The sequence below is a fragment of the Muntiacus reevesi genome, chromosome 11, assembly GCF_963930625.1.
Source record: "Muntiacus reevesi chromosome 11, mMunRee1.1, whole genome shotgun sequence".
NCBI lineage: Eukaryota > Metazoa > Chordata > Mammalia > Artiodactyla > Cervidae > Muntiacus > Muntiacus reevesi.
In genome coordinates, this window is record NC_089259.1 from 18,950,096 (window position 1) to 19,094,274 (window position 144,179).

A 144,179-nucleotide genomic window follows, 5' to 3' on the forward strand; every position below is an offset into this window, starting at 1 on the left:
ATTTTGTTTTGAAAGAAGAATTCTCATAAGTGTTTAATAATTTATAAGAGGAAAAGAATTTTATTTCATTATCAGTTCAGACTCTGTTCTGATAACCACTAACCATTGCTAGAGGTCACTGGGCTCTGAACTGTCTTTAAAATTTTTTTCCCCAGTTCTTTTTTTTCTTCCACTAGAAAACAAGCATTTCTTATTTCTGGTATTTAGAAGAGTCTTTTTTTGTTTCCTTACTCAGAGGTATTAATGCTGCTGTTCCCTTCTTACTCCTTGGAGAATGACTGTTGGTCTCTTCGTGTGTCAGTATAACTAGTACAAAAATTAATTTATGGAATATTTTATGATATACTAAATATAATCACTTTGTTCTTGCTTATAAAACTTAGGAATGCCACACTGACTTTTGCCATAACTGCCTATCTATCCACATGCATGTTTACTCAAAAAATATTTGTGGGGCATCTGCTATGTGCCCATACAGCTTTGCTCCAGGCATCAGGACACTAAGGAAGGAGGGAAGGGAGGCCAAGAGTCCAATGTCTGGGTTGGAATTCCTGCTCTGCCACTGCTGGGTAATTCGTTGATCTCGTTAAAGTTTACATTCTTTCTCTGTAAAATGTGGGGATCACACTGCTACTTCCCCTGAAGACTGCTGGGAGGACTGAAAGAATCAGTTACATGTTCACTGCCATGCTTGTCACAGTTAGTATGCAGTGAAAGTCTTCTCTTTCTCTTTTTTTTTTTTTTTTTTTTTTTTTTTTGAGGATAAATTGTTGAATTATTAGATTCTGTCCTTCCTCAAGGAACTGACTGAAAATCAGGCTCACTCCCTAGTAAGGAGGCATCCCGCTCATTCATGGGGAGGGTGCTTGGAGAGAGGAAGAGGAGTCCTAATGAGAAGTGAGCCTGATGGGTGAAGGTCCAGGCTAAGTGGAGAGTGAGAGAAAAGGCGGAGGGGAGCTTAGTCCATAGTTGTGTGTATGTGTGTGTGTGTGTGTGTGTGTGTGTGTTAGTCACTCAGTTGTGTCCGACTCTTTGCGGCCCCATGGACTGTAGCCTGCTAGGCTCCCCTGTCCATGGGATTTTCCAGGCAAGAATATTGGAGTGGGTTGCCATGCCCTCCTCCAGGGGATCTTCCCAACCCAGGGATCGAACCTGGGTCTCTCGCATTGCAGACAGACTCTTTGCCATCTGAGCCATCAGGGAAGATTTAGTTCATAGATGAGAGCAGCGCAGTTCCAACATTAGGGACATAGTGTCAAGTGCTAACAGAGAGCAGTTTCTTAGGACCTGCCAGACTGTGGTCAAGGTGGGGAGGGAGGGAGGCAGTGGAAACTGACGGGAGGGGCACGTGAGGACCAGATCTCATGGGCCATGTGTTCCAAGCTTAGGACCTTAGACTTTACCCTGAGGACAGTAGGAATCTGGAGCCTGTCTGGAACATCAGCACTGGTCCCCCTTCCAAGGTTATTCACCCAGTTGTGTCAGACTCTTCAACACCCCATGGATTGCAGCACACCAGGCCTCCCTGGTGTCCCTCACCATCTCCCGAGTTGGCCCAAGTTCATGTCCTTTGCATGCAACCATCTCATCTTCTGACGCCCTCTTCTTCTCCTGCCCTCAGTCTTTCCCAGCATCAGGGTCTTCGCATCAGGTGGCCAAAGGAGTGGAGCTTCAGCTTCAGCATCAGTCCTTCCTTCAGGGTTTATTTCCTTTAGGATTGACTGGTTTGATCTCCTTGCTGTCCAAGACAGCAAGGGTTCCAAGAAAGTACTTAACTAATTTTTTAATGAATAAATGAAATTGCATAGAGATATTTGTTTCAGCACATTAAAAAAAGAAAGTTTTCATACTTGTACCTACAATGAATTATATTCTCATTCACAGGACATAGTGACAGTCATCCACGTGCCCCTCCAACCCCTCTTTTATTTGATATTTCTTGTCTTCTCATTCCTTATCCCATACTTTTCCTGTTTTAAGACACCCATTTCTTATGTGTTTGATATATAGCCTTAAATGTGCATGTATCCTTCTAAAAGATAGGTTGTTTTATGTATTTTTAATTTACCAGTTTTTTTTTCTGCTCTAAATCTTTTCCTCCTTCTTTTTTTCCCCTCTTGATATAAAGTATCCACGTTGCCATGTGTACATTAGTTCACTATGTATACCTCTAGTTCATTGCTTGGCTCAGTGGGTAAAGAATCCGCTTGCAGTGCAGGAGACTCAGGTTTGGTCCCTGGGTCAGGAAGATCTCCTGGAGGAGGGCATAGCAACCCACTCCAGTATTCTTGCCTGGAGAATCCCATGGATAGAGGAGCCTGGGGGACTATAGTCTAAGGGGTCGCACGACTGAAGTGACTGAGCACACACTCCCACTGCATAGTCCATATATAGTATACATTATAGCATTGTTTAGAATAACAGTTTGAAATAACCTAAATATTGCAGGTTAACGAATGGGTGAGTAACCATGGTACATTAGCAGTGTGAAATAGCCTGTCTCCAATGACGGTTCTGGATGCCATGGGAAAAGTGTTTATGGCAATGTTAAGGGAGAAGAGCAGACAAAATAGTCTTTGCACTGTGAAAACAACCACGTAAAAACACATATTCAAACAGTCAGTGGCTGGAAGGGATCAGAGAAAGATGAAAATAGCTCTAGAGCAATACCCACCCCTCTGCTGCCTGCCCCAGAGCTGGCCTCTGGGTGCCCCTCCTCTACCAGAAAGGCTTCCTCTCTGCCAGGTGTGTCCTGCAGTCACCTTCAGTTGCATTTGTCTGCCCTGGTGGGAAATAGGATTGAAACAGAGAATCTTTTCGGAAGGCGAGATGATCTAGTGCTGCAGCATTTAACTATCTTCAAGATTAAACAAGAAACGTTAAGTGCCTTAAGAGTTATGCATATTACTCTTTCATTTGTGCAAAATAAGAGTAAGACACAGGAACTTGTTTGTGAATGGGAAAATTCTGGAAGAACAGATACGAGACGGTTAACAGGGGAGGGGGATTAGGGATCTAGGGTAGCAGGGTGTCAAACTTAAAAGTATGAGGCACACACTTGGTACCTTTTCTAAAACCGTGTACGATTAAAATTTTGAGAAGTTTAAATACGTAAATATCATGACTCTGACTTTGTAAACATCGCTTTTTAAAAGTCTTGACTTTTAACTCGTTACAGATCAACGTCTTCCAAAACAACCAATGTACACTTGGGGCCTCAAACTGTGCCCCTCTTTGGAGTAATGAGGACTAAACCCAACTTGAGGTCTGCTTTGCATGCATTCTGTCATGAATCACTGAGCACACCAGATTCTGGCATTAATTCCAACGCAGAATGCAAGCGCTATCCAGAAACGTTGACGAGGAACAGCAGCGTGAGGATTCGGGTGTGACGGTTCTTGTCCTCAGGATGGATTTGCGCCAGGCTCTGCGTCCTGCCAGGTGTGCGCGCGTTCGCCAGCCTTCTGGGGCGGCGAGCGTCAAGCCTCCGGGCCCCCCACGGCCCAGGGACCCGGCCTCGCCGCGATCTCCCCGGCGCCGCGCCCCCGCCGCGCGCGCGGAAGGCCGCAGGGAACGCGGACCCGGAGCCCCGGGGCCCAGGCGACCCCGCCCCCGGGCCGCGTCACGGGGCGCCGCGGGTGAGCAGCTCCCATTGGCCGAGCCGCGGAGGGGGTAGAGGCCGCGACCCTTCCCCGCCGGCGGGCGACGAGCCAGGGGGCCGGCAGCCTGGGCCCGGCGCTCAATTTAAACTCTGAAATCCGGGCCGCTGGCGGACTCCGGAAACGAAACGACGCTCGCCCGGCCGGCCGCGCGCCCCGGGCCCCGCCGCATTCCCGGAATCGACGCCTTTCCCGCCATTTGCCACCCGCCTCTCGCCGAGCCCGCGCTCCGAGGGCTGAGGCCCGCGGCTGCCGGGAGCGGACGAGCGGCATGGCGCGCGGCGCGGACGGCGGGGACGGCGCTCGCGTCTGGCAGCACGTGTTCCTGCTCCCAGGTAACCACGCCGGCCCCGGGGCGGCGGCGCGCGCGCGCGGCCCGACCTCCTGCCCTGGGCGGCCCGGCCCGAGAGCGCGCTGGGCGGGTTCTCGGTGACGGGGCGCGCCCCCTCTGGCCCGCGGTCCCCCGCGCGCGCACCCTGACTGTTCCGAGTCAGCGCCGAGCCTAGGGGCCGCCGACCCCAGCCCTGCGCGCCCCGCGGCCGCGCGTGGGGGACCCGTGTGTGACCCGGAACACGTGGCTCCTCATCTTGGTCACAGTGCCCTCCGTTGCGCTTTTTGTTTTTTTTAAACCTGAGCCGGAAGCGCAGAAGCACACCGAGTGGATTTTCCCGGTTCGGGTTCTTTGTGGATCGGGTGGCCTGGAGGGGGCGGCGTGGTTTCAGGACCTGGGGGCCAGCGGCGAGGCCTGGGGGTGTCTGCTCTTGGGGTGTAATTTGGTATCTTCTAGTTGGCAGTTGGCTTAGCGTCTGAGCCCTACTGGATCGAAACCTAGAATCCGATAGGTCCGCATTGACCTGAAGGCTGTGCTTCCTTAACACTTTCCCTGCGCTGGCACAGGCCTTGATTTGTGAGGCTGCATGGTGGCGGGGGTTAGGACAAGGGTGATTCGGAGAGATTCAGGCAGGTAGCTAAGGGCTGGAGCCAGCCTTGTCAGCTTCCCCAGGATGGTGACCACATCCAGGCCTGCAGGGGCTAGGGATAATGGACATCAGTTGCCACCTATGATGTCATGAAGGGGCAGAATAAATGGAGTTTGGGACCAGGGAGTGCAAGCTAGAAAGTTTTGGCCTTTTAATAGAAGGATACATTGAATTGGTGGCATAATTGAATATAGGAAAACCTATTGTTCTCTGTATCTACTTTTGAGATGTAGCTCAGCAAATGCAGTATTTTTGCAGTAAATGATACTCTGATGTCAGATGTAGTTGCCCAGTAATTTAGATTTTTATGTGTGCTTAGTTACTCAGCGGTGTCTGACTCTCTGATCCCTTGGACTATAGCCTGCTAGGCTCCTCTGTCCATGGGGTTTTTCAGGCAAGAATACTAGAGTGGTAGTCATTTCCTTCTCCAGGGGATCTTCCTGACCCAGGGATGAAACCTAACTCTCTTATCTCTCCTACATTGGAGGCTGATTCTTTACCCTCTGAGCCATCAGGGAAGATTTTTATGATGGATATTGAAAATTATTACAGGATAATCTGTCAAGGATATTTTGTATGTGTTTAACTTTTCTTCTCTTTGTAAAGAATTATAATATACATATTGTTGTCCCTTTATAAAGAAATATAAATATTGTTGTTATTTAATCACTTAGTCATGGCCGGTCCGACTCTTTGTGACCCCATGAACTGTAGCCAGGCTCCTCTGTCCATGGGATTTCCCAGGCGAGAACACTGGAGTGGTTTGCCATTTCTTCCTCCAGGGGATCTTCCGGATCCAGACCCAGATCATACCTGCCTCTCCTGCACTGGCAGGCAGATTCTTTACTGCTGAGCCACCTGGGAAGCCCATATACGTGTAGTAAAGTGTAGAAGTTTTAAGTGTGCAAGTCAGTGAACTTTTCATATGTATACACCCCTGTCACCAGTCCACACGTCAAGACCTTGAACTTATCCTGTGAGCTCCTCTTGCCTGTTCTAGATGGCCTCAGTAACCTCTCTGCTGAACTCTGTCACCAGATATTTGTTCTGCCTGTTTGGTCAAACATGTGATTCTTTATCCCTTGCATCTTTCACTCAGCATTATATCTGGGAGGCTCATCTGTAGTCTGTAACTGTGTTCAGCTTTGTTGGTTCATTTGTATGCATGTTGGTTCATGTATGTATGCTGTGTCTATTTATTGTATGCATAGTCATATTATTTTTTTCCACTACTGAGGATGGATATTTGGATTATTTTTTCCTGGTTGTAACTATTACGAGTTACACTTCTAAAAACACTTTTATGAGGCTTTAAGTAGCTGGACGTGGTCATTTCTCTGTGGTGCCAACCCAGGAGTGGAATTGCTGGCCCTGGATATTGTGTGTTTAGCTTTGGTAGATACTACTCAACAGTTTTCCAAAGTGGTTGTACCGATTTATTCCCCCAGCTGTGTGAGCGTTCCCGTTGCTCCACATCTTCACTGGAGATGTTTGTAGTTTGTGTAAGGCAAATTAATGAAGGGCTACCCGATACATGCTTTACAGTAGAAAATTTCTCTTCTCACTGTTACTATGTTATCTCAATGAGATTTTAATGGTGGGAACTCTAATCATTAAGAGTGCATAAAAATAATTCAGATACACATAATGGCTGAGAATAATTTGAGTTTCTTGTTCTATTTAATCAGTATTGAAATTTTCATTCTTAAAGTATGTTTGTATCCTCATAGTATTAAACACAAAATCTTTAAGGTAATTAAATATTGATTGCATCCCTGAAATTTGTAGGTTCAATATGTCTTCATTTGGACCACAAGAAGAATTTCAGTCCAGTTTTTGTTCAAAGCTGGGATGTACTGTGACCTTCGAACTCATTGGAGGAGACTAAGCCAGCTGTTAAGAAACTGTTGAACAGTGTGGTCAGGCAGGCTGGCTCTGTAACACTTGGAACTTGAGCTTCTAGTGCCTGTAATTCTTCTAACGGCCTTTACTGCCACCTGCAGGCTCTGGGAGTTTACAGATGCCGGTGGTTTGATAGTTACGTCTGTGCAACTGTACTTCTCAAACTTGGGGGCCTCAGTCACCTGGGGAACTGAGCCCCGGAGAGTCTGTAACTCAGTAGGTCTGGGGACAGAAGGCACATTTCTAACAAGTTACCCAGTGATGCCGATGCTGCTGGTCAGAGGTTCCACTAAGAATCACTGCAGTAGGCCAGACCTAGGGAGCTGGATTGGGAGATAGAAACAGCCAGCCTCAGGTTTAGCTGTCTTTATCTTTATGGTGGGTCAGAATTTCCACAGTCATGGGAGTATATGTAAGTACAGCGTATGAGGCCCATCTTCACAGACTTGTTTTTTTTCCCAGTAGATGGAAAGTCCGCCCCAGTAAGTTATGCATTTGAGTAGAGGAGAACCATACCCTACCACATTGGTTTTTGGTCGCTAAGTCATGTTTGACTCTTTGTGACCCCATGGACTAAAGCCTGCCAGGCTCCTCTGTCCATAGGGTTTTCCAGGCAAGAATACTGGAGCGGATTGCCTTTCCCTTCTCCAGGGGACTTTTCTGACCCAGGGATCAAACCCATGGCTCCTACCGCATCTCCTGCATTTCAGGTGGATTCTTTACCGCCGAGTCAGCGGGGAAGCCCATACCCTGCCATCTGGCTGTATTATATCTTAAAGGATACAGTAAGAGACATATTAAAAAGTACTAGTTAGATCTCTGTGCTGCTAGTTTTCAGTTTGTCTGAGAAGTCCAATATCCCAGAAAAACAAGAGCTGAAACTTGGAAGGGATACTTGCGAGGTAGTCAGACGTGGGGCCTTGATTTTTTATAGGCCAGTGGAGACAGAACGGCCTCCCGTTTCAGCAAGGTAAGCATTTCTTGCAGTTTGGGTTGGTCTTCAACATTTCTCCCACACGGCCTGGAACACTGGCTGGTTTGCACTTTTAGTTGCTATAAGAAACTGTGAACATCTCTAGTTTTTAGAATAAGGTAGAAGTTTCCATCTCTCTTTGCTGCCCTAAAAGTAAATGTTTTAAGTTATATTTTTAATATTTTTCTCTACTCCAAGTTTTGTATGCTTGTGAGTCCTAATAAGCTGGAGTGGATGCCAGCAGGACGGATTCACCGAATGCAGGAGGGAGGACTGGGTGGACTGCTCCTATGGCTGAACTCTGTTATTTAGCCATCCCCAAGGAAACATGAAAGGGTTGGGAAAACCTAACGTTACATGAGGGAAAAAGAAAGGACAAAAATGATCTCAGGGTCCACTTACGCTGAAATCATGCCTTAGTCAGCCACTGCCTGATTGGAGAGTCTCCAGGTCAAACTAGGGCTTCCCTGGTAGTTCAGACGGTGAAGAATCTGCCTGTAATGCTGAAGACCTGGGTTTGATCTTTGGGCCAGGGAGATCCCCTGGAGAAGGGAATGGCAACCCACTCCAGTATTCTTCCCTGGAAAATCTTATGGACAGAGGAGCCTAGCAGGCTACAGTCCATGAGGTTATAGAGTCAGACATGACTGAGCAACTAACACTTTCACTTTCAGGTCAGACTGGACTTTAGATCACATCTTCAGTTGGAGACAAATTTTGCAATAAAGTCATTTCCCTTTACTCTATGAAAGTACACATTTTAAAGTATTTTAGGTATTTGGTATTTCCCCCCCACAGATCGCATTAGCAATGCCAGCTTTTGGAGGGTAGAGGACGAAGTGCTGTCTGGGAGATTATTCCAGGCCTGCCTTAGACATTCCAAGTACAGAAACAACCCTTATGTTTGAGATGCCATGTTAATCACACATACTAATATCAGATTTGTCTCTCCAGAAGAAACACAAAAATAGATTTGTATGACTGCAAGCTTTAGAGCTATATTCTAATTAATGGATTTAAAAAAATTAAATTTAAAAGGAAAAATGAATTTCCTATTTAATAATGGAGAAAATTTATATTAATATTATGTTTGATTGGGACTCATAGTTTTTTTTAAATAGGCCCACAAGAAACACCTCTTGTTTGAAAAGTAGAAGTTTAATGTGGCAAAGAAAGAATTACTATAGACCCAAATGACTTTTCAATGACCCTAAAAAAAATAAAACTTTTTTCCTCTTTTTACCTAAAGGCATATGGTTAGCCTCAGAAGAATGTAGGCAGGTTATTTTGTTCTTTGTCAACACCGTTTGCTTGTATGTATGTCTGTGCTTAGAATTACACCTTGTGGGCTGAGAGCTTCTCTACTTCCAGAAGAGCTTGATCGCCTGGGGGAAACCTGCGTTAAGTTGGCCAGAGACAGGGAACCTGGCAGATTCACGTGCTGATTTTCGACACCTCCGAACCATTCAGCTCAGCTTCCTGGAAGATGTGTCATTTACGGAATAGTGAGGCCGATGGCCATGAGGGAGTCTCTGAGTTTTCCAGCAGGGTGTGTTTAACATTTTCCACACAAATCCTCAATCTGGCTTTGTCTTTATGAAACGTTTTTGGAGGGAACCTGGCTGACCTTTCTCAGATGACCGCTCACTGGACACGCTCCCCTTGCTCTCTTAGCACGTTCTGGAGTGAATGGACTCAATCAGTTGCCAGTCAGTAGAATCCGGCGGTTTCCAGAGCTTGATCCGGTCCTGCTAGCAATTGTTCCAAAAGGCCTGGGATGTTTGTAAGTCAGGACTCAAGACTCCCACATATTTATCCTCCAGGGTAGAAAAGAATTCATAAAAGGAAAGTAAGACATGCTCATGATTTTTTTTTTTTCACTTGAATAGCAGAATAGGGACTGCTTGGTTTCCCCCCATGCTCTGAGCGCTAACCATGATGTTTTAAGAAACAAACAGCTCATCAACGTTCTTGAAAGCCTGGCTATAATAAAAACACACCTAAAAGTAGATATATACTATTTATGAGCTCTGTGTCCTTGGAAAAACTGCTCGTTGTAAAGCCTCCATTTCCTGATCTCTGCAGTGGGGAGAATAGTACTGGTCTCACGGGGTTGTTGTCTGTTGGTTTGAATTAAATGTCAGCCCCCTCTTGCACCCCAAGCTTTTAGTCCCCAGACCGGGGATAGAGGAGGCATGCAGTCACTGAACGTTTGCGGAAAGAACAAATGTCTTTCATTCTGTTTCTCCCCACGGCCTTTGTCTTTGCTCATACTGTCCTTTTTCTTCCCTTTCCACTTCCATTCAAATTCTACCCGTTCTTCAAGGCTTGGTTCACCTGTGTTTTCCCTGAAGCTAAGCCATCTGTATGTATCACAAAGTGAATTCCAGTGTTCTTTTTTCTATCTCTGCCTTGATTTCACTGTTTACTCTTACTATCTCTTTACTGGATTCCTCAGTGAGATACTTGGCACTGTTTTGGAGTTACACAGCTTCTGTTTCTTTGAGTGCCCAGGATTTGTGCCTGCCTGGACCCCTGCGCACTCTTTTTCACCTTCGTTGCTTGGCAAAGAAATGTGTAAGAAATCTTCTCTCTTTAACCCAGTGCAAATGTCACCTCCTCCAGGAAGCCTGCCTTCTTGGGCCTCTCCTACTGTTAGTGTGCAACTTAATAGTACCTCTGCCACCACCTACGTATCTCATCGTGGTTATTCAGTTCATTATAATTTATACATGAGTACGTGTTGGATGGCCAGTGCGTGCCTGTAGCTGGGGAGGAGCCAGGCACTTTCTCCCAGTGGCCCCGTTAGTTCCTCAGCTGTAGGCTCGCCTCTGAAGGCACACGGGCCACTAGACCTTTCCAGCCTTTTTGTTCTGAGGTCCTTTATATGTACTTTTAAAATACTTTTAAAAGGAAGGGCCCTTCTGTTCTAGATGTGACTGTTTGCTGAAGTGGAGTGAGCCCTCTGGTGACAGGTTCTGACCCGCTCTGAGCCCGTTTTCTACCTCCTGAGCCTGCGAGGATCTGGGCCCCTGAAGGCTCTCCAGCCAGTGTCGATCCCCCTGTGAGCGCTGAGGTCCCCGCAGCTTTCGACAGGGCTCTCTGCCGTCTCCAGCTGCTCACTTAACCTTGGTTTTGGCCATTTAACTCTTCAGTTAACACATTGTTCTCCAGTGTTTTTTTTTCAATAACATTTTTAAGTTAGGATGGTACATAGCAAGTGTAGAAATTTTAGTAATGTAGAAAAATATACAGAAAAAAAGGGATGTGTCCATCATCCAGCCACTCAAAAATAACAATTTTAAGAATATTTTTTCAAACCTTTTTGTGTTGTTGGTGTCATAGAATAAATCCCAGTAGTAGTAATTTTTTTCCCCTCATTTTTCTATTCCCGCTTTTATTTCACTGTTTACTCTTATTTGTTAGAACAGTGACTGAAACACTCCGGGACATTGAGGTTACACAAGAGTACTGTGTGGCTCTGTGTACTATACTTCTACATGGAATTAGAGAAAGCTGGTAGACTGATTTAATGCAGAGCTGTGTGTGTGTACCGCGTCACTTCAGTCGTGTCCGACTCTTTGCGACCCTGTGGACTGTAGCCCACCAGGCTCCTCTGTCCATGGGATTCTCCAGGAAAGAATACTGGAGTGGGTTGCCATTCTCTTCTCCACAGCATCTTCTAGGGGGCCAAAATTTTTTTCTCCTTGTTTTGAGAAAGGTGGAGACTCGGTGACATGAATAAGCTGACATGAAAGAGAATCTGTGGGTCCTACTTTGAGCATTGAAGAGGCTTATGACGAGTTTATTTATACTGTAAGAAATCAACCAAAAAAGAACTGTTGCTTCGCAGGGTAGGCAATACATATTAGGAATGGATTGTCTTTACAAGTGGACAAAGACAGAAAATTCAGTCAGATGCCAGAAAGGTGAAGATAAATTCATAGAACGTACGGCCAGGCTAGGATGTTTGGAAGCTGTTTGAGCTTGAATTTTTGAAGACAAGTGTGGTTTCCTGCAAACGACCCTGGTGTGTTTGCCGTAGTAGGATGCTTGTTTGAATGGACCATGGGTCTACCTTAGTCTGGAAATTGCTCTTTGTTTAGTGTGGGACCAACGCATCCTGATGGTGTGTTAGAAAATCTGACTTATGCGTCTTCAGGACTTCCTTAGCAAGGCCACATGTGCTTGGCAAGGGCCGGCTGTGTGGGGCGGGGTGGTGGGGTGGTGGAGAGCTCCGAGACCTCGGGAACAGGGCGTCCCAACACCAGGAGGTCCAGGGTGTCTGCCTCTCTCAGCATTCACTTCATCTTCTTAAACCAACTTCGTCCAGTCCGTATAAAACAGGCTGCATACACCCTGCACCCAAACCTCAAACCTCCCAGTGTCCGCTGGGAGAAGCTGCCCCCTTCTCTTAGTTGTCTGTCTTCAAGACGACCTCCTGACCGGTTCCCTGTGACTGCTTGTAACCCAGCCTCCACCCCCATGAGTTGTAACTGAGGAGCTGTGAGCTCCACGAGCAGCGCAGGTGGGAGAGGAGGACCACAGGGGGTGCTGAGGGTGTTCCCCTTTGTCCGGAAGAAGGAAAAAGTGCAGGGCGGATGGCCCAAGAGCCAGCCCCTGCCTTCACTCAGCAGCGAGACCCAGCTCCAGCCAGGAGCCTCAGCCGCATGTGCCCGGCCTGCCCTGGTCATCGGCGGTCTTTGAATGGCGTAGAGATGCAGCAGTGCCCGCGTGCTCGGTCGCTTTCGTCGTGTCTCACTCTCCTTGCTTTCCCCAGGTTTATATCATTTTTAGGAAACCCATCTCCTAGGCCCATATCTTCCTTCTCTTACACCATTGTAATGCACACTGGTGTATGTTATTGTATTTGACCCTCACAGCAACCATGGGAAGTAGTCCACAGAGGTTTTCCCTATTTTAAAAACTTCAAGAAGTCAAATAATCCGCCCAGCACTCAACAGGAGTTAAGGGGCAGAGACCGCCAGCTCTCCCAAGTCCTCCAGGCCCCCGCCCTCTGTGCAAGGCCGCTCTGCCTGCCGCTGATGGGCCTCGCCTGCATGGGGGCGGTGGGAGGGCCAGGCTGAGTGCCCTCCGTTGTCAGTGTGATGGCCGGGAGCCAGACTCAGCTCCTCTCCATGAACCAGCGCTGTGACTGGACATCCCAGTCAGGTCTATCCTTTCTGCCTCTCTAGGATTCTCCTGCGTCCCACGTGTTTCAAGGCCTCGGCTCCGTCTCCTCGTGGTGCTGACCTCTGCGGCTTTGAGTGGCTCCAAACCTGGAGTTCTGCATCGGTGTCTTGAGTGCACAAGCCATTCCTAGAAATATGGCCACTGATAGGTCAGCCTTAAAAGAAAGGAGATTTTTGTTCCCTATGGTCTTGGCACAGGAGGTCTTGGCACTTTTCTTTTTTCTTCAAAACTTCAAAATGAAAAGATATTCTTAGAAGAACCCGTTACTGGGAAATTGTTTCCCTAGTCTATGCCGCTCCAGCTTTTCTTGGTTTGCCTCCTGTAGTGTTTGAGCAAGCCGAGAGCTTCAAAGCCGGGAAAACGACCCCGATCTCTGTGATAGTAATGCTGACATCTTGGGAAGGGAAGGCGTATAGTTGTTACTGAAATTAGCATTCCTGGAAGCGGGCAAGTGGCTTGAAAATTGGGCTGATTTGTCTTGCATGCCTTGTACTGGTGTCCTAGCAAAGCCTTCCCGAGGAGATACCTCTGGCTATCAGGCAGAAGGAACCAGCGGCTCTGAGTGTATTCTGATGGCTGGAGTCTAAAGAAAACAAACTGGGACCTATTCTAGAGTGCAGCATTACATGAGCATGAGAGTGATGATCTTTTTTTTTTTTCCCCTGCTGGATCTTCTTAAGAAACCTGGATAGCCTTGATATGGTATCTAAAAATAAAATGAGTGGTGCTTTGATGTCTGTTCCTCCTTCTCCATGTAACAGTGGGAGTATGTTTCTCAGCACTTATCTGCAATGTGCCAAAAATCAGACAGGGTCAGGAACAAATGCGCATGGCTTCCAAGTCCTGAGAACACTTGGCAAAAAGGGGGCTCTTCTCTTTTCCCCTGTTTCGTGTCTTTGAACGGTATGAAGAAACTTGTCTTAACCAAGAGAGGGATAAGAAAAAGCTGCCAGGTTTAAAAACTAGTTTATAAATATCTGCAGATGAAAAATAATGTTCCATTTTGGCCTGTGTAATACTTTACAAGTAACCTTTCAAAATTGCTGAATGATTTTATTACAGATTAAATATTTAGAGAGGAACATAGTAATGTAACTGAAAAATACCTTGATTTAATACATTGAATTATTTAATATTTTCTATTTACTGTTATCTACTGAATTTGCTTTCAAATGTCAGTTACCTCTTGTAAATATTGAACTTTGTTTTCTTCCTAATGAACATGTTTTGTCATGTACTGTTCTTTTCTTACCCTCTAAAATCACTATCTACACATATTCATTAAAAATTACTGAATGGTTAAATCTGTGCATTGATTATGTGCTGTACACTAATATTTAAAATGTCATAGATGATTGGGGGCAGGGCTGTATACAGCTGTGCATAGGATATTGTAATAAGAAGATCAGTTTCTTTTTTTTTGGTCAAACTTCACTTAACTGTTTTTATCACCAGATGTTTCTTGTATCCCACAGTAGATTTCTCTCATTCTTCTTTTATATGTTTTTTGATACTATCTTTTTCTCTTTCTCCTTTTCCTTAGCTCCCCCTCCTTCTTCTTCCTTTTGCTTCATCCCTGGCATTGTTGGGTACAGGCTGGCTTGGAGTGAGGGCAGCTGATTCAGCAGGAAGACTCTGAGGAGGATAGGATAGGGATTTGAGGTGTTGGTGTCACAGGAGAGCAGTTATACCAAGATAATTATTGTCCATCTCTTTTCCTGAGTTAATAAGGATGGGTCTTCAGATTAAGAGTTTCTCTAAAGCATCGTAGTTTAAAAATTTTGTTGCCTGATTTAAATATTGGCTCTCTGTATAGCTGAATTGCTCTGTGACCTTGGACAGGTTGCTTAAGTTCAGTCAAATTTTTCATCTAAAATATTGGAAGTTAAAATGATACCTACCTCATGGAGGTATTATGGATATGTATATGTGCATGCTCAGTCGCTTCAGTCGTGTCTGACTCTTTGTGACCCTATGGATTGTAGTTCTCCAGGCAAGAATACTGGAGTGGGTTGCCATGCCTTCCTCCAAGGGATCTTCCTGACCCAGGGATTGAACCCGCATCTTCTGCAGCTTCTGCATTGCAGGCAGATTCTTTACTGCTGAGCCACCAGGAAAGCCCATGTTTATGTGTGTGTGTGTGTGTATATAAAGGATGTTTTTTGGTATAAATTCTGCATACAAATGAGCTATGATTTGTTATTTTACATTCACTGTACACAGTTGTCTCTGTGTCACTGTATGTTTTCTTTAAAGTTCACATGTCGGGAGGGTAGCAATCAGAGTTCCATTTTTGCTGAGGTGTTTAGATCTGGATGGTAAACAGATGGAAGGTTTGCTGGTAGAGTTAATGGTGACCAGGGAGACATAAAATTGGATCTTTACAGAGAAGGCAGAGACCATAAGGAAACTATGTGGAATTGGTTAGACATAAGAAACTCAAGTGGCAGGGCTTGAGATAATGGAGAAGTTTAAGATATTATTGAATCTGAAGTGGCACAAAAGGCTCAGTACCTGCTTCTGATTTGTCTGAATTTTTTCTGTTTTTGTGAGAACAGTTTTAGCCAGCATGGCTTATTATGTCATCTCTTATGTAAGAGAAAACAGTCAAAAAAAGAGTAAAGCTTACTCTTTAAAAAATATAATGTGAAGTCTTATTTTACTCAGCATAGTTTTAGAAGATGTTTCACATGAGTAAGTATTCCATATAATTGATATTTGGCTCATTAAGTATAAAAAGCTTCTTTTATCATTTCTTACTGAGAAATTTTTCTAAAAATCAAATAACACATTCAAGTAACATGTATCAAGCACATTGCATGTGCCAGAAACTGCTGGGTATTTAATATATGTTATCCTAGTTTTTGCACATAAAATGCTTTGCGATCTGGTTTCTTAAAAAGAATATGTTTTTGTTGTTTATTTGCTAAGTTGTGTCCAGCTCTCTTGCGGCCCTATGTACTGTAGTCCTCCAGGCTGCTCCGTCCGTGGAATTCTCCAGGCAAAAATACTGGAGTGGGTTGCCACTTCCTTCTCTAGGGGATCATCCCCACCCAAGGATTGAACCCGCATCTCCTGTGTCTCCGGCATTTGGAGGCAGATTCTCTACCACTGAGCCAGCAGTGAAGAAAATACAGGCATAATTTTATTGCACTTTCTTTCTGTGCTTTGCAGTTACTGCACTTCTTTTTTTTAATTAACAGTTTGTGGCAGCTCTGCTTTGGGTAAGTCTGTTGGCACCATTTTTCCAACAGCATTTGTTCAGTTCATGTCTCTGTGTCACGTTTGGTATTTCTTAGAGTATTTCAAATTTTTTCATTATTGTTGTATTTGTTAATGTTGATCAGTGATCTTTGATGTTACTATTGCAAAAAGATTATGACTGAAAGAGCAAACGATAGCTCTTTTAGCAATAAAATATTTTTAAATTATACTTTTTTTAGTTATAATGCTATTATGCACTTAATAGACATAACTTCTGTGTGCACTGGGAAACCAAAAAATTTGTGTGACTCACTTAATTGCAATATTCACTTTATTACAGTGGTCTAGAACTGAACCTACAATATCTTTAAGATATGTCTGTACTGGTACTAATTTAGCCTCCTCTTGGAAAGCTCATTGTTAGGCCCCTTGGTCAGTTCTGTGCTTGGCTTCTTGACTTTTATATTTTGACCTGAATATTTCTAGCACACTCTTAATGTTTCCACAGAGTTAAGAGCAAAGAAACTGATTCTTAATTGAGTGCTGATTGCATGTTCTAGGCACTTTCACATTTAGTTAAGCCTAACGAAAACCTGTAAAATAATTATTGTGCCCATTTTGTAAATGAAATAAGTGAGGTACAAGAGATTGACTACCTTGCCCAAGGCTGCACTGCTGAGTAAGAAGAGGAGCTGGGAATGGATTATGGATCTGTCTGACTTAAGATCTTGTGTTTTTTCTGTGCTGACATGATTAAAGAAATAGATGTCAATTAAAAATAGTTTATAGAGGAAAACCCTTCTTTACACTCCTACTACTTTTCTGATTCTTTCCGACTATTCTAAAAGCAGATTTTTTTTCTTCCTTAATTAATTTAGCTGTCTTTCAGCTGTGCTGAAGATAGACACAAAAGTTAAAGAAAAAAACGGAGGTTTCAAGCTTGATAGGTGAGGGACTAGCCCATGGGATGACCCAGGATTTTCCTAATTTAAATGAAAAATTTTAAACTCTATCTTTGACAGAGCCTTTAGCTTATAGTCAAAAGTAATTTTGTGTGCTTAAGGCACACACACAAAATTATCAACTAAGCATTATAGCAATATGAGTTGTTTTTTCATACCAAGCCTTCACAATCTGATGGTGGTAGATCCACCCCTCCTTAAAAGCAGTGAAAACATTGGCAGAGATGGCCAAAATCAGCTATTTCAGAACTCTTGAAATTAGCCAAAGGCTTCCAACAATCTGAGGAATATTTATTCAAGAAAAACTGCTGAGTCTCATTGAGCAGGGTTTGTGGCATTGCAGCTTGAACTGCTCCCATCTCTCTTTGCTCAGGTCTGCAGTAACCTTGAAAAGCAGCAGGCTTGCAACCACTGGGTGGGCAGGGCTTGTTTGGGGCACCTCAAAAAAAAAAAAAGGCCCATTCCCAAAGCATTGTGCCTATTTGACCTGTTGTCCAGCTCCCTGGAAGAGCCCTGTTCATTGTCACTTGACCTGAGTGGAGCTCAGAGCTTGATCTTCAGGAAAACCCTGGCCTCAGGGCCTTTGTCAAAAACAATCAGTGGCAACTGACACTCAGCTGCTGAGGGGTCAGTAGCAGTTGTGGAAACAAGAACCTGACCAAAAACTTAAAAGGAAGATATGAGAATAAAATCTCCATAAAAGGCTTTGAAAAGCTGTTAGTATAGCCACTTCAACTGGCCTTGCCCATCAGCAGAGACTCTTGAGGGTGGTAAATGTATCAAACATTCCTGTTAAGAAGGCGGAGACTAATGGAGTGGAGCGGGAGGAGCATGACCCAGCTGTGTGCTATCTACAGGCCACACACTTGAGAGTCAGACACAAATAGGTTGAAAGTAAATGGATAAAAAAGATATACCATGTAAATGGTAACCAACGGAGAACTGAACAGCTGTACTAATGTCAGATGATATAGATTTTAAAGCGTTGTTATTGGACAGAAAGAGGGATGCATTACAATGATAATTAGGAAACTATAACAGTTATAAATGTATGACCTAATGACAGAGCCCCAAAATGCATGAACCAGAAACTGACAGAATTGAAGGGTGATATGGAAATTTGAACAGTAATAGTGGGAGATTGCAATCACCCGTTTCAATATGGACAAAACAACTAGGAGGAAGATCATTGAGGAAATAGAAAACTTAGGCAGCTCTATAAACCCGTAAGACCTAAGAGACAGCTATAGAATGCTCATTCAACAACATTCTCCGGAACAGACCATATTGGAGACCATAAAACAAATCTCAATAAATTTCAAAGGACTGAAATTGTACAACATGTGCTCTCTAAAGATAGTGAAGTGACAAAGGCAATTAATAGAAGAAGATTTGGGGAATTCACAAATGTGTGGAAATTTTAAGTCTCAGTTCAGTTCAGTCACTCAGTTGTGTCCGACTCTTTGTGACCCCATGAATCGCAGCACGCCAGACCTCCCTGTCCATCACCAACTCCCGGAGTTTACCCAAACTCATGTCCATTGAGTTGATGATGCCATCCAGCCATCTCATCCTCTGTCATTCCTTTCTCCTCCTGCCCCCAATTCCTCCCAGCATCAGGGTCTTTTCCAGTGAGTCAACTCTTCGCATGAGGTGGCCAAAGTATTGGAGTTACAGCTTCAACATCAGTCCTGCCAATGAACACCCAGGACTTATCTCCTTTAGGATGGACTGGTTGGATCTCCTTGCAGTCCAAGGATCTCTCAAGAGTCTTCTCCAACACCACTGCTTCTAAATAATCAGTGAATCAAGGGAGAAATTACAAAGGAAACTAGAAAGTACTTGAAATGAAAGGAAATGAAGCACAGTGACATAGGAATGCAACTAAAGCAGTGTTCAGAGGAAAATACTTAGCTGTACATGCCTATATTAAAAAAGAAGAAAGATCTCAAGTCAGTAACCTAATCTTTCATCCCAAGAAACTAGAAAAAGAAGAACAAGCTGACACCCAAGCAATAGAGGAGAAGAAATAAAGATTAGAGAAAAACAACACAGAAAAAAAAAATCAATGAAAACGAAAGTGGCCCTTTTGAAAAGACCAGCAAAATTTTGCAAATCTTTAGCTAGGCTAACCAAGAAAAAGAAAATTAAAATTACTGTGTATCAGTAAAATCAGGAATGAAAGACGGTACAACATTACTGATCTTATAGAAATAAAAAAAGGAACATAAGGGAATATTGTGAACACCCAACAAAGTAGATAATTTAGATGAAGTAGATAAATTCGTAGAAAAGCATAAACTACAAAAATGGACTCAAGAAGAAATAGACAATTTGGACAGACCTATAGCAGATAAAGGGCTTCCCAGGCGGCACTAGTGGTAAAAGGATCACTGGCCAATGCAGAAGATGCAAGTGACGTGGGCTCGATCCATGGGTCGGGAAGATCCCCTGGAACAAGAAATGGCAACCCACTCCACTGTTCTTGCCTGGAGAATCCCACGGACAGAGGAGCCTGGCAGGCTACAGTCCATGGGGTCACAGAGTCGGACACGACTGTGCAGCTGAACACACAGCAGATAAACGGGCTTCCCAGGTGGCGATAATGGTAGAGAACACACCCGCCAGTGCAGACCTGGCAAAGAGACGTGAACCTAATCCCTGGGTCGGGAAGAGCCGCCGGAGGAGGGCATGGCAACCCACTCCTGTGTTCTTGCCTGGAGAATCCCACGGACAGAGGAGCCTCGTGGGCTGTGGTCCATAAGGTCGCCAAAAGTTGGCCATGACTGAAGTGATACTACACACGCACAGAGCAGGTAAAGAGATTAGATTAGTAAATTAAAACCACTCCATTGAAAAACCCAGAGTGTTTCACTGGTAAAACCTAAACACTGAACAAGTTAGTACCAACTCTTTACAAGCTTTTCTCCAAAAACAGATAGAGACTACTTCTCAATTCACTCTGTGAGGCCAATATTACCCTCATACCAAAACCAGACAAGGACATCATAAGGAAACTACAGACCATCCCTTACGAACATAGATGCAAAAATTCTCAAAAAGTAACAAATCAAATCCAGGAGTGTGTAAAAAGGATTATACGTCATGATCAAGTAGGATTTGTCCTAGGAATATAAGGTTGGTTAACATACCCAAATCACTTAATGTAATATACTATTACAGGAAAAAAAAAAAAAAAGGCCCCAAACCACATAATCATCTCAGTAGCCATAGGAGAAATATTCAAGGAAATACTCTTTTCATGATTACAAACACTCAAAACATTAGGAGTAGGAAACTTTCTCGGTCTGTTAAAGGGCATCCATAAAAAATCCCCACAGCTAACATATTTCATATTTTTTGTGTATTGAAGTAAAGATATTTTAGATACTTTGGGTTAAATATATCACTGAAAATTTATTTTACATATTTCTAATGTGGCTCCTAGAGAATTTTTAATTGCATTTGTGGCTCATGTTTATGGGATGCATTTTATTTGTGTTTGACAGTGCAGTTCTGGACACGGGGCCTCTCAGACCTGAGTCCTACTCCCTGCTCTGTAGGACTGGATTATGAGACCCAGGGCAGAGGATCGAGGGGCTGGGGTGAAGAAGCAGCAGACGGGAAGGTGAAGGCGTGTCTTAAATGCTGTTTTTCTCTGAGCACAGGGGTTTGTTTTGTTCACAGCTCTATCCTCAGTGCCTTGGATAGTCAAATTGGTAATAGAATTGGTTTCAGTAAGAGGATAGTATTTATTACTGAATGGTTATTTATTCAGCATCTGATCTTTGCTCTGCTGCTGCTGCTAAGTTGCTTCAGTAGTGTCCGACTCTGGGCAACCCCATAGACGGCAGCCCACCAGGCTCCCCCGTCCCTGGGATTCTCCAGGCAAGAACACTGGAGTGGGTTGCCGTTTCCTTCTCCGATCTTTGCTCTAGGTATCTAAAATCTAGAAAATGAGAATAGTGCAGTTCAGTGAGCACAGCTGTGGCATTTGGTAAGCATCCAGCCGTGAGATGAGCGTATAGATGCCTGGGGGACTAAAGGAGGCTGGACAGTGGTGGCTGCCATTTAACAGAACGTTTGTTGCTGCCAGGTGTTTTGATAGTACAAGGTAAAACCTTTGCCTAGTAATTTTTTTTTTTCATATTTAGGCAGACTATATCTGATGTAAAATTAACTGATTTCCAAATATTGGCACCTAATTCAAATTTTTTTTTAAATGTGTATATCAAAGAAAACCTGCCTATACACTGGATTTGGCCTAGAAGCCAACGAAATATCTGACTGGTAAAGTGAATATATACTTCCTTTGAACTCTTAGGCATCAAAGCAGAGGACTCAGCCAGTGCTACACACAGGAAGCCTTCCTTCCCAGACCTCCTTATCTGTGTTACATCCTGTCATAAGATCTCATAGTCCATGCATTTCTTCTTCTCAGCAGCTGTTAGGTTTGCAGTCTACATTTGTGTGATTATTTGATTCAAGATATGTCTCTTCCATAGGACGTCCAAACACTCCCCATGGGCAGGACCTGGGTCTGTTTTTACTAACCAGTGACTAACAAATAAATGAATAAATTGAGCAGGAGAGGTGAATTTTGAAATGCATTCTCTATTTTAGTTAAAGAGTATAGCATCTTACTTGGAATTCTGGGTTGAAAGATTATGTCCAGTAACAAGTTGGTTTGTTGGCTCTATATGAGAAAAGATGACTTTTTTCCCCATTGCATAGACATTTCACTATTATCTACACTAATATATCTTAAAGGATATTTCAGAGAACTCTGGCATTTGCAGCAGAGCACATTAATGTCAGTATTTATTTGTACTTAGTAATTCCAGAGTTCTTATAGTCTGACATGTTAGACTATTGCTAATCCTCTGGATTTACTGCTCTTCCTGGGAAAAATAGAAACACTGCTTCCCTTGAACGGTTATTAAAAATATCTTTTTTACATTTGGGATATTTGTAAAGTTTGATTATTTTAGGCTCTGGGAGGGAAAGGTGGAGAACTGGCAGGCATCACTAGAAGCAAAGTTTTCAGTTGAAAAACAGAAAGAAACACGAATCAATAATAATCTGCCAAGTTAAAGTTGAAATATTTACTGTCATACCAAAATAAAATAAAGTCTGTCTTGCTGAAAAAAGAGAGGTCACCTTTTCTCTGCCTTAAGACAGAATGAAGTATCGTGACGCTGGGGAAGTGAGAAACAGCAGGCAGGAGGGGGACGGAGAGAAGATCGGGACCTGCTGTAGTCTCCTGGAAACGTCATTAGCAGTGCTAACCCTTGTCCTTCACGTTTTTGTAAGCTGCAGAAAAGAAAGCATTAAAAGATTTCCTAAAATTGAATCTGTATGGTTCCGTTTACATAGCATTCTCAAAATGACAGCATTTTCGAGATGGAGAACGGATTAGCGGTTGCCCAGGATTAGAGGTAGGGCAAACGGTTCTATCAGTTTTTGCTCTGTGTATCTTAAAGCTCTGTGTGTGTGTAACTGTAAACATTCAGGGTATCCTCCTGATCCTTCTGTCATTATGAAATGGCCTTCTTTATCCCTGGCCATATCTTTTGTCTGTTATTAACAGAGCCACTGTATCTCTTCTTTAATTAGTTTAGCATGATAACCACGCTCATTCTTCCTTTTAATCAACATGTGTCTTTATATATAAAATGTGTTTCTTATAGGGAGCATATAATTTTATCTTACTTGTTTATCTAGTCAGACAATTTCTGCCTTTTCAATGGAATGTTCACTCCATTTACCTTGAATGTGATTATCGATGTGGTTAGATTTGAGTCTGTCATTTTGCTATTTGTTTTCATTTGTTTCATCTGTTCTTTGTACTGCTTTAACTCCCTTTCTGCCTTCTTTTGAATTCAGTGCTTTTTATGATTCTGTTTCATCTCCATTGTTGTCTTTTTAGTGATAGCATTTTTTTGTTTTGTAAGTTTTACTGGCGCTCTTGGGTTTACTGTCCACATATTAAATGATTACATCTACCTTCAAGTGATATAGCACCACCCCACATATTGTACAAGAAACATACAATGGTGTGTTTTTATTTCTCCCTTCCTGGTCTTTATGCTATTATTTTCATTTATTTAATTTATGCATAGATTATAAACCCTGCTGCACTAAATTGTTATTTTTGTTTAGCCAGTGATCTTTAAAGAGATTTAAATAATAAAAAAAGTTATTTACCCCTGCAGTCACCATTACCAGTGTTCCTCATTCCTTTGTTTAGATTAATATTTTCCTGGGGTTTCCTATTCCTTCTTGCAGAACTTCCCTTAGCATTCCTTGTTGTGTGGGTCCGTTGATTATTTTTTCCAGCCTTTGTATGTCTGAAAGAATCTATTGACCACCTCCACTTTTCTAGGGTATTTTCTGTGGTTTCATCTTGTGTTCTCTTAGTATTTTAAAGACTTGTTTCTCTGTTATCTTCTGCCTTACATTGTTTCCAATAAGAAATTTGCTCATTTTAAACTTTGTGCTTCAGTGCATAGTGTCATTGTTTTCTCTCTGCTTTTAAGATGTTTTCTTTATTACTGGTTTTGAACTGTTGATTCTGATGCATAGTTTTATTCCTGTTTCTTGTGCTTTGGGTTTATTGAACTTCTTGAATGTTTATGTTTATAGTCCTCATCAAATTCAAAAATATTCTGCTGTACTTTCTCCAGGTTTCTTCTGTTTCTCCCCTCTTTCAGGAGCTCCAGTCACACATATATTATTAGGATGCTTGAACTTGTCCCACAGTTTGCTAATATTTTATTTTTAGTTCTTTTTTTTTTCTTCTGTGTTTTCATTTTAGATAAGTTTCTATTGCTGTGTCTTCAAGTTCATTAACCTTTTCTTCTGCCATTAATTGCATCTGGTATATTTTTCATCTCAACTTGGGTCTTAAAAAAAATCTTCTATGTCTCTACTTTTTTAGTACATGAGGAATACTGTTTTTAATTCTTTTATCTCTGCATTCTAACATCTATATCTAACATCAGTACCCCCTCTCAGTAATTGATTTCTTTGTTTTTTTTCACATTATGGGTCATATTTTTTGCTTCTTTGAATGCCTAGTAATATTTGATTAGACACCAGACATTGTGAATTTTACCTTTTTTCCAGATGAATGTATTTGTATTCCTATAAATAACCTAGAGCTTCATTTTGGGACATAGTGGAGATACTTGAAACAGTTGATTCTCTTAGGTCCTGCTTTTAGAATTTGTTCAGTGGGACTGGCAGCATTTCATCAAGGCTGTTGGTCCCTTACCACCGAGGCAAGACCCTTTGGAGTGCTGTACCCAGTGTCTTCTGAACTGGAAGGTTCTCTAGTCTGCCTGGGAACAGGCCCACGGCAGGGCCCCGTGTGGATCTGGGGCGCTGCTCCCCTAATCTGTCCGGCCAGTTTTTCTCCTGCCCTCGGCAGATCCGTGCGTGCCCTGAGCAGCGCTCTGTTGAATGTTCGAGCTGTGTCCCCTTTGCAGGTCTCCAGGGTTTTCTCTGCTTGTAGCTCGCTCCTCTCCTGACGTGGGAACTCTGGCCGTGGTGTCCTGAGAACTGCCCACTCCGTCTCTTCAGCTCAGAGAGTCCGCCAGGCTTCAGCCAGGACCTCACATCCTGCACCGTAGCCTGGAAGCTCTCTCATGGCAGTAAGCTGGGGCGACAGGGCTCCCCTCATTTGTTTCTCATCTCTCAGAGATCACTCCCCTGCATTGCCTCATCCTCAGTGTATTGAAAATAGTTGTTTTGCCTATTTTTGTCCTTTTCTTTTTTGTTTTTGGTTGTTAAATTGGGTTTCCTTTATTCCATTTGATTGCAAGTAAAAATTTCAAAATTAGGAGTTTTTTGCTGTTGTTGTTTGTATATTTAATGTCACTATTGAGAAAAATGTTGTACTTAAGACCATCTATGCGTAAGCCAGTTTCTAAACATATTTGCTGTGTTTAAGTTTATGAAGATCTGAATAAATGGAATAAAGAGGGGGCTGTAGAAAGTCAACATGACCACAAGTCCTTCTCCTTCCCACAGCTCTCTGATTTACTCTTTGGCAGGTTATTGCTCCCTTGTTAATCAGGGTCCCTTGGTTCCTTCTGGACAGAAATTCTTTCAATGGATTTAAATACACCACTGAAAATATGTGAGGATGCTATAAATAAAATTATCATGGTTTTTATGTTTTAATCTACATGATTTAAACTTTGACATTAAAATATTGTAGAGAAAGCAATGAGAGGATTTAGCTCAGCAGATGTTAAAATGTCTTTTAAAGCTACAGTAATTAAGATATTGAAATACTAATGCTAATACAGCCACAGACTCGTGGGTCAAAGTACAGTGTCCACAAACCGATTTATACATGTGTCTTGAACATTTAGCTTAGGTTATTCAGTGGATGTGGAGGAGGGCATGGCAACCCGCCCCAGTATTCTCGCCTAGAAAATCGCATGGAAAAGGAGTCTTGGTGGGCTACAGTCCATGAGGGTCCCAAAGAGTCGGACACAACGGAAGGGATTGAGCATGTATGCACTCAGTAGATGATGTGGAAACAACCGGACAGCTCATTGCAAAAATTAAAATTTTTTTATTTCCTCTTATTTTATAGGGGGTGTATTCCAAATAGGTTAAATATAATTTAAAAGTATTAGAAGAAAATAAGGGCAATTCAGATAGTCTTGAGGAAGAGAAGGACTTTCTAAGTATGGCACAAAAGGTATAACCATGAAGAAAAATATTGATGAGATTACACAAAGTTTTTTTTTACCTCCTAAGTGGCAAACTAATCATTAAAAACAGGGAGCTCCCTGGTGGCCTACTGGTTAGGGTTGGAGGCTTTTGCTGCTCTGGTCCGGCTCAAATCCCTGGTCAGGAACAGATCCTGCAAGCCGCACCACGCAGCCCCTTCCCCTGCCCCCCAAAAAAGTCACTAAAAACAGTTTATATCCTGACTTTATAAAGACTCCTAATAAGATAGTAAAAGAAATATACATGTCCTACTCAAAAGATGGGCAGAGAACGTGAGTTAGGTAATCGTAATTAGGGGCAAAAAACATAAATGTCTGGGAAATATTTATCTTTTAAATGTTCTATTTCATAATAATAGTAACAATAAAGTAATAAAAGGTATCATTTATTATGGGTTTCTGTTTGTCTGAATATGTTAAGAACTTTCAACAAATAAGCTCATTTAATGCCTTGAAAGGCAGGTATGCGTCCATCATCATCCTTTTATAAATGTGGCTCCTGAGACAGGACCTGAGGAGCCATGCCTGAGGTGACAGAGCTGTCAGATGGTTGAGCCGAGGTTTCCGCTGGCCATCTGAGTCCTGCTCCTCGTCACTTCTCCAAGAAGTAAATTAAAACTACCTTAGATTCCACTGCACTTCACAGAGAAACTGGTAATTTGCACAAGATCACACAGTTTATAAGTAATAGAACAGAGCTGAGGTTTTTAGAAAGAAAAATCATATAAAGAGAAGAAGGGAAAAGAGCAAAGTGAGCAACAAAGCAGCTGTCTTCTAATCTTACGTGTTTCTTTCCAGAATATTTAAAGGATGCTTCAAAGAAGACGAAAAGCGGGCTTGTGTTTGTAAAACTGGCTAACCCATGTTCAGGCAAGTGCCCCTCTCCTCCCTTCTCCTCTGATAGCTTGAACATTTTTAAAACGTTGTGGCTGAAAAGTGTGTACATTTATTTGTCTTCTCATGTTTTTTCTTCCTGTCTAGCCATTAAAGGTAAAAACAATATTACATGATCAAAAGCAAGCTAATGAGATAACCAGTCTTCTAAGATAATTCACTTGACCTAAACATTTTTTAAAACTTCTTCATAATTTTAATCCATAGAACTGTTTATTCATCAGAAATGCTGGCAAAACAAAAAAGCCTAGAATGTTTGATTTCTCTCTGAAAACAGATGAGTTTTCCTTGGCCTTTTAAAGCCAGCTTTTCTTTAAGTAGTTATCCAATATAAAATTCCATTTATACTCGTGTTATAAAGTAAAATAAATAACCCGAGTTTAAAAAAGAGGCGGGGGGAGGCTTTTACTGGACATGCCAAAGTTTTGAATACTTTCATTTTTAGCTGTACTTCCCTTATTTTGATCAGACCAAAAAGTAGTATATATATTTTTTCCTGTCAGGGGGTGATTTTTTTGGCATTAAAAAGCATTGTATTTTGAGGAAATACACATTTTATCAGGAATAATTTTAACTCTACACTCAGTGTATTTTCCTTTGTCTTATCATTTTTAGGCAAAAGTATTAAAATACACTAGGTATATAGTGATATTGATGACATTATTTATCTTTGTGAAATTGTTTTTCCATCAGTTTATTTTACAAGATTTATAAGGTTGGTCTTAATTTTACAAGGTTTTAAATAGCTATCTGATATTTAGCAGATGAGATCGTCCTCTTGGGGACTGTCATACTGAATAGTGAAAGCAAGAGACCTCAGTGGGTGGTGCCGTGTTGCTGTTGTTGGAAGGACTTGTAAATAGAAGTGGCTAGAGAGGCAGATGTCCCAGTTTCCTTTTCCTCAAAACAAAATTGGATGTAATCGGTCAGCTGTATTATCTGGAATTCCTTAGTATGCATAAATGTAAAACGAGGTGTGAAGTGTTTTTGCAAGAGAAGTCTTAGATAGCCAGTAAAGCATTTAACAAAGGCAAAATACAAATAGGCTTCCTGAAAAATTCTGAATGTCCATGGACAACACTTTACTTTACTGACTATGGAAAGATAAAGGCTAACCTTTGCTGAGCACTGACTAATGTGCTGTGCTAGGAGCTTTACGTGTCCATATTCTCTTTTTAATCCTTAAAAAAGCCCTGGTGAGGCCGTTCAGTATTGCTCCCACGTTACAGGTGTGGAAACAGGTACAGAAGGGGTGGTAGCGCTTCCCCGAGGGCACACGCCCAGGTGTAGTTGAGACAGATTCGAATTCAGGGCCCTGACAGTGCTGTGTTTGGAAGGAAATTCCTGCATTGAAGGGATTCATTCGGACGCACACAAATGTGTTCAGTCCTCACCCCTTCTAATGGTCCTTTTCTCAGGGAATCTGAGGAAAGGGAGATTTCCATCTAGTCGGGCCTGGCCCTCCTCACTCCTCACGGCTGAAAGTGTGCGGCTGTCGTGGGCCCTGGCCTTCCTCTGGGGGGCCTCCCCTCTAGGGTGTGTGGACCCCGTCTCGTCCCTCGGTCTGGGAGGCTGCAACCCCCCCACAGGCCAACTCAGTTCATCTGGCTGAGCCATTTGGGTTTGGGTGGCTTAGAAGTGATGGAGGACTCAATGAGAGGCTTTGGAGCAGTTAAGATAAATGATTTGCCCTTTTGTATTTATTGGTCTAAGTTCAGTGAGGATTACAGAGTTGGGAAGCAAGCATTTGTGTGTAATAGCTACAAGCTTTCCTTGGAGTAACTTTGTATAGACTGAATATATATGTTTATGTTCATATTAGGAACATTCCTCAGAACTATTAGTCTTCTGGGTGTGTGTGTGTGTGTGTGTGTGTGTGTGTGAAAACTTACAAATAAAAAGCAGATTTGTCTTAACAGGGGAAGGAGCCATTTACTTGTTCAACATGTGTCTACCACAGCTGTTTGAAATAAAAGTTTTCAAGGAAAAAAACCGTTCTTGGTTTATAAATGAATCAGTTCAATCAGGTAAGTGACTAGTGTATATATTTCCATTAACTAAACACATACACTGACTTTGCCATCCTTCACGCATGGAAGTCTGAGTCAGTCTGCCTGGTTTGGAGTCTAGTCCATAGCTGTTTTTTTTGTTGCTGGCATCAGAGCAGGGTTTAATCAAGGAGAAAGGAAAGATGGTTGGAACAAGTCTAGATCAACAACTTTGTGTCTTAGGTGGCAGGAAATTTTTAGCTATTAATAACAACTCTGATTTTTTTCTCCTAAAACACTGTCACACTCTGAGTCAGAAGTAAGATGAATTTTGTACTATGGAGTACACACTGTGTTGACTGAAACTCTTTGCTCTTCTTTTAGCAACTTTTGAGATTCTTCAAGTTTTTTTAACATCTTATTTCCATCACAAATGGATACTGGTAGAAAAGAATAGAACAAAGATATTTTTGAATGCTTTGTCATATAAATTACCATTGCAACCCCCCACCCTCCCTATCTCCTGAGCTTCCCTTGTGGCCCAGCTGGTAAAGAATCTGCCTGCAATGCAGGAGACCTAGGTTCGATCCCTGGTTTGGGAAGATCCCTGGGGAAAGGAAAGGCTACCCACTTCAGTATTCTGGCCTGGAGAATTGCATCGACTATATAGTCCATGGGGTCACAAAGAGTCGGACAAGACTGAGTGACTCTCACTTTCACCCTACCGCCCAACACACACACTCGACTCCCAGTTTCTCTCAGTTTTTATTTATTTGTCTCTGAATTGTGGTCATTGTGGACTCTGAAGGAGACAGGATACCAAATGTAGCCCCGACAGTTCTGGGGTGCCGGGGTGGGGGGTCCTGGAGTGGTTGAGGCCTTCTCAGTCCCCGCTGTCTCATTTTTTCTGTTGCTTGGGTTGGGGGCAGGCAGTGCATCCCAGGGTGCTTGAGGCCATCTCAGTCCCCTCTGTCTCATTTTTTCTGTTGCTTGGGCTGGGGGCGGGCGGTGCATCCCGGGGTGGTTGAGGCCATCTCAGTCCCCTCTGTCTCATTTTTTCTGTTGCTTGGGCTGGGGGCAGACAGTGCATCCCGGGGTGGTTGAGGCCATCTCAGTTCCTGCTGTCTCATTTTTTGTGTTGCTTGGGCTGGGGGCAGGCAATGCATCCCGGGGTGGTTGAGGCCATCTCAGTCCCCGCTGTCTCATTTTTTGTGTTGCTTGGGCTGGGGGCAGGCAATGCATCCCGGGGTGGTTGAAGCCATCTCAGTCCCCGCTGTCTCATTTTTTGTGTTGCTTGGGCTGGGGGCAGGCAATGCATCCCGGGGTGGTTGAGGCCATCTCAATCCCCACTGTCTCATTTTTTTCTGATGCTTGGGCTGGGGGTGGGCGGTGCGTCCCGGGGTGGTTTAGGCCATCTCAGTTCCCGCTGTCTCATTTTTTCTGTTACTTGGGCTGGGGGCAGGCGGTGCATCCCGGGGTGGTTGAGACCATCTCAGTTCCCTGGGTTCCTCTGTCTTGTGTCTGTTGCTTCCTAAGCCTCTGCTTTCTGTCGAGTGTCTAAGCCGCCACCTAGCGCTAAGATTGAAAGGCCTCTTGACCTTTCTTGTAAGGTATCCAGAAGAAGGGTTTATTGCTGGCGGTGAATTTCATATACCTGTGTGCATGAGAACATCTGAAGTGGTTTTCAGTTGCCGAAAGGCAATGGTAGACTGTGGTAGGTGCCAAGTATACATTCCTTTTTATTGTCCCCTTTTATTGTTTTTCATTTGATAATATATGAGAGTTCCAACTGCTAGTGTAATATAGTTGCCTTTGGGTTTTGCTGCATAGACACAGTAATATCCAGATGAAGCTGGAAAATATTCAGAGGCAGTGACTGATCAACTCTTCTGAACTGTCTGAGTTGGTGCCTGCTTTTTTTTTTAATAGACTTCTTTTTTTTTTTTTTAGTTTTTGGTTCTCAGTAAAGGTACCTGTTTTTTTCATAGTCTTCTTTTTAAATGTAACCCTGAAGAAGGAGCTCTTTTTAAGAATGGCCACTAGGATATTGTTTTCAGATTGAGAAACCTGTTTCTAATTTCTGAATATAATAGATGTCTCATATAAACTTGGCTTAGAGCTTCTGATAGATTGTTTTCATAAACTTCTACTTTAAAAAAAAATCATTAACTAAGGTCATCATAAAAAATTATGTCCTTAATTTTTTTTTTTTAAACATACTATGAAATGTATTCATGTATATAACTTAGGGTTAGAATTTCTTGGCTGTATAGTTGGGTTGCAGTGTTAGAGAGTAAAAATCAGTAGATGTTTCCTGAAACCAAATTGGTAAGTATGGAGATAAATGAACTGTTTATTGCTGTTCTCTGTCACTTCCGTGGAAGGGTTCTGGGATGTTTGGAGGGGGTGTGACGGACTAAAGAAAAGTAAGGTCCAGGAGGCCTAGTTGGTTTGATTTGTCTTTTTTCCTTTCAGCCTGGTGAGCGTCACTCATCTAACTGCAGAGATCCCAGTTTCCTATGCTCAATCTTGTTAAGATACCTACCCGCCTGCATTTTTTCCTTTGGGGGATGGTCAGGACCTGGGGTGGGTAACAACCTCCGAGCTTTGAGTCATTGACGGTGAGCCCAGAGCACATAGAAGGAGCCATGTACAGAGGGAGTAATATCGCTTTCCCATGGCTTCGTCCTCAAAAGCACAGGAAATTACATCTTACTGCAGCTCTGTAGATGGACTTACACTGGTTTCCTAATATTTGCCTGGTTCACATTCTGTCTCTCTACCCCCAACCCTGCTATTTTGGGCTGGCGGGGGGGAGGGGGGGAGGAATGGGAGGCGGGGAGAGGAGGGGCTCTGTTAAAAATGATTTCTGAAGAAGAAATGGAAAGTTGAAGGTTCAGTTCAGTGTCTTGGCTCCCCTCTCTACACCAGGGTTTGAAGCTCTTTGGAGTAGAACCTCAGGGACCACATTCTGCCTTTGAGAAATTCTTGGGCCAAAATAGGGGGAGCTTCTGAATTTGGAATTTCACATCTATTTTTCAGTGGATGGTTTCCACATTAGGGTTAAGATGAAATGACTCAGTTGTCTTTCCAGAGCATTGAATTCTCTTTTTAATCTATAGGAGGTCTTCTTCACTTTGCCACACCTATGGACCCTCTGTTTCTGCTTCTCCACTACCTTATAAAGGCTGATAAAGAGGTGAGTTTCCCAGGTTGAAATATTGACAGTGGGGAAATAGAATAGATTGGGTTTTTTTGTTTAACTTCCTCTCTCTCCTTACAATGGTCCAAGTGTAGATTCCCCACAGCTGAGATGTAGCTTGGTTGGCGTGGTACGCCTGCATCTTGTGTGCCAGACAGATGGAGCACTGGTCGGCAGACCTGAGACCCTGCACCTTGACCTTGGACTGGTTCACCAGAGACTTCTGAGGATCACCTAACCCTCTGTGTTACCTTCCTTCCTTGTTTGACAAAGCCTAACAACGGAAAGCTCATTCGTTTTGAAATACAGTACAAATGTTGAGACCTCAATCTTTAAGAGCAGAAAGTAGATTTACTGTCTTTCATTTTCTTCTTTGTGAGACACTGAAATAGGTGCACTGGAGTGTGTGTCCAGCGAAAAGCTCATTACCTGGGAAGCTGTAGCTGAGACTTAAGGAATCCCAGACAGTAGAATTTACCTTTGTAACATAAAGACAGAGTTTATTAATAGTAATAGTTCCAAACAGAGATTCTGAAATACTTTGGTCCCAGGATACCTTTACACTTGACAATTATTAAGGATCCCAAAGAGCTTTATGTTCCTGTGTGTTTTACCTGTGAACATTGACTACATTGGGCTTCCCAGGGGGCTCAGGTGGTAAGGAATCCGCCTGCAGTGCCAGAGACCCAGGTTCGATCCCTGGGTCAGGAAGACCCCCTGGAGAAGGATTAGCAACCCACTACAGTATTCTTGCCTGGAGAATTCCATGGACAGAGGAGACTGGTGGGCTATAGTTCATGGGGTCGCAAAGAGTCAGACACAACTGAGTGACTAACAGTACAGTTTCATTGACTATATCAGAAATTAAAACTGAGAAATTTTTAAATTTCTTATTTATTTATTTTGAAAATAAAAATCATAAGCCCATTTGGAAAATATGCCTCACTGAATTTTCCAGGTCTTCCAAATATCAACAGAATACATGCATGCATGCACACACTCACACCTTTGTTAATTTAATATTACTGGAGGAACTAAAGAGCCTCTTGATGAAAGTGAAAAAGGAGAGTGAAAAAACTGACTTAAAACTCAACATTCAGAAAACTAAGATCATGGCAACTGTTCCCATTGCTTCTTGGCAAATAAATGGGGAAATAATGGAAACAGTGACAGACTTTATTTTCTTGGGATCCAAAATCACTGCAGATGGTGATCGCAGCCATGAAGTTAAAAGACATTTGCTCCTTGGAAGAAAAGCTATGACTGACCTAGACAGCATATTAAAAAGCAGAGACATTACTTTAGTCAAAGCTATGATTTTTCCAGTAGTCATGTATGGATGTGAGAGTTGTACTATAAAGAAAGCAGAACACTGAAGAATTGATGCTTTTGAACCGTGGTGTTGGAGAAGACTCTTGAGAGTCCCTTGGACAGCAAGGAGATCCAACCAGTCAATCCTCAATTAAATCAATCCTGAATATTCATTGGAAGGACTGATGTTGAAGCTGAAGCTCCAATCCTTTGGTCACCTGATATGAAGAACTGACTCCTTGGAAAAGACCCTGATGCTGGAAAGATTGAAGGCAGGAGGAGAAGGGGATGACAGAGGATGAGATGGTTGGATGGCATCACTGACTTGATGGACATGAGTTTGAGTAAACCCCGGGAGTTGGTGATGGACAGGGAAGCCTGGCGTCCTCCAGTCCATGGGGCCACAAAGAGTTGGGCACGACTGAGAGACTGAACTGAACTGAACTGAGTGATCTCTTTAGAAAACTCTTTGAATGCTGGGAAGCATGCCATAGTGACAGATACAAATTTTCTGCAATTCTAATTTTTGTTTTAAAGTTCAAATTTTTTCATTTGCTACAATACTGTCAGTCTTTCTCTTTAAGTGACAGATTCACTGCATTTATGTTCTGCCAGATATTCAAGTCTGAATAACCATAGTCCATGGTGATGTTTTCAGGTGAAAATCTGAGTAAAGGGCAGCTAGCTCTGCTGACAACTCAGACAGTTACGCAGTGCGTTTCCTTGAGCCTCAGCGACAGCAGAAGTGCTTTAGCCACGCTTCACTTTCATCACACAGAGCATTGAACCGACTTGCACTCAGGGTCAAGATTTAAATAAAAGTAATTGTTTTGCTCCTTGGTCCAGGAAATCCTTAAGTAAACTGACATTTTTATAACTGCTTGTCCATGGCAGTGGAGAACGCAGTGACTGCTGGACAGTTCACCGGCGCCACCTTGACTGGTGTTGAAAAGCCAGCAGTTGTACCCACCTTTGCACTGGAGTCATCAGTGCAAATGTCAACACAGTGAAAATGCAGACAGCATCATAGCATTGTTATGAAAGTAGTTCGAAGCTTGTGGACCTCCTGCAAGGGTACTGGGGACTCCCAGGGGCCACCAGCCACAGCTTGAAAACCTTCAAAATAACAACATCAAGGAATAGTGTTATTTAAACACTTAGCCACATTTTATTTTTGCACTCAACATGTTTGCCAGTAGTTTAAGAGCTGATGGGTTCTCATTGAGTACTTAGACCCATTTTCCAAAACTCCTGTTTTGGATTTATATCAATTTAATTTGCGATAAATACTGAGTAATAAAACTGACTTAAAATGTGAACTTGTGCTTTCTCCTGATGTACTTTGCTTTCTCTTACTCTCCTCCTCTCCTGAATCTTTACTCTGTTCTTTAGTGTGGTTTAGTGAAGTTTTGTTCCTTAGTTTAATCATGTTTCCCCTTATCTGGAAGCTGCTGTGATAACCAGTATATGAGGGCATGAGAGCAGTGAGACTCGTAAGCCATGTATATCTGAGGAGCAGAAATGGTTCTAGCCACCACCAGGAAGGCCCTGGAAGTGCTGCGGGAAGAAGATGGCAACTCCCGCGGCGTCCACTCCTGGTGCTACCTGGGGCATACTAGCAGGGAGGAGGCACCAACCAGCCTTGTGCCTGTGCTGATGCACCTTTAGAGGCCTTCCCTCCATCTAGGGGGCCTGTTCCCCTGTTTCCCATTAAGAAGCTGGCTTGGCTCTGGTGCATTAATCCTCACCCTGGCCCTCTGGGAGGCTCTGGGGGCGCTGTGACTGGCTCAGGTTGGCAGATGCAGAATGGAACTCATGGTGGTGGTTGGCCTTCTTTCATTGTAAACTATTTTGCTGTCTCTCTCAAATACTTTAAGAGCCCCTTAAAATAGCCCATGAGGCACTCAGATATTCCTCCCCTACATTTTAGATGTGATCTTTCTCTATTTAATTAAGAAAAATACTACTGAGCAACTAACACTTTCACTTGGGACTTCGCTGGTGGCTCAGACGCTAAAGAAACTGCCTGCAGTGCAAGAGATCCAGGTTCGATCCCTGGGGCAGGGAGATCCCCTGGAGAAGGGAATGGCAACCCACTCCAGTATTCTTGCCTGGAGAATCCCGTGGACAGAGGAGCCTGGTGGGTGGCAGTCATGTGGTCACAATGAGTCAGACACAACTGAGTGACTAGCACTTTCACTTTCATTCACTTTTGAAATGGTTACCTATTTTTTTTTAAATATACAATTTATTTTAAGATCAGTAAAAAATAATTCTTCTGTCTAGCTTTCCCAGCTGTTACTGACTTTATGTTCAAACAGACTTCTTATTTCAGAACCTTTTTGTGTATACATGAAAGGAGAACGAAACGTTAGTTTATTATGAAATGATTATGTCATGACTGCATAGTTCATTACGTATAAATAAAACATTGTTTTAAAGTAGTTAAATATTTAACACATCGGGTGATCACAGAAAAAAATAGACTAAGCTCGGAATCTAAAGACAGTGAGATTTGGAAAGCCTGTGGATTATTCTTACTATCTAGGAAAAAGAGAATATTTAAATTGAACCCTTTCTTGCCACTTGTCAATAGATCCCCAGTGCTTTCAAGAGCTTTCTCAAGGGAACTGAGAGTCAGTTCTGGAGCTTGTCCCCATAGAGGGAGTTCTTAGATGGAACAGAGGGCTTGGAGTTTAGTTTAAAGTTCCAGCTATGAAATTATGTATCTTTTTCTCTTTTATTTATTTATTTTTTTAATGTATGAGTCTGTTGACTGGAGTGCCTGCCTCCTGACTGACTGACAGTCTTTTCAGGGGAAGTTTCAACCTCTGGATCAAGTTGTGATGGATGACATGTTCCCGGATTGCATCTTGTTGCTGAAACTTCCTGAACTTGAGACGTTACTTCGACACGTGACGGAGGAGAAAGGTATAGCATGTGGCCTTTGAAGTCAGGCTTATGGCTGCTGGGAAAGCTGGCCATTGTGTCTGAGAATACAGCAGCTGGAAGTCCTGCGGAATGTGATGCTTATTCGTCTGGGTTATAGGAAAAGTTCTGGTTCAGATTCCCTTTCGTTTGTCAGTATTCTTCCTCTAACTGCACTGCTTGTTCAGTCTGCGAAATTTGGACCGGTGAAACATGATGGCCTGTCTCCTGCAGGACCAGGGTTCATGAGGCTTGGGCTTTAGTTCACTTCTTTGAACGAGGCTGTGATTTTGGCTAAGTCCCTCAACTGCTTTTTGCCTTGGGTTTCCATTTGTAAAACTTGCATAAAATCTATGCCTTTATTGATTCAGGAAACATTTATTGAGTATCTCCTAAGAAGCATATTTTAAGCCCTAGATCCAGGCTCTAGGGATAGTCATAAGTAAAATACTGGCCTTTATCTCATTTTGCTTTGACTCTGATGGAGACAAATGACAAGTTAGGGCAACAGCAGGAGAGAGTAAGGGAAGTGAAAACTGGGTTTTGTGGGGATGCACAGTATAAAGGTTGTTGATATATCTGCTTTGAAAATGAAAATACATGGTCAGTGAAGCAGTTTTTTTAATCGAAAAATTTAAAAATACTGGGAAAGTCAGAGGAAAAAACTACAAACATTGTTGGTCCCCAACCCCAATAATCAACCACTCTTAATATTTTGATATATTTGCTTTAAATCTCAGGGAAAGAATTTCTTTAGGATCAACTTGGTAATCTGTAGGATCTGATGTCCTACAAGAAAAATTAAAAGTGTATTTGCTACATAGTTTTGAGCAAATCATTCAAACTTTCCAGCATCTGTGATGTGCCAGATGAAGGGTTTGAAGGGTTAAGAGTACTTCTCATATTCTGTTCTACGTTATAATTAGTACCCTGAAAAGTTGTTCTAAGTCATAAAATAAAGCTTTCCTTCTTTTAGCTTTAGAGTGTTGAGATCTCTAAATGACCAGCAGCATATGAACATTTTTTAAGTATTGCAATTAATAGTGTCTACCACAAAGAGATGCTTCAGGAATTACATGAAATAATACAAGTAAATCAGTGCCCAGAAAGTGCTGGGTGCACAGTAGATGTTAGTATCTTAAGGCTTCTAACTAGAGATTTTTAATTCTTTCCTAATGTTTAAGTACTAGATATACAGTAAGTGGGGCTTCCCAGGTGGTTCAGATGGTAAAGAATCTGTCTGCAATGCAGGAGACCTGGGTTCAATCCCTGGGTTGGGCAGATCTGTTAGAGAAGGACATGGCAACCCATTCCAGTATTCTTGCCTGGAGAATTCTGTGTACAGAGGAGCTTGGCAGGCTGCTGTCCATGGGATGACAGAGTCTGACACAACTGAGCAACTGAGCATGCGTGCACACATATAGTAAGTGACCAGTACACACTTGTTTGATGGTCCATTGATTAGTATATAGTCAAGTGGTTTAAGTAGGAGAATGGGGATAATCAGACAATAATAAAAATGTCTGAAAATGAAGGTGTTAGTGGTTCAGCTGTGTCTGACTTGCCTGGTGGCTCAGACAGTAAAAAAATCTGTCTGCAATGCAGGAAGCCTGGGTTCAGTCCCTGAGTTGGGAAGATCCCCTGGAGGAGAGAATGGCAATCCACTCCAGCATTCTTGCCTGGAGAGTTCTGCAGACAGAGGAGCCTGGTGAGCAGCAGTCATGAGTTGCAAAAAGTCAGACATGAACTGAGCAGCTAACACTTAAGCCTGCTAGGTTTATGAGACCCTTCACCCCTAGTCTTTTCCCCACTGGATAAACCCAGCCACAGTTGCTTGTATCCTGAATGGTGATGGTGGTGGCTTTAGTTAGCACTGTTCACTTTATTAGTGAAGGAAACAATGTGTCTCTGCTAGCTCTGGGGCTCAACATGTTTCTTGCCAAAACTCCCATTCAGTGGAGAGTTGACAGGGGAAAGGACTAATAAAGGGTTATGAACTTCGTCTTGAGTGTAATGCTCTGTTTCATATGGCAAGCAAAAGCTGCTCTGCGTTGTCAGATATGATTAACAGGAAGAGCCAGGAAAACTTACCTGATTAAAATACCCCAAGCATTGTTGCCAAGTTTCTATCCCCAGGAGGCAAGAGGGAAAAAAAGAGACCATATGAGTTTCTCAGTTGTGGAAAACATTCAGAAAGTAGATGTGAAAATGTGCTCCAGGCAGTTTGTTCAACAGTTACATCAGGGAAATTCAAGTTTGTGAACCGATTACCCAATTGCTGAACATGTTATTTGATTGTAGACTCCTTTTTATTCCATCTTTATTTTGTAAGCCCAGTCTCTCCAGATGTTCAAGACCAGTTTTACAGGCACCAGACACATTAGGGAAAGAAACCTTTCCAGCATATGTATATGTTATCTAACTCACAAACTCTTGCAAGTATTTAGTTTAGGACACAATAGAAAAGAAGCAAAGATAATAAGAAGAGGTGACAAGAATACACAGAAGAACTATACAAAAAAGATCTTCATGACCCAGATAACCACGATGGTGTGATCACTCACCTAGAGCCAGACATCCTGGAATGCCAAATCAAGTGGGCCTTAGGAAGCATCACTGTGAACAAAGCTAGTGGAGGTGATAGAATTCCAGTTGAGCTATTTCAAATCCTAAAAGATGATGCTGTGAAAGTGCTGCACTCAATATGTCAGCAAATGTGGAAAACTCAGCAGTGGCCACAGGACTGGAAAAGGTCAGTTTTCATTCCAATCCCAAAGAAAGGCAATGCCAAGAATGTTCAAACTACTGCACAATTGCACTCATCTCACATGCTAGCAAAGTAATGCTCAAAATTCTCCAAGCCAGGCTTCAACAGTACATGAATCGTGAACTTCCAGATGTTCAAGCTGGATTTAGAAAAGGCAGAGGCACCAGAGATCAAATTGCCAACATCCGTTGGATCATCAAAAAAGCAAGGGAATTCAAGAAAAACATCTACTTCTGCTATATCGACTACACCAAAGTCTTTGACTGTGTGGATCACAATAAACTGGAAAATTCTTCAAGAGATGGGAATACCAGGCCACCTGACCTGCCTCCTGAGAAATCTGTATGCCGGTCAGGAAGCAACAGTTAGAACTGGACATGGAACAACAAACTGGTTCCATATTGGGAAAGGAGTACATCAAGGCTGCATATTGTCACACTGCTTATTTAACTTATATGCAGAGTACATCATGCGAAATGCCGGGCTGGATGAAGTACAAGCTGGAATCAAGATTGCTGGGAGAAATATCCATAATCTCAGATAGGGAGAAGACACCACCCTTATGGCAGAAAGGAAAGTGAAGAGCCTCTTGATGAAGGTGTAAGAGGAGAGTGAAAAAGTTGGCTTAACACTCAACATTCAGAAAACTAAGATCATGGCATCCGGTCCCATCACTTCATGGCAAATAGATGGGGAAACAATGGAAACAGTGGCAGACTTTATTTTTTTGGTCTCCAAAATCACTGCAGATGTTGACTGAAGACATGAAATTAAAAGACCCTTGCTCCTTGGAAGGCAAGCTATGATCAAACTAGAGAGCATGTTAAAAAGCAGAGACATTACTTTGCCAACAAACGTCCATCTAGTCAAAGCTATGGTTTTTCCAGTAGTTATGTATGGATGTGGGAGTTGGACTATAAAGAAATCTGGGCACCGAAGAATTGAGGCTTTTGAACTGTGGTGTTGGAGAAGACTCTTGAGAGTCCCTTGGACTGCAGGGAGATCCAGCCAGTCTATGCTGAAGGGAATCAGTCCTGAATATTCATTGGGAGCACTGGTGCTGAAGCTGAAGCTTCAATACTTTGGTCACCTGATGTGAAGAACTGACTCACTAGAAAAGACGCTGATGCTGGGAAGGATTAAAGGCAGGAGGAGAAGGGGATGACAGAAGGTGAGATGGTTGGATGGCATCACTGACTTGATGGACATGAGTTTGAGTAAGCTCCAGGTGTTGGTGATGGACAGGGAGGCCTGATGTGCTGCAGTCCATGGGGTCCCAAAGAGTCGGACATGACTGAAAATGACTGAACTGAACTGATAGAACATGTTATGGTATTTTTCATAATCATGGGTAATCTGTGGCCTTCATGAATATTTTAAGCCACTTTGCTTATCAAAATAGGTAAATTTTAAAAATAAGTGGTAGTTTATGCACTTGGTCCTTGTATAGCATTTTGGGATATTCAAGTTGGATATTTCTTGTGATCATCTTGTCCAGGAAATGTTTAATTCAAAATCAATTTGCAGTTTAACAACTTCTTAGGAAAAAAACTCTAGGCCCAGCAGGCTTCATTAGTTGAATTCTACGATACTTGAAGGAAAAAATAATACTCAAAGAAATAATGATACTTAGATTATTTTAGAAATTAAATGAGAAAGACATATTTTCCAACTAATTTTATGAAACCAGAGTAGCGAAAAGAAAACTGTAATTTAATATTCTTTATGATCATAGACTGAAAAATACTTTAAAAATATAGCAAATTAACTATGTAAAAAGGACAGTATGTTATAACCAAGTGAGTTTATCATAGGAATGGAGTTGGTTGAACGTTAGAAAATCAATCAGTATGATTCACCATATTTATGCATAACAATAGAAAAACTGTATGACCATCTCAATAGATGTAGAAAAACCTTTGACAAAATTCAGTCATTATATAAATTCTCAGCATATTAGAGGTAGAAGGGAACCTCCTCATGCTTTTAAAGGACATCCATGACAAACCTAAGCTAATATCATACTTCACTGTGAAGGACTGAATGCACGTTTTCTCTAAGATTAGTACAAGATAAGGATGTCAATCTTCTCCACGTCTACTCACCAGTGTAGTGGGTGTCCTAGCAGTTTCGATAAGTTAAGAACAAAATCAAAGGTGTACAGCTTAGAAAGTAAATAGTGAATTGTCTTTTTACATCAACAATATGGTCACATATATAAAAAGCTCAAAAGAATTTACCAAAAAAGAAAAAATCACTAGAACTAAAAAACAAGTTCTCAGGATATAGGGTCAATATACAAAAATCACTTCTGTTTCTGTATATTAACAGTGAACAGTTGAACAGTGGAATAAAAACATGTGATTTGTAATATTAAAAAATCATGAGGTTGTAGTGATAGAGGTATCGTAATATATGCAAGACCAGTACCCTGAACATTCTAAAACATTTCAGAGAGAAATTAAAGAATTAAATAAATAGATATACCATCTTCATGAGTTGGAAGACTCAATATTGTTAAGATGTCCATCTCCTCCAAAGTCATCTATAGATTTAATGTAATGCCGCTCAGGCTTTTTTTTTTTTGTTTTTAATCAATAAGCTGATTCTAGAATTTATAAAACTATGCAGAGAATCTGTAGTAGTCAAAACCATTTTGAAAAAGAACAGGTTGGAAAGCTTATACAACCTGATTTCAAGACTTACTGTAAAACTACAATGGATGAGAAAGTATGGCATTGGTACAAAGATAAAGAGATAGTTAAATGGAACCAAAGTGGACCAACATTTATGTAGCCAATTGTTTTTTCAGTGGTGTCAAGACAATTCAATGGGAGAAAGGATTATCTTTTCAACATATGACCTGGAAAAATTGGATATCCATGTGAAAAACAACATTGACTGTTACTCAGAATCATACAGAAAAATTAACTTGAAATGGATTAATAACTTAAATGCAAAAAATGAAAACTACTGAATTTCTAGGAAAAGCCATAGAAGAAAACCTTTGCGACCTTGAGGATAGGCAAAGATTTCATAGAACACAAAAGCCACTAACCATTAAAAAAATTATAGATTATACTTTATTAAAATTAATATCTTCTGTTTTCTGAAGAAAAAAAAGACAAACCACAGTTGAAATAAAATATTTACATGACATATATCTGATTGTGTGTGTGTGTGTGTGTGTGTGTATCTCAAATGTATAAAGAACTCTTAGCACACTAATTAAATGATATCCAGTCTTCCCACATGGTGCTAGTGGTAAAGAACCTGCTTGCCAACGCAGGAGATGTGAGAGACATGGGTTCGATCCCTGGGTCGGGAAGATCCCCTGGAGGAGGGCATGGCAGCCCACTCCAGTATTCTTACCTGGAGAATCCCATGGACAGAAGAGCCTGGCGGGCTACAGTCCATAGGGTCACAGTGAACACCAAATCTGTGAATTTGAAGTCAGGTTGAGAAGGAATCCAGTGCTCCTGTTTACCAACTCAGTGGCTTTGGACAATTTATTTTAACTTCACTCAAACCTAGTTTTTCAAGATGGAGACGAATAGTTTTCACCTGAGACTCGTTCTGAGCCTTCGGAGAGAAAACATGTGTGAAGAACTTAGCCCAGGCCTGAATATACACTAGATGTGATGTTATTATCATTAATGAGTTATTTCATTTTTTCGTAAATACTATGAAGTACTTGCTGTGTGCCAGATGTTGTGTGATAGGTGACTTCCCAAGGTGACATTACGCGCTGGGGGTGTAGGAGCCTGGTCTCTTCTCCTGAACCAGCATTTCCAGAGGGACAGGACCCGCAAGGGGCTCAGACAGTGAGCAAGAGGAAGGAACGCTGTGGCAGGCTGTAGAGCATCCTTTCACGAAATTTGGAGGCAGAGGCAAGAGACAAGTGAGCGTCAGAGTCAAGGTGGGATTCTTGGATGGGAACCTCTAGGGAGACTGTCTCTGGCAACGGTCGGAAGGTCTGAGGCTCGGTCAGCAGCACGCGTGTTCAGAGTGGTGGGCGTGTGCTCTTAGAAGCAGCCCTCCTTTTGTGCAAAGAAATACTGCATCAGCTCCAGGGAGGCTGAGTCTAGTCTTACCTGCCTTGGTTCCCCAGCAGGGTGTTTGCAGCCCCTCCTTTTCATTATTCCAGTGACACGTCCTGAGGACATGGGTGCAGAGGGCCAGCCCCGATCTGTCCGCCTCCTAGTTAGTGCCCGCAGTGTTGACGACCGCAGGCTGAGACGGGGAGGACACAGCAGGAGCTGGCTCTGGCCAGCCCCTCCCGTGCAAGCCGTCTTACTGAAACTCAAGTAGTTTAACCGTCTGCAGAAAACCACTCCTGAGTAAGCAGTTTCCGTTACCCACCATGATTACGGAGGAAAGAGAAAGTGTCATTACAGAGGGAAGAAAAAGGCGAGTTTGCATCTGGCCTTAGGAGTCCCAGGAGGGAGGGAAGAACTGCCCCTGCTCATCGCACAGAAAGCAAGAAACCCCGTGAATGAGGTGTTACCGAGGAAATAACGGCTTAATGTCACATACCATATATATGCTATATGTGACATTAAGCCATTAGATTACATAAAGCTAGGATTGTGAGAAGAGGAAGTATAATTTATAGGAGATGAAACTTTTATCCCCATAAAGGGCCGAATTGAGCCTATCATAAATCTAAATTCCCCTGAAATAGCTATGGCTATATTGTTAATACATTAAAAGATAAATCTTTTCTTCTTTCTCCACCAGTCCTACCAGAACAGTTCTAAGTAGTTAACACAATTCTTTTCCTGAATGTATGCAATGAACTTCTTAGGCACCTGCATTTAGCTTCAAGTTTCTTTCTTGGTATTTCCATTTTTATTTCAGAAAAGAAGTCTTTCATTGAAAACATTGGGGTGATCTTAAAATTATTCAGAAAAATGAAGATGGCTTGGTGTGTTAATTTGCTGAGTTTTAAAAATGACCTTTTCAGACATTAGATTTACTAGATTTACTAGATTTACTGTGGTGACCATTTCAGAGTGTGTGTAAATATCAAATCACTATACTTGAAACTAATACGATATTAAATGTCAATTATATTCAGTTAAAAATTACCTTTCCTCCAGATTTATCTGTACAGTTGTTTTCTGTTTTATTGAGAAATAATTGACATATGTCACTGTGTAGGTTTATATTGTACAGAATGATAGTTCGATTTACATATATTTTGAAATGATTATCACAGTAGTTTTAGTTAACATCCACCATCTCATATAGATACAATGAAGAGAAAAAAATTTCTCCTTGTGATGAGAACTATTTGTATAATTTGATAATTTTCTTAAATTCTCACTCATTTAACATTTGGTGAAACCTGAGGTATCCCAGTTCTGTTTAGGAATTTTTTTTTTCAGTGTCTCAAGAATGCTTTCAGGGTTATTAATTGAGTTTTTCAAGAATATAAAATGTTATTTATTTTTTTTGGCTGCACCTTGCAACTTGTGGAATCTTACTTCTCCAACCAGGGATTGAACCAGGGCGCTCACAATGAAAGCACGGAGTCCTCACCACTGGACCTTCAGGGAACTCCTTGAAATTTTTAAACTGTTATCTTGTATATGAAATAGCCTTATGAGTTTATTTTTTGCTTAACCTACTGCACTCTTTTTTTTCTTTTAATTTAATCCAGAAATAGACAAGAAGAAATATTACAAGTACAGCAAAGAGAAGACATTAAAATGGCTAGAAAAAAAGGTACAGTACCTCTCAGTGCCTTGTGGCAGAAAGAATTTAATGTTCCTTTTAAAAATGTTTACAGAGAAGGTAGTAAGCCTGACCCCAAAAACCATCTTGAAAGTCCAGCTACAAGAGAGAAGCTTACAAAAATCTCCCAAGTGTGAGAAGAATCTTTGACTTTCCACTTTTCCTAACTCATGTAGCTCTGGACTTAGCTTGATGTGCTTCTTCCTTTGACCTGCATTCCCATTTCCCCGTGATCCTCACCACTGAATGAAGAAGTTCTTGCTAGTTGCCAGTATAGACTTGAGTCTTGCAAGCCAGGTAATAGCAGGGCCACGTGCACTGTCTGTCAGTCCTGCAGGCATCTCAGAAGTTGACATTGCTCACACATGACCTGCAGGGGACCAGGCAGATGGGATTTGGGTTTAGTGTCTACATGCTGAAGACAGGTCTTATTCCAGGCAAGCCCTTTATCTTGGTGAGCCTAACAATTAAACTTAATATATATTAAGATCTCTTGCAGTGCTTTTCAATCAATTTAGTGGATCACACCCAGTATTTCTCTTGGAATGGAATGAATAGAATGGGCTAGGATAGACTAGGATGAATTAAAAAGAAAGTTGGATTGAGAGTTTGGGATTACCAGATGCAAAGTGGTATATATATAGAATGGATAAGCAATAAGGTCCCACTGTATAGTGCAGGAAACTATATTCAATATCCTGTGATAAACCATAATGGAAAAGAATTTGCAAAAGAAAAAACTGAAATTGTTCTGTATAATCAAATATATATCCTTATATTGTTTAAAGAAAAAAAGCACAAGGTAAGGGCAAGTGTTAAGTATGACACTATAACATACTTATATATGTTTTCGGGTATTTGGTTGCTGAGTATTTCTTACTGTGCATACAGTGAAGAAACAAAAAAGCCACTGGTCTAAGGATATCGCTTACTTTCACAGTGATAAAGAATCTCACCAGACCAGATCTGTGGATGACAAAGTTTTTGCAAGTTTTGTGGATATCAGTTCTAGCACTGATTCCTAAGATTCTCTTCTGTCTTGTATATAAAAACACATGTTTGTCACATCATGTTAATGGGCACATTGGGAGCCTGGGAACATGGAAATGAATCTTGCAGTATTAATCAGCCTCCTTTGTGTGAAGTAGGAGAAAGGTTTAAAAAGTGCATGTGTTATATATGGAATTTAGAAAGATGGTAACGATAACCCTATATGCAAAACAGAAAAAGAGACACAGATGTACAGAACAGACTTTTGAACTCTGTGGGAGAAGGTGAGGGTGGGTGGAGAGGGAGGTGGGAGCGGGGATCGGGATGGGGAATACGTGTAACTCTATGGCTGATTCATATCAATGTACGACAAAACCCACTGGAAAAAAAAAAAAGAAATTAAAATCAATAAGGTTTTAGTTATCAAAAAAAAAAAAAAGTGCATGTGTTTCACTCTTCATTTGCATTACCAGTAGTCTTTGCATTTGTGGAATTCTGTGTAGATGAAGAATGAGAAGTGCTGAGCAGAAACTGGGCGTTTAGTTTTTGCTCCTAGCAAATGATAATGACATGAAATAGCAAAGTGAAGTTTATATTTATTGTGTTTCCTTTCTTAAATTCCTAGAAAGTGAGAAATTTATATTATTTATTCTCCCTAGAAAATCATAAAATACAAGTTTTGTGCCGTGTTCTGTCCTAAGGACTTAACCTACATTAACTCATTTAGTCCTCACAGTAGTACTGTGCGATCGGCGCATCTTTATTTCCCTTTCACAGTAGAGGCCCAGAGAGGTTAAGTAAGCAGTCCAGGGTCACAGAGCAAACCCAAGCAGCCTGCCTCCAGAGTCAGTGCTCTCACATGGTGTAGGCCTTGGGAAGTCCAGGTACCGAGCTCATCCCGCGGTGTAGTCACTACCCCTCACCTTTCTCCAAATATGCAGCCATCTCTCATCCTCTGAAGGTATATCTATCCTGTACTACTTCTTCCTGGACCTTCAATGGATTGAAATCATGGGTTTAGAAAGTCTGGAAAGTCAGGGCTTCTAGAGTTAGTTGAAAATATCCTGATATTCCCCCTTTGGTTATTTCATAGGTTAATCAGACTATGGCAGCATTAAAAACCAATAAGGTAAATGTCAGTGCCCGGGTACAGTCTACTGCATTTTTCTCTGGTGGCCAGGTTTCCAGTGACAAGGACGGTAAGTGAATCATTTTTTGTTTTGTTTTGTTTGTTTTGCCTGGAGTAAGTTGCCAATGTGTAAATGCCCATCTTAGGATTTAAAAACCTTAATGTCTCAGAAACTTCACATTCTTGCCAATGTGTTCTCTTAGATCTCATGGCAGGTGTGCATTTTATTTCAAAACCAAGTAGCACTTCGCCTGGCACTTAAGCCCACACTCGTAACCTTTTTGTTGTACTGTTCTTGGGGGGCAAGGATTTCCAGAGCTGTATCTGTTTGCATCTTATTCTCCAGAAGTGTAAGTCCTACTGTAGGTCTCAGTATTTTGATTTTAGATGAAAATTTATTCACTGGACAATTTATTCTTTAAGATACATTCTTTTGCCTTTCTCATTGTAGTGTCCTCTTACCTTTATATGTATCATTGAATAACAGCAACTATCTGATACAATTTACTTTCTGAAATGGTAGGACAGTAATTATCCTGACTTTAATTCAATGTTCCCCTGTTCTGAATATACAATTCCAAAACATTGGAGTTTTGTCATTTAAAAAACAGAACAACCAAGCAGCCTGTTGGTGATTGGCTGTGATTCAGGCAGTCTTTGATGGGCAGATCTCCACCTCACAGTACCTTGCACACACAGATGATGGCTGGCTCCTGCCGTTCTGGGAGTGGTGGACTGCCCTTGATGTCTGAATTAACTAGCTGTCAGTGTCTCTGATAGGCTTTAACAGAAGGAGAGAGAGACTGAATCAAATGGCTGGCTGGCTGGATAGATGGATAGATCCATAGATGATGGATGGATGGATAAAACCATAGATTTTCAGTAAAGTAGGAGACGAGGCGTTAGTGATTATTTAGACAGGTGTTCTCATCTTAAAAATGAAAAACTGGTCTCTGAGAAGTAGATGACTTACTCAGGGTCACCAATCCTAGCTAGCAGACCAGGTCGTCTACTCTGAGTCTGGTGTTTTTACCAAACCAATATCTAAATCTAAGAGTCTGGGCTTCACTATATTGCCATTTAGTGTTCCAGTCATAAAGTAAGGTTTATACTCGTTACATTCTTGCCTTTTTTAGACTTTTAGCTTGATATGTGCCAGAGGAAGCAAACAGATATGTTGGCTTTCTTATTTGCCCTATGACTCAGGAAACTCAAACAGGGGCTCTGTGTCAACCTAGAGGGGTGGGGAGGGAGGGAGATGGGAGGGAGTTTCAAAAAGGAGGGGATATCTGTAAACCTCTGGCTGGTTCATGTTGAGGTTTGACAGAAAACAGCAAAAGTCTGTAAAGCAATTACCCTTCAATTAAAAAAAAATTAATTAATTAAAAAAAAAAAGAAGGGTCCAGTGATAACTTTCAGTTCGCAGTGTTGGCAGTGAAAGTCTCTTACTAAAGACTTTGAGATCAGGTCATCCAGGCAGCAGTCCCTTCTGACTGTTGGTAATACTGAGGCAGACAGTTATCCTGATGTCAAAGGTAGCAAAGGGAAGAAAGATGGAAATGAATATCCCAGCAGCAAGCCTGGGATAGTGCTCTTGGTAGTTTATATCCCCTTGTGATTATCCCATCTATTGAGTTTGGTTATCCCCTAGTATTCTACAAAAAAAATACTGAATTGAGGAAGAGGGCTTTAAAACAGATTTTCTCTTTTGTAACTGTATTTAATTGATACCAGAGCCTCATTTTAGTATGGAAAATCCAGGTGCTGTAGAAGTCATGATTATACACTCTGCTGAGTTTTGTTTTTTACATTTTTAAGGCGTTTTATTAGTTTGGGGTTCCCTGGTGGCTCAGACGGTAAAGCGTCTTCCTGCAATGTGGGAAACCTGGGTTCGATCCCTGGGTCTGGAAGTTCCCCTGGAGAAGGAAATGGCAACCCACTCCAGTACTCTTGCCTGGAAAATCCCATGGACAGAAGAGCCTGGTAGGCTACAGTCCATGTAGTTTCAAAGAGAGGGACATGACTGAGCAACTTCATCCCATTAGTTTGGGGTTATATGTAACATTCAGCAAGTGCTTAATAGAGACACATTGTATATTATTTCTCTTAAATGACACATTGTATATTATTTCTCTTAAATGAGCAACTCATTACTGTTCAGTAATTACATTTATTTTATATTGAAACCAACCTAGAAAAGATGACTATTTTATATTGTTAGATCTGATGTTTGAACTTTATTTGTATTCAAGTGCCTCAACTAAGAGAAGAACCCTGAATTTTTATCTGTTATTTAGTGGGCATCTATTGTATTATCCTTTATTATCTCATCATATCTTCAGTGTCATCCTATATGATATTTCATACATCATATCCCCCCCACCACTCTGACAGATAGAAACGAGCATCCCCATTTCACACACACACAAGAAAAGCTTAAGTGACTCTCCAAAGCTAAATAGTGCCAGAATTTGAACTCCAGTCAGTTTGACTGTAAAGCAGCCATAATTATTGCTAAATTTTTTTCTCCATTCTGTTTCTTTCAGAGGATTATGTTCGTTATGCCCATGGTCTGATATCTGATTACATCCCTAAACAATTAAGTGATGACTTATCTAAACATTTAAAGTAAGTATGGCCCATCTCTAGTCGTAATTAAGCATAATTGTGCTTGGTTTCCTAGAAATAGGGTTTCATTATGGCTTAGGTAAGGTTTCCCGGACAACTCAAGTGGTAAAGACTCTGCCTGCCAATGCAGGAGCCACAGGAGACGTGGGTTCGATCCCTGGGAGGATCCCCTGGAGGAGGAAATAGCAGCCCACTCCAGTATTGTTGCCTGGAAAATCCCAAGGATAGAGGAGCCTGGTGGGCTACAGTCCATGGGGTCACAAAGAATCAGACGACTGGGCTCACAAGCAAGGATGGCTTGTCATATCCCCTTTTCTGATAAGAGGTTATTCTTGAGTTGCGTCACAGACTCTATGGTTTGGAGGTGATTTTTAATGGACAGTTTTTTTATTGGAACAAATTAATTTAATGGATACTGGTTATGAGTTGTTATAATGTTAGAGGATAAATTGTGTTAAAATTTTATCCCTAGCCAGACTTAACTAATTTGGTTCATGGGATGGAAAGAGTAGATGACAGAGTGAAATATTTTTGAAAGTTACATTTAAAGATTGTGTACCATTTTTATTATTTTATTATTATAATCATTAGCTGTTCACTAGGTATTTTTATTATGCCCAGCACTTGAAACTCTATCTTAGACTGAAAAAGATGTGTTTCTTTTCTATATTTTAGCAACTGCTATTAAAATTTCATATATGTGATGATCTAATAGCTTTTCCTGATACTTAGAATAATTTTCTCCTCTGATACATGGAAATAAAATGACTTTTTAATAGCTATAGTTGCATTTTTAGCAAACTGTATTTTTGGTCCTACTTAAAGAACAATTAGTAGAAACTGGTTTCTGTAGTATAATATAGTATGTTGAGAGCTTGCTCTGAATTAATAAAGGTACCCTTCTGTTTATTATTTTCCTGAGTTTCTTTGTACCAGCTTGTTAGAGACTTTATATCTTTGTATTCCATTATTTTTTTGGATTCTTTTCTGCTGAAATTTTAAAGTTTCAGTTAAAGACTTGAGAGAAGGATGTGTCAGTTAAACTTTTCTTTAATAGAAAAGTAAAGTTCCTATGACTTTTTTGTTAACAGAATAATTTTCACTTTTATATATATGCTAGATTCATCATTCATAGTGGAAAAATACATACCAAAATACATATTTATAGAGACTAAAGGAAAGCAATTCCATTGCAACCAATGACTTCTAATTTTGTTTTTTAGCTCAGAATTCCAATACAGAGAATTAAGTAGCTAAATGAACATTTTTTCACTTAGAAAAATTTTACTCTATATTGAGGTGATCGAACAGTAAGATATATGGAGGTGAAACTATTAGATGAAATAGGACTTACTGTTATTATTAGATGAAATAGGAATTACAACTCAGGACTTACTCAGTCTTAAGTTGGCCCAGTCATTCTGTTTGCTTGTCTATGAAAAACCATGACTCTGATTTTTATTTTTCACTGCTCAGGCTTCCAGAACCTCCAGCTTCAGTGCAAAACCCTCCATCAAAGGTAAGAAACTATGACTAAGATATCTTTGGAGCACCTGGAAAAATAGTATACTTTTGCCATATGCATTTAGTTTACTCTAGTATATGTTAATGGAGAAGGAAATGACAACCCACTCCAGTACTCTTGCCTGGAAAATCCCATGGATGGAGGAGCCTGGTAGGCTACAGTCCATGGGGTCGCAAAGAGTTGGACACAACTGAGCGACTTCACTTCACTTCACTTCAGTATATGTTAAAGCATCTTAATCTACCTTATGTGGAATAAAGATTATACTGCTCTCCATCAGTATTTTTATTTTTGTGGATTTTAGGTGAATCATAAATAAGGTGCCATGAAAATCAGGGAAGAGTTGGTTCTAGCTCAATATCTGCATTGACATATTAAAGAATCATAATTAAAATTAAGTCTTCTTGCGTGAGCTAGATCCTATAATTAACTTTATTAATCATTAGGAAAACTCTATAACTAAAACTCACTTTGCCAAATATAATTATCATGGACACAGAGGTGCATAGAGCATGATTTTTTGCAACACAGAATTCTTTGAGCAAGGATGACCCCACTTTACTGTCTATACTCGAAATGATCAACACAGTTTGTGTGTAATCTTTGTGAATCAGTGAAAAACCTTTCCTCTGCCAGATGTTCTCAAATTCCACCCACAGCTCCTCCGCACTGTGGACTCTCAGATACAGGGAGTAGAGAAGCCATTCACACACCACACCGGAGAGCAAAGCGTAGCATCCCTAAGTCCGGCCTGATTGCAGACTAGTAAGTGCTGCTCAGACACAGGGAAATAAACATGCACCAGCTTGTCCGTGAGGCCATCATTCTCCAGCGGCATGATAATGAGTACCTTGTGAATGAATGTAATATGGATGCTAAAGAAATTTCCTTCTTCCCTGGCTGCTAAGTGGCCAACATTCTCAGGATTTTTTTTTTTTCATTTGTATACTGTTTGAAGGTGGTGATGGTTCTAAAAATATTCAATACTTTGACTTTTAGGAAAGGGCATAAAATTTAAAGTGCATCATTGTTAGTTGGGGGACCTTTTTTAGCAAATTGTCCAAGGAGGTTCATTTTTTCCTCACTGGAGGAAGCAGTTGGTGTAAGATCTAAAGTTATCTTTAGATCTGGGACAGACCCACAGCAGCACCAGGGGACATAAATATAGCTGTCTTGCTCTAACTAAGGTAACAGGCATATTTGTTTCTTTCTTATTTTTCTCCTTCCAAAAGCGAGGCATATTTCTTTCTCTCAAATATCTGTCTTCCTTAGTAACATAGAGATCTAAACCTGCCCTTGAAGGATCTAGCCTTTGATGTGGTTGCTGGAGGGTAGGTTCTTTTTTTGTTGCACAAAGAATTCACAGATGAGATTCGGAGGTGAAGTTAAGCAGAGGGTTTATTGAGTGACAGTACACTCCTGAGAGGAGGGCGCGTGGGCAGGCTCAGAGGAGGAGCAATGAGGTCCTATTGGCAAGCTGGTTGTGTGGGGTGTGAAGGATTAGGTGGAATATTCATCCAGGTGGGAGGGGTTGAGGGGGTGATTTCCTGGTTTTCATCCCAGCTCCACCTTCCAGAGATGAGGAGGAGTTTCTGTCCTTATGCGGTCTTGTTCGGATCTGTCGTGGCACAGGGGCATGGTGGGTAGCGCTCTGGTGCAATGCTAGTTCTGTTGTAATGTGGGCATAGTGAGCAAGAGGTTACATTCGGACCAGAGGTTCTCACATCTCTTTGTTTGCTGCTAGGTCCCTTGTCATCACAAGACTTATGATCTCCTGTCAGCCCAGAGGTTCCCACTTCTCTGTTTGGTCCTTGGACCCCTGTCATTGTAAGGTGTATGTCGTCACCTGACCCATGCCTACTCCTTTACTCATGTCTGGCTAACGGCCTGCTCTGACATTCTCCTCAAGGAATCTGCACCCTTCAAATCTTTTAAGGGTCAGAGGGCCCATGATCTGTCTTCTGGAGCTGCCTCAAGCTGAGCAGGGGCATTGTGCCTGCCTGTGGGGCCCAGATCACCTTGCCCTCTGTCAGAGATGAAGTCTCAGGTCCTTGACAGTGGCCGAGATAGAGAGTGGGGAGTAGACGGAGGCTGCAGACCTGTCCCACAGATGTTGGTGGTCCCCATTGTCATGAAAAGAAAAGAAAGTGAAGTCGCTCAGTCATGTCTGACTCTTTGTGACCCCATGGACTGTAGCCTCCCAGGTTCCTCCATCCATGAGGTTTTCTAGGCAAGAATACTGGAGTGGGTTGCCATGGGTTGAATTTCCTGGTGTATCATCATCTTTACCAGCTGAGCCCCTAGGGAAGCCCCATACAAGGAAAAGTCACAGCCGCTCCCAGGGAGAGGCAGAGGCGTCAGGGTTGTTCTGAGGAGGGAAGTGGCTTATGTTTCAGCCACAGAGGGACCAATATCTGGAGGAAGCGCATGCCTGGCGCTCTTCAGAGGAGGTGAGAAACTCCTTGAGTGGTTTGTCCGAGAGGGGTGCCCGTGAAGCTTGGAGCGAGAGGCCCACCATATGGGAGCGGTTGTGAGGTGGGAGGTCACGGCAGGACGCAGGTTCCGGGACTCCGAGACTGGCAGGGTTGCCGTGTGGCCGCCGCCCCCACATGGGCCAGAGCTGGCAGGACTGGGCGCCCGTAGCCAGTCCTGACAGAGGGAACCCCTCCAGGGCCCTCATGGAAGCGCTCCTCTCCTTCACAGGAGCCCTCTCCTGAAGGCTCACCGGAAGCCTCCTCTCCATCCCCAGGGACTCACCCTGGGCTGCATTCTCAGTCACGGGACAAGTTTAATACAGGAAAAGCTCGTCTCCTTTGTAATACAGCCGGGCCCCGGTGTAAACTTGAGGACAAGGAAGCCTGGCTGGAAAATGGAAGCCTCAACAATAATACCACCCTACGATTAGATTTTGTGAAAGGCAGGGAAATTAGATAGAGCTTCCTTACATTCAGGCCTTTATGACCCTAAGAGAGAATCCAGAGCTATGCACGTCCTGTGTTGGGGACGCTTGTCATTTGGGACTGGTTCAGATTACACAAAAACCCTCTTGGTAGCATCTCTGGAGGAAAATAAGTCTTGGGCAGAAAACCCAAGTCCTGATACTCTTTCGCCATCGTCAGCCCCTCCGGCTCCATGTAACCCTCTTTACTCTTCTGTGCCAGAAGTGTAGCAGAGTGCCCTCGCCCCCTCACCCCCCACCCCCCTGAGAAGCAGTAGGCAGACCTCAGGGAAATACCAGCGTCCGTGCCCCCTTGCCTTTGACCTCAGCCAGCGCCACCCTCACTTAGGCTGCTTCTCAGGGGCCCCTGCCCAGTTCACTGGATTCTGGGGCCTAACTCTGTCATGCCTGAGTGCCCTAGCCCATTATTGGGAAGAGACTTTCTGTCAGCCTTGGGGTCAACTTTTGCTCTCCCTGAAAATGAAAACAAGGCCTATTTTTGGCTGAGCTATGTGTTATACAAGACTCAAACAGTCCAGCCCATATTTTCCTCAGAAATTGGAAAACTTATAGATCCACAGATCTCAGATCAAGGAATCCCAGGATGGGCAAAATCTGCCACTCTGTTAAAAATCACCATGAAGGAAGCTAGTATCTTCTTGCCATCTATGCGTCAGTTCCCCATAAACCCGGATCGCAAAATTCATCAAATGTGGGCATTTGGTATTATGCCAGTCTCCTTGTAATACTCCAGCCCTGCCTGTCCTCAAACGAAATGGGGCATATAGAATGGTGTAAGGTCTTCAACTCATCAGTGGAGTTGTGATTCCTCTCCATCTAATCATCCCAATCTATACTCCATCTTTTCTCAGATCCTGGTTTATAGTCCTTGATTTTAAAGATACATCCTTCTCTATTCCTTGATTTTAAAGATACCTCCTTCTCTATATCTGTTCAGTCTGATTCCCAGTACCTCTCTCCCTTTGAATGGGCCAATTCAGACACCAATGTGACCCGACAGTATACCTGAACTGTCCTTCCCCAGGGATTCCAGGATAGCTGACACCTACTTGGCAGTGCCCTAGCAAAGAAACTGAAGGCATTTAAATTAGAGATGGGGGCATTATTACAATACATAGGTGGCCTCATTTGCAGTCCCTTGAAGGAAGCCTCAGACCAAACCACCGCACAGATCCTCAGTTTCCTGACTCCAGAGGATATCCCCATAGAAGGCCCAGATTTCCTCCCAGAGAATCACCTTCCTGGGACATGTTCTAAGCCCAGGAGAGCGCGGCTTTAACAGCAGTCCTCCACCTACAACCACCATATTCAAAGAGACAGCTCAGAACCTTTTTAGAAATGGCTGGGTTTTGAAGGATTTAGGTCCTTGGGTTTTGTCTCACACCATGCAATGCTGGAGATCCCGATTTGATCCTGGGTCAGGAAGATCTGCTGGAGAAGGGATAGGGTACCTAGTCCAGTATCCTTGGGCTTCCCTGGGCGCTCAGCTGGTAAAGAATCCGCCTGCAATGTGGGAGACCTAGGTTCGATCCCTGTGTTGGGAAGATCCCCTGGAGAAGGGAAAAATGACCCACTCCAGTATTGTGGCCTAGAGATTTCCATGGACTGTACAGTCCATAGGGTCACAAAGAGTCAAACGTGACTGAGCAGTTTCCACTTTCTTTAGGGGCTTCCCTGGTGGCTCAGACGGTAAAGTGTCTGCCTGCAATGCGGGAGACCTGGGTTCAATCCCTGGGTCGGGAAGATCCTCTGGAGAAGGAAATGGCAAGCCACTCCAGTATTCTTGCCTGGAAAATCCCATGGACAGAAGACCCTGGTAGGCTACAGTCCATGGGATCGCACAGAGTTGCACACGACTGAGAACTTCACTTAAGCCATTATATGAGGACTTGAAGGGACTAGACACAGAACCTGTAGACTGGATGGTCAGCTTACAGGAGCATTTGATCAGATTAGTTAACCTTAAAAATACCTTCCAATATACTCTCAGTTCAGTCACTCAGTCGTGTCCGACACTGTGACCCCATGGATTTCAGCATGCCAGGCCTCCCTGTCTATCACCAACTCCCGGAGCTTACTCAGACTCATCTCCATTGAGTCGGTAATGTCATCCAACCATCTTATCCTCTGTCATCCCCTTCTCCTCCCGCCATCAATCTTTCCCAGCATCAGGGTCTTTTCCAGTGAGTCAGTTCTTTGCATCAGGTGACCAAAGTATTAGAGCTTCACCTTCAGCATCAGTCCTTCCAATGAACATTCAGGACTGATTTCCTTTAAGATTGACTAGTTGGATCTCCTTGCAATTCAAGGGACTCTGAGGAGTCTTCTCCAACACCACAGTTCAAAAGCATCGGTGTTTCAGCACTCAGCTTTCTTTATAATCCAACTTTCACATCCATACATGACTACTAAAAAACCATTGCTTTGACTAGATGGACCTTTGTTGGCAAAGTAATGTCTCTGCTTTTTAATATGCACCAATATACTTTAGGTGCAGACAAATGCTGTTCGATTCCATTTACACGAGGTACCTAGAATAGTCGAATTCATAAAGTCAGAAAGTACATTGGTAGATGCCGGTGGGGTGCAGGGAGGGGGAATGGTGAGTTGGTTTAATGGAGACTGAGTTTTCCTTTAGAGAGATGAATCTGGGAGTTGGATAATGGAGATAATGTGAATGTACTTAGTGTCACTGAGCTGTACAGAGATCAAATATGGTTAAAATAGTATGTTCTGTATTATGTGACTTGTACCACAAAAAAAAATTTTTTTTAATGTTTTTAATGGCCCTGACTAGTGCCCTAGCCCTAGAGATTCCAGATCTAAACAAGCTCTTTACTCTGTTTTCCCCAGAAAAACAGGGATTAGCCCTGGGAATTCTTGCCCCAGAGGTGGGACCAGTCCCATGGCTGATGGCATATCTCTCCAAGCAGTTGGACCCAGTGGCCTCCAGCTGCCTCACATTTTGTGAGGGGGGCCTCCAGTCAGCCATTGGTGTCCCCTAATTTCTCCCAGATGAGTAGAAGCCTTTCCAACTAAGACCGAGGGAGCCCCAGAAGTAATAAAGGCATCACTTAAGGAAATAATTCTTCAGTTGAGACTTCCACGGTCTTTACAGAGTGGCCACAGTCCCTTTTTTGTGGCTCGGGTCACCCAACTAGTTTCTCCAGCCCTAGACATTTGCCCCCACCTCCACACTGCCTGGAGGCCTCAGTCAGGGAAAGTGGAAAAGGCAAATCAGACTTTCAAAAGAACCCTGGCTAAACTTTGTCAAGAGACACCAGAACCGTGGACAAAGCTTTTACCCACAGCCCTCCTGAGAATCAGGGCAGCACCCAAAACAGGGCCAAGGCTCAGCCCCTTTGAAATGACTGGTGGTCGGTAGGCCCTTTGTTCCTTCAGATACTTTGGTGGACACCAGGACTGGTGAGCTCACCAAGTAACTAAGTAAGTGAAGTCCCTCAGTCGTGTCCGACTCTCTGCGACCCCGTGAACTGTAGCCCACCAGGCTCCTCCGTCCATGGGATTCTCCAGGCAAGAATTCTGGAGGACGTTGCCATTTCCTTCTCCAGGGGATCTTCCAACCCAGGGATCAAACACAGGTCTCCCACACTGCAGACAGAGGCTTTAACCTCTGAGCCACCAGGGAAGCCCATAGTTACTAAGTAACTGCTGCTGCTAAGTCACTTCAGTCGTGTCCGACTCTGTGCAACCCCATAGACAGACGGCAGCCCACCAGGCTCCGCCATCCCTGGGATTCTCTAGGCAAGAACACTGGAGTGGGTTGCCATTTCCTTCTCCATACTAAGTAACTAATCAGGGACAAATCCAAGGGGCGATTTCATGGAGAGGGGTGTGCTTGCCTACCTTGAGGCAGCACTTTGTAACTTGTCAGATATTCTATCCCCTCTGGCCAGGGTCACAGGGGATCCCTTAATTCCATAGCAGATGTAGTGATGGGGAACAGATAGCCCTGAACTGTCTCCCAGCTGAACAGGGAGGGTCTGTGAAGTTATCAATAAATTGTGCTGCACCTGCCTCAACACCACTGGCCAGATGGAAGAAGGTACCCAAAAGACATATGAACAGGCCCAAAGGCTACACACTTTCAGGAAAGGTAACCCCAGTGCCAACCCCATGTGGCCTGTAGTCAGAGGGGTGTTATCAAATACAACCTGGTTCCTGCCCCTGCTTGGATCTCTGATCACAATAATGGGTTTGCTGATTTTTGGCCCCATCCCTTTTTAACCTGCTTGTTAAGTTCGTTTCTTCAGGTTACAACAGTGTCACCTACAGATGACGATATACCAGGGATTTCAACCCATCCTCCATGACAGTGGGCACCACCAACATCCACGGGACGGGGCTTCAGCCTCCGTCTACTCCCCGCTCTCTGCCACTGTCAAGGACCCGAGACCTCATCTCTGACAGAGGGCAAGGTGATCTGGGCCCCACAGGCAGGCACAATGCCCCCGCTCAGCTTGAGGCAGCTCCAGAAGACAGATCATGGACCCTCTGACCCTTAAAAATATCTGAAGGGCGCAGATTCCTTGAGAAGGGAAATGTTAGAGCAGACCACTAGCCAGACATGAGCAGAGAAGGAGGCATGGGTCAGGTGACCATAATACATCTTGCAATGACAGGGGTCCTGGAGCAAACACAGAAAAGTGGGAACCTCTGGGCTAACAGGAGACCACACATCTTGTGAGAACAAGGGCCCAGAGGCAAAGAAAGAAATGCAGAAACCTCTGATCCGAATGTAACCTTTTTCTCACTGTGCCCACATTACAACAGAATTAGCATTGCACAGAGCACTACCCACCATGCACCTGTGCCATGACAGATCCAAGCAAGACCGCATAAGGACAGAAACTTGCCCTCCTTTTGGGAAGGTGGAGCTGGGACAATAACCCAGAAATTACCCCCCAAGCCCCTTCCTCCTGGGTAAATATTCCACACAATCCTTCACACCCCGTATAACCAGCTTGCCGAAAGGACCTCACTGTGTCCCTTGAGCCTGCCCACACTCCCTCCTGAGCGTGTACTGTCACTCAATACATCTTTGCTTACTTGGCCTCCGAGTCTCATCTCCCAAATTCTTTCTGCAAGAAAACAAGAACCTACCGTCTGACCTCACAAAGACGGCCACAAACAATTCATAAATGAATCAATACAGCTGTATTCCAGTAAATCTTCATTTGTAAAAATAGACAGATGGCCTGTGGGCAGTACTTTGCTAAGCCCGGATTTCTCCTACATCTGAGCTTCATCTTCTGGATTATTTTAGTGGCTTTCTGAGGTTTCCTGCTCTATTGGGTCTTCCTGGGGCTCTAGCGTGTACATCGCAAACTGCACTGGATGATGTACCGTAGTTTAAACAAGAGCAGGATAATGTCTATTAACTTTCCCATCCGTGTCCAGGACTTGCTCGATTCTTACAGAAATATAGTTGATCATTTGCAGAAAATAACATTCCAGTGGCCATTAGGTATCTTTGCATCTCTTTTGCCTTAATATGTTTCACATTATTTTATAACTCTTAAGTTTGCCTATGTTGAGACCAGCTTCCAAACCTCACCCCCTTCCATCTTTTGACTTTGCCAGTGTCAGCTCATAGAGCTGAATACAATCAGTGGATGTGGGGATGTGGCTGAGTTTTCTTTGCAAATTACTTGTAGGAATGATAAGACCAATCTTAGCATTAATTCATGTATTATCTACTGTCTACCCTTCTCTTTCCAGAGCTGTACCCATTTAGTCAGATGCATTGTTACTGTCTTTCTGAACCACTTTTCTATTTCTTCTGAAGCATTCCCCTAAATCTGCAGTGATCCAGTCTTTTAAATAACAAAAATTTAAGTAGATGTTACAGTTAATATGTTTTCCCAGCACATTCAGTGGTATGCTGGTGGTGAATTTCAAGATGTGTCATTTTACCCACTTGTGTTATACATGTGCTGTGGCATCTTTTAGCTCCAACTTTACAGTTCTTTGTTTAGTGAAAGCTTGGTGAGAAGAGTGAAGCTGGGAACGAACCTGCATTTCCTAGTGTGGGTCCATGTTGGGTCATGTCAGCGTCTCCACAGAGAGCTTGAAAATCTGTAAAGAGTCCAAGTTGTGATCCGAGTGCAGTCAGTTCCCACATGAAACATCAAGACTCGCCTGCCTGCCATGTGCCTTCTATGAAATAAGCATGTCACGATTCCTACTATACCGTGAACATAAAGGCCACAGTCTAGCTCTTGACCTGATTCTCACATTTGTTGACTGCAAACTGCTCATGTGAAAGGTGAAAGCAGGAGGTAACAGCTGACTTAGTTGCATTGGGTCCCATGCAAAGAGCACCTGTACAAAAGGTGAGATCTCCTCTCGTCCTCTGCTGGGCGACCTTAAGCCAGTTCACGTAACCTTTGTGCTTCCCTCCGCTGCCTGCTTGCTTTGCAAGGTTGTTCTTGTGTGGATAAAATGAGATAAACTGAAAGGACACGAAGATGGTAATGATAAGAATACTGTTCCCATGCTCCTGGACCTCACACTGGTCCTGCAGGTGAATAAAGGGGGTTCTGGCTGGACCCCTGGCCACCATAAAGGAAATTCTCTTCTTTGATTTATGTGTCTGCTTGCGCCCCCTTACACTGTCCTGGAAGTCAGCGTTCATCTGGATGCCCCCGTCCCTGTTACATGTAGTATGTGATCATACTGCTAGACAACCTCAGGACTGGGTCATGGGCTTGCCTGCTCACACCCTCTCACCACCAAAGCTGCTTCTCAGAAGGAACGTCTGGCTTAGATCGTTCCTAGAGAAGTGGCAAAAAGTGAAGGGACTTGTAAAGAATAAGCCCTCTGCAGAGTCTGCAGCTCCATTTGGCTGCCACAGGGGTCCAAACGATTCATGTTTGGTGTTTTGTTTTTTTTAATGGATTGATGTGTCAAGGTGACATTTGACAGTTCACTGCTCTAACATTACAGAAAGCAAAGTTATCAGATGAGCCCGTAAAGGCAAAAGAAGATTACACTAAGTTTAACTCCAAAGATTTCAAGACTGTGAAGGTACGTGTCCGGGTGTTAGCGGCATACTCCTGAATCCCATGGCTGATGCTGCTGCGTGGGGACTTCCAGGAACGATTGCATGCTTGACTGTGATTTTATCGTTTTAACCATTAAGAATTATTAACTTGAGTTTCAGTGACTTTAGAACTATTTCAGAATTGTGAGTGATAGTGAAAGTATCAAGCAAGGAAGACCTTTTTACAGATAAAGAAAGGCAGAGTTATTAGCAAGAGTGTGCCTAAGCTTCATAGTATAGTATATCCAGAGTGGTAGGATGGGGCAGAGGAAGGGGTTTTAAAGGTAATGTTTTGTCAACTCAACTGCCTAGTAGCTTCCCAGAAATTATGATAATAACAATTATTAACAACCCCATAATTCAGCAGTCACCTCAGCAAATATTTTCATAACATTGCTTACTAAATTTTATCCTTCACATCATTATAAATACATATGTAGCTTTCAGAATTGGCATACATATGTATTGGAGTTGTGCCCTTTTCATTTAGCTCTGTATTGTAAAAATATTGTTGTCATTAAGCTTTCTTTGAAAAATTATAAATGGTCTCATGGTATTCAGTCACTGTTATCTTATTTCACCATGTAGAATATAATCTATTTAATTCCCCTATTTTTGGACACATGTTATTCTGCTTCTTTTGTCTTAATGGAGTGGTAAAACATTCTTACTTACAGTTTGCATCTCTATTTCATTAGACACAATTTAAAACTAAGAGCAAAGGCTTAGAAAACACGAGCTCTTTCCATCATTACTGCGACACATACATAGCTAAGAAGTTTTCCAAAAAGGTAGCAGAAAGTTATCCCCCCAGCCATTACTGCTGATGAGTGTTCATCTCACAGTCTTGACAGCATTGAGTATTGGTTTTATTCTTGAGAATTTTGCCTGTCTAATTAGGTTACATTTCTTTGGGTAGAAAGGTTATTTTTCCAAATGCTTATTACCTATCTGCAGTTTTACTGGTTGTCAGTTCATGTCTCTTGCCTGATTTTACATTAGGATAGTGATGTTTTTCTTGTTGATTTGTAAGAGCTCAATCTAAATTAAGGCTAGTTACACTTTTCATGACATGTAAAGTACAAATCATTTTCCAATTGTTTTAGCCTTTTCATTCAACTTTTGAACTGTTTTTTAAGCTTTTCTGAGGATTAAATATAGAAGTTTTTTTTTATGATTTTCTCATTATTTTTAGGCTTAGGCCTTGCCTGCCCCAAGATAAATTAATTCCACTTAGATTTTAGCAACACTTACTCTCCCTTAGGTTTCATGGTTTCTAGAAATTGTATTCTTTACACGTAATTTATCTAGGCATGGCATATCAGGGAATAATCCAACTTGAGATCTGGCTCAATAGCTGGTTATGTCAGGGCCTTCTGTAGCAGGGATGTTCTTCAGTTTCTCCGTGAGGAATATTTCCGCCCCACCCTTCTGAGTGCTGCTTCCCAGCGTGTCGCCTTGGGCACAGCACCAGTGAGCTGCGAGCTTGAACCAGGATGTGAGTTAAGTGCAGGGGACAGAGGATCACTTGTCTCAGAGAGACTGTCCCTCTTCCCCATCCAGCCAAAACATAAGTCTAGTAAATTATAAGTGACAGAATGTAAGAAGCAAGTTTCCAGGGATCATATACTGACTGTGCCCTTAAAAGATACTTTGGCAGTGAGTTTGTCTCACAGCTCGCCGCGAGACAGACGATTTCTTCTTTGCTGAATCTCATCACTTATGCGTCTGCTGAACACTGAAGTACAATCAGCTGCTGTTTCCCTTCTGCCAGTGCTTTGTTATAGGACATGCATGGCAAAACAAAACCAAACAAAAACAGTGACCAGGAAGAGGTAGAATTTTAAAAGACAGAGTTATTTGGAGCCAGCTTTTTGGAAGGTGTTTTTCGTGGTTGGAGGAAAAGGGCCAGCCGTCCTGCTGGTCCTGGGCGCTGTGCGGCACAGGTTATCCTGTGAATGTGACCGCCCTGTCCTCGGTCAGGGCCTCCGAGTGGAATCAGATGGTAGCGGGCTGTGAATTATTCATCACGTAATGCAAGGCTATAATTCCTCCCTCTGACAGTTGCTGCCTGTGTCAGTTCCATTGTTTGTTATTGCACTTAATACACCCTCCAGAATTTTCTCCCCGCAAGTAAACCATCAGTTGTAACATTCCACTCCTTAGAAGGCAGCAGTTTTATCTCCTGCCTGTTGACACACTTTGTCTCAGGTATGAATTCTGAGCAGAAATCATAACTTTTATAAAGAATCACTCATGAGGCATGTTTTTAGCAGCATGCTTACCTCCCTGAACGAACCTTGAGACATGCATGGTCTTGTATGATTTGCATGTGCAATTTATAAGTGTTACATTTGTAATGATTTTTCTCTCTTATTTTCATTAACAGAAAAATAGCAAAATGACCGCAGCTCAGAAGGCTTTGGCTAAAGTTGACAAGAGTGGAATGAAAAGTATTGATTCCTTTTTTGGTGCAAAACATGTTAAAAAAAAATAGGAAAGATTTGAACCTTTGAAAGTGAAATTGAGCAAAAATACCTGCCTTCTTCATGTCCCACTTTCATCCTTCCTCCTTGCTACTATGCTTCCAAACCCTTAATTACCACCTTTTGAAAAAAGGTAGGATGAGGGCAATTTTCAGATTCACTCGAACATTTCTTTGTATTTGAATTTTGTGTTTCCTGAACAAAATATGGGAAAGTAATTGTGAAACATTATGGTTTATAGCCTTTGGAGTTTTATTTGACATCATGAAAAGTAATCAAGTGAGTAGAATTAGCCTTTAGCACCACAAATTCCTCAATAAACTGACATGTGACAATGTTTGAGTGTGTGCCTGTTATTTTATGCCACTTTGCACATGGTAGCTTTGGCAATATGGTTTTCAGTATACAGACAGAAATCAGATAACACAACTATCAGATTAACTACTAATTTTTAAAAGTCTTTAATTTTTGGTAAGTCTTTTGTTTAATATATTTTTCTGTTTTATGAATATATGTTCTTTGTAGAAAACAGATAAAAGTATACAATAGAAATTATAATCTCCTGACTATTACCTGAAGATAATATGATGCATTTTCTTCTATAATAATTTTTAAATGAATTATAGTAGTAATTTTATAACCTTTTTTCTTGATGTCATTTGATGAGCATTTTCCTAGGCTACTATTCTTCATAAATATACTTTTTAATGACATTAATTTTTAATTATTTGAGTGTTTCATTATTTAATAATCATGGCCCTATTTTTTTTAGATGTGGGCTTACTGATTCATAACCAGGTTTTTCAAGTATATACTTGTGGGAATATATTTCACAGAAAGGTTACAGGATCTTGCACTCTAAAAATGATGGTATGTATCTTTGAACAGTATCTTTGAAGTTAGTGGGGAAAAAAGGCATATTAGTGTGACTTTAATTTATATTTTCCTGATTAGTAATCTTAATTGAAGAAAAACCCCCACAACCTACAAGTTAAGAGTTATGTTTTATTTGAGGCCCTCCTTACAGTTTCCCTCGAATACCCTTGATTAGTTTACCTTTTGAGCACCCACAGAAGTAATGCGGTGTCTGTCTTAATGCACTGTGTCAAGTCAAGAGTCACATGACCCAATACTAGAGATGTTAACTTTAATCACTTAATTAAGGTGGTGTCCACCAGGTTCATTCACCATAATGTTATTTTTCTCTTTGCAGTTAATAAGTAATTTGTGGCCAAATACTCTGGGACTTAGAAGTACTCTATTCCTCATCCAGCACTCACCTACATGTTTTTCCAACCCCATCATTACTTCCATATTCCATATTCATTCCTTTTACATTTAGTTGGCACTCCATTTATTTATTCATTTATGACTTTATATCAATATGGACTTGCAGGTTATTTTATCCAGTGAGTTAAATTACAATATTCTGTTCCTCATATTGTCCCAAAAGGGTCAGCAAGAGTCCCTTCAAGCTGGCCACTGAATCTTTTTGCTGTGTTTCCCTCATTTTTAAATACTTCCATTATTTCTTTTGCAAGAGGGTATTCCAGGCTCTTGTTGTATTTTCCCTATCCAAGCCCTGGAATCAGCCTTTTTCCTAAGGAGTCAGGGTTCCTTTTAGAAAAGAATGGTATTTAGAAACCAAGATCTAGGCAAGAGTTGTGCTCATTGCTACTATTGATCTATGTGTGTGATTTTTTTGTAGATTTCCTTTATCATGCTATAGAAGCTCTCTTCTGTTCACTGAGAACAGAATCATGAACGGGTATTGAATTTTGTCAAATAATTTTTCATCATCTATTGATGATCACACAGTGTTCCTTTAGTAAAGGAATATCTTTCAGTAGGGCTACCCAGGTGGAGAAGAACCTGTGTGCCGATGCAGGAGACACAGGAGAACGTGGGTTCCATACCTGGGTCAAGGAAGACCTCCTGGAGGAAGAAATGGCAATCCATTCCAGCATTCTTGCCTGGGAAATCCCAAGAACAGAGGAGCCTGCCCGTGGTGAAGAGGAACTAAAGAGCCTCTTGATGAGGGTAAAAGAGGAGAGTGAAAAAGCTGGCTTAAAACTCAACATTCAAAAAACTAAGATCCCATTACTTCATGACAAACAGAAGGGGAGAAAGTGGAAACAGTCACAGACTTTATTTTCTTGTGCTCCAAAATCACTGTGTGTGCTGACTGCAGCCAAGAAATTAAAAGACGCTTGCTCCTTGGAAGAAAAGCTATGACAAACCTAGACAGCCTATTAAAAAGCAGAGATATCACTTTGCCAACAAAGGTCCACTTAGTCAAAGCTATAGTTTTCCCAGTGGTCATTTATAGATGTGAGAGTTGGATCATGAAGACTGAGTGCTATAGAATTGATGCTTTCAAATTGTGCTGGAGAAAACTCTTGAGAGTCCCTTGGACAGCAAGGAGATCAAACCAGTCAATCCTAAAGGAAATCAACCCTGGATATTCATTGGATGGACTGATGCTAAAAGCGGAAGCTCCAATACTTTGGCCACCTGATGGGAAGAGCCAACTCATTGGAAAAGACCCTGATACTGGGAAAGATTGAAGGCAGGAGAAGGGGGCCACAGGATGAGATGGTTGGATGGCATCACCAACTCAGTGGACAAGTATTTGAGCAAAATCCAGGAGATAGTGAAGGACAGGGAAGTCTGGTGTGCTGCAGTCCAAGGGGTCACAAAGAGTCAGACACGACTGAACAACTGAACAACATCCTTCAGTATGTGAAATATAATGATTGATTTTTGAATGTTGAACTTCACATTCCTGGGATAAACTCTACTTGGTCTTTTCATATTTAGTATTGTGTTTTACTGCCTAATATTTTGTTAAGGGTTTTTGTATCCCTGTTCATGAGGGATATTGATCTAGTTTTCCTTACTGGTAATGATTTTGTCTAGTTTTGGTATCAGAGTAACACTGGCTTTATTAAATGAGTTGGGGAATATTATCTCATCACCTGTTTTCTGAAAACGTTGTGGGATTAGTATTGTTTTTATGTTGGACGTAATTCACCAGTAAAGCCATTTGGCCTGTGATTTTTTATATTTTCTGAGAAATTTTTTTAACTACTAGTTCAATTTCTATACTAGACGTAGAACTGTTCTGATTTTCTCGTTTTTCATGTGCCAGTTTTAGTTTTTAAAGCAAGGTATCTATTTCATCTAGTGTCAGATTTATTGGCAGAAGTTGCTTTTTATTTTTTTGTCTGTGAACCTATAGTGATAGTCCTTCTTTCGTACCTGCTTTGGTTATTTGTGTCTCTGTTTTCTTGATTATTCTCATCACATTGGCAACATTTCTGGCCAGTATTTCCTTAAATACTATTCTGTTCTTCACCTGCCCCCCTTTTTCGCTTCACCCCCTTGGTTTTTGGGACTCCAGTCACAGGTATGCTAAACCACTTGATGTCCCATAGATCCTTTCATTGATTTCTGTTCTTCTTCATGTTCAATTTTACCTTGTCTTTAGCGTTTCATCTTCTATTAACCTCAGTTAGTGAGTTTTTATTTCATATATTGGAGTTTCTTCTCTAGATGTTCCATTTTTTTTTTTTTAATCTTCCCATTTCTCTCCTCATTGTGTTTTCCTGCAAATAGTTTGTTATAGTTACAATGCATGTGTGCTAAGTCACTTCAGTCATGTCCAGCTATTTGTGACCCTGTGCACTATAACTCACCAGGATCCTCTGTCCATGGAATTCTCTAGGCACGAATGCTGGAGTGGGTTGCCATGCCCTCCTCCAGGGGATCTTCCCAACCCAGGGATCAAGCCCCTGTCTCTTATATCTCCTACATTGGCAATAGCTGCTTAAATCGATGACATTTCTGTGCTTATTTCTTCTCTTTTGTCTTTATATTTTGAAATAATTCTAGACTTATAGAAAAGTTGCAAAAAAGTAGAGTTTACATATACCCTTTACTCAGCTTCCTCTAACCATAACATCCTATGTAACCAGTACAGTTAAAACCAGGATCCTTACAGTAATACAGTTCAGTTCAGTTCAGTTCGGTCAGTTAGTCGTGTCCGACTCTTTGCGACCCCATGAACCACAGCATGCCAGGCCTCCCTGTCCATCACCAACTCCCGGACTTTATCCAAACTCATGTCCACTGAGTCAGTGATGCCATCCAACCATCTCATCCTCTGTCAGCCCCTTCTCCTCCTGCCTTCAATCTTTCCCAGCATCAGGGTCTTTTCATGTGAGTCAGCTCTTCATATCAGGTGGCCGAAGTATTGGAGTTTCAGCTTCAACATCAGTCCTTCCAATGAACACTCAGGACTGATCTCCTTTAGGACGGACTGATTGGATCTCCTTGCAGTCCAAGGGATTCTCAAGAGTCTTCTTCAACACCACAGTTCAAAAGCATCAGTTCTTCAACACTCAGCTTTCTTCACAGTCCAACTCTCACATCCATACATGACCACTGGAAAAACCATAGCTTTGATTAGAAGGGCCCTTGTTCCAAAGTAATGTCTCTGCTTTTTAATATGCTGTCCAGGTTGGGCATAACTTTCCTTCCAAGGAGTTTTGTTTTAATTTCATGACTGCAATCACCATCTGCAGTGATTTAGGAGCCCCAAAAAATAAAGTCTCTCACTATTTCCACTGTTTCTCCATCTATTTGCCATGAAGTAATGGGACCAGATGCCATGATCTTAGTTTTCTGAATGTTGAGCTTTAAGCCAACATTTTCACTCTCCTGTTTGACTTTCATCAAGAGGCTCTTTAGTTCTTCTTTACTTTCTGCCATAAGGGTGGTGTCATCTGCGTATCTGAGGTTATTGATATTTCTCCTGGCAGTCTTGATTCCGGCTTGTGCTTCATCCAGCCCAGCATTTCACACGATCTACTCTGCATATAAGTTAAATAAGCAGGGTGACTATATACAGCCTTGACATACTCCTTTTCCTACTTGGAACCAGTCTGTTGTTCCATGTCCTGTTCTAACTGTTGCTTCCTGAGCTGCATACAGATTTCTCAAGAGGTAAGTCAGGTGGTCTGATATTCTCATCTCTTGAAGAATTTTCCACAGTTTATTGTGATCCACACAGTCAAAGGCTTTGGTGTAGTCAATGAAGCAGAAATAGATGTTTTTCTGGAACTCTCTTGCTTTTTCAGTGATGCATCGGATGTTGGTAATTTGATCTCTGGTGCCTCTGCCTTTTCTAAATCCAGCTTGAACATCTGGAAGTTCACAGTTCACGTATTGCTGAAGCCTGGCTTGGAGAATTTTGAGCGTTACTTTCCTAGCATGTGAGATGAGTGCAATTGTGTGGTAGTTTGAGCATTCTTTGGCATTGCCTTTCTTTGGGATTAGAATGAAAACTGACCTTTTCCAGTCCTGTGGCCACTGCTGAGTTTTCCAAATTTGCTGACATATTGAGTGCAGCACTTTCACAGCATCACTTTTAGGATTTGAAATAGCTCAACTGGAATTTTATCACCTCCACTAGCTTTGTTTGTAGTGATGCTTCCTAAGGCCCACTTGACTTCACATTCCAGGATGTCTGGGTCTAGGTGAGTAATCACACCATCCTGATTATCTGGGTTGTGAAGATCTTTTTTGTACAGTTCTTCTATGTATTCTTGCCACCTCTTCTTAATATCTTCTACTTCTGTTAGGTCCCTACCATTTCTATCCTTTATTGAGCCCATCTTTGCATGAAATGTTCCCTTGGTATCTCTAATTTTCTTGAAGAGATCTGTAGTCTTTCCCATAGTATTGTTTTCCTCTATTTCTTTGCACTGATCACTGAGGAAGGCTCTCTTATCTCTCCTTACTGTTCTTTGGAACTCTGCATTCAAATGGGTATATCTTTCCTTTTCTCTTCTCTTTTCACAGCTATTTGTAAGGCCTCCTCAGACAGCCATTTTGCTTTTTTGCATTTCTTTTTCTTGGGGATGGTCTTGATCCCTGCCTCCTGTACAATGTCATGAACCTCCATCCATAGTTCATCAGGCGCTCTGTCTATCAGATATAGTCCCTTAAATCTATTTGTCACTTCCACTGTATAATCATAAGGGATTTGATTTAGGTCATACCTGAATGGTCTAGTGGTTTTCCCGACTTTCTTCAATTTAAGTCTGAATTTGGCAATAAGGAGTTCATTATCTGAGCCACAGTCAGCTCCTGGTCTTGTTTTTGCTGACTGTATAGAGCTTCTTTGGCTGCAAAGAATATAATCAATCTGATTTCGGTGTCGGCCATCTAGTGATGTCCATGTGTAGAGTCTTCTCTTTTTTTTTTTTTTTTTTTTGAGTCTTCTCTTACGTTGTTGGAAGAGGGTGTTTGCTATGGTGAGTGCATTCTCTTGGCAAAACTCTATTAGTAATATAGTATTATTAACTAATCTCCTACCTTATTTGAGTTTCACCTATTTTTACACTAATGTTTTTCTATTCCAGAATCCAATCCATCTTTCCACATTGCATTTAGTGAGCGTATCCCCTCTTTTTTTTGTAATGTGTCTCTCAGTCTTTCTTTGTCTTTCAATGACCTTAACACTTTGATAGTACTAGTCTGTTGTTTTCTGACATGCCTCTTAATTTTTGAGATACCTTGAAATTGTCCTGATATCCTATTTCTCATGTGATCATTTGATAATACTAGTAATTAATGATACTAATAACAACAAATACTGTGTAGCTTTTATGTGTTTGATACTGTTCTGAGCACTTTACAAATGATAACATTTAATCCCCACAGCAGCTATAGTTGTAAGGCAGGGTGCCATAGGAGCCAAAGGGCAAAGGTTGAGGGAAAGGCTACTTAAACTCCTGGATTATCAGCCCTGCTGTAGGTAAGCTCCTTAAGAGCAGGAACTCTGCACTATTCACATTTTGGTTTTTCCATAACATTTTATGGAAAAATCCAAACTTTTGGGCCAACCCAATCCATGCTAGGTGGATAGGTTGAGTAATCTAACCAGTGTCCTCACTAATTGACACTTAACTTTTTTCTCCAAAGGGTCAAAGTCATGATCTTGGTCTGTCTTGGTCTTTTAAAATGTCTAAGCTATTATATGACCTTCTTTTCGGTCCTTGAACGTGCCACACTGTTCCCACATCAGTGCCTTTGTGTGACCAGTTTATCTTGTATACCCTTCCTCCAGATCTTCACATGATTGCTTCCATCGTGTCATTACTTCTTATCTCAAACATCGTTTCTTCAGAGACCCAGTTCCTGACCTTCCTCCCTTGCTGCCAATCCTCCTACTTGTCACTCTGCATCCCATCTTCCTCCTCACCCTCCACAGAGCCTTGCCTGACTAGCTCGAAGTTAATGACCAAAGCACCTCACGTGGGGCAGCAGAGAGCAGGCCTTCTGTAAAGGTGTGAGGTAGCCGGTTGATCAATTAATCAGTGTGAACTGAACACCTCCGAAAATGATCTATGGTACAACATTGGGTTCCTTGACATGTTACGGCTGAACTTTGAAATTTAAGTTTGATTCTGATTCATTTTCAGTGGCGTGCTTAAATTTGAAGTCTAAGGACATATTCATAAACTCCTTGTGTAGGCTTAATAGAAATGTGCGTGCTTGCTCAGTTGTGTCTGCCTCTTTGTGACCCCAAGGACTGTAGCCCTCCAGGCTTCCCTGTCCATGGAATTCTTCAGGCAAGAATACTGGAGTGGGTAGCCAATCCCTTCTCCAGGGTGTAATAGAAATAAATAGGTATAATCTTTATCTCTGGATAAAGGGCTGTGAATTTTCTTCTGTCAGTTGATTAAACTGCTCTTACTGTAATAATTTTATCTGTGTCAGAACAGCCACAATTAGAATACATTTTTTATATCTGTGCTAGTGTTAATAAATTTGCCTTTACATGACATTTAGAGATTATTCATATAAAGCCCATAACCCAAGTTATTGAAGTTTGAAAATTTATATGGTCTGTATACTCCTGTCTCAGAAGTTTTTATTTTTTTCAGCTTTATTGAGATATAATTGACAAATTTATATTATATATTTTAAGTGTACAATGTGATACTCTAAGACACATGTACATTGTGAAATGATAACCACAACCAAGCTAAGTAACGTATTTATTACATCACATTTATTGCATCATACAGTTACCTGTGTGATGAGAACCCTAAAGGTCTGTTTTCTCAGCAGATTTCAAGTGTATAATACAGTGTTATTAACTGTAGTCACTATGCTGTGCATTAGATTCCAGGAGCTTTAAATAAACGCTCACATCATGACTTAGCTATAGATTAAATGGGAATTTGTGAAATCATCAATTTTGTCTTCCATATTTGAATTTACCTTTGATGTCAGGATGAAGATTCTTACTTGCATTGTTGACTAGGGGTTGACTAGTAATTGAAAAATGAAATACTAAAGGTGTTACACATGCCAGATGCTCTTTGGGAGAATAATGTGAGGAACAAATCAATGTGGGCTTATGTATGCATGCCAGTATACACAAATAGACACACTTTTGCACACACCAGACTTATATAAAAGACACATGCACATACACATATATATCGTATACTTCTTTTGAGTGTAAAGAATTTCAAACTAGAGACTTTTTAGACTTTATTACTAAAACATTGAGGTTCCATACCTTCCTCAAATCCTTTGGCACTTTACTTCTCTTACCTACCTCATTTATCTTTTTTATGAATGTGCCGAGTTTGGAGAAGGCTTCAAAAAATTTCTGCCAACTGTAAAACCGCTTGTGTACACACACAAGAGCCTCCGTCATTTTCATCAACCATATGCATTTCTGAAACTCATCTCAGATGAGCAACATTCTCTCCTTTTTTGTGCCTGATTTATCTTCAATTTAAATTTTCCTTGTGCTCTGGCTCTCAGGCTCTCTCATCTTCCAGGTTTGTGCTTCTCTGGTTCTGACTCCCAAGGAGATTCCCCTCCATCAGGTTTAACGTGGATGTCAAGTGGGACTCTCTTTCGTCGGTTCAGGTCTGTTTTTACTCTGCCACTGTCCATTCCCAGGATCCTATTTCTCTTTTCGGGGGCCTTAGCTAGACACCAAGGCAATTTGGAAATGAGAAACTAAAATGTACCCATTTACTTACCAAATGCACAGTGTCTATACTGCATGCAAACTTACAACAATAACAGTGAACAGATGGAAGTGAGTGAAGTGAAAAATGACCAGCCGTGTTTCAAATTAAGAAGTTTACTTTTAAAAAAGTAAAAAACTGGTCTTAAAAAACCAGTTAATTTAAAAGAACTGGATTTATATTCCTCATCCTGCCTTAACTCTGACCGTGGACAAGCTACTAGCAGGCCTGGCCCTCAGTGGTGTCTTCCATGAGAGATGAGACTAGGTCACTGGGTGGTTTGATGTTCCGCCTTGGGGTCGCCGGCTGCTCCAGAAGCCTCTCCACACTGTGAGGAGGATGCTCTTAGATGAGCATCCCGCTCAGGCTCACCGAGCATCAGGCCCTCCTTTGAGCAACTTGGCTGGATTATCTCACCTGTTTTGCTGGAAGGAAATACACCAGCATGCTCATCTGGCTGTTGTGTTCCTGGTATAGATCTGTTTCTTGTCTTCATTTTCCACAGATTACATTATTTTGCAGTGGAAAGAAATAAAGCAAATTCTTGGCAGGTAATAATAAAGATCGACAATGTGCTTTGCCCTTTTTAAGTGCTTTTCACATGCATTTCTGTGTTTAAAATCCTTCCAGAAACCATGTGGCACAATTGGTATTATTTCACCTGTTTTACAGTTGAGAAAGTAAGGTCGTCTTATTTGCCCAAAGTCACGTGGCTAATAAATGAGCCAGAAGCTAAACTTAGGACCTCTGGCTCCCAAACTCTTCACACCAAATTAATTCCCTTTCCTCTAACTTTGACTTTTGTTATATCCTGAGAAGTCCCCCCTTCACCAGATTTGAAAGACAACCTCTTCACACAGGTTAAGGTTGCCTTTCTTGGTTCTTGCAGCTGGTTGAACGTAACTGGCTGCCTTGTATCATGTTTTTTTTGTTTTTTGGTATTTTGTTTCTTTTTCCCCAAACAATTCTTTCTCCAGGACTAACCCAAAATTTGGAGCTCTCCAGATATCGCATTATATAGTTGAACCTCTTGGTGAAAAACAAGCAGCTCTGAGTCTAGGAAGGCAGGTGGAAGGCTATTTTCTAGTGTCCTTGGAAGATGTCCACAGGCTTTGACATCATCTTAATAAGGAAGAAGCAATTAGATTCATACACCTTTTTATACACAGATTTATATACTCCTTGGGGTCATTAGACTGATGAAAAGTACCTTATGTTTAATAGTTTAACAGGTTTTACAGCAATCCTGTATCAGTAGTTAAATTGATCTTTACCACAACCTTCTAAGGCAGACCAGAGAGGTGGTTCATCCCTGTTTTATAGATGGTCAAAATGAAGTCACCCAGACTGAGTGGCCACGCCCAGACACTGTTCTACCCTCAAGCCCAGCCCTCTCTCTTTTTGGCCTCCCCAAGGTTCTTACATTGTGTGTACAGCTTTATGGCCATTTATCCTTCAGTACCTGAAGTAGGAAATGGCAACCCACTCCAGTATTCTTGCCTGGAGAATCCCATGGACAGAGGAGCCTGGTGGGCTGTAATCTTTGGGGTCACAAAGAGTCGGACATGACTGAGCACAGATCCCTCAGGAGTCTGTTAGTCTGTTTTAATTATGAATTTTATCCTAAGGAAGGAAAGTCAGGTTTAATCCTACTTCTGTTCATAATGAATTCAGCAGGTCACTCATCCTCAGCAGTGCTGAGCCAGAATGCAAGTAAAGCTTCCACTTAGCCCATGCATTTGCATGTCAAGTCTCTTAATTCAGCTGTCAGCTTTTTAGCAGTTACTGTACTTTGGTTAATAAATGTTTTTGATGGTCTCACACTAATCAAGGCTATTGGAGGCAAGGAGGGGGCGGAGGGAAGCACCAAATTTACAGATAATCGGAGCCTCTTCACGATGTGAAGAGAACTGTTGCCTTACACATGTGTTTTGATCAGAATGTGTAAAATTAAAGTTAGTCAAGTTCTTGGTTCTTTCAAAAGAAAAAAGGAGCCAAGGAATAGGGCTTAGATTCATGTCTTCTTTTAAGAGCACCCGCTTTGTGCCAGTGTTGTCTGGGGACTAGGAATGCAGCTGTCCACGTGGGAGACAAAAACACCTGCCTTCAAGAAGTTTCTGCTCTCGGGAGGTGGAGGGAGGGGCCGTCAGATGGTGCCGGGGGCTGTGGAAGAAGCCGGACGGGGAGGTGGCCAGAGTCCTGGTGAGGTCGGTGGTCAGGAAAGGTCTCACCTCTGCCCCATCTTATCCGCATTATGGCGTAGAAACCTTGCTTCCATCAACATCTTTTTTGATAACATAGCTCCACAATAATTATGTTTGACTTTAGTCCTCAGAAACCAACTTTCAATAGTCACGCTTGTTTCGTGGCATTCTTCAGGGGGATATTAAGGACTACTACTTCTACCAGCAAGTCTGTATTCTTATACATTGGATCTGCATGAGGAAAAGAGAAAAAATATTTAAGAGTTATCCGTCTTAGAACCTTTTTGCATGTGTTTCTTGCATTTTTTTTCCCCCTAAAATGAGGGTGTCCATTCCCTGACTATGGGCAACCTGAACGTTATTTTGTATTTCATTCCCTTTGAACACTAGAAGGAAACTGGGTCTAACCCACCTCCTGCAGTCTAACATTGACCCTAGAATGAGGTTGCAAGATGGAACCCCCTTCCTTTGTCTGAAGTCTTCTCTCTCTTTATTTACTGTCTGAGCCACCAGGGCAGCGTGTGTGTGTGTGTGTGTGTGTGTGTGTGTGTGTGTGTGTGTGTGTGTGTGTGTGTGTGTGTGTGTGTGTGTGTGTGTGTGTAGGTGTGTGTGTGTGTGTGTGTGTGTGTAGGTGTGTGTAGGTGTGTGTAGGTGTGTGTGTGTGTGTGTGTGTGTGTAGGTGTGTAGGTGTGTGTGTGTGTGTGTGTGTGTGTGTGTGTAGGTGTGTGTGTGTGTGTGTGTGTGTAGGTGTGTGTGTAGGAAATGACAACACTCCCGTATTCTTGCCTGGAGAATCCCATGGACAGAGGAGCCTGGTGGGCTACAGTCCATGAGGCCGCGAAGGGTCGAACACAACTGAGCAGCTATCACTCCCTCATATTTCACCTCTTTTTGGCTGTGCTGGGTCTTAGTTGCTGCGCGGCTTTCTCTAGTTGCAGCGAGTGGTGGCTACTCTTCGTTGCGGTGCGCTGGCTTCTCACTGCGGTGGTGTCTTTGCGAGGCACACAGGCTCAGTAGCTGGGGCTCCCGGGCTCTAGAGCACAGGCCCAGTCGTTGGGGCGCACGGGCTTAGTTGCTTAGTTGCCCCGCAGCATGTGGGATCGTCCCAGATCAGAGGACGAGCCCACCTCTCCTTCATTGGCAGGCAGATTCTTTACCATTGAGCCACCGGGAAGCCCTGAGGGCTTCTCTGTGAAGCCCAAGCGCACAGCTGCTGGTCTCAGGACTAAACCCGCCAGGCTTGCTTTCCTGTTGTGAAGGTGCGGACAGGCCTCGGGGTTGCAGGTGGCTGCATCTCCTTACCAGGATGCAACGTCTGCTTTCCTTTTCTCCCTAGGTGGCAGCACGAAGACAGAAAAGGGACAAGTGACAGCAGATCCACGCAAGGCTCTTCTGCTTCTCCTGTGATTTAAGACACTCCCAAAGGGCTACATACAACTTCTTCTGCACTTTCTAGAAAATCACCAAATGCCAAAAGAAGCATTTTCAAGGACTAACCAGGAATGCTTTATTTCTGTGAGCAATACCACTAGTCCCTTCGAGCAGTGGCAACTCCCCATGGAGGCAACTGTCATGGAACTAGAAAGCTCCCTGATTGTGAACCTGCCCTGAGAAATTCAGGCCACATCACCGCTCTGCTGATCTACCCGCCATAAAGCTGTGGATTTTTACAGCCTAGTGCTTCAGATTGCAATACATCTGGAGGAGACGCCTCATTGTGTTTCGGGTCATTTCTTATGCCTGACCCCATTGACCTGCTCTGCTTTCCTGGGGTTAAGAGAGCACTTTTAGGTCGGCATGTGGTGACTGTAAGTACTAGGTTCCACACCATAAGCTTTAACAAACCAAGTTTCTAGACTTATTTACGAAAAGAAAAAAAAAGGGATTTTCCTGGCAGTCCAGGGGTTAGAATGTGAAGTTTTCATTGCTATTCCCTGGGCTCAATCACTGGTCAGGAAACTAGGATCCTACAAGCCCCTCAGTGTGGTTTAAAAAAAAAAGCCTGACCTTTCTTTACTCCTTATCAATTTTGGCAGCTTCTAGTTCATAACAATACCTGAACATGTGCATTTTATGATCTGCTGGGGTTGTAAACTTTGCTTCATTTTTAAAAGACTTGTCCTATATGTGCATTATTATTATTATTTACAATGAGGGCATAAGATATGGGGGAAAGTTAAAGTAGATGCCAAAAAGTAATTTGGCGGAGAATTCTGTGCATAGTGAGTATGGTTAGGGGGCTGTGGGAGGTTTTGTGCAAACAGGTCAGGGAGTTCATGAACCTGGTGAGCTTGCTCTGCAAGAGGTGGAAGCCACGTGGGTGATCTTCGTGCCTCAGACAGGACCCCCAACCTCTTCTTCAAGAAATAATTTTGCTTCTGATTGCCTTTCTCCATCAGGTAAGTAGGTTCTGGAAAGTGCACTGTAATTTTTTATATACTTCTTTCACACAGGGACCTTCAACACTCCCAGACTTCTGGAGCTGATGCTGTGTTGTATTTGTAGGGAATCCTCACCTCTAAGGGCTCCCCTCGTCTCTCAGTCGGTAAGGCGCCTGCCTGCAATGTAGGAGACCTAGGTCCGATTCCTGGGTCAGGAAGATACCTCGGAGAAGGAAATGGCAACCCACTCCAATATTTTTGCCTGGGGAATTCCGTGTACAGAGGAGCCTGGCAGGCTACAGCCTATGGGGTCGCAAGGCTCGGACGTGACCGAGCGACTAAGCACCCAGCACACACTCGTGTCTAAAAACCCAGTTCGAGAAGTCCGTTGTGGAATCCAAGAGGGGGCGCTCCATAGAACTCGTCTATTTGATAAGCCAGACCACGTGGATAAGTCAAGAGCCTAACATATATAGTGTAATACACTGTTGTGGAGTTAAAATCCAGCTTTTCTGCCCTCCTTGCACAATCCGGAACTCTGTTCTTGGGGGTCAGTGACCATATATTTTGGCCCCAAGTTTCCTCCTCTAGCAGACGGTAACCAAACGACTCAACTCTCCGGTGGGAACGGAAGTCCCCCGCCCCGCCTCCCCCACACCCACACTCCTGCCTCACTTCCGGTCTCTCAGCGATTCCTCGCTTGCGGGGACGCACCCGGCCCTCCCGGGGCCTCAAGGCCTTGCCTGTCGGACCTCCAGCTCTGTGGTGTGTGCGAAGCACCTGCTTCCGGGGCTCGGAACTTGGGAACGTGGCCAGGGGGTGCCCACGTGCCCAGCGCCCCAATAAAGACCTGAGCCCAGAGTCCCCGGTGGGCTCCCAAGTGGTCACCGCGCGCCTGTGGCCGCACTTGGCTGTGGGGTGTGCTCTCAGGGGAGAGAATGACCCCGCTCCGAGGGGGTCAGGCCTGAGGAAGCCTGCGCCCGGTTCCTCCCACGCCGCCTGTTCTTTTCGCTTGCGACTGGGCTCGGTGTCCTCCTCACACCACTGCAGTACATCTCGGCTGTGAGGACAATTGCACAACTCCTCTGAGTCCCCACAGCAGATATTCGAATGTCAGAGAGAGTGGCCTTGCTCAACACACCATGGTAACCCAGAACCCTTTACAGTATCTGACACCTGATAAATGATGTACTGGGCTTTCCCCGTGGCTCACAGTAAAGAATCTGCCTGCAATGCCGGAGACCCAGGTTCAATCCCTGAGTTGGGAAGAGCCCCTGGAGAAGGAAATCGCAGCCCACTGCAGTATTCTTACCTGGAGAATCGCATGGACAGAGCAGCCTGGCGGGCTCCCGGGGGGAAAGCTAAGTCCATGGGGTCTCAAAGAGTCGGACACGACTGAGCAACTAAATACTTTCACTTTTTCAAATGATTTACTACCTATTTTTTGAAACAGAAATGACCTCAGAAGCCAAGGGTTAAGTCTGTCCCAAGGAAATTCTCAAAAGAACTAAGAAATATAGGTTATCAACTACATTCTAATGACCCAAATAAAAAATGTACAGACTTCTGAAAAAGGAAGAATAAAAAATGGTTCAGGAAATTTAGCAGCGTCAAAGTCTCTCAGAATGTCTTTCTCATGAAGATGAATATTCTTTATTTGTGGTGGGGGTGGAGGAGCCCTGGGCCAGGACCTGCGCCCCCTGCCCCCCAGGCAGTTTCCAGCTTCCCTGTCCCCTCCCTCACTCACCACGTCTGTACATTGTTAGCCAACTGGATCAGGCGGAGTGAAACTCGGTATTGGGCGCAGTACAACTCTGGAATCATCTGGAAGCTTTAAAAAAGACTGATGCTGGGCCGCAGCCCTAGAGATTTAGGTATAATTAGTGGGCAGCCCCTCCTTATACCGCCATTCCCCTTCCTTTCCTCTCTGCCCCCATCTCCACCTTGACAATCGTATTTCCCAAGATCCAGGCTCACACTCAGGGGCAACCGATTCTTATTTTTGGAAGGTTTCTTATAATTTCTGTTTGGTCTTCTAGCTCACAGCCAACAGACAGGCACAGTGATCAGAGGGAGAAATAAGTCCTTTTCTCTCAATAGCACCACTAGGAGCCACTAGGGCAAGCAGGCGAACTCAAAACTAAAAATCAGAGCCACTTCAGAGTGGGTCACAACTAAGAACATCTTGACAGTGCAGAACAAAGTCATTCCTGAGAGTGTTGTTTCTAACAGTTCATGGCTGTCCCCTCTCCCCCATGCATGCTTCACTGACCTATGAAGTTAATTAATTTTATTTTGAATTTTTGATAAGAGCTCATTGTCCATGATGAGGATGTACATGTCATTTACTGTCTCAGGAAAGTGCTGTCGTCCAGTGAGTGTAAACCCATCCCTTGCTAGTCCTCCACTCTTCTCTGTGAAAGACAGCCAACTCTGAGATGCATCAGTGCCAACTGGCAAAGCTGTGACTTCTCTCTTCTTTGTAACATCCAGCAGGGCTGCCTAGGGAACCCAGTGGGGAATAAACTGGGTGAGGAAGGTTGTCCGGGTCTTGAAAGTCAGCCGAAGAGTTTGGCTTGTCAGTGGATGGAAATGTAGGTTCTTGAACAGAAGAGAGGAGCTATGAAAAGATGGAGGGCTCCATGGAGAAGATGGACCTGGGCCGGAATGATCGGATTTAGGCAGGCATGGCGTAAGGCCAGGCTCACAAGAGCAGAGAGAATTAACAGTGAATGCACCTACTGTGTGGGCTTCCAGTAGGTGGCGCTATTGGTAAAGAACCTGCCTGCCAATGCAGGAAACCTAAGAGACAGGTTCGATCCCTGGGTTGGGAAGATCCCCTGAAAAAGGAATGGCAGCCCACTCTGGTATTCTTGCCTGGAGAATCCCCATGGATGGAGGAGCCTGGCGGGCTACAGTCCATAGGGTTGCACAGAGTTGGACATGACTGAAGCGACTTAGCACATACACACACACACACACACCCCTACTGTGCGCCCACCTGCCCTTTGCTCAGAAGGAAAAGTAGAAATCCCTTCAGAATATGATTTCACTTTTCTTCTGCTGGATTGTGTGGCCTAAAGGTGGAAATGCCAAGGTAGGTTGTGGTCATAACCTCTGCCCTGGAAGAGTCCCCAAAGTCTACTGAGGAGGCTTGGGAGGACATGGCCTATCCAGGGACCCTGGGGTCTGGTAGCCCAGGTGGGCCAGAAGCAAAGTCAGGAGACCTCATTTACTCAAGTGCTAAGAAAGGCTCACCTTTCAAAGCCCTCCAGTCGCTTTTACATTTTAACAAGGAGGGCAGAGGTGACAAATCATTGAACAGGCACTAACCATTTTGTGGCTCATTTATCTCCCCAGCGAATACTTTTCAACACAAGCGTTTACATTTCCAGAGAATAAAGACTTGTAAAAAGACTGTTGGAGTTTATGGCTGCAGGAAACTGGCTCCTAGTTTGCTCTGCTGACAAGTTTATAAGGCCGAGGAAGTTCATAAGGTAAAATGAATTTCTAAGTAAATGTATTTTTAGGAAATTAATTTTTTACCTTTTAAAAAAATACCAAAGTTATTTGCATTGATTTCATCAGTGAACAAATGAAAAGTGGTCAAAAGGCAGTGTCTTATTTCTTTTAACAAGTACAAAAGCACCAGTGGGTTTTTGTCTTCTTTTTAAGAAATGATCTGGGTAAGATATACCTTGGGTCTTCAAAGGTATCTATTTGACCTGTTTTTTAAACAGAGATGATTTGTCTAAATAATTTGGTAAAGCGTTTGTATATGAATACCCTGATTCTTATCTTTTTAACTTTTTATTTGGTGTTGGGACATAGCCAGTTAACAACACTGTGATGGTCTCAGGTGAGCAGCGAAGGGACTCAGCCATACACATGCATGCGTCCATTCTTCCCCAAACTGCCCTCCATCCAGGCTGCCACATACCACTGAGCAGAGTTCCCTGTGCTACACAGTAGGTCCTTGTTGGTTATCCATTTCAAATACAGCAGTGTGTACATGTCCCTCCCAAACTCCCTAACCATCCCTTCCCTCCATCCTTCCCCTCTGGCAACCATAAGTTGGTTCTCTAAGCCTATGAGTCTGTATCTATTTTGTAAATAAGTTCATTTCTACCACTTCCTTTTAGAGTCCATATATTAAGGGATGTCATACGATATTCCTCCTTCTCTGCCTGACTTCACTCGATTACCCTGTTGTTTAGAGCATAGTTTCCAGAGCACCAGCCTAAACAAGCAGAACCCATTCACCTTAACACAGTCTGGATCTATTCATCAGGGAACCAAGAGCAGAGGGGATCCTGTTATTTTGGCTGCATTCGGGATTAGAAGCTAAATCAATACATATTAAAAGTATGAAAAGGCGTGGTTTTTAAATAACTGCCATGGAGATGGGAAGGAAGGCAAGAAGCAAGGGTCCTGGAGGCTGGGAATGTCCCCACAGCCCATGCGTGTCTTTACAGGACAAGTTTACACACCTGTGAGAGTAGCTCTGGGAAGAACATTTGGCCCCCAAACCAGGAAAGCCAGGATTTCAATCCTGGCTCTGCCATTCTGAATAAGTTCTCTAACCCCTTGAGCCCCTCTTAACATGGCTCTAAAATGGAGCTGGAAAAACTATGTACTCCCAGGGACATATGTAAAACTCCTACCCCAGAGCTAGGTCCTAGTAAATTCTCTCCACAAGTTAAGTTCTCTGCTTTCCACTTCAGAGCCTCAAACTGCTCCCCCATCTAAGTAGCCTGGAGCCTAGATTCCATCACTCAAGATTCATATCTTGCTATTAAACCTTAGGTTGTCCATCCTGTCTGAAGGCTTTAGAGAGCCCTTCCCCTCATTGGAAAAATGAGGTCCAAAGAGATGAGATGGCTTGCTCAAAGGATAAGTTAAGAAAATACCCTGAATATTTTAACTCTGAAACCGTGTAATCATCAGTTAATCCATTTCACCTGTAACCCATCTTCACGCATCAAGGTGGTTTTAATTGTTGCTACAAGACCTGCATGTCCTCCAAGAAGTGTGGAGCCTAAACAAGGTTTGCCCAAGAGTTGTCTTCCAGAAATTTGGCATCACCTGTGTCTAGTTGGAGCCAAGCCAGCTGGGACCACCAACCCTCCAAAGGGTATATGCGAGTGTCCTCTAGGTGACCCTTTTGACGTCAGAGGGCCAAGAACCCCACGCTCAGATCAGTCCAAGTGCCTACATTTTTGAACTTGTGGAATGTGTAGCTTAGTTGCAGTTTCCCACCTTTTCCCAATCACCTTGTGGCGAGCTCCCCACGCCCCAGACCGCCCAGCTTCTTTAAGATTTATCCCATAAGTCTCTGCGCCCCGAGCCTCTGACAGTTAAATTGGAGACCTCTTTGCTTGGCTGCCTCTCTGCTACAGGCCTCGGCATCTCGGCATTTTGGTTTGCTGGGCGACAGGGAAATGAACCTGGCTCAGCAACAAATCTACCTAAGGCTTCAAGATGTGTATATACTCTGGACAAATGAATCCTCTGTCCTTTTTCTTTAAAAGATGTTGAGAATTAGCTGCTTCAAACCTTTAGGTTTTTCATGCCAGAGTTTGCAAGATTAAGGTCTATGTAGTTTTCTGGCTTAAGATAAAGGTGGGTAGGGGGGCTGTCTTTCTTCTTTGAAGTTGTAAAATGCAAAAGGAAAACAAAAAATGAAGATTAAGTTTCCATTTTCAGGAAAAAGTAGGAGGGAGTTAAAAACAACAAAGCAGGTGGTTTGGCTAGAAAAAGCGGGGAGCAGTTAGGAGGGAGAGGAGAGGTGAGTGCCTGATTGCAGGTATCAGAAGAAGTCAGCAAAACACCTTTGTAAAAGGTGAGGAGCAGAATCTAAGCCTCCTATTTACAGCAGAGGGACGACGTAAAGCAGGGCAGCAAAAACTCCCCTAGACTCAGTTTAGTTGTGTAAAGTGTAGAGGTGATGGGGTTTTAAAAATCACACATTTGCAGGGAACGCCCTACTTACATGCAGCAGGGGAAAAGACGGATGCTTTTTGACATGGGGAACAGACTTGGGGGCACAGCAGGTGAAGAAGAGAGTGGGACTAACAGCATTGCCGTGTATACACTGCCATGTGAGAGACGGCAGTGAGAAGTTGCTACACAGAACAGGGAGTTCAGCCTGGTGCTCTGTGACCGAGGGGGTGGGGGAAAATTGGGGTGTGGGGGCATTGGAAGGGAAGGGGGATGTGGGTGGGAGGGTCAAGAGGGAGGGAATATACGTGAACTTATAGCTGGTTCATGCTGCTGTAAACCAACATAACATTGTAAAGCAATTATCCTCCAATTGGAAATACATTTTTTTAAAAAAAAAAAACCAAAAAAGATGCTTTATGAAAAACCCCATAGCTGCTTATCTTCACTGGCTGGGGAGAAGACATTAGTATCTATAGCCAGCATAAAACCTTGGTTCATAACGACAGTTCCTACTAGGCTAGGATGTGGTATGCAAATTTCTGGTCCAAGAAAAACTCACCTGCCTCAAAGGTGAGACATCAAAAAGAACAAACCCAGCTTTTTCAAAGATATAAAATCAGAAAAGATCAGGGAAAGTAAATAAGAGATAAAATATTGCCAGAGAGCAGATGTAAAAACAGTAAAATATTTTACTACAAATGTAAAACATTTAATGAAGCAGTTACAGCTACAAAGACTGGGCACAAAACAGAGACACCAACCTACTGGCGGTGATAACGAGAAGAGACGGTGTGCGAACTGACCGGGTCCAGGGTAGAAATGGGAGGAAAAGAAAGGAACAGGGTGAATTGGAAGGAAAGAGACAAAAATAAAAGTAAGGAACTTGCAAAATCAAAATGAGAAAAACCAAGCAAAATGAAATGGATATGAGTATAGAAAAGTTATTAAACAGGACACAAAAGGTGGGCATAATAGTGATATATAAATACCTGGTAATGTGTACAATTGGAAAAAAAAAAAAAACTTATGCAAAAATATGATCAAAACATTAGCAAATGTGAGAATTCCCTGGCGGTCCAATGGTTAAGATTCCATGCTCCTAATTAGCAGGGTCCTAAGTTCAATCTCTGGTTGGGGAACTAAGATCCCACATGCCTTGGGTGCCCTGCCTGCCAAACGATAAAAAAATTTTTTTTTAAGTTACCAAATAGACTCCAGCAACTCAAAAGAATTAACTCAATGTGACAAAATGGGGCTTTTCTTCAGTGCAAAGGTAGTTCTGTTACCAAAAGTGGGGTCGGGCTGCTCACCACTCAAAAGCTAAAAAAGCTGCAAGTTTAGTGGAAAGGAAAGTTTGCTTTATTTCGGAGGCTGGTGACCAGCCTCCTGGTCTGGCCAAAGGCCGACTCCCCCACTCCCTACCCCTCCCTGACAACCAGCGGGCAAGAGCTTTCATAGACAGAACAAAGGGAGGGGGCTCCATGCAGAAGCAGCAGTCAGCTCTGACAGTCATCTTGAAATTGGTCATCAGTGGTCTGACCAGCATCACCTTGATTGTTTTAAGTACAGTTAGTCCTCAGTTGCAGGGTTGGTTGGTTCCCATTTCCTTGAGGCCAGTTCTTAGAATTGTGAAGCTTGCGTCTTGGCTCCAGCCTGGTCATCCGTGTCGTTAACTTCTTCCACCTGGTGGGGGTTTCAGTCTCCACGAGACAGCTCACAGGATGTGGCTCAGAATAGTCTCTCTAACCCTTGAGAAGGAAGGTCCTTAACTTCTCTTACTGACTAAACTCTTTCTTTTGTCCTGTTTGGCCGCTTCTCCTTATTTCTGCATTTTCTCCTCTGATTAAACTTTATTCTTTGGCTAAAGTTTTTCCACAGACAAAAGGCAGGCTGAGAACATAGCGGAGGTAGCGGAGAGGGCCACAGGGCCCTGCTCTGTCTCACTTCAGCATTAGGAAGTCTAGTTATATGAATTCACCATATTAATGATCAAAGAAAAACATGTACTAATCTCTTTAGATGCCTAAAAGTAAAGTTCAGTGTCCATTATTGATGTAAATTCAGCAATTAGGAGCAGATGTGTTCTTCCCTAACACAAACCAAATTGAAAGTCTGCGTGTTTAAAGGAGAAATGCCAATAGCATTCCTATTAAAGTCAGGAATAAGATGTAAATGTTATAAACAGCGAAGAGAGAAATTAGACATATAAAAATTGAAAAGTAATCATAATTTTTGTACTTGGATAACACAAAGGGATCATCTGAAGAAAATTCTAAAAAGATTTCAGTAGGGTGGCTTAATAGAAAATCAATATAAAATTTTCAAAAGCTTTCATGCATTTAAACAACTTGTTAGAAGATGTAACCCAAGAAAAGACTTTTTTTATACTTTAACTTTTTTTGGTACTTACTGTAACAGAGAATAAACCTAAGAAATGTTCCAGTGTGTATGCTGTCGTGTCCAACTCTGCGACCCCATGGACTGTAGCCCACCAGGCTCCTCTGTCCATGGAATTTTCCAGGCAAGAATACTGGCATAGATTGCCAAAACATTCCAGATCTATATGAAAAAAGCTTTTTAAATTGATCTTGAAAGATATAAAAGCAGACTTAAACAAATGTAGAGGTACACCATATTCTTGAATAAAAGGAGTGAATTTCATAAAGATGTCAAATCTTCCTAAATTAAATGTCCCTGTGTATAATAGCACCAAGATAACTTTGTAACTAGTAACTACATGTATGCATAAGAACAAATTCCAAGTGGATCAAAGATTAAATACTAAAAGTAACAGAAATTTGGAAGACAAAATTCTTTGTTGCAAAAATCAACATAAGCAAAGTTCAAAGACTAGTGGGAAAAAATACATGCCTCATATCACACAGAAGTGATTTTCTAGAAACTGAGACGTAAAAGAACAAGCTGATAGAAAAATGGGCAAGGAAATGGACACTAAACGAATAGAAATAAAGCAGATTGCAAATGCATTTTTTGACTCAGTTTCAGTTCTGGGAAATTATATACTTGCAACAACATAAAAAGATATACAGGCAACAAGATTAACCATTAAATCTTTGGTTGAAATAAAAGACTGGCAACAACCTGAATGTTCATCTATGAGGGGTTAGTAAAATAAATCACATGTACCTGCATATTAGTGTGTCCAGTTTACCAACTGCTGTGTGACAAAGGACCTCAAAATATAGAAGTTAGAACAACAATGTCTTCTTTCAGGGTTCTGTGGGTTGATAGAGCTCAGCTGAGAATTCTCACTTAGGAATTCTCATGGAGAACAGCTGGTAGTTGAGCTGGAATCATGAGGTCTCTCCAGTTTCCCCTGCCCTGTAATGGGGTGTGAGCCAGCATGGCTGAAATGGCTGGAGACCAGCTGAGCATCTCTGTTCAAGGTCCCTTCACATGGTGAGCTTGGGCTGCCTCACAGCATGCAGGTTTCAGAGGCATCAGACTTCTCCCCGGGGACTCCTGACTCAAGTGATGGGAGGCGAGAACAAACAGCTTCTTCACTCCTGATCTACAAACAGCCTCACTTGCACTGTATTCTGTTGGCCAAAGAAGTCACTAAGGCTACTACATATTCAAGAATTCACCTCTCAAAGAGAGGAAGAATTGGGGGCCATCTTTAACGGGCCATGATGAAATCATGCATGCATGCTAAGTCACTTCAGTCGTGTCCAACTCTTTGTGACCTCAGGAGTGTAGCCCTCGGGCTCCTTTGTCCATGGAATTTTGCAGGCAAGAATACTGGAGTGGGTAGTCATGCCCTCCTCCAGGGGATCTTCCAGACCCAGGGATCAAACCCGCATCTTCTGCATCTCCTGTATTGCAAACCACCTAGGAAAGCATATGCAGTTATAAATCCTCTATATACCAACATGGAAAAACTCTGGGTTTTGTTGTTGAGTGAAAAAGCTAAGTGGAGAACAGTGTAAATAGTATCTTTTGAGTAACACAGGAAGTGGTGGGGAATGCAAATGCCTCTGTGTGTTTACTTCTGTTTTCTTAAAATAGAAACAAAGCAATAAAATAATGAGAACAATAAATGCACAGGTGAGGAGATAGAAGAGAGGCCTCCTAATGTATGCCCTCTATATTATTTCAACTTTTGAAGTGAATTGACAAATAAAATACTTGAATCTTAAATCCAAAGCTGCTCAACCTTGCTCCTTAGAGTGCTGGAGCTACATCAGAAAGTAACATCGGGTCCTACTTGTTTTATATTCCTAGATATTTTCAAAGAATCTTCTCCTTTAGTTACCTCCACAATAATTAAAATCAACTCAGAAAATGGTTCATCAGTTATGGCTAGTTACAGCTGGTAATATTGCCTACAAACTGTCATACTTGCACTGGCCTGAGGTTATGGCCATTGTCCTTTATGGTCAACCCCAAACTACCCTTTAAAGTGCAATTTAAAATGTTAAAATTGTCAAAGTGGAAGATAGCCAGCGGTGTGTTGGCTTATGAAAGCCATTTGTTAAATATTCACGGTTTCACAAGCCATTTGTTAAAAACAATTGGTAGCTTAACATCAACATGATGGCTGATTCCAGTATATAAAGAAATGAGCTTCGGGTTGCATTGAGTGTTATGAATGAAAAACACAGGGAAGCGTATCAGAGAAGGAACTGGAGGGCGTGCTCACTCATACCTGGCAATCAGGCAATATGGCACATGAAAAGAATACAGTCCTCATCAGTAAGACAAGATTTCCACTTTTTTCCTATTTTTTAAGAAACCATACAGACATGGACTGGACAACGATTTTTTTTAAGAAGTTGAATTTTATGGCATAGTTAATGTGCATGGCACTGTGTGCTTTGCTAGCATTATCTTGCTAATGATCATAACTTTTTGATGTAGGCAGTGTGATGGTTGCCATTCTTCAGAGAGCAAACTGAGCGTCCAGAGGCGGGAGGTGACAATGAGCAGCAGAACCAGAATCCAAATCTGGTGGCTTGACTCCATTCCCCCTCACTTCAATATCTCACTTGAAAGTCCATTACATTATAATTTGGAAAACTCAAACACATAAAAGAGAAAAATAAAGTCACCCATAATTCTTGTTCCTAACGATGACCACTATTAACATTTGATCTAAATCAAGAAGCTTCCAACCATTTCTCCACCCCGGTCCCTCTGAGAACTGTGACACTTCCATGAGTAACCGTGGCTTGGTCTAAATAAGATTTTCTCCAGGGTATGAAGACTGAAATCTGAAAAACCCCACATGTGGTTTTTATATGGTCTGCCCCATCTCATTTTATTTCTTTCAATAAAGAGCATGGTTTTTCAAAGTTCACATTGCCCATGATCATGTGTGAAGAAGTTTGATATGTTTTTATTAGGATGGTTAATGGAAAGCTTTCCTGCACTGTTGCAGGCAAGTGCTGATTTATCGGTACTCTCATTGGCCAACAATTTGCTCTCCTAAGATGCTAAGGTGGGGACTTCCTGGTGGTCTGGTGGCTAAGGCTCCATGCTCCCAAAGCAGGGAGGCTGGGTTCAATCCCTGGTCAGGGAACTAGATCCCGCATGCTGCAGTCAAGACCCAGCATGGTCAAAAAGATGCTATAATAGAGTATGCACATACATACAGAGTCACAATACATACGTTACCTGAGAATTTGGTTGATATATAAATACACACACAGATTTTTTGAAAGAGCTGGGTCAAAACCAATTCTGATTTTGCCAGTCACAATCACTTTGAAATAGTTACAATCACAAGATTATAATATTTTCAAATGTGTTAAAGAGAAGGAAAGGTAAAACCAATTCCTTTTTAATCAGAGGATTTTAAATTGTTTTCTGTCATAAGTTGATAGCCACAAATTTTGAATGGTTTTCTAAATGTGTTTTGATATTTGGGAAGCTAAACTGACTAATGATTTTATGTGTGTGTGTAAATTTCTGATGCTCATTAATCACAGGCAAATTCATAGACTTCAGGTTCAATTAATTATCCTTGGAAATTTGGGCATCTTGACCTTTCAAAATGGCACTTGTTGAACCTGAGAAAGTGTTAGAGGCTGCTCTGTAAACTGATAGTTCTTTTGGTCAAATGCTTAATTTAAAAAAAAACTTCTTGATGTGTGAAAAACTTATAATGACAGTTTTCTTTGTGGAAAGATATACTAATAATTAATCACAGACGTTAACCAGTTGAATCACATTAGTTATGATGATATATTTTGAGGCAACCTCTTGATTTATTTCTTGATTTAAAATTTTTTAAGTTTCTGATTTTTAATTGGTTTTCCCATTTTCTTTGCTCTGATTTTTTTCCTTTTACTTTGTTAGTGCTCATCAGGCCTTCCTGTGATGGGGGTGGTTCAGTCTGGCCGGTTCCACCCACGAGTTGATATTCTCCTTGCTTTGTTGCGCTCCTGAGAGATCCATTTCTTGAGTGATTTGTGACTTTGGTCTCCTTTTTGCTTGTCAGTAGTGTTTTCAACCCTTTTGAATTCAGGCCTTAAATTGAAGAAGATACTTTAATGATGTTTTTCATTCCTGCAATGCAAGTTTATAAGAGTATTTCCTAACAAATGTGTTCAATAGAGATGAAGAAAGTCAAACTAGCTTTTCTGTAAGCGGAAATTTTTTCCTGACAAAGCTAATGCTCTAAATGATTTCGGATCTCCTTAAAAGTTTTTCTACCCTTGAATAAGATAAAACAAGTCACGGTTGGACTGGTGTTTATTAGTCGCTGGCAAACTAGTGGGTGTTTCTGGACACGCCCTGCTTTGTTTGATTGATATATTCTTTCTATCTTGGAACCTCATTAGCATTTGTTGATCTGAGAAAGCATTAGAGATTCCCACATAAACCTATTTTATTTATTTTATCCTGTGCTTAGTTTATAAAATGCCTTTTACAGAAGATAAAATGGCTTTCTTTTTTCTCAGTTCCAGTTGGCATCAGCCTAGCCTAGTCTAAGGCCATGACGTAGTGGGGGAACTCACAGGCTGTGAAGTCCAGAGCCTCGGTCCAAAGCCTGCTCTGAGTTTTTTCCTCCAGGACACTGAAGAACAATGGCCAGGATTTGGGGACACCTGACTTTTTGGTAATATGGTTCATTCCAATCCGGTTTGGGACACGTTGAGCAGTAAATCTCACAGCATGTTTCAGGCTCCAAACTAACCATTTGTTTAAACAGCTGGATATTTTAGGGGGGAAATTCAACTTCAATTTTTTTTTAGGTCTCTCCTGTGTGTGTGTGTGTGTGTGTGTGTGTGTGTGTCTTAGTCACTCCGTCATGTCCGACTCTTTGCAACCCCATGGACTGTAGTCTGCCAGGCTCCTCTGTCCCTAGGATTCTCCAAGAAAGAATACTGGAGTGAGTCACTCCAACTCTATGCATGTGACTTAGGTGCTTTCTAAGGGTGCACGAGCTATTGTGTGTCTGATGTGTTAGGAAGGTACAAACCACTGGCCAAGAGGTAAGACCAGAGTTGGGCAGGGCCAGACCTGAAGCCCAGTTCTTAACTCTGTGCCCATTTCCCCATCTGTAAAATGTGGGTAATCGTGGGCCAACCTCACACACACAGGATCGTACTGGTGCCCAGCAAGTAACAATTACTGGCCCAGTAGCTGCCACGATGATATTACCACCATAGTTTCCTGCATAAGTGCCTGTGTTGAACACTGACCATTGACCAGAAGCTGCTCCATCAGGTAGACACCAGGCCATGACCAGCCCCTCTTCTCCTTAAGCCCACTACAGCCCTCTGTACAGGGGAAGCCAAACAAGAGAAAATACTGCAAGGCTTTGCACTTGGAAGCTGGAAAACAGATGTGCAGAGCAGCACCTCTGTTTCAATTGCACATGTGACGGGTGGGCTGATGGCGCCTTTACAAGGATGAGTTAAGTGGTTCGCTGACATATCATTATCACGTTTTGAAGCTAAACCGCCACGGGATCCATGAACTCTCATCACACAGTTAATTATTCCTGGATTTCTCTGCGCTCTTGAAACATATTCTGTTTATTTAACCATCCCCTGGGAGCGCAGGCTGCCTTTGTCCCCATGACACAGCCAGTGGTGTAAAACCCCTGCATCTGTCAGATTTCTGTGTGTGCAGCGTAATTGCCTGATTTCCATTTGAAAGTACAGCCCTGACGTTACCACCACATAGACCCACCAATGATCACAATGATGTCCCGACACCTACAAGGGGACAGGGGTGCGGGGGTGAGGGTGGGGGCCTGATGCCATAACAAATGTGCACCAGATGAATGCTCGCCTTCAGATGGACCAGGTCTGAGTTTACAGCTGCAGATGAAGTGTGCCTTGGGAACAACAACAAAAAAAGAAAAGACTAAAGAAAAAGAAACCAGCAGATTAGCATCAGCGTGAGTCTGGTGGAGCCAGATGGCTCTCTGTGGAAACGGATCTTTCCCGCCTTCTTCCAGTAACCCTGACCAGCAGACAGCGAGCGTGCTAAGAGGAGAGAAAAATGATCTCACGCCTCAGCCAGGCACACGATTCGCCTTCTTTCTCTCACACACAACTCAAGCTGAAGGAAAGTTGGAAAAGAAGAAGGGATGAAAAAAGAAGAGGGCAGGGGTGGAGGGGGGAGGTGGGTGGGTTGCATTAAAGAATAAGCTGGTCAGAGTCCAGAGGAGGGTGAGGTGCAAGCTCCCTGGCCAGGCCGGGGCGTTGGAAAGGCAGGCTCAGATGTCCACGGAGGGGTCAGCCACGCCGAAGGAGGACCGGGAGGTGGCAGAGACCCCTGGCATGTTGTTAGCCCCTCTGCACACGTCCACCAACTTGTCCACAGGGGCGTGGTGTGTAAGAGGCTGGAGGTGGGTTAAGAAGCAGTGGGATTAAGCTGTGTGGTCCCTTGGAAGGACAGTGGATGGTGTTTTCAAATTTTTGCAAAGTCACTTCAGTCGTATCTGACTCTGCAACTCTCTGGACTGTAGCCCACTAGCCAGGCTCCTCTGTCCAGGGCAAGAAGACCGGTGTGGGTTGACATGCCCTCATGTCCACCTCTCTCTGAGGGCTGGAGGCCAGACTTTGTAATAGTCCTTGACCAGCCGGACGAGGTCGAGAGCTGGACCAGAGGTCTGGGATTCCAGTCCATGGCATCCTGGGAAAGGGGCTGGAAAACCAGACAGGGTTACTGGGGGAAAGGAACCTTTCACAGGGTGTGGGAGGGGGTGCCTCCAGAGCCACTCCACCTCCCTGGCTTAGCGGAGCATTTGCTGCTCAGACCTCGGACGGCTGGCCACGAGGCAGGCCACCAGATACTGGTGCCCGCACACAGCCCTGGCAGAGGCCAGCGGGTGCAGGCATCCCGCCAGCTAATCTAATGTGCCCTCTGAGCAAGTGTGCACACACCCCCAGCTTGGCACCAAGGGCTCCAACCCCGAAAAGGTGCCCCCCTGGGAGTGGCAGGGGCTCACGGTCAGCCTGGCGAGGTTTCCTGGGCACCCGAAGTCTGTCTCCACCAGTGTTCACTCCAAAGAATAAATAGCGGGCTCCAGGAGAAGGCCAAATGCAGCCTGTAGTCATTGGGTTACAGCTGGAGAAGATTACCTTGATCATAATAAACATGGAACAAAATCCTCCCTGTTTTCAACCAGGGCCGGGACACCTGCTTCGCCATTTCTGGCAGCCTTCGGTGAGGCTGAGCATTAGCTGGCATAGTCTGTCTGGGCCAAGGAGGCAAAGTGAGCTGCCAGCTGGGAGCCGGGGCCACAGGCTCCAGCTTTTCTCCTTCCAAAAACAAAACAAAAAACCATTACTCAACCAAGCAACCGTTCTTCCCTTCATCTCTTGGGCAGTGCTACCACCTAACCACGTTCCTAGGTCTAGGCGAGCTTCTCTCCCTCACAACTGAGCTGAAGGATTTTGAAAAGAAAGCCCACAGGGAAAGTCACGGGAATCACAAGGTGGACCAGCTCTCCTTGGCCCCACTTGGGCAGGAAGACCACTTAACAGGAGGAGCATTAAAAAAATAACGTTTACCAGAGGGATAACTAAATGTCAGTAACTTTGTGGGTATGTCATGGAATCCTCATGACACCCCTACAATGCAGGTCCTCTGATTCCTCCCATTTTACAGATGGAAACTTCAGGCACAGAGATGTTAAGCAACTTTCCCCCAACACACGCAGCTGCCAAATGGTAGAGCAAGGATTCAAACTGGGCTGTGCCTGGCTCCAGGGTCCACATCCCGGTTGTTCTGGTTTTTTGACCTTATAATGACACTGGAATGTGTTCCACTTAATCTATCAGCCAGTGCCAGCACTGTGGGCTACTGAGTCTCCCGGAGATTCAGGAACTGGAAACCCTGGCTTATTATGGGATTGTTGCCAAGAGCAGAAGTAACGAGTCACGTATGTGCAAGGCCAGTGCCTAGCATTTGGTCGAAGATCTATACATGTTACTAGTTACTAATGTTGTAAATATCAAGGGTAGCTTTGTGCTCTTGCATTTCAATATGAGCCCGGTGGAGCAGCTGTCCCTAACCCCATTTTACAGATGGTGCAATTGAGGTATCAAGACATCCAGCAGCAGAGTCTGGACAAGAATCCACATCTCTCAAGGCTGCATTCAGTCTAATCCTGACTCGCTGCGAACTACGGGCCGCACCCCCTATTTCTAGAAACAAGATACCGCTGTCATCTAGAAGGACAGCAGATCAAGAAATTCAGCTCTTGTTGCCTTCTCTTCCCCTCCTGCTCCTGGGATTGGCAGCCACAGAAATCAAGTCTGCCCTCCCAGAAGACAGTTAATGCCTCTGGGGACAAGTAAGGTTCTGGCAAGAATGGATCGGAAAATTCTGGGTGCTCGTCACGTGGGTTAAAAAATACTTGTCTTTTCACCAGAACCAAGTGCAGATGGAGAAGACCCCTGGACCACTTCTCAGCTCCCGCACCCCAGGCCTCCAAGAGCATGTCCGGCACTCACCACCACCCAGGTGTCCCCACGCCCGCAGCTAGAAGCAGGAGAGGAAGCTGAGTCTGAAGAGGGACAAGGGGCCTGGTGGGCCAGTCGCCCTCTGCCTTATTTCCCCATCTCTCCTGACTCTGCCCTTCCGGTGATTTTCACATTTTCTCCTCCCTTTTACTTTCAGAAAAACCTCTGGGGAAGGCAGCTTTTATTCTGTGGCTTCATGTAATTCCCAGGGCTGGGAATGAAAGTGATTTCCTTTCACAACCCCTGGCTAAGTGCCTTTCACATCCCGACTGCGTTGCAGGGTGATTTATCAACAGCAGGGGCCAGGGCTCCTTCCTCATCCTCCCCGCTCCCGCCATCACTTAGAACAAGACCGTGCCCATGACCAGCTCCGAGGCCAGAGTGTCCTCTCAAGTCAGCTCCGAGGCCAGGACTCGGTGGAACCACTGTGATGAGAGCCGGGAGAACAAGCACAGCCTGAAGTCTCCAAGTGTCGGGGTTGGCTTTGAACCGAGACTGTGAAAGCACATTTTTCCAAACTTGTCGGGATCATGTTTCATTTCTAGACCTTTATTCTCCGAGGGACAATGAGAAAGAGACGCAGCTTAAGAAGTCTGGGGCTGAGAAATGAAGTTCCTTTTCTTTGTCGCTATTAAACCGAGCAGGGGAAAAATGAAGCCGAGGGGTTCGTGTTTCGCTGTCACAACAAAGCGCAGAGGCCAGACGGCAGCGGCTCATCGGGAAGGCCGCGTGTCTCTGTCTGAGCTGAAGGCCGCGGTCTGTCTGCTGCCTCCCTGGGTTCCCCGCCCTCCGCTGGACTCCCTTTGGGTGTCGACCAGTCAGAAGCTGAAACGAGACAGAGCAGTGAGCTGAACAGTTGGCCCCAGACCGATCCCCGGTCAGGGGGTTCTGTCTGCACCCGGCCCTGGGGTACAGTGTGGGCACCGTGGGGTTACCATACCACCTCCTGGGGCCGAGAACACCTTCCCAGTGAGGCCAGAAATGTCCATTCAGACCTCAGCCTTGTTGCTTCATTCTTCGTCTAACACTGTATCACTTTGTTGGGCGCTTATCAAATCCTGACTCGTGCATAGCTCTCATAAGAGCCCCAAGCCTCCAGACCTGCTGCACCATGACTGTCTACCCGAGGCCTGAGCATCACCGTGCACATGGTTCAGAGCCATGGCTGCCACTGCTCATCACTACCCTCTCCCAGCCTCATTCGTCCTCATCTGAAAAGTAGGGAAATGCTGAAGCTGAAGCTCCGATACTTTGGCCACCTGATGCAAAGAGCTGACTCATTGGAAAAGACCCTGATGCTGGGAAAGACTGAGGGCAGGAAGAGAAGGGGACGACAGAGGATGAGAAGGTTGGATGGCATCACCAACTCGATGGACATGAGTTTGAGCAAACTATGGGAAATACTGAAGGTCAGGGAAGCCTGGGGTGCTGCAGTACACGGGGTCACAAAGAGTCAGACACAACTGAGCAACTGAACAACAGCAATTATACCCTCCTCCCAGAGTTGTCGTGTTAATTCAATCAGATGCCCTCTATAAAGTGAGTGCACCGTGCCCCACACAGAGCACAAACTCAGGGATGCCAATTCTTACTTTGAAGTGTGGGAAGGAGCCCATGGAGGAGGTACTGGGAAAGAACCTGGGGCTGTGAGCCTCAGCAAGGAGCGGGAGGGAGCGGGACTCGGAAGGAATGGAGACCAGGAGGCTGGGTGGAGACACACCTCCTGCTCGCCCTGCAGTTTCATTTGGAAACGTCCGCATTGAAGATTGTAAAGTCATCCATCATTTCCATTTCTCTCTCTCTCTCTTTTTACACTCATTATTGTTCCAGAGACATTCAAGTTCAGAGGGGCTCCTGTATTTGATTCGAGGCTATAATAGTCTAGAAATCAGGAAATGCAGGCGGGGCTTCTGTCTCCAGCCTTTTATCCTCAGATAAATGAATGACGTCCTTCACCACTGGGGCTGTCAGTGTCTCCCTTCCTCCCCAGTCTGGATCAGTGATTACCTCTGATTTTAGATTCTAAAAGCCATGGGCAGTTTTCAGCACAAAGCAATCAGACAGCAAGTTCCATTTGCTAATGGACCAGTCATTAATGAATATAAGTGATGACACACACGTGGGAAAATGTGGAACCTGTCCCCAGGCTCGCTCAGGCTCAGGATAAGATGAGAATTTGGCAGATCTAGAACCATGTCACTGGAGCAACTCTGAGTGATGATTCATATGGAGTATTTAACTCCTACAGAAGCCGGGGCTAACCTGATAAGGTCCATAAACCCCTCAAACTCGGCATTTGTATAAGATATGGCTTGAGACCAGAGCTGGCTAAGTGACGATGTCATAAACTACAGGTTCATTTGAGCATTGTGGTACAGCCCACTCCACACTCCCCTCCCCCCCGCAACACACACACACGCAAAAAGACTGACTCCTGCTCAGCAGTATTTTATGGTCTTTGGAAATAAATTATTCCAATATGGGGTGGGATTCTTGCTTTGTTTTTGCTAATTCTCTGCTAGTTTTATTATTTATCCCTTTCACTTTGAATTACAGAGTTGACTGCTGTATTGGTTTTCTTTGACATGTAAGCCCAAGTATGATTTTAACAGGAATTGAATTTTTCAAAAAGGGAAACATTCAGGATAAATGTTAAGGACAGTGTGTTTGAAAAAGCTGAGTTCAGTTTTGTTTGGGCATCATCGCAAATAAAGGAAAAAAGGAACTGATTACAGACAGAAATTGTAGTCTTTTTTTTTCCTACTAAGAAAGGGTAGCACGGCCTCCAGGTTGCCCATCAGCAACAGGAAAGGCTGAACCCTCCCCATCTAGCTTCCCCCGTGCCTCAGCTTCTCCAGATGTGATGGGATCCTAGACCACACATTATCTCCCACTCAACCCAGGGAAATGTTATAAGAACCTTCGAGATCTCCACGAAACAGTACTGTGATCACAGAAGGTATTTGTTCTGTGTCTTTGTAACTATACTCAAAGTAGGGGTTACCCTGATAAAAGCTGAACAAGAAGGAGTTGGAGTTGTTTGTTTTTAAAAAGGGGGGGAAATACAGCAAAGAAAACTGTCTCTTTCCCTGTTAGCAGTCAGGCTCTGTTTCCCAGGTGCTCCAGCATCGAGATGGCACCAAGATTTCTTTTGTAACCAAGATGAGTAATCTATTTTATGACTTAACCTTTCACAGAAAATCTTGGAAGTAAACTCAATGCTAGGGAATAACATTTACAGACCTCTTAGTCTCCCCTTTTATGCAACACCTTCCTTCTAATTTCTCCTGTCAAAAAAAAAAGTACCACTTAGCTTTTCACTTCTGATCTCCTTTTCTTGTATCCATCGCACAGTTTTCTCTCATCGTACGTGGACGTGTCTCACTTTCTCACCTGTGTCTTAACTGTGGTCCTCCTCCTCCTTTTCCATTTCTACTGCTATTTCCCGTGCCTATGAAACCTGTTTTCCCCTCTTCGTTTCTCTCCTGGAGGAAAAGTTCCTTGATCATTAGTGAGATGAACTAGGACTGTGTTGGAGAAAGAGCTGAGACTGCCTATTGAAGGCTAAACAGGCCCAATTTGAAGGATGCTGCCTGACAATTTCAAATGAGAATTGGTCAGCACAGCATTGGAAGACTCCTGGAATCTCTACATGTATGTGTTTGACATTTTACCCCAATCCAATTCCACAGTCTGTACGGTGGAAGAATTTCCTTGTTTACTTGAGATAAATTCTCACCCATTATCCTTTGTTCCCACGAGACCATTGCTCATAGCCCTCGAGGACTGCCTCTGTTGCCACAGCTGAATGCTCATTATTCTGCACAGCTAGGAAATGCAGCGTCCTGATTAATTTCGTGTTCTGACTATTTGAGATTACAGTGTACATCTTCTAATCTATATACCAAACCTAAATGAACGAGGTGAGTCCTTGTGTTAGGGAAGCACACTGACTGAAACCGCCCACCCTGGCCAGGCACCATAGTAACCGTCTGCATGAGTTGTTTTATGATAGGAGGTCCTGATAAGGAATCAGTTCAGTTCAGTTGCTCAGTCGTGTCCGACTCTTTGCGACCCCATGAATCGCAGCACGCCAGGCCTCCCTGTCCATCACCAACTCCTGGAGTTTACTCAAACTCACGCCCATCGAGTCGGTGATGCCATCCAGCCATCTCATCCTCTGTCGTCCCCTTCTCCTGCCCCCAATCCCTCCCAGAATCAGGGTCTTTTCCAATGAGTCAGCTCTTCCCATGAGGTGGCCAAAGTACTGATAAGGAATAGGGAACTAAATAAGCCTCCATCAACCAGAAGAGTTCGGGAAAGGTCAAAAGGAGACACCACCTGTCTGACCACCTCCCAGAATCCTTTTCTCTGGCATCCATCTTGGTTGAGCAAGCAAGGACTCTGAGTCAGAATGATTGGCTAAGGACAACCCGGAAACTAATTCCATCACCATAAAACTAGAGACTGCAAGCCGTGTGAGAGAGCTGTTCTCCTGGTTCCCTGACCCTCCTGCTCTCACCCGGGCGCCCTTTCCCAAGAAAGCCTCTTGCTTTGTCAGCACGTGTGTCTCCTCGGACAATTCACTTCTGAGTGTTAGACGAGCCCAGTTTGGGGCCCTGGAAGGGGTCCCCCTTCCTGCAGCACTTGGAAAACTCAGAGGCAACTTCAGGACTCAAGGAATATCAAGGTCACCACAGAAGTGCTGCAGATCGGCAGAAGAACAAGATAATTGGGGTTTCCATTGGATATAAAGTAAATGTAGCTTTTGGTGTGTAGCATCAGGGAGCAAAAATAAGTGCACCATTCTGAGCACATTATTTATATATATAAAATTTGTATGTATAAAATACATATATAAAATTTGAAATATTTTGAAATATTTAAGTGTTCAAGGGAAAGAAATTCATGGCCTGCCAATTTACAAAACAATCTCTCTGTGATAATCCCAGGACTGTTAAGAAAAAGTATATATGTACACACATATACACATACCCTCACACACTCAAGTCTGGGAAAATAGCCACCAAAATTTTAACGATACTCTCTCTGGGTGATGGAATTAGGCTTTTGTTTTCTTCTTTTGTTTTAGCTGCACTTTCTAGTTATAAAAGATAATAGTTAAAATATTCCTTCTATAATGTACATGAATAAACAAATAATCTTAGTTGACCAAACCAACATGGCCTGATAAAGGCAACACAGAAACCCATTTCAATGTAGATTAAGAATGGATTAAATGAAAAGAGTGGTAGCAGAAGAAACCTTCCTGTTCAGAAAATGACCATCACATGAGCCGTGTTGTTAAACGTGGACTTGGCTGGGGAGGGTGGTGCGGAAGTGATAGCGAGGTGGAGTTTGGGGGACTGCCGCTGTCTTGGGGAGTATACACGGGTCATCGCCTTGTTGTTACAGGCAGGGCTCTGTGAGTCATAAAGGATATGATTATCTTGGGGTCACAAGAAGGGACTCTTACATTTGCAATGAAAACAATTCCTTGTCTGCATTTCTGCATCTGTTTCTAACTTCCTAGACAGAATCAGATATGGGAAACCACATCTTGGTTTCAATACTGATTCTCCCCCACTGAGGAGAGGGGGTTTGACTTGAGCCCGAAGTCAGATGCCAGCGGGTCTCCCCACGACCCTGTCCTGGTCCTTCCCAGCACAGGGATACTTGCTGGCCTTCTGTCCCACCGGTTCCTCCCACCCTGGCTTTTACTCTCCAGGGTCTCCACATGTGGGGGGCATGTCATCTCCTCCCCCTTGGTTCCATCAGGGTTAATGTTCCAAGAGACTGACCTACTCGGAGGAAAAGGTAAGCTGACCACATCATAGTGTTCGTAGGTGTGAACAGAGAAAGGAGCCACGGGTTCTGGGAATATTTGTGGAGGGAGACACCATCGGTGAGGGAATTTTATCCCGTTCATAAAAAGGGCTTGATGGAGCTTTCACGTTTAGAGCAGGCGTTGCCATTCTAGGATCGCCCACCCCATTGCTTCCTATGTCTGTCCATGAGCGAAAGAGAGCATGGCCTGGAGGGACGACATCCCCAGCTCCCCGAAGCCCCTGCATTCTCCAGGGGTCAGAACAGAGGCCCCGTCCTTGCTCTGCCCTTGCCTGCCCTCATCTGCACCTCCCCTATGTTGTCGTTGCTGTGACAGTCGTGTCCGACTCTTTGCGACCCCATGGGCTGTAGCCCGCCAGGCTCCTCTGTCCATGGAGTTCTCCAGGCAAGAATATTGGAGTGGGTCGCCATTCCCTTCTCCAGGGGATCTTTCTACCCCAGAGATCCAACCTGGGTCTCTTGCATGGCAGGCAGATCCTTTGCCATCTGAGCGACCAGGGAAGCCCACACCTCCCCAAGAGGCTCTCAGGTCCTCAGTGTGACTCAGCCCTCCTGTACTTTCTGTTGGCCCTGTAACACCTCACGTTGGGCGGTGGTCCTGACTTCCATGGGGCTCTGCTACCCCCTCTGATCTAAAGCTCCCTGTGTATGGCAGACCAGTCCTCTTTTTTTAACCCCTGTAGTACTTCTTACAGTTTTGTGCGAAGACTCACTATTTGTTAAGTGAAAGGATTCTCAACAATAGAGTCCCTAAGTGATGAAAAATTGGCATCCTTGACCTTTTTATTTTTTAGCACTTTACAGCTTTCAGACAATACACAGCATCTCACATGTTCCTCAAAGCGACCTCGACCTCTTAAAGCAGGCATTCTATCACACCTGCTCTCCAGATGAGAAAAATGAAGCAAAAAGGGTGGCCTAAAGCCACCCAGCTAGTTATTGGGAGCTGACCTGGGAATTCTGATTAGGGGCTAATGCTCTTGCCACTCTGACAGTGGTTCTGGGGCCCGGCAGCTCATCCGACTGCCCTGGGGAGATGGTAGAGAAACCAGGGTGGGACACACCCCGCTCTGGACCTGCGGAGACACTCGGCGTGAAGTTCTGCCACCTACGTTGTCAACCACATGTGACTCTGATGCGCCCCCCCAACAGCCTCCCCCCGCCCCCAGCTCTGACACCTCATCTGTGACACCAAAGCTGACAAGCAGCGACTTTACAGGCTAGCCCTGACCCGGGAAGCCAGTTCATTTACACCTCCCAGGATCTTCCTTCTTTAGAACATTGCCGGGTTAACAGCTCGACTTCTAGAAAGCCCGAGGTTAAAAATTACCATGTCTGTTCATCAGTCCCCAGCAGAAGGGGTCAGAAGGTGACAGCCGTGCTTATGAAGGCCTCAGAAAAGCTGCTGAAAAGCTTTGGAGCCAAGAATAAGGGCCCAGGTTCGTCAGCCTGGCTACAAACCAGTTGGACCTCCGCTCGTGGGACAGGTCTGGGAAAGACCCTTGTGTTCTCAAGACTTTGTAAAACCAGGGGCAAGGACCCTGGCAATTAAGTGGCCACAAACTCATCCAAGAACTTACCCACGCAGGGTGGGGGATTTGCATATGGTGGAAAGTTCTTCCCATTGGAAAGGAGTATGTTAAATGTGAGGGCAGACTCCCCAGAAGGCAGACTGCTAAGAGCTCAGTCGGGAGAGAGACCTTCAGCACTCAAGTCTCCAGGACAATTAGGAATTGGTGTAAGAAGTCCTCGGAGCTGACTTAACCTGCCCTGAACCCGGCGAGTGGACAGCCTCAGCCCATGATTTATGGGGGAGCCTGGGCTCCCTGCCTGAGCGCTGTATGCAGGTCAGCCTGGAACCCATTATAATAATCGCCGGGAGAATCAGTTTGGAGACAAGTTGAAGCAAGCTGAAATTTGAAAAACACATTAACAGGGGTCTGAAGGGATGCCAGAAGAGCCTGCCAGCAGGGGCAGCTGGAAGGCCAATTTTTCAGTCAATACTGAAAGGTGGTTGCTTAAATCTCTGAGTCAAATACACAAGATTTTCTCTCCGGCTCAATACTCCCGTTTAATTGCTCTGGGGAGTCTCTCCACTGACTCATCTAACACCCAAATACTGAGCGGGAGGGAGAAAAAAAGTGTGTCATTGATGTGCAAATGAGGAAATGAGGTCCTGGGTGCAACCTGGGTCCTGCCAAAGCGTCTCCTGCACTGACTACCCCGCACCCCCCAACCCCAGGAGGTCACCAAGGCCCCCATCCGTAGAGATGGCTGGGGGTGGGCGGGCGTCACCTCTCAGCTACCCTCAGGACTCTGGGGGGGCAGCTCCTCACCCCTGCAGCTCCGGGGGTGCTGACCAGGCCCCAAGAGGGTCTTCAGGAGCCAGGGTTTCACAGGGGAGGGGGGGGGGGCTCGGAGCCCAGAGCGAGGGAAATGTGAGCCACTGGAGAGCGGTCCCACATTTGACACCCAGGTGACAACCTGGTGAGGCTGACCGCAGATGTGATCGGTGAGGGAGAGCCTCGACTGTGGGGGGTCCTGAGTTTGGGGAGCAGAGGGGTCTCTGAGGGAGCAAGGCCCAACAGCCTGACCTTCAGAGGGAGTCCTGACAGATGGGTGGCTCCTGACAGGAGCCCTTCCCTGTGATGACGCCCACAGAGGAGACCGGGGCTGGAGCTGGGGGTGGGGGCAGCCCTCGCCCACCTCAGAGCTAAGTAGGATGTTATCAGATATAGCGGGAACCCAGGAGAACTGCGACCTCCACCAGGATGAAAAGGAAAAGGCAGGCCCTAGGGGCAAGTGACACGAGACCCTCGAATTTTTTTTGTCTCCTGCCAACCCTCCAAGATGACTATGCTTTCGAACTGTGGTGCTAAAGAAGACTTTTGAGAATTCCTTGAACAGCAAAGAGATCAAACCAGTCTCCATCCTAAAGGAAATCAACCTGAATATTCATTGGAAGGACTGATGCTGAAGCTCCAAAACTTTGGCCACCTGATGGGAAGAGCCAATTCACTGGAAAAGACCCTGATGCTGGGAAAGATTGAAAGCAGGAGGAGAAGGGGATGACAGAGGATGAGAGGGGTGGATGCCATCACCGACTCTATGGACATGAATTTGAGCAAGCTCAAACAGTGAAGGACAGGGGAAACTCGCATGCTGCAGGGGTCGCAAAAAATTGACTTAGCGACTGATCAACACCAACCACCATCAGAGACAAGGAAGAAGCCTGGTGAACTTGAACTCAGAGTGCCTGCAGAAGCTGTTCAAAGTACTTTCCATGGAATTCAGTAGGTCTGGGTTTAGGTGGCTTGAGGGAGGCCCACAGCCCCAAAGGCTTGGTCTTCATTTCTCCGAGCCTCTGGCTCACATGGCACCGTTTCCCATTCACCCACAGCATGGGGCCAGTCCTTGTCCACACCTCCACTAATCACACCCAACAATCAGAAATCCATTCACATGGGGCCCAGAGGATCTGACAGAAACGTGCCCGTCCTGAAGCCAAGAAGTCCAAGTGTAGCTGCCTACAGTTGGGGACCTTGGCTGTGTCTATTCCTCCAGGAGGGCACCCATGGTCTGCACCAGACAGACAACCTGAGGGGCAAGTCCAGCTTCACCCACTCACTGGTTGTGGAACCTTTGATAAATCAGATAACCATTCTGAAATTCAAGCTTCCCACCTCTTAGGGGATTAGCCATGTGACTGACATATCATGTGACTTGTGTGGAGGGCACCACGTCCGGAGAAACCTCATTTTGTGGGTTCATGGGGACTAATGAGTTTTTCTGAGTATTACAGCTTCTTTTGGAGGAGGGCAGCGAGGGCCCTTTCAGAAGGAGGGGGCCCCTACTTGGGACACGGGATGGGGGGGAGGTGGTTGGGGTGGGGAGCATGGAGAAAAGCTTACTCAAGACGCGGAGAACAACCATCCGAAGCATCCCAACCAGGGGCCCCCTCTCCGGCCCTTTCCCCTCCCCCGGGAGCCGGGCCTCTGGCCCAGTGCAGTCTGGGGGTCTCTGCAGCCATCTGGGTTACTCACCACGGGCCGTGTCACCCTTGGGCAGCTGCCAGCTGTCCTCATACCTCATGACAGCCAGAGTCTTGCCATCCCAACTTCCCTGATCACTTGCTTCTGCAAAAAGGCATGAGGGGAAAGGCTGTGAGTACAGGTCTGGGTGGGGCCTTTCTTTGAGCCCCTGGGAATCCCCTCCCATGCACACACACAGAGGACACAGAGGGTGCCAAGACCCCTCCCCCACTGCACACTGGAGACGCCTCCAGTCCAACCCTATCTGGCCATGTGGGGGGAACTCCCTCAGCCCCTGGAGGTCCAGGGGTCACATTCTTGAGTCCACCCCAGACACTGGGGAGCAGTGTCAGCATGAGGTCTTTCCTGAGGGATCCCAGTCTTCCTGTTTCTGGTGGGGAAGGAGGGGCAGACACCTCAGAGCCTGACAACCAAGGCTCAGAGTCAGAAATCCTAGGCTGATGGGGGAAAGGTGAGGGAGATACAGAGAAGCATGAAAATCATAAGAGGTGGAGATCCCCCTGCTTCTGGGTTCCGCACACAGGGCTGTGTTTCTCTGCACAGAGATTCCTAACCAGGGGCTCGGCTGGGGACTGGCATTCACCTAAAGGAAGGGGTGACTTTCCTCTATTACAAGCCATATCCTTCTAAGTCACTTCAGTCGTGTCCGACTTATGTGGGGCAGCCCACCAGGCTCCTCCATCCATGGGATTTTTCCAGGCAAGAGTACTGGAGTGGGGTGCCATTGCCTTCTCTGACAAGCCATGTCCAGGGACCACCAAGGCATGTCCAGGGACCACCTAAGCCCAAAGAGTGCCTTTTCCCGTTTCACACCCACACACTGTTTGGGTCTGGGAGGGGCTCTCCCCTCCCCTCTTTTCACAGCCTTTCTTCCTCCTCTTTCTTAGGGTCCTTCATGAGATCTGCAACCAAGAGACCCTTACTCATTTCTGTTTTGTTTCCAGCTCAGAACTGAAAGTGGGTTGGATTCTACTGGCCCAGACCAGGTACTAGAATCCTGTTTCTCAAGTTTCCAGCTCAAGCACCCCCACAGGAAGAAAATGGGAAGAAGTGGTCTGGGGTTTGAGCCAGGTACACCTAGTCTACTCATCCCGTACAGCCCCCCATCCTGCGGGGAGGACGTGCTGGTGAGAAGGACAGGTGATGTAGGTGGGTGAGGCACCCAGAGCCTAGAAATTCAGAAACTTTAATGAGGGTACCTCCTGGTCTTCATTAGCCAAAACTCCTTCTCCTTTTTCATTTAGATCTTTCTATCTCAAGTGTCTCCAGCAATAAAATTAGCCCAATCAATCACATCTCCCAGGCATGCTAAGGTAAGCTGGTATTAGAATGATACTGCCACCAAAGCCATTGAAAAAGTTCTCAAATTCCCATCTCTCCATTGGTATAACCCCGCTTTTAAAAATAGGAACCATAATTCATGCGTCCCCAAGTGACCTCCCGCATAAATGAGCTACGTAAATGGGGAACCTGTGGATTTAGAGATTTTTCTCTGTGGGCCCCAGGAGCAACTAAAGATTAGTTCCAATCAGAGTGAATGCATTCCCTTCACCAGTTTGCTTCAGAGGTTCAGGAAGCTTTGCCTACTGGATAAGTTTTAACCTAAACTCACCCTTTTGCCATTCCTGGGACCAGGTGACTCACAGATTTTATCTTTCTTCCCAGTTTTGGAAGCCAGCAGACAATGGGGAAGGTGGAACTTTCCAGTGTGTGAAGAGAAAGCCTGTCTGGAGCCTCCCTGGAGACTGAGGAGCAGAAGGAGGCTCTGAAATCCTCCCCCAGCTGCAGGAGAGGCTGAGGGGGAAAGCCCCTTTCTTAGACAGGGAAGAGCCTTGAAAATAAATGCATGAGGGACCCTTTAGGCTGGGTGTATCAGCCCAGCTTGAGAAACACCTTAACATCCAGGATGTAAGAGAGGATTCAGGCACACAGGTCACATGACTCGTCAGGGGCTGTGATGGAGTAAGAAGGTCATAGCCTGGGGGTGGGCAGGACGGTACCCAGGCTGGCCCTCAAATACGTTTGTTGCTGTTGTTCAGTTGCTAAGTCATGTGACTCTTTGTGACCCCATAGACTGTAGCCCGCCAGGCTCCTCTGTCCATGGGATTCACCAGGCAAGAACACTGGAGTGGGCTGCCATTTCCCTCTTCAGGGGATCCTTCTGACCCAGGGATCGAACCTGCATCTCCTGCAGGAGAGTTCTTTACCGCTGAGCCACCAGGAAGCCCACTAAACAGAGCCGAAGTTGTTAGTGGAAAAAACATCCAATAGGAGTATTGATGAGGCTTCTCTTTCTTGCTCACCCTCGGAATCAAGCCGAGCCTGAGGTTTCCCCATGATCTCATCCTCTGAGGCCTTCAGGTTTCGGATCAGAAAGTATGTGGTCATCTTCCCTTTCCCTTTCACTTCGATTTCACCCCGCTCGGTTATTTCAAACCCTTGATTCTTCAGGGCTCTGCACAGAGAAGAGAAAAAAATAAAAATACCCCGGGTCACAGAGCTGTGACTCAAGATTGGGCTGCATTGGGCAGGGTGATGTGCGAGCAGAAGCCTGAGACCCAAGAAGAAGTGAACCGGGAGGGGCCCGTGCCAAGGGACAGGGCTGCAGGGTGACTAGGAAACTGCACGTGTTTATGCATATACTGGCCGCAGAGAGATGCTGAGACACACCACAGACCAGTGCGGACTGACATCGCATCCAATTCACGGTCAGGTGCCTCGACCAGGGCTCATCACTCATCAGTCTCCCGTATCCTTGGATTCGGCTGATCTCGTGGAGATTCCAGACCTTCACCAGGCTCCTCACATCCCGCATTACGCACCTGAGCTCCTCGCCCACATGCTGCTGAAGGTGCATCCTACTGCGTGACTTGTTTAGTTGCTCAGCTGGGTCTGATTCTTTGCGACTCTATGGACTGTAGCCCACCAGGCTCCTCTGTCCATGGGGATTCTCCACACAAGAATATGGGAGTGGGTTGCCGTGCCCTCCTCCAGGGGATCTTCCCAACCCAGGGATCAAACCTGTGTCTCCTGCATTGCAGGCAGATTCTTTACCACCGAGCCACCAGCGAAGCCCACTTTGTGACCTGATCCATCCACAAACTGGAACCTTTAGAGCTGAGAACCTGCACCTTCTCATCCCATTCACATTGACCTGCCCGTTCCCCCAACTTCAGAGGTTGAAGTATCTTGTTGAAGGGCACCCACCCAAGATTCATTCCCACCTCCTCAAGGCCCAGCCCTGGGACCACCTCTTCTTTGATCTTCAGCTCCCTCTCCATTTGCCTCCTCCCCTAAGCCTAACCAGCGTGCTAAGGTCTCTTCTACCCTAAATAGAAGTAAAAATCTTCTTACTTGTTCATCTTCTGCTTTAATGCCATATGAATGCTTGTTTCTTTTATCTTTCAACCCACAATCCAATGTCTATTCATTCCCCTGCCCCCCATTGACCACAGTTACTCTTCTGATAATGCTCCCAAACCTCTGACTATTTTTTACTCCTTGCCATGGTATCCATCAGAGAGCCACCAGGAAAGCCCAATTATAGTTGATATTTTTGTTCCATTCTTCCTCCATAAGAAGAGCCAGAAGTGTGCTTCTCTTCCTGAATTCTCTGCTTCTCCTGCCTTTTCCATGACTCCTTCCTCCATCTGCCAGTGAAATGTTAGTTCTTCCCACTGTCCTTCCTCACATGGCATCCCTCTGCAGGTGATCTCACCAACTCTCACGGTTTAATTACCACTTCTGTGTTATTACTCCAAGTCGGGTTCCCCAACCAACAGCCCGATTCCAAATCTCACCCAGTGAGTTAATGCCACCTCTCTCTAGATGCTTCCTAGTTCCTTTTATTCAGTGCTTCCTTTATTCATTGTCTGCCTCCTGGACTGGAATCCCTCTCCCTTGTTGCATCTCAGATGATGAGATTCAGTCCCTAGTTGCCCAGGATGGAGACCTGGGAGACAGTCAAGGCTCCTCCCTCTTTCTCAGCCCCCATTTCTAGCAATTACCAAATTTAATTGATTTTTATCCTCAGATTCCTACCAACGAATGTTCTGGTTCAAACCAAACTCCTAACAAATCTTGTCTTTCCCATCTCCTGATGCTCAAATCTGCCCTTACATGGCCTTGAGTGGTCAGTCTCAAGCAGGACCCTGACCTTGTCATTGTGTCCGAGTTCACACTCCTTAGGTGCTCACTCTTCACCTTCGGTGTGAGCCCTGCCCTCAGGGAGGCACACACAGCTCTCCCACTTTCTGCCTCACAGCTTCCACCCCAGCAAAGCTAAATCATTTATAGTTCTCTGTCCTTACTCTACATCTGTGTTTGTACTGCTGGATATTCACTCCAATATCCCAGTTTAGGCTAAACTCTGCTCTGGAACTCCTTGTTGAAGACCCAGCTTTGGAAACTCCCTTCTCCACAACACACGCAACAATTCCCACATGGGAATGGGAATTATTCTCATTGGGAATGCATGGGGATGGACGGTTAAAGCCGACCCCCTGGGTTCTATCCAGGCCATTTCCTTCCTAGCCAACTTGTGACCTGAAGCGAGTAAATTACCTCTTTGTGCCTGATTTTTTTCCCTCATCTGTAGATGAGAACAATAATAGTAGATCTTCATAGGGTTGTTGCAACAGTAAATGGACTAACATCTGTTGATGAGGGCTTCCCTTGTAGTTCAAGCGGTAAAGAATTTGTCTGCAGTGCAGGAGGCCTGGCTTTGATCCCTGGGTCAGGAAGATCCCCTGAAGAAGGAAATGGCAACCCACTCCAATATCCTTGCCTGGAAAATCTCATTGGATACAGGAGCCTCATGGGCTGCAGTTCATGGGGCCACAGAGTCAGGCATGACTGAGCAACTAACACTTACTTACTTACTTATGTTGACGAACTTAGAGAATGTGGCCTCTAACAAATTCTCAGCAAACTATAAGTGTTGTTTCATGTATATCGTGACCACTGCACTTCTCACACTTAAAAAAAAAGTAATTATCTGTGAATATTTCTTTCTTCCTGCCCTACACCAGGGGTCAGCAAACTTTTTTTCTTCATAAAAGACCAGATAGGAAATATTTTCAGCTTTAGGGACCACAGTCTCTGTCACAACGACTCAGCGCTGCTGTGGTAGCATGAATGCAGCCATGGGTAAGATGCACGTAAAGATCCCAGCTGGGATCTTTAGTTTTCAATAAAACTATATTTACAAAAACAAGCAACGGCTGAGATAACAGCCCATGACTATAATTTGTCAGTTCCTGAACTGGACCACATGTTCTTTGAGAGGAAAAATTATCTCATGGTAGAGGCTCAACAATATTAATTGTCTGCCACAAGGTCCTCTGAAAGCGTGGCTGGAAGTATACTGCCCTCATCTGATGGCTGAGAGGCACTCTGTACCTTCTGGGAGAAGAAGGGGCAAAGAGGGGCATGAAGAAGTGGTCACCTGTAGGTCGTGGGGCTGAGATGCACTTTGTTGGGAAGCCCATGACTTTCCATCCGAGAGGCTGTGTTCACAGTGTCTCCAAACAAGCAGTACCGCGGCATCTTGTCCCCCACGACACCCGCCAAGACTGGTCCCGAGTGGATCCCCACTCTGATCTGCACAGAGAGAGCCTGACTGAAAAGGGACCATCAACTACTCTTGCTTTTACTCTTAAATTGAGGCATAATTTACATAAAATAAAAAAGACTTTAAGGTATTTAGCTCCACCAGTTTGGCAAATACCCCTGAGCCACCAATCAAAATCAAACACAGACTGTCTTCATCACCTTGCAAAATTATCTCATCCCCTTTCCAGTTAAGTTCCATCTCTCTCTGCAGAGGTCACCACTTTCTTAATTCCTCTCCCCAAGAGGAATTTTCCTGTTCTCCAACTTCACATACATGGCGTCATGTACCATGTTCTGTTTTGTATCAGACTTCATTTCTCAAAATCCATGTTTCTGAGATTCACCCATATTATATGTATCAGCAGTTCATTCCTTTACTTCTAAATACTATTCTGTTGTGAGAATTTACATCACAATGTATTAGTCCAGTCTTCTCTTCATGAACATTTAGGTTATTTCCCATTTGGAGCTGTTATGAGCATTCTCATACAGATCTTTTTGTGGACATACATTGTTCATTTTTCTTAGGAAAATATCTAGAAATGGAACTCTTGAATCACAAGGTAGAGGTATACATGAAGGACAAATATTTTTCACATTCTGTGACTTTATATATACATTCTTCCTTAATAAGCAGACATTTAAAATTTTGATGAATATATTAGTCTGCTAGGGCCAACAGAAGGCCACAACTGAATGATTTAAACAACAGAAATTTATTTTCTTACAGCTCAGAAGTCTGGAAATCCAAGATCCAAGGTGTCGGCAAGTTTGATTCTGAGGTCCCTCTCCTTGACTTGCAGATGGCTGCCTTTTTGCTGTGTTCTCACACTGTCTCTCCTCTGTGTATACACATCCTTGCTATCTCTTCCTGTCTCCAAATTTATTTTATTAAGGACACCAGTCAGCTTGGAGTAGAACTCACCCTAACAGCCTGATTTTGACTTGTTCACCTCTCTAAAGGCCCTGTCTGCCAGTACAGTCCAATTTAGTCACCTTCATGAGGTAGCAGGGATTAAAGCATCAGCAAATGAGTTTCATATGTACCTTGGAGCAATGTGTCATGGGTTCTCTTTCCCTAACAGTACCCTTCCATGGGCCAGCAACTTGTGCTTGGGGAAGGCCCCATATACTTCTGGAACTGGAGATCTCTCTCAGGTCTCGTCCCCTATCCATAGCCTTTGACTGAATGAACCTATGCATTTGTGAAGATCTGTGGGGAAAATGTTGGTAAATGGGTAGAGACTCTGTGGCTAGAACTTATCAAAGTCAAGCTCTTTGGGATTCTAACCCGTCATTCCAGCTCCAAGATGGCCATGAAAATACCTCCCCTTTGGTGGCTTATTTCTGCTGCTGTCTCCTAGGGAAGAACCATCATGGGTATCCTCTTGAGAGGTCTTGCCACTTTCTGGAATTTGGTTCACCTCTCTTTCTTTGCTATGTGATTTTTTTTTTTTTTTTTTTTACAAAAAAACTACTCCAGTGGTTCAGCAGTAAAGAATCTTCCCTCAATGCAGGAAACGTAAGAGACTTGGGTTCATTCCCTGGGTTGGGAAGATCCCCTGGAGGAGGGCATGGCAACCCACTCTGGTATTCTTGTCTGGAGAATCCCATGAATAGAAGAGCCTGGTGGGCCATAGTCCGTGAGGTCACAAAGAGTGGGACACAACTGAGCATGCATGTGGAAACAGAATTCTCTTGCAGCTGTCTACATCCCAATCAGGTTTACTTGTCTTTTCATCTTTCCATGCCAGATTTTCTTTTCCTTAAAATAAGATTTTAAACTCTTTTCTCTGAATCCTTTAAAGCACCTTACTTTCATGCAAGAGTGACCTCAGCAAATGTGGATTATAGGCTTTACAAGTGACAGAATGAAAGATCTCAATGAGTATTAATTTTAAAACTGTAGAAGTAGCAGCACAATTCTCTTAAGGGAGAGGGTGTCTCCAGTCCTTTCCTCTACTTCCTTAAATAAACTCACATGATATGCAGTTTCTGGTGGATATTTAATGAGGCTCATATGTCACTATTCTTTTTTTTTTTTTCCTTTTTACTATTTATTTATTTGACTGTGCCAGGTCTTAGCTGCACATACGGGATCTTTAGTTGCTGCATGTGAGATCTAGTTCCCTAACCAGGGATTGAACCCAGGCCCCCTGCATTGGGAGCATGAAGTCTTAGCCACTGGACCACCAGGGAAGTCCCTATTCCCTATTTCTATCCTTAGAATTGATAACATCTTTTCTTCTTTTTTATCCCGCCTTGGTAAGTCCACTATGCAAGTTTCCAGGAATTCATTGTTCATTTTCAATCATATTGGTGTAGCACTATTACCATCTCTGTTTCCATGCCTCTTTCACAGACAGACAGACACTCTATTTACACAATAGTGTATTTTCCATATTATTCAGTGGATCTCATTGGGGGTTTTTAGGTGGCGCTAATGGTAAAGAACCTGCCTGCCAGTGCAGGAGACATAAGAGATGTGGGTTTGCTCCCTGGGTCAGGAAGATCCCCTGGAGGAGGGCATGGCAATCCACTCCAGTGTTCTTGCCTGGAGAATCCCATGGACAGAGGAGCCTGAGGGCTACAGTCCATAGAGTCGCGCAGAGTTGGATAAGACCGAAAGGATTTAGCGTGCACAAATGTGCGCATGGCTCTCATTAGAATTCTTTAACCAAAACACTTATCTCATTTCTGACCTTGTCTCTTCTCTCTCATTACCTCCCTTCCTGATTTTTTATTTATGACATTGGGGGTTTTATACAACAGCTGTCTCTCTGTGTTTGCAATGGGCCGGTATCATGGACATGACGTGTGACCAGCTTTTGCTCTGAAGACTGCCACAGACATCACTGGCAGTACCTGCAGTACTTCTCAGCTTCTAAATCATTAAGGTGATGGTGAATGTGGCACATTTCAGAATCCCCCATACAGGGGCGATCGCTAGGGAAAATCCTACTCCGTCTTATAGTTGGCTTTGTTTTTAGCTGGCTGTTTAGTTGATTGCACAGATCTGATTGACAGCAGCTGCGAAGGGACCTCGATTTTTAGAGGACAGAGACTGCTCCAAACCACCTCGGGACCACTGGGATCGGTCGAGCAGACAGAAGACGGCATTTACTGTTCATCATCAAAAGCGTCCAACTTTTATAGTGTGAACAAACTTCTATACTTGGAAAAGCAGCTTCCTGTGTTCCTGTGAGAAAGGCGAGCAGATGTCTCACTCGTGGCCACGTGCTGGAGGGAAAGCTATTGTGAATATCTTATGGCACCACGGTGTCTGGCCTGCTGGCTGGAGGCAGTTTCACACCTCAGCCTGAGTTCCGAACCCGTCAGACGGCATGTCGGATACACAACTTCCCTAAGTGAAGAGAAGTTGGCTGTTTAGTCAACCTGAACCACTTGTTGAAAATGTTCAAGCAAAAAGGCAGGAATTGGAAAGGAGCTGGCTTCCTAAGGATGGAGCTCCACAAAGCCAGGGTGAGGGACAAAGGATGCCTGCGTTAACCCCATCATAACCGCGAACTCTGAAGCCTCTTCTCAAATTTGAGAGAAGCTGAGGCAATAACCTGGAGAAGGGAATGGCAACCCACTCCAGTACTCTTGCCTGGAGAACCCCAGGAACAGGGGAGCCTGGTGGGCCGCCGTCTATGGGGTCACACAGAGTTGGACACGACTGAAGCGACTCAGCAGCAGAGGCAATAACACCCTAATATCTCTGTTACTTTAATGTATGCACGAGAAGAGACGAGTTGGGAAAAATGACCCATTTTAATTACTGTCACATACCGAGGAGCCATCTGAGCAGACTGATAGACTTCTACTATATTGTGTGAGGCAACTGGTATTAAGCAAAGAACTCGGTTGCTCTCTACCTGGATGGGTTCTCCGGTAACAGGATTCATCACTTCTTTTGCAGAAATCCTCATCCCCAAGGCAAAGTTTGCTACCCTCTGAGCATGGCTTCCAACAGGCACTGGTACACCCCCCACCACCATATAAGCATCTCCTATTGTTTCCACCTATAAGAGGGGAAATATGAGGGAATTCAGAGGATTCTCTTAACGCACTAAATATAACACTACATTTTTTCTTTTTCATTCTCTGGTAAAGAACCTGCCTGCCAATGCAGCAGAACCAGGTTCGATCCCTAGGTTGGGAAGACCACCCCCCTGCCCCTGGAGAAGGAAATGGCAACCCACTCCAGTATTCTTGCCTGAAAAATCCCAAGGACAGAGGAGTCTGGTGGGCTACAGTCCATGGGGTCACAGAGTCGGACATAACTGAGCAACTAACACACACATATTGACAGAAGGACCATATTAAAAGCTGGTGGTTATTTTCTATGGATGTGAGGAGCATGAGGGAGGGTGAGGTGAAAGAAAAAAAAAAAGACTCAGGAGATGCCATGAGGGAGCCAAAAGTTCTTTCCGCTTTTGGCAGAGGCAAGTCCCAGAGAGGATGAAGCTGGCTATTGGATCCACATATAATGCTATGTATTAGATACACATTTAGGTCAGACTTGCTGCTGAAATGAAGGCATAGTATTCTCTGGGAAAACAGTATGCCTCTTGAAGGCAAGCTTAGCATTGGGCAGTATAGAAGGATTTTTGAAAAATTTAAATTTTTAGCTCTTTCTCCCATCCCCTCTGGCATCCACACCAAACCCCAGACCAGAGAGGGGAGAGGAAAAATGAAGACCCAACACCAGGTACGCGCCCTGCCCCGGCACACACGAACACACACAGCCTTACCTTGTAGACCTCATGAACGCTAGTTAACCTGTCAAACTTGGAGTACATTGAATTCAGCATGTTCACTATCTGAATAGGTTCGCAGGCAGCACAGATGTTCGTAAATGTCACCACGTCGCTGAAGAGAATCGTGCAGGTTTTAAATTCTCCTGCAACATAAACCAGGTGTCAGGGATAGCCAAGGATGTAGTATAACAAGTCTATTAATTCTGGATTCGAATAGCCTTTAGGAACCAAATTTGACCATGGCTCAGGGAGAAGGAGCCAGGTCTGCATCACCATTCACCATCCACCCACCAGACATCTGTTGCGTGTCTGTTATGAGCTGGTCATTGTGCTGGTGGAATCGTATGATATGAAGCAGACAGGGGTCCTTGCCATAAGGAGTGCCTAGTCTAGGGAAGGAGACAGAGTGCAAACAAACACTTAATAAGATGCACAGACCACCGGGGGATGTCAGGATGGTCTGGGTGGGCACTGGATTACCTCCATGAAGGGGAGGTTATTACCATAGGTACACCGCTCAGAACTCAGCAGGCACCCCTTCACCATGTACCCCGTGTTCCAGGGACAACACCATGCTGTGTTTATCCTCAGAGTGCCTTACCTTGACTATGAATTTGGAATAAACATGGCCTTCTTCCCTCTAGAAAAAGCTTGCTCTCCCAGAATGGTCCTTAGGGGCATTCCTTTATTTATTTATTTAGCATCACTGTATCAGCTTCCCTAGCGGCTCAGATGGTGAAGAATCTGCCTGCAATGTGGGAGACTTGGATGCTGGGGACCTGGGTTGGGTTCCATCCCTGGGTTGGGAAGATCCCCTGGAGAAGGGAAGGGCTACCCACTCCAGCATTCTTGCCTGGAGAATTCCATGGGCAGAGGATCCTGGCTAGCTACAGTCCATGGAGTTACAGAGAGTCAGACAGGACTGAGCCACTGACACTTTCACTACCACGTCATTTCCAATTGTGGCAAAGAACCCTATATGGTCACTGTATCATTATTCTCAAAGTAGAAAGAAGAAAGCTAGGCTATGGAGCTTAGGTAATGAGCCCAAGACCACAGTTGCTAACAAGGATGGAGGCAGACTTCAAACCCTGACCCGCCTGGTTTCAGAGCAGGCGCCCCCGGGCTCCCCTCACCTGCGGCGACCTTCCTGCCCTCCTTCAGCTGGTTGGCCACGTGCTCAGGCAGCATGGCGTACAGCAAGGCCTCCGTCTTCTTCTTTTCCGCGGCCAAGTGCGTAGAGAGGACCCGCAGCTCCTCCTTCTTCCTCTCCAGCTGGTTGGACAGCTTGATCTCCGCCAGGCGCTGCTGGTTGAGGAGGATGAGGTCCCTGGTGCGGTCGTGGGGGGCGATGTCGGAGAGGTGCATCCGGCGCTCCTCCAGCTCCTGCAGGCTGCGGAGCCTGGGGGAGCACAGGTACATCATGCAGCGCAGGGGCTCCATCCAGATCATCTGGCCTTCCCGCCCGGGAGAGAGATGGGACAAGGCGGCATGTCACACGGCGCCCCGACCGTGCCTCCACGGCCCGCCCTTCCCGCCTGTCCACCGAAGGTCCTCAAAGTCCTCTCCTTTCCTTCTGTCTCCACGTCCCCACTCCTGCTCTGTCCACGGCAGCGCGCTCCACGGCTGCTTTTCTTACCTCGAAGGGACTCCCGTCCCTTTTCCTCGCTCAGCCCGTCTCCCATTGAAGGGCGTAGAGTGAATCCTGCTTCCTGGAATCTCACTTCTGGGGACTTTTCTGACCCTGTTTTCACTTAGATTTCTCCTACCTCTTTCCATCTCTCCTTTAGGACTTTCACTCATCCCTTAGATCCTGGCATCGGTGCACCCCAACTGTACTCCCACAGAGAATTTATGGAAAAACCTTGTTTCCTGCACTCAAGATACCTATTACTTTTCACAATTAATGTCTATTCTCTTATTATAAAAGCAGTAGACATTCACTGCAGAAAATGTGAGAAAATGGAAGAAAATAATAAAAATCACCCACAGTCACATCACAGATAATTACTGGTAATATTTGGGGGTATATCTTTTTACTACCAAAAAATGGGGTTATCAGCCATCTTCTGTGTATAATCTCAATTTTTCACTTAAATTCTATAATAGGTATTCTTTCATAGCATTAAATATGGATAGGTGTTATTGTTTGCTGGGTACATGGATTATACTATACTTTATTTAAGCAATAAGCTAACATTGAGTATATTATGTCTTTCATCATTCCATATACAATGAACAACCTTGAAGCACATCATTGTGCATAATTGTGGCTATTTTGTTAAAGGATATATTCTTAGACAAAAATATGCTCATTTCAAGATTTTTAATACATATTGCTAAATTGCCCTCTAAATTGTGACAGTTTATAGCTCTGGGAGTTGGTGATGGACAGGGAGGCCTGGCGTGCTGTGGTCCATGAGGTTGCAAAGAGTCAGACATGACTGAGCAACTGAACTGAACAGTCCTTACTACAATGATTTTTTTTTTTTATTATTGTCTATTAGGTGTTTATACATGGATGTCTGCAACTGGGCTCACCTTTAGTCCCATCTACAAATCTTCTCTATTTTCTTAACTCTTTTATCACAGACACTTTTAGTTCCTACCATGACTCAGGCACACTGCTGTAGGTATGGAAGAGGATACAGCAGTGACCCAAACTGACAAAGTTGCTCAAGTTGTCAGTACCATCTTTCCTTAATCACACATTTATGACCAGTTACCTAAGCAAGAAAGTTAATAATTACCCAAATATTCTCTTTTTTAACCTCTACATCCAGTCACCAATTTCTGCCTTAACTCCCTTGTTGTTCCCCGGTCACCACCCCAGACTCACTGCTTGGCTGCACTCAGCATTCTGAGCTTCCCACCTGCTCTCCAGGGCAGCATCCCCTGGCCTCCCAGACTCCATCTTCTCAACAGTCTGGTCCATCCTTCATGTGCCTCCAGAATGACCATTCTAAACCTCAAATCTGATCATGGTAGACATGTAAAAAATGTCTCCAACTACAGGATAAAGCTCAAGTCCTCATCTTACCAGCCTCTTCTCCCATCATTCCATTCTAAAATTCAATCAGGGTTCCCAGAATATGTCAGTTTCCTCTCAGGTGTCCCCACCACTCTGCCTGTGTTTTTGCCTTGCCTACAATACCTACTAGCCCAACAGAAAGCTCAAGGTATGTGTGCCTTGTGGCATGTTAAAAAATTAATTCAAAATGGGTCAAAGACCAAATGCAAGAGCTAAACCAATAAAACCCTTAGAAGAAATCATAAGAAAAGCTTCATGACATTGGATTTGGCAATGATTTCTCTGATGTGACACCAAAACCACAGGCAACAAAAGGAAAAATAGGTAAATTGGAGAATATCAAAATTGAAAGCTTGTGTGCAAACAGTACGATCAACAGAGTGAAAAGAAAACCAACATGGTGGGAGAAAATATTTGCAAATCATAAAGGGTTAATATCCAGAATATATGAAGAACTCTTACAACACAATAAAATCTAAACAACTTGATTGAAAAATGGGCAAATAATCTGAATTGACATTTCTCCAAAGAAGATATACAAATGGCACTCAACATCACTAATTGTTAGGGAAATGCAAACTAAAACCATGGTGAGATACCATTTCATAACCATTAGGATACTATTATCAAAAAAAAAAATAACAGAAAAGAACAAGTATCCTTGAGAAAGTAGACAGGTTGGAACCCTTGTGAGCTACTGATGGAAATATAAAATGGTGCAGCAGCTATAGAAGACAGTATGGCAGTTTCTCAATAAATTAAAAATAGAATTGCCATATGATCCAGCAATTCCACTTTTGGATATATACTGAAAGGAACTGAAAGTAGGAACTCGATGAAACATCTGTACACCCATGTCCCCAGGAGCATTATTCATTATTCAAAAAGTGGAAGCAACGCAATGATCCACTGACAGATAAGTGAATAAGTAAAGTATAGTCTACACATGTGGGAATAATATAATAATTCAGCCTTAAGGAGGAAGGGAATTCTGACATGTGACAACAGGGATGAACCTTGAGGACATTATGCTAAGTGAAAAACGACAGTCACAAAAGGACAAATACTATATGATTCCACTTATATTAGGTACCTTAATTAATCAGATTCATAGAGACAGAAAGCAGAGGTAGTGGTTGTCAGGATGTGGGGTTGGGGAAAACAATGAGTTGGTGTTTCACAAGCATAGAGTTTCAGTTTTGCAAGATGATTAACTTCTGGAGATGGATGGTGGTGTTTGCACAACTTTGTGAATGCACTTACCACTAATGAACTGTACACTCAAAAAGGGTTAAAATGGTAAACTTCACATTCTGTAAATTTTACTATAATTGAAACAAAGCCAAAACAAAAATGTGTGCCCTAGAAACAGTAGGGCAGACCATTACTTGAGTACAAATAGTACCACCTGCATTCTGAAAATTCTGGTAACAGAGACCAGAACTTTATAATTACATATAAATATAATCAGAGTTCCTTTATGCCTAAACTAGACCTGGTTTGAAGAAATAAAATATATTGTTACCAGATGAAGCCAAATGGAAAAAACATATGCTGCTGTCAAAGTAGTCCCCCACTTTTTAGCCAACTATTTTGAGGAAATTAGAAAACTGCTTCTTCCCTTTCTGTCTGGTCTCCCAGGGCAGAGAGCAACCGGGAGGAGCAAGTTACTACCTCGGAGTTTGAGCGCGGGCTGACTTCTCCAGGCTGCAGGCAACATCTCCCTGCGTGCCTTCAGGACAAATTGACTGTTGATAAATTTGCAGATGCTGAAAATGTTGAAGGTGACTTGGGGATGGACGATGGAGAAGTACTCATCTAATCGAATCTTCTGGGTTTGGAGACCCGGGACATACTTCTGAATGCTCACTCCAGCTTGTTTGACCTGCAGCTATCCACAGGGGACACATGTGAGACCGCAGAAGAGTCAGCAACCTGAACAGTAAACATTCCCCTAGAACTAGCACACCCCACCATGCTTTGTGACTCGCTGGGGGTGAAGGGAATGGAGTAAATACCACAGTAGTAATGAAACATTTAAAAGGCAAACCTGCAGCTGACCTCTGAAAGAGAAAAGAACAGCATGGGAGTGCCTGAAAGCACATTCATTTCTTGACTCACAAGAAAGAGGTTAAAGCTGGCCATGGGGATAATAGTTCATTCCTAGCTTTAATCCTCTCTTCTGTCTTTTTCTCTGTCTCTTTGGAATTAACTAATACAGGAATGAGAAAATTCTGTAGCTTGGACCTGACACCCATATCAGGATGAAGAAAGGAATTCATGATGGAGATGGGGTCACCTTTCACTGACCTCTCCAGAGAACACACAGAAGGAAAAAACAAAATAAGTGTATGTCCTTTACAAACAAAGTCCAATGCCAACCCAGGTTATCCAGGAACACTTAAATTAACTTCACTCTGTCAGGCTATATAAATCAACCTAACCATATGGAATAAGGGTCATTAAATTGTCTATTTCTATGCCCAAAACCTAAAATGAAAGGGAGTGTTTAAGTAGATCACAATTTTAAATATTAATAGTAGCAGTAGTAATAATAACTAATACTAATATCCTCATGGCATTGGGGGAAAGTCACAGTACATAGCTTTATAATGTATAGTTGTTTCACACAGGGGTGTTTGATTTTCTCAGATCATAAATTCTTTGCAGCCAGAGATGACCCTCACGTGATATTTACTCAAACATCACAGAATCTGTATCTAGCAGCTACTGGTAAGGGATCATGTGACATATATATGCATTCACATAAATATCAGAGGAAGTCAGAATGGCTGAAGGCATTTTTGACTGGCAATTTTTGGACCAGATTTATTTTGCCCTTTGAATGAGTTTATAATTCAATTTTATCAATCAATTTTATCCAAGGAAACTGACCACACTTAAACGGTCACTGTCCACCACCCCTCCCACAGAAGAGTGGATACAGGCCTCTCCCCTCCTTCAAGATGCAGAAAGACAAGCCTGGTGGAACTCAGCCATCCATGGTGGCTGCAAAGATGGGGAGTGGTCACATTTAGAATCCCACCCTGCCACTGCTGCTGCGGGCTTTTGTCTCTTGCTGGAGTGACTTCAGCGTCCCTTCTATTTTCTCTAATGGCAAATTTGCTCATGCACCCACTGGTTCAAACCCCCTGGAACTGCTTCCTTCCGCATCCATCAAGAAGATGCTGCATCCTGGTTTCTGGAAGATGCCACAATGAAAAGGAAGGTAGCAGTCCTGCCAGGCTAAATTCTAGCCTTCCAAACCCTGGGTACTCCTTGGGGACTTGAAAGTCCCCACCAGCTGTCGAAGACTATGAGACTTACTCCCCTCCCCAGCCTATCCCCAGTCCAAGAGAGACAAGCCCCCTTACTGATTCATCAAATACCACATGGAAGGGAAAAGCAGTGCAGAAGGTCTTCGCTTCTATCCAGAGTCGCTCGGGATAAATTGGCTCAAAGGTGTCCCTGAGATGCCCTGGATGGAGAAAAAGAATCCCATTCATTCACAGACAACACTCGGGCCACCAACCCCAGAGACTATCTCAAACGTTTTCCCTGCAAAGCGCAGTCCTGCCCCTCAGCATCTCAAGCTCCCTCAACATCTCCAGATGGCCATGGCAATTCTGCTTTCAAATTAAAACAAACAGAAAACTTGCTACCAGGTTGAGAAGCGCCCCCCTGCCCCCTGCCAAGTTTCTGCCCGCCACTCAAGGGTTCCTGGGCCAATTGAGTGTGTCTCGCCATGAAAACAGGGCCGGCATTGAATCGCTGACAGCCAGACAATGAGCTCGCGGAGCGCAGCGCGCGCGCCCGGCCAGCATCAGGGACATTTGCCATGGAGCTTTGCAGACTGACAGTTTTGGGTGGCACATGAAAATTTCATCCAACAGCCCTATTTGGCAGGGCGTGGAGATTCGAAATGGAGCCTTTTTGATATGAAAATCTCCTAGACAAAGGATGTCAATTGCATGTTTGACTCGCTTGCGGAGGCTTGAAGGACTCAAAATACAGTCCTTTGAGCGCGGTTGATCTTCTCCCAGACACATGTCATCATGACCCATGGTTTATGACCGGGGGACTCCAGCCCCCTGTTCTGACTCAGGTCTTAGGTGCGGATCATGAGACCGGACATCTGCGGGGGCGCGCCTTCGAGAGCCTGATACCTTCGCTTCACAGGTGGAAGATGGAGCACTTAGGCTCCCCAGGGACGCGGCCAGAAATCTGTGATCCTGGCTCCTGACAGAGTGTCCTTCACACTCCTGGACATCATGGTTTTTATCTACAGACTTCCGGGCCAGAAATGCCTTGCAGTCCAGAAACCCTGAGGAACTGCGACAAACTCCTGTTGTTGATAATATGTCAGCATTCATCTGCCTCCTCTTCTACACAGTCACCAACATGGGCTCAGTCCTGGCCCCCCTCCAGCAGCTTCCCCTGTTTGCCAGGGAGACTGTGCCCCCATGTCACCCCCAGCACAAGTGAAAGGGGCAAAGGAAGGCAAGTTAGAGCCAGTGTTTTGAAGCTATAAAGCATGCCCACCAAATCCAAGCTCTGCAGAAATCACTGACCATCCTCAGGATTCACGCCAGGTGGGTCTTCCACCGGCTTGTACCCTATCCCTAAGGGGTTAACCTTCCGTATCTGTTTCCCATTGCTTCTCAGGAAATGATGTGGGTTGTTTTTTGGTTTTTTTCTGAGTTGACTTAAAATGTTGTGTTAGTTTCTGCTGTCACAAGGTGGGGTGAAAGTCGCTCAATCGTGTCCAACTCTTTGTGACCCTGTGGACTGTAGCCCACCAGGCTCCTCTGTCCAAGGAATTCTCCAGGCAGGAATACTGGAGTGGGTTGCCATTTCCTTCTCTAGGGGATCTTCCAGACCCAGGGATTAAACAGGTCTCCTGCATTGCAGGCAGATTCTTTCCCATCTGAGCCACCCTGCTGTACACCGTAGTGAATCTGTTATATGCATACATATATCCCCTCTCTTTGAGATTATTTCCTCTGAAATGCTTTCAATTGATTTAATAAACCAGATGAATCCAGGGTTGAAAAAGAAATCAGTGGCATCCTGATGATAGAGGTCTCGGCCCATTTGTGTGCAGGAAACAAGTACCATGGTCTCAGAGCTGAGGTCAGGAGAAGAGCCCACTCACCTTTTTCAAACATGACTATGTTCCTCACAACTTCCCAGCGGGACTTTTTCATGGCATGAGTAGAGACACTCAAGTATTTCTCTTTCATCCTAAGGAAAGCTGCCTCCGGGGTCTGCAGATAGAAGGGAGAGAAGCGTACACTGCTGGTCATGTGACTGGTCATGTGACAGGAGGTGCATGCGCCCCTTTGGCTAGGATGGGGCCAGAGGAACAATGGGGCCATGCAAGGTCAACTTTAGCAAGATTTCATAAGCCCCAGGGCTGTTATCCAATTAATCCTCATGCTGTTTCTCCACCAAAGGCAGCAAGAACTTTTTATAAAATCTTGAGGGGGGTGGTGGTGGTGACAGGAAAATCACCTGGTGACTTCTCTTCCTGTGGGTAAAGATTCTGCAGTGAGCAAAGCAAGGTTTGAACACTCTGTGATTCCTGGAGCACATAATGTTTGCATCTCAGACTTCTCCAGATATTCCTATGAGCTCTGTGGACACAGAGAGCCATGCACCTGATATGGTACCTCAACTGATAATAGTCACTCCACAAGCTGCAAATCAAGGCAGCCAATCGCAGGCTTCTGACTTCACTCCAGCCCCCAGCCTGGCCGCAGCTGCAGAAATGGGCACTTAGGACTTGAAAGGTCAATTTTGCATCATGGGAATTGCAAAATAAGCCACGAGCTCCAAATTTCAGGGCCTTTACGTTGATATTTTTTTAACAGGCAAAAATGTTCCAGGCTAAGGTCCATTCCCAAAGGCCCTCCCAATTTTTATTCAAATGACCTTAGCCCAGTGGTTCTAACCAACAGTAACTTTGTTCCCCACTCCTACCCTGAGGACACTTGGCAGGGCCCAGAGACATTTTTGATTGCCACAACCTGGGATGGGGAGGAGGGCTGGGTACTACTATCATCTAGCGAGTAGACCAAGGATACTGCTAAACTCCCACAGGACCGCCCATCATAATGAAGAATTATCTGATCCAAAATGTCAGCAGGGCTGAGACTGAAACTCCCTGCCCTAACTCCACTTTTAGAAGGCCCAGTTGATTCTGTTCTTCGCATCAGTTGCTCTGAGACTGGTCACTCCACAGAGAAACTATGCTTTCTGAAAACACAGCACACCCGGTACCTCTTGGTCTCTCTGGCTGTCCTGACCGTCTTGTGACCCCTTTGGCTTTGCCCTTCTCATCGGTCCGTGTGACTTTTGCACAATCAAAAACACAACGTGCTCCTTCTTCCCCGTCCTCTCCTCCTGATTCACGTCAAGGATGTCCATGGTCACGTCAGTGTCGAAGAAGTCCTTGGCCACAGCTTCAATGATCCCTGCAGCAGAAGGGCAGGTGAGGGATGGCAGAAGGCAAAACCTTAAAGCAAATCAAGTTATACAACTTTTGATAAATATTCCCGCGTCCACCAAGCCCAGACCCTGTGTCAAAGCAGGCAGCACATGACAGATTAATAAACTAAAAATAATAACTTAAAGGTGGAGATTTCTATAACTAGGCACTAAATGTATCCCCACCACTCTTATTTCTAGTTTGGCATCTATTCATTGGTTTGTTTTTTCCAGGAAGGCATGCAACTCATTAAACTCAAGAGAAAATATAAGAAAAATTCAACTATAAAAGTATTAACTATCATGGTTTTAAAAGTGTTCCTCTGGGACTCTATTCCAGGGTCTTAATATAAAACATCAGAAAAGCATGCATGAAGATGTTCATTTCAGCACTGTTTGCAATAGCAAAAGAGTAGAAGTCACTGAAAATTCAACAGCAGGTGACTAGTTAACTATGGTATGGAATATGATTCAGTCATTGAAGATGTGGCCTTAAAGCCTCTGTGAGGGGCTTCCCTGGAGGTCCCAGTGGTTAAGACTTTCCTTTCCAGTGCAGGGGGTGTGGGTTTGGTCACTGGTCTGGGAGCTAAGATGCCTCTTGGCCAAAAGACCAAAACATAAAACAGAAGCAATATTGTAATAAATTCAATAAAGACTTTAAAAATGATCCAGAGAAACAACAACAACAACAAAATCTTGAAAAGCATTAAAGACTGTGAAAATCTGAAAGGATGCCTTTTCTATAATACTGAATACAACAAAGGATACAAAATAATATGCAGAGTTATCACAATCATGGGAAAACTCACATGATGAAAATGCCAAAATGAAAATGAAAATCAGTCCTTTGTTTGGTACTTGGAAACTTATTTTAAGGCTCAACTTTGGGAGTTATGGTCAAGATAGCAAATAGTCAGGCTACAAAAGAGATGGGACTTGAACTTCCTACCCACAGCTGACTTTCACTCATCCTGGGGAATCTGTGGAGAAAGACATCTTTACTCCATAGACCTCACAGCTCTGGGTCTGGTTAAGCCATCCCCATACCTGGTACAATGTGGCACAGACCGCTTCTATCAGAATAGTAATGGAGAAGCATCTTCCCCTCTGCCCCTCTCTCCACACGAAAGGATGGTGCGTTCATCTCCTGTTTAAAAGACACAGCACATTTTTCCCAGTGGATACAGGTTGTCTAAATTATGCTCTTGAGACTTTGTGAAGCAACAGTACTTACTCATCACGTCACATAGAACTGAATCCCCAAACCCCTTCCAGTCACATCCAGTGGAGAGTGGCCTAGGTCCCTACAGGTCCTTGAACAGTCAGAGAGGAACTTTCTACACCTCTACGATAGGCTAGGGTCTTGAACTCTTGTCTAGCAGAAGTTTCATAAGAAAAGACCTCCAGCCCCATACCCCTAAAAACAAGGGTATAGAGTCTCTCCAGGGCAATGAGACAGGCTGGAACCCTTTGCTGTAGTTGCTGCAATGCTTGTACCTATACACACCTCTCCTCAAGGAACAAAATACAAAGAAACTATATGGGGCTAAAAATAACCATGTGCATGCAAGCAGTTGGGGCAAATTCTGGACAAAAGACACAAAGAGACCAAAAATCCCCTACTGCTACTTCTGAAGAGCCAGGAGCAAAATCTGGGTGTCAGGAGCAAAAGCAGGGTCCTGAGTGTGCCCCTGCACCCAACACTACCAGAGGGGTGGGCAAAACGCCTAAGCCAGTCCCCCAGCTCGACCCCTGGACACACCCCTACCCTCACCTCATATGAGGAACAAGCTTTCCTCCCTTTAGGGAGTAGGCAACCAAGGGAACCTGTTATTTGTTCTTGCTCCCCGCCTGCTTCAGTGTTAATAAGTTCAGTCTGTCTAACTCTGAGATCCTACGGACTGTGGCCCTCCAGACTCCTCTGTCCGTGGGATTCTCCAGACAAGAATACTGGAGTGAGTTGCCATGCCTTCCTCCCCTGCTGCAGTAGGGGCTCCAATAAAGCCTTGCCCCCTCCCCCTAAAAAAACCCAGGATTTTTTAGCCCCTTGAAGTTGGGAATTTTATATTACACCTAATCACCTAGCCAACTCTATATGCAAGGATTGTTGCTGTTGTTGTTTAATCACTAAGTCATGCACAACTCTTTTGTGACCCCCTGGACTGTGGCCCACCAGGCTCCTCTGTCTGTGGGATTCTGCAGGCCAGAATACTGGAGTGGGTTGCCTTTTCCTTCTCCAGGCGATCTTCCCGACCCAGGGTTTAAACCCATGTCTCCTGCATTGGCAGAAAGATTCTTTACCAGTGAGGGACCAGGGAAGCCAAGTGCAAAGAGGAGGAAACTGAGGCTCAGGGAGGTTAAGGCCAGATTCACTGTAGAACATTCTTGACCTCCAAATGAGTCTTTCCACCTGCCACACTGCTTCTATCTGTACTCCAAGCGGTGCTTGGTCTGTGACCAAGTGACCATGAGCATCTTCAGTCTGAATGATCAGGAGCTTGGAGGGATTGGCAAGTGGAGAAAAGTTCATCTCTTGCTCTGGAAATATAAGGCCATCTGTGCTGCAGTGTTGCACATCTGAAAAATCAAGTCTACATCCGAAGAGACTATCTTGCTCTGGGAATAAATGTTGACATCCAAGTATGTACCATCTCACGATAGATGGTGCCAGGATGTCAGGATAATCCCTAGGGATGTGTGAAAAATTGTGCGTGTTTTTTTTGGGGGGGGGATGTCTAGGGGAATCCCTGAGAGAAGCTCTTTTCCTGTTTGCTTGGGTAGTAAGCATCTCAGCACCCGGGTTCCCAGCTTTTGGCCTGAGTGAGGGAAGAGATTAAGGAAGTGGGTTCCTTCTGAGATTTTTGTTGTCTTCCATAGTGGTGGTGGTAGTGGGGGGTGGGGGTAAGAGTCAGAAGGAGGTAAAGAGGGGGTGCTACTTAAAGTGAGGGTTTATCTATCTTTCCAAAAGCATATACATAGAGTATGGATGGGCATGCTCTGAATATGGATGGGCTTGAGTAATCTGAAGAAGATTTGAGGCAGCGCAATGTAAAAATATGATAAAACAGAAAAAAGTTACTTTAAAAAATTATATCCAAATCCTACCTAGTGAAAAATAGCAATAATAATAGAATGCAAAAGGGCTGAAATGAAACACAAGCTTTTGTTACCATTTCTACCCTCACTTTGCACCCAAGCCTCAGCTGCTTCCTAGACACAGTTCTTGAAGCTGGTGTTTTAATCCTTCTGGTCATGTCTCCAACTCTCTAAATATTAAGATTGTGCTTTTATATTTTACTTGAAATGTGGTTTTATAAAAGTGGAGAATCAGGGCCATGGGAAAGTACTGAGAAGCCAACCAGAACGTTGTTTTTGGAGACGGACACACCTGGGGTTGGGTTCCGACTCAGCCCCTACAACCTGGGCAATTTGGGACAGTTTCCTTTCTGCACCTCAGTTTTCTCATCTGTATAATGGGAAAAACAAGAGTGCCTAATCTTAGGGGTAAGAGGATAATTCAGTGTTTATACACTACTTAGCCCAACATCTGTCTCATAATTGGCACTCAGATGAAAGTCAGCTAAAAAATAACAAGATTAATGGCACAGTTAAAACCAGAAATACAAGCCTAAAGATTCCACCAAATTACGAGAGATAGACATAAAGAAAAAGTCAGCTTTATCTTATTGTATTTTTGCCTAAAGAGATAATCTATAATCTTTTGCCTGGAAATCTGTCAGATATCATTGCATATATTTTATTTCAGCTCATAAAACATTTATATATTTTATTTATCTCATTATGTGCAAAGTGTCCTCACTGACGCCAGAGAAGTTCTAGTCTGTTGCTTCTCTCATTATTGCTTAGCTGCTAAGTCATGTCTGACTCTTTTGTGACCCCATGGAATAGCCCACCAGACTCCTCTGTCCTTGGGATTTCTCAGACAGAATGTTGGAATGACTGGTCATTTCCTTCTCCAGAGGATCTTCTTGACCCGGGGATCAAACCCTCATCTCCTGCACTGCAGGCGGATTCTGTACCACTGAGTCACCGGCGAACTCCCTCAAGAGTGGTCTGAGCGTTCAATATAGAAATGGTAAAGAAAAAGCTTAGCACTGTAAAGGGCCCTAAAAACAAACATCAACTCTTTTTATATAAAATAATAAGCTGTTATTATGACATGCAAATGCCACTTCGCCTCTTTAATACAGCATTTTCTTTTTTAAAAAAAGGAAAAGTGAGTCTGGCCATTTAAATTTCCACCGATGCTTACAAACAAGAAAACCAAGAACTGAACTCCAGCAGGACAGATCCCAGTAGGGAAATCAGTTTAGCACCTCAGGCAGTCACGCCATGGGTTAGTCAGAGCTGGGTGGTATCCGATTCCAGCTCTTGGCCCTATCAAGACATTGCGTCTAATTCATGAATAGATGATTCTGGCTGCACAAGTTATTTATCAGCTCCTTCCAGGCCAAGAAACCTGAGGAGAGATTTTGCAAATCCCCTGAAACCTGACTGGTTCCCAGTCTTTGTTCCTGTTGTGATCAATCTTTAAATCTTCTGGACTTAATGTCAAATCCCCAGCAGCTACCATCAACAGGGGCTGTCCCCCAGCACAAAGTCTACCTCTCCAGCTTGCCCTTCTTTGATCATTGCGGCCAATTTATAAAAGCAGCCATCAAGTTTTCATTTTCCATTCGTCCCCCCAGAAAACTCAGCCCACTGATGACATGTACCAAGAATTCTACAAGCCCCTGGCAACTGCAGCCTCTTAGGGGAGCTGGCGAGATGACCCAGGACTGCTAGAAGCACCTGCTTCCCCTCAGGGCCACTGAGCTCTGACCTAGATGGGCTTACCTGATAGGAGTGTGCCAGGTAGCTGTGGAGCGCATCTAGGTTTTCAATAAACTCTGTGAGGTTTCCTCCCAGGGTCCGTAACATCTGGTCATAGCCAGACATTTTGCAAAATTTAAAGAAGTATTCCCCAAAGAGTTTCAGAATGGCTTCCATGGAGACCCCTGTGGAACGCAAAATACAAGTCCCAGCCAGATGAAATACTAAATTCCACTCGTGTTTTTTCCAAAGGTGATGAGCCCCTGGGAAGAGACCTTCTGAAAAGTGCATGGACACATGTGGAATTGTTCCTTCCTCTTTCCTCCTTCCACCCCTCCTTTCCTGCTATTAATAAATCTAGCCTGTTCAAGGTGAGAAAAAAACAACTGTGTTGTGGGCCCCCTAGACTGGAGCTCTGAGCAGGTGCATCCTGTCACCTGCTGGAAAAACACAACCCCAGAGGCCTCCCCATCCCCAGGACCTCCGTCGGGAGGGCTGGGCTGTTTGCAAAACAAGCAAAGTTGGGTCTTAAAGTGGCAGTGTGCTCAGGGCTGGTGCACTGGGATGACCCAGGGGGAGGGGATGGGGAGGGAGGTGGGAGGGGGGCTCAGGATGGGGAACACATGTACACATGTGGCAGATGCATGCCAATGTATGGCAAATCCACTACAATATTGTAATTAGCCTCTAATTAAAATTAATAAATTTGTATTTTTAAAAAGTAAAAAGCAAAAAGTTTTAAAAGTGGCAGTGGCAGCCTTGTGCAGAAACACTGTCTGCTTGACTCAGGTTCTATAAAGGTGCAAAAATCCATGAAGTTGCTGTTCCAGACACTGGTTATTTTATTTCTGGCCATCCTTCTCTGTTCATAGGAAAGGATCTCTGACTGTTCCTTGAGCAAGCATCTTGGCTTTGGGTGTGGTCTTTCCCATCCCTGCCGGGCTTGGAGCTTCCTCTAGGATTGGTAGTTGAGAATGGTTGCCTAGCAGAAGACAAAGGTCACTTTTCAAAACCAACCCCTGGGTTATGTAGTTAGACAGTTTCCCCTCAGTGAATTTAGGATTCCCCTGAGTTTTGTAAGTCACAGGACATTAGGAATATGTAGGAAATGACAAGACAATGCAAGAAAGAACTAAACACAAGGCATAGATGCCTTAACATATTTTTTGACAGCGTATGCTGCTGCTGTCGCGTCAGTCGTGTCCGACTCTGTGTGACCCCATAGACGGCAGCCCACCAGGCTCCCCCGTCCCTGGGATTCTCCAGGCAAGAACACTGGAGTGGGTTGCCATTTCCTTCTCCAATGCATGGAATTGAAAAGTGAAAGTGAAGTCGCTCAGTCATGTCCAACTCTTAGCGACCCCATGGACTGCAGCCTACCAGGCTCCTCCATCCATGGGATTTTCCAGGCAAGAGTACTGGAGTGGGATGTCATTGCCTCCATTGACAGCATATGAGAGAGTCTAAAACATGCTTAGTATTATGTCTTTTGTATAGAAAACAAGGGGCAAGAAGGAAATACACATCTATCTGCTTATTTGTGTGAAGATAAACACCAGAAACTACTGAGATTGGTTACTTACAGCAGTGGTCCCCAAACTTTTTGGCACCAGGGACAAGTTTTGTAGAAGACAATGTTTCTACAGACCGCCCCCCTCCCCAGGTAGGGTGGGATGATTTCAGGTTTATTCAAGCATATTTGAAAAGATCCTAATGCTGGAAAACATTGAGGGCAGGAGGAGAAGGGGACAACAGAGGATGAGATGGTTGGACATGGGTTTGGGTGAACTCTGGGAGTCGGTGATGGACAGGGAGGCCTGGCGTGCTGCGGTTCATGGGGTCGCAAAGAGTCGGACACGACTGAGCAACTGAACTGAACAAGCACATTTATTGTGCACTTTGTTATTATTATTATATCAGCTCCACCTCAGATCATCTGAGATTAGAGCCCGGAGGCTGGGGATCCCTGACCTCAGGGCACTAGGAATGGGTGGAAATAGAACAATCGTGGCGTGTGTGCACAGGGAGGGCACTTCTCTGAGCACAATTTTTGCACAATTCTCGTTTGGGGGATCATGTTCATGATTCTTACACTTGAAGAAATAAATAAGGATAGGGAAAATTCTAAGATGGAATACAAACAGAAACAAATGAACGAAATAGTATTTCAACAGAATAGTTCTGAAGAACCTGATACCCCAGGGGGCAACCAAATAGCCCAGGCAGCAAAAAAAATAGTGAACTCTGAACATAAGATTTCGACTCTGTCCTTTAGGCTAAAGACAAAACGAACTTTAAATAATATTTGACCATAGTGAGTAGGCTTCCTTCTCACAGCGATGTGAGTTAGCAAATCTGAAATGACTTTCTGAATGCCCAAGGATTAAACCTGTAAGTAAATATGTGGAAAATGAGGGGAACCAGGTTTCTCTTTGTATAAGAAAGAATAAGAGTAGAAGGAAGCCTGTGGTGTAGATTAGGAAAGCTACCTAAGAAGACCACAGAACCCATCCCAGCTTCAGACAGATATAGATAGATAGGTAGGTAGGTAGGTAGGTAGGTAGAAGGGAGGGAAGGACGGAGGGAGGGAGGAGAGCAAAGAGAGAAAGGAAGATGGGTGGCTGGAGTCTGTATTCAGGGTTCCTTGAAGAAATGGCAGATTTCAGAGCTGGGGCAGGAAAATGATGAATTTATAACATCTTGTCATGCCAGAAAGTAAAGAAGTGATCAGAGAATGATGGGGACATGATCAAAGGACGTAAAGACCAGCCTGGAGGGGCTTTCACTGGCTAAATCCTGGAGAATTTGAGCACAAGAATAACAAAAATATAAGAGTAGAGCCTATTAAAAAAATAAGAGTAAAGAGTTCACACTGGTATAGATAGGGAAAATTCTTCCTTATAGTAGAAATTCAACTAATTAATTAAAAGGAATGATATGACTAGAAAAAAAAATCACCATTTGACCATAATTATTGATTCAAATAAGAATCACCGGTGAATACTAAAATTAGCGAAGGGAGAGTTTGAGAAGCAACACCATATAGACATAGTCTGAAAGTATCTCTCACAAGATACTAATTTCAAAGAGAGGAAAATAATAACTTTACAGTGGAGAAACCTGGCCAATTCCATGTCAACCAACCAATCAAATTAGCACCACTAGTGGGACAAATAGGCATAAGACATCTCCTATGATGAACTGGGAGGGACAAAACATGACCCTCTGATCTTCCTGCCAAGAAAGTATAGCCTGAACTGAATCACAAGAAGACAGCAGATAATCCTGAATTGAGGGACATGCTACAACAAAAGCTGGCCAGGGGACTAAAAAAAAAAAAAACAAACTCATAAAAACAGAAGTAATATTGTAACAAAATGAAAAATGACTTTTAAAAAAATGGTCTACATTAAAAAAAAAATTTTTTTTTAAATAGCTAACTAGAACTTTCTAAGGATGTCAACATTACAAGACACAAAGACAGACTCAGGGACTGTTCCAAACTACAGAAAGTCAAAGACATGTGACAGTCAACCTGACCCAGGGTTTTCTTTTGTCCTACAGGACATCACTGGGAAAGCTGGGAAAATCTCAATCAACTCTGTAGGTTTGATTTATAGCACCACAGCAACATTCATTTCCTGAACTGAACTGGTTACATAAGAGCACTTTTGGAATAAAGAGATATCATTTTCTTAACATACCAGCGATCCAGGAAAAAAATATAGAGAGAAGGATAGAGCCAACGCGGTAAAATGTTAACATTTCGGGAATATGGATGAAGAGCGTACGGCAATTCTTTGTACTATTCTTACAACCCTTCTGTGAGTTTGAAATCACGTCAAAGTAAAAAGGTTTCACTGATTGTCCTGAAAAAACCTTAGGAAATCTAACATCAGAAGACCACAGTTCTCCACCACCAGCTGAGGTACAGCTGGCTCCCGGGTCTCTGGAACATTCTGAATTTTGCTAGGTAGAATCAGGGCATTATGATTATGCCTTAAAATATCTTTTTATCTTTTTAGAGATTCATACTGAAATATTTACGGGTACAATTATGAGAAACCTGAGATTCGCTTGAAGATTTTCCAGCAGAAACAAAATCAGAAATAAGGGTGGAGGAACCACAGAGAAGAAACGAGATTGGCAAAATATGAATACAGGTTGAAGCTGGGTGAAGGGGATGTGGGCTTCAGTGTGCGATTCTCTTGATTTGTGTGTGGGGGTGTGAAAAATTCTATTAAAAAGTGGTTTTTTTTTTTTTTTTTAATAGAAGCATTCTTTGATGGCAGGAAAATAACAGTCACTGAGTGTCTGTGCTTGGCTTCCCAGGAGAGAGAGAGCTGTAGGGCCTTCTGGGAAGCTTTTCAGTTGGAATGATGTATAAGCTCAAACTTTCTGACTTAACAAGCTTGGCTCTCCGGCATCACCAGGAAATGTTTACTGCTTGCTGGGCAACAGCTCAAGGGACCGGAAAAAGCAGAGGTAGGATTCGCAGGGTGGGTGGTGGGCGGGGACACCTGCTAAGGCCCAGGGGGGCCCAGAGCCGCCGCCACCCGCACTGGGCCTTCTCTGGGCAAAGGGCCCCCACAACCTCTGCCCGCCTCCCGTCACCCAGAAACAAGTGACAAGAGCTGCTCTTCATGGGGACCCACCCAAGGCACCCAGAAAAGCACGTGCTCTTCCACAAGACAGAGAAGGGACTGCCACGCATTTTCAAGATTTTTCCTTTGAAAATGGGTCTTTTCCCTGCAAAGCTTGGGTATCCAAAGGAATAAGCTTCAGATACCTGGAAAGAACAATTCTTCTAGAGCTCTCTTCTTCTCAATCATATTACTTCAACCAGGCATGAGATAACGGATGGGAAAATCTTCTGTGAGGAGGTAGAGGCCTTTGAGAAAGGGAGAGGGGGACTGCCCTGGCAGTCCAGGTGGTTACAACTCCAATGGGTGGGGCACAGGTTTGATCCCTGGTGGGGGAACTAAGATCTCACATGCCACAGCCAAAAAATAGACAGCAAAAAAGAAAAAAAAAAGGAACAGCTCTCCATGTTGCTACCGTAGGTTACAAGAAGAAAAAGTAAAAGTGTCAGTCACTCAACCATGTCCAAGTCTTTGCGACCCCATGGACTGTAGCCCACCAGGCTCCTCTGTCCATGGGATTCTCCAGGCAAGAATACTGGAGTGGGTTGCCATGCCCTCCTCAAGGGGATCTTCCCAACCCCGGGACTGGGCCCAGGTCTCCCACATTCAGGCAGATTCTTTACTGTCTGAGCCACCAGGAAAGCCCCACAAGGAGAAAACAGATTCTTAACTAGGGGGGAGGGGGGTTGATTCCTGGTACAGCAATATGTTTATCAGATAATAGAAAAAAAAAAAAAAAGACTGGGAAATGGATGCAGGCAGCTCAGGTGGGAGACTGTCTACAGCCGAGGTGCCGCTTCACTCATGCCTGGTATGAGCTGCCGGCTTCCTGGTGAGCTTTGGAGCAGAGCAGTCTGCCCAGCAAGGGGTCCACCAGTTGGGCTCAGGAGGGAGAGGCTTGCTTTGCTGAGTGGAAGGTACTTTGCTCACATTATCAAACTTCATCTTTAGGATAACCACCCCATGGAGGTGCTGTAGGTACCAGCAATGTTTACCGACGAGGAATTTGCCCCAGGTTACCCTATTAGGGGATGATGCAGCCAGGAAGCGCACCCAGGACTGACCAGTTCCAAAGATCTTGCCAGGAACATCCCTGGTGGTCCAGAGGTTAAGACTCTGTGCTCTCAATGCAGGAGCCCGGGTTCCATCCCAGGTCAGAGAACTAGATCCCACATGTCACAGTTGAGACCCAGCACAGCCATAAATAAAAACAAATTACTGTTTAAAAAAAAAAAAAAAGGCAAGAGATCTCATGCCCACCCAGTCCACTGCTCCTCCCACCCACGGGCTGCAGTGCTGGCCTGGGCGTCAGGACACCCATTTTTGGTTGGTTGCAGGATCTGGGCTGTTTATTCCACCTCAGAGAGTCACGGTAAAGATCAAATGATAACGCCTGATTTCAGGACCTTGTAAAATGTAATGTTGTTCCTCTTCTTTTTAGAGAGCTAGGTGCAGAGAAGGCTTGCTGGCACTTGCTGATGGCTAGCTGTTGAAGTGGGTTTTACTGCTGGTTTCTTAGCGGGTGAAGTCTAGACGGGCACAGCTGTGCCAAATGGCTGTGGTGTGTTGTTTTGAATTTTGTCACTTCAGATCACTAATAACCCACTTACACACTAAGTAGGCACTTATTCATACACAGAACAATTCTTATGCAAGGCTCAACCTGCCATCTGCTGCCTTCCTGAATTATGCTAATTAGAAAGCACAGAGCTATGCAGTGGCAGAGTGGCCTGGAAAAGTCCCAACAATTGCTTAAAGGTAGAGAGATGGCATTCTGGAGCCTGTTTGGAAGGCAAAGTACTAACTAGTACTTCGTAATGGAGCATGTGCTTATCCTTTGTCTAAGGGAAGAGTTTGTCTCGATTTACCAGTGTCTTTTGTTAAATGATGAAACGACCATCCTGCAGACTTCGCTCCTCCATCAGGGCCTTGCTCTCTCTGATTTATGGAAGATAGACAGACAGACAGCACATTCACCCAGACCTATCTGATTCCAAAGGCTTTTCTAAAGACCTAGTACCCACCCAGTAGGTGGGTACTATTTGTATATATCTGTGGTGGGTGCATGCACGCGCATACAGTCATGTCTGACTCCTTGCGACCCCATGGGCTCCTCTGTCAATGGAATTCTCCGGGCGAGAATACTGGAGGGGGTTGTCATTTCCTCCTCCAGGGGATCTAACCCATGTCTCTTGCATCTTCTGCACTGGCAGGCAGATTCTTTACCAGCTGAGCCACCGGGAGCCCCAGTATCTGAATCTATATTGGTACCTCTATAGCTATACCGACACTGTACAGGAGACAGGAATCAAGATCATCCCCAAGAAAAAGAAATGCAAAAAAGCAAAATGGATGTCTGATGAGGCCTTACAAATTGCTGTGAAAAGAAGAGAAACAAAAAGCAAAGAAGAAAAGGAAAGATTTGAATGCAGAGTTCCAAAGAATAGCAAGGAGAGATAAGAAAGCCTTCCTCGGCGATCAATGCAAAGAAATAGAGGAAAACAACAGAATGGGAAAGACTAGAGATCTCTTCAAGAAAATTAGAGACACCAAGGGAACATTTCATGCAAAGATGAGCTCAATAAAGGACAGAAATGGTATGGACCTAACAGAAGCAGAAGATATTAAGAAGAGGTGGCAAGAATACACAGAAGAACTGTACAAAAAAGACCTTCATGACCCAGATAATCATGATGGTGTGATCACTCACAGTAACCTAGAGCCAGACATTCTGGAATGTAAAGTCAAGCGGGCCTTAGAAAGCATCACTATGAACAAAGCTAGTGGAGGTGATGGAATTCCAGTTGAGCTATTTCAAATCTTAAAAGATGATGCTGTGAAAGTGCTGCACTCAATATGCCAGCAAATTTGGGAAACTCAGCAGTGGCCACAGGACTGGAAAAGGTCAGTTTTCATTCCAATCCCAAAGAAAGGCAATGCCAAAGAATGCTTAAACTACTGCACAATTGCATTCCTCTCACACGCTAGTAAAATAATGCTTAAAATTCTCCAAGCCAGGCTTCAACAATACATGAACCGTGAACTTCCAGATGTTCAAGCTGGATTTAGAAAAGGCAGAGGAACCAGAGATCAAATTGCCAACATCTGTTGAATCATCGAAAAAGCAAGAGAGTTCCAGAAAAACATCTATTTCTGCTTTGTTGACTATGCCAAAGCCTTTGACTGTGTGGATCACAATAAACTGTGGAAAATTCTGAGAGATGAGAATACCAGACCACCTGACTTGCCTCATGAAAAACCTGTATGCAGGTCAGGAAGCAAAAGTTAGAACTGGACATGGAACAACAGACTGGTTCCAAATAGGAAAAGGAGTACGTCGAGGCTATATATTGTCACCATGCTTATTTAAATTATTTGAATAATTTAAATTAAATTGTTTAAATTAATTATATGCAGAGTACATCATGAGAAACGCTAGACTGGAAGAAGCACAAGCTGGAATCAAGATTGCTGGGAGAATTACACGCCAGTCAGGATGGCTGCTATCCAAAAGTCTACAAGCAATAAATGCTGGAGAGGGTGTGGAGAAAAGGGAACCCTCTTACACTGTTGGTGGGAATGCAAACTAGTACAGCCATTATGGAAAACAGTGTGGAGATTTCTTAAAAAACTGGAAATAGAACTGCCATATGACCCAGCAATACCACTTCTGGGCATACACACTGAGGAATCCAGATCTGAAAGAGACACGTGCACCCCAATGTTCATCGCAGCACTGTTTATAATAGCTAGGACATGGAAGCAACCTAGATGCCCATCAGCAGATGAATGGATAAGGAAGCTGTGGTACATATACACCATGGAATATTACTCAGCCGTTAAAAAGAATTCATTTGAATCAGTTCTAATGAGATGGATGAAACTGGAGCCCATTATACAGAGTGAGGTGAGCCAGAAAGATAAAGAACATTACAGTATACTAACAGATATATACGGAATTTAGAAAGATGGTAACGATGGCCCTATATGCAGGGCAGAAGAAGAGACGCAGAAGTACAGAACAGACTTTTGAACTCTGTGGGAGAAGGGGAGGGTGGGATGTTTCGAAAGAACAGCATGTATATTATCTGTGGTGAAACAGACCACCAGCCCAGGTGGGAGGCATGAGTCAAGTGCTCGGGCCTGTTGGGCTGGGAAGATCCAGAGGGATCGGGTGGAGAGGGAGGTGGGATGGGAGACCGGGATGGGGAATTCGTGTAACTCTATGGCTGATTCATATCAATGTATGACAAAACCCACTGAAAAATAAAAATTAAAAAAAAAAAAAAAATTGCTGGGAGAAATATCAATAACATTAGATATGCAGATGACACCACCCTTATGCCAGAAAGTGAAGAAGAACTAAAGAGCCGCTTGATGAAAGTGAAGGAGGAGTGTGAAAAAATTGGTTTAAAGCTCAACATTTAGAAAACTAAGATCATGGCATCAGGTCCCATCACTTCATGGCAAATAGATGGGGAAACAGTGGGAAGAGTGGCTATTTTTTTGGGCTCCAAAATCACTGCAGATGGTGACTGCAGCCATGAAATTAAAAGATGTTTACTCCTTGGAAGGAAAGTTATGACCAACCTAGACAGCATATTACAAAGCAGAGACATTACTTTGTCAACAAAGGTCCATCTAGTCAAGGCTATGGTTTTTCCAGTAGTCATGGATGTGACAGTTGGATTGTAAAGAAAGCTGAGTGCTGAAGAATTGATGCTTTTGAACTGTGGTGTTGGAGAAGACTTTTGAGAGTCCCTTGGACTGCAAGGAGATCTAACTAGTCCATCCTAAAGGAAATCAGTCCTAGGTGTTCATTGGAAGGACTGATGTTGAAGCTGAAACTCCAATACTTTGGCCACCTGATGCAAAAAGCTGACTCATTTGTAAAGACCCTGATGCTGGGAAAGACTGAAGGCAGGAGGAGAAGGGGCTGACAGAGGATGAGATGGTTGGATGGCATCACCAACTCAATGGACATGGGTTTGGGTAGACTCCAGGAGTTGGTGATGGACAGGGAGGCCTGGTGTGCTGCGGTTCATGGGGTCACAAAGAGTCAGACACACTGAACGACTAAACTGAGAACTGGAACAAATATATATATATCTATCTATACCTATAGATCAACAAATAGATGTGAAGAGAGAGAAGCCACACAGTCCATGCTTCCCAGGGTCATCCTGATTCCAAGTCTCATACATGTGTTTACTCAATTTTGAATCCCAACTTTTTATTTGAAAAATGCACTCACCATACCTATACACCCTTTCAGGGATAGGCCAACAGATGTTACTGAGATAAAGAAGAGGAAAATACCCTTCCGATTTTCAAAGCTAGACAGACAGAAATCACAATGGCTAGACTTTGGCCTTTAGTAGGAAGGCAACGTGAGTCAGTCTACATGTTGGTCTTATACACTTGTTGCTGCCTCTAAACGTGTTGGTTGGTTTGGAAGGGTGAGTGCACTGGAGCAGGCATGTGATGGGATCTCTCTGCTAAAAGAACTGCTACACCACAATGGCATCCACAATCACACATAGTCACCAAAACAGCCTGGGTGTGACAGTAGAGGTATGTAGTATTTCTTTCTGGACATACAAACACTAATTAGAATTCCTGTACTGGTATGCTAGGACTGCCTAAGCAATATACTGTAGCCTGGTGTGTGGTCTAAAACAGACATTCATTTTTCTCAGTTCTGGAGGTTAGAAGTTCAAAGCCAAGGTGCCAGTATGGTAGGTCCTAGTGAGAGGCTCTCCTCCTGGCTTCTCCTTCTCTCCTTACATTATGTGTGTGTGCAGTGGGGGAAGACAGAGACAGCCAGACAGACCAGAGACAGAAATCAAGCTCTTCAGTGTCTCTTCCCATCAGGGCATTAATCCCATCATAAGGATCCCACCCTCATAACCTCATCTCAATTATCTCCCCAAAGGCCCCCTCTCCAAGTCCATCACATGGGAGTTTGGATTTCAACACAGGAACTTGAGAGTGGACACAATTCAGTCCACAGCAGTTCTCAATTTAAAAGAGATTTTCAAAATCTTGAAAAATACCCGTTTCTTACAGCTCCACTCTCCAGATCATGAGATGACCAAACTTTCCTGGAAAGGGCAAAGAGTCGATAGTTTCTGTTTTGCAGATCATGTGGTCTGTGGTGTAGTGCATGTTTGAATAAGAGGGGATCTGCCTGTGTGCTTTGATATTTAACGTCGTAAGTGAAAAGTGAAAGTCGCTCAGTCGTGTCCAACTCTTTGCAATCCCATGGGCTATACAGTCCACGGAATTCTCCAGGCCAGAATACTGGAGTGGGTAGCCTTTCCCTCCTCTAGGGGATCTTCCCAACCCAAGGATTGAACCCAGGTCTCCCACATTGCAGGTGGATTCTTTATCAGCTGAGCCGCAAGACAAGCCCAAGAATACTGGAGTGGGTAGCCTATCCCTTCTACATCTTCTCTAACATCGTAAGCACTTATGTAAAAGACCTAAGAAGCCATGTTTAAGGAGATGACCCCCCTCCCCGCCCCAGATTTCTTGGGCAGGTATACTAAACAAGAAAACGGAGAGGCGGCACCTGGGGCAGGCATGCGGCTGCTCAGGAGTGGATTTGAATCTGGCAGCTGATCTCCAGGATCCCAGCCCAGGGGGCGGCCCACACCCTGTAAAGAGCCCTCGCCCTGGGATCAGACTCCCGCAGGAAATCTTCACCCCACCTGCCTCTCGACAGCCCAAGCCCCACACAAACCCCCACCCCACCCCCGGCATCGGCTGCGTGATGACAGAGGGTTCTGGGAGCCCGCCCCCCACAACAGGCAGGACAGGGTAGGAGTTGGGTGTGAACCAGGAGGTACTGGTTTTTTCTAGGAAGTCTCTAGGAAGTCTCCCTGTGAGCCGCTTTAGGCAGGGGAGTGGGTGGGGGTCGCTCAACTGTGACCAGCAGGAGGCCACAGGAGCCCTGCCTGCTGGCCCCCACGTCCTCTGTCACAGGGTCACTGCCCAGCGAGGTGGGGCACTGACTTGGGAAGGTGTCTGGAGATGGCGCTCCCTGGAGCCCAAATTCAAGGAGCCGAAGGATCAACCGCACATTTTACTCCCTGCACCTTATTTTCAGCCTCAGAAACAACTTTATCAAGTTCTATCATGGGGTGCAGTTGACAGGTGACTGGGAGCTAACAGACATCTGGCTGGACCAGTTGGTACCCAGAATTCCTCCTCCCTCCCATCACCATCGTCCCCCCAGTTCTCACTGGCACCCCTGGCCCCTGCTTGGCTCAGACAAATGGCCTGATGAACCAGAGGCAGCAGGTGATCACCCTTGGCTGGGGCGGGTCTGCTCCATCACACGTGTCAGCTCCCTAAACCTCAACGGGTCCCCTCCAGGCTCAGCAGACACTCCTGGCTTCTCCCAGGTGTGATGCCCAGAAGGGTTTTCTGCATACAGGAGTTGACTGGGGACAGGAGAAGAGACGCAGATGTCAATCACATTGCTATGTGAAAATCCAAGCAAAAGCCTTCTTTTCTGTTGGGTCCAGGTGTGTGAGATTAGGGCTAGTGCATTTGTTTGTGTTTTCTTTTTTTCAATCAGAGAACTCTTCTTAGATTCAAAGGAAGGGGAAGTAAACACAGCACCTCACCTGACGCAGGCACATTACACGTTCCTGCCATATTCTAGAGGAGCCCCTTGTCCCTGTGGGTTGAGTGGGGCCCTGGTGTGTGCCTGAGCATACCTGCTGGGCTGGTCATGCTGATGTTCAGTTCAGTCACTCAGCCACGTCCGATTCTTTTCTACCCCAAGGACAGGCCTCCCTGTCTATCACTAACTCCTGGAGCTTATTCAAACTCATGTCCATTGAGTCAGTGATGCCATCCAACCATCTCATCCTCTGTTGTCCCCTTCTTCTCCCGCCATCAATCTTTCCTAGCATCAGGGTCTTTTCAAATGAGTCAGTTTGTTCCATCAGGTGGCCAAAGTATTTGAAGTTTCAGCTTCAGCATCTGTCCTTCCTGGCATTAATCTATAACTGTCTCAGAAAGAGGTCCTCAGGATGGTAGATGCATTGGCTGGGCCCTCAAGGATATGGTGAAACTAGCTAGAAACCACCTTCCTGCCTCCTGACCCTCTGGGGGTTGCATGGGAACAGGCCTGAAGGCCCTGAGCTCCTGCCTCACCCACATTTCCAACACATCTGCCCCAGGGTCTTAGGTGCCAGGTGACGATCCTGACACTGTGTCTACCTGCAATAATTCCTAAATGCCATCCCAGCATGACCCAAAGTTATGCTGCCTGTGAGGAATGGGTAAGAGAAATTTAACTTGAACTGAAAGAAAGGTGTTATCAAAGAGACTGGAAGTTCTGGAGGGCTTCCTTGCCCCCCTACTGGCAAGCCCCCTAGAGCTCGGGGCCAGAGAGGCCACCTGCCCCTCCCTCCTCTCCAGGCCTTGGCTCACTGTATGCTCCAAGCAGGAGAGAAGGAAGGAGAAACGAAAGGAGGGTGGACTGGGTTGAACAGTGTCCCCATCAAAATCTAGGTCCACCAGAAACGGACCCAATAAGAAAGCCCTATTTGGACTTACCAAGAACCTTGCAGGCCTCTTGAATGAGCTTAATGGTGATGATGTCATCATACACTGTGTAAGTCATGAAGGCATCTTGCACGTCTGCAGAAGCTCTGAAAGATAAATCACAGTGCCATGGAAACCCAGCAACTGGAGTTCTGCCCCAGGAATACATCCATTGACCTGGCAAGATACAGCAAGAACATTCCTGATTGTAAGGAATGGGAAGCATTGTTGTGTTTGTGTCTCAGCTCTCCAGTGACACTTTCCCTGGGCCCTGGTCTGAACCTAGAGCTCCCTTCTCAAGGAGAAGGTAGCTCCCTTCATAGTAGATGATGTGTTTCCCCAACTTCTGTCAAGAACATTGGTCTTGCCCTCTATCCTGGGCTGCTAGATCATGACTTACTGTGAATTATCTTTGCATGCTCACGCTCAGTCACTTCAGTCATGTCCACCTCTTTGCAATCCCATGGACTGTAGCCCACGAGGGTCCTCTGTCCACAGAATTCTCCAGGCAAGAATACTGTAGTGGGTTGCTGTGCCCTCTGCCAAGGGATGTTCCCAACTGAGGGATCGAACACTTGTCTCCTGCATCTCCTGCATTGCAGGTGGATTCTTTACCACTGAGCCCCAGAGGAAGCCCAAGCACCTGCAAACAGCACTGTCTTGGCACGTGTTAAGAACCTAATACATGGTAGTGAACTTGGAACTCAGTGTCATGGTCTTCTGAAACAGGCAGAGCAGCTGCTTCAGAATCTCACGGTTTTGCAACGTACTTGACTGGGCTGTAGGAGTTACTGCTGGACTTTGGTTTTGTAACATCTGACCAGATCTGGTGAAGAGAGACTGAACCTGGGAGTCAGAAAGTCGGTATTCTTGGCTTGGCTCTTGTGTGGATCGCTAAGGTGTAGTTAGCAATTCAGTTAACGTAGGGGGAAGGAGGCAGGTCAGGGAATGCTTCTCTGAGAAAGGGAGGTTTCACCAAAACTGAGGAATGGGTAGGCAAAGAGGAGCACTCTGGACAGAGAGTTTATGCTTTGAGGCAGCAGAGAGCATCTCTGAAGAGCAGGGATGAGTACAGAACATGTGAATCTATCCCAGAGCACATCACAGAATCTTGGAATTGGGAGAGGTGAGAAATTTTCTGATTGCCAAATTTCCCACCCTACACAGCTCAGTTTCCTCTTAACAAGAAGCTCACTGCTCTGCAAGTGAAACGTGGTATTCAGAGACTGCTCTCTCTGATAGAAGGTTCTTTCTCTCTGATAGAAGTTTGAGCTGAGACCTACGTCTGAGCCCCATTTTGTTGAGCATCTGCTTTTGGATAGAGATTATTTCTAATCACCCCTTGTCCTATTGAGGAAACTGATGCTCAGAGAGGTCAGCGTCTCACCGGCATCAGCTAGCTGAGAAATGAAGGATCTGGGCTCTGAAGCCCATGGAGCTCCTGCATTTTGCTGGCCCCTGCATATGCCTCCTGCATAGTTCTGCCCTTTGGGGAAAGGCAGACTGGGCTAGTCCCACCTCCAGATACCAAGCCCTCTGTATTTGAAGATCCTTTCTCACTCCTAAATCTTCCAGTTTTTCCTGGGTTGAACCCTCCTTTATCTTTCTAGAACTCACCTTCCTCACTGCAAAATGGGATAACCATCCTTGTCCCACATTTCTGTTTCTGGCAGGAGTATGTGAAAGTGAAAGTCACTTTGTCATGTGCGACTCTTTGTAACCCCAGGGACTATACAGTCCATGGAATTCTCCAGGCCAGAATATTGTAGTGGGTAGCCTTTCCCTTCTCCAGGGGATCTTCCCAACCCAGGGATTGAACCCAGGTCTCCTGCATTGCAGGTGGATTCTTTACCACCTGAGCCATGAGGGAAGCCCCACAGGAGTATGGATGAGGATAAAATAGGATGAGTCCTGTAGACTGAGCTCACAGTGTCAAAGGTGGATGTGGTTTGCGTATATGTTGCACGTTTGTGGAATGCCAATCATGCCCAGGCTGAGAGGATTATTTGGAGATTGTCAGCCTTGTTTATTGATCCCAGAATCTTGCATCTAACACCTCCCCAGAGTCAGTGCACACTGGCATACAGAGTCATTCGAACCACTTTAGTGAAACAATACGTTCCCCAAGAATTTAAAAAATAATGAACTAATCGATATCTTGCCAATGAGATGACAAAGCCTCTGGTAAGAAGAAGAAAAGGAGAGAGAAATGGCCACCGGAAAGCATGCTGACCAGATTGGGGGTTGGAAAAAAATCAATGCAGTAAGAGGTAGATGACCCCGACTCAAAAAAATGCCAAGCATGTAGGTGGCCACAAAGACACATATTCAGGAGTTCCGACAAGTCAGTATTTACCTAAAACAGTCAGCCATTAAATGTATGTTTCTCTTTAGTTGGTTCCAGCTACTGACACCCAAAACATCTGGGCAGGAGACAAGGGCCGGATCGCCTTTTCCACAATAACTTGGGAAGCAAAATAAACATACAGATTCCTGGGCCCTGGGGGTGGGGCCTGGAAATTAATATTTTTTAAACCACTTGTCTCCAATGACTCTCCAGGCTTGGACCCCACTG

General features: G+C 44.1%; 2 protein-coding genes across 4 annotated transcripts; one reads left to right on the forward strand and one right to left on the reverse strand.

The window, feature by feature from the left end:
* Positions 1 to 3,668: 3,668 nt before the first annotated feature.
* RNASEH2B (ribonuclease H2 subunit B) lies at positions 3,669 to 63,569 on the forward strand. 3 transcript variants are annotated; one of them, XM_065902156.1, is made up of 11 exons: positions 3,669 to 3,994; positions 26,419 to 26,490; positions 28,434 to 28,541; positions 31,625 to 31,701; positions 35,823 to 35,946; positions 44,376 to 44,440; positions 46,533 to 46,638; positions 49,115 to 49,196; positions 50,673 to 50,715; positions 60,650 to 60,730; positions 63,136 to 63,569. In XM_065902156.1, the coding sequence occupies exons 1-11, from the start codon at positions 3,931 to 3,933 to the stop codon at positions 63,241 to 63,243; spliced, it is 930 nt and encodes a 309-aa protein (XP_065758228.1). In that variant the 5' UTR covers positions 3,669 to 3,930; the 3' UTR covers positions 63,244 to 63,569. The 3 variants fall into 3 exon arrangements, with proteins under 3 accessions (XP_065758228.1, XP_065758225.1, XP_065758227.1); XM_065902153.1 differs by having other exon boundaries at positions 3,795 to 3,994; positions 35,832 to 35,946; XM_065902155.1 differs by lacking the exon at positions 3,669 to 3,994 and adding an exon at positions 4,227 to 4,330.
* A 35,475-nt stretch (positions 63,570 to 99,044) lies between these two features.
* LOC136144118 (guanylate cyclase soluble subunit beta-2-like) lies at positions 99,045 to 141,683 on the reverse strand. The gene is made up of 16 exons (XM_065901791.1): positions 141,617 to 141,683; positions 128,424 to 128,584; positions 124,614 to 124,713; positions 123,360 to 123,553; positions 122,233 to 122,344; positions 120,452 to 120,555; positions 118,752 to 118,968; positions 115,183 to 115,503; positions 114,041 to 114,189; positions 113,162 to 113,308; positions 109,117 to 109,271; positions 105,974 to 106,125; positions 103,662 to 103,754; positions 101,955 to 102,159; positions 100,570 to 100,726; positions 99,045 to 99,194 (listed from the first exon to the last, which is right to left on the reverse strand). The coding sequence occupies exons 1-16, from the start codon at positions 141,681 to 141,683 to the stop codon at positions 99,045 to 99,047; spliced, it is 2,484 nt and encodes an 827-aa protein (XP_065757863.1).
* Between the last annotated feature and the right edge of the window lie 2,496 nt (positions 141,684 to 144,179).

Excerpts from the sequence above, each read along its gene's own strand:
- LOC136144118 (XM_065901791.1), bottom strand. The coding sequence starts at position 141,683 with ATGACTTACACAGTGTATGATGACATCATCACCATTAAGCTCATTCAA. Across the intron at positions 118,969-120,451 it reads ATGTGGTATTTGATGAATCA|CTGCAGGTCAAACAAGCTGG; the intron begins GTAAGGGGGCTT and ends CCCTGTGGATAG. Across the intron at positions 102,160-103,661 it reads CAAGGGTGACACGGCCCGTG|GACCCCCCACAGTCGAGGCT; the intron begins GTGAGTAACCCA and ends CCCCAAACTCAG.
- RNASEH2B (XM_065902156.1), top strand. The coding sequence starts at position 3,931 with ATGGCGCGCGGCGCGGACGGCGGGGACGGCGCTCGCGTCTGGCAGCAC. Across the intron at positions 3,995-26,418 it reads GCACGTGTTCCTGCTCCCAG|AATATTTAAAGGATGCTTCA; the intron begins GTAACCACGCCG and ends GTTTCTTTCCAG. Across the intron at positions 26,491-28,433 it reads ACTGGCTAACCCATGTTCAG|GGGAAGGAGCCATTTACTTG; the intron begins GCAAGTGCCCCT and ends TTGTCTTAACAG.